This window comes from Chanodichthys erythropterus, chromosome 12, assembly GCF_024489055.1.
Source record: "Chanodichthys erythropterus isolate Z2021 chromosome 12, ASM2448905v1, whole genome shotgun sequence".
Lineage (NCBI taxonomy): Eukaryota > Metazoa > Chordata > Actinopteri > Cypriniformes > Xenocyprididae > Chanodichthys > Chanodichthys erythropterus.
The window spans coordinates 20,218,800-20,362,978 of NC_090232.1; the positions used below are offsets into that span (position 1 = coordinate 20,218,800).

The window sequence follows — 144,179 nt, forward strand, 5'->3', positions numbered from 1 at the left end:
TACGAGGACACAAATTTGTATAATGACATGGGTATTACACTGGTATTATGACGTAAACATGCAATATGAGAACATTTCACATGTCCTCATTTAAAATAGCTTTAAAAGCATACTAAACATTGTTATATCATATATTTTATTAAAAATGCAGAATGTTTTCTGTGATGGGTAGGTTTAGGGGTAGGGGTAGTGTAGGGGGATAGAATGTACAGTTTGTACATTATAAAAACCCTTACACCTATGGAATGTCCTCACTTTGATAGCAAAACAAACCTGTGTGTGTGTGTGTTTAAGCCTCACAGGAGCTGCAATTGACCCTTGACCTCTCCCTACCCTGCAGGTGCATACTGAGAAGGTGATTGAGGTCATTCCTGCTACCTTCTTTTGCTTCTGTCTCCAAGGCAAAACTCCCCACCATCTTTTAGTTTCTGTTGTTGTTAACTGGAATCTGGTAGATATTCATCTGTAATCTCCTTAAGCAGCTTTGATTGTTTCAGATGGTTTCAAAACTTTCCCTGCAATTACTAAACAGCTAACCATTAATTTACCTCATTCACAAGCAAAAGAGAGCGTATATGCGACAGAGAAGCAGATGCTGCCTCACTTGTTAGCTCTCTGTGCGTCACTTGCGCATCGGCTACCGTCTTTAGACTGCTCGTGATAGTTGTTCATGTCCCTAGAGCGGCAGTGCCGTAGAAGGCAGACGGTTCGGGCTCATGCGGCCAGCGGGGCGGATCGAGGGGTGGAGCCGCTCCCGGTGTATATAGAGCAATTCCATGTTAGTCTGAGAGAGAGAATCCCCTGTCCGAGAGCCGCACGTCACCTAAAACAACTTTAATCCGAGCGTGAGAACGGAGGGAATCAAAACACAGGAATTCATTCACTGCATTGGTGCATGCATGGGAATTATTTGATTCTCTAAATACAGGAAATGCCCATTTAAATTGCAACTTCATGATTTCAAAGTCGGGATTCTTCTAAAAACACTATAGCCTATTCCTACCTGTCAGATGTTTTAAATGATTCTTTAAAGTCCCGAGGTGTCTCAGTGCAGTAAACTTGAAGGACGGGTTTGACTGTCTCATATCTAGACTCGGTACCCGTGTTGGATCGAGAAATTGTGTGTGACTCCGTTACCGAATATTATCGGTGTGCGGGGCTTATTTCCACACTAGAGGCGCCGCCTTTGCTCTGAACACACACACACACATATACACACGCGCGCGCGCGCACCATCAGGTGCCAGAGAGACACACACACTTCCGATTGAGTATTCGAGTAAAGGCAGATCAGCGAAGATCACCCAGGACTTTACCAGGCACCGAGTTGGATTTATAAATCAGATTTGTCCCTGTGTGACAAGATGATGGATGCATGAGGCCTCGCGAGATCAATACACCTAATTAATCAATACCATCTAAGCTCACGTGAAGATCAGCTCCGCTGGATGTGTATGACCGCATCTCTATCACCAGGTGGCTTTTCAAGTGAGTGTTTCCAAGCGCGTGTCTGGCGTAAATGTGCGCATAAGGTGTTTTTGGAGCCACAAAACAAGCGCAGAGCGACAATGCGCGTGCGGGATTAGTTTAAACTTTGGTTTGCGGCGGAATCGTCAGGGTCCAGACTCTAAACTCGCGTCCCTGTAAGAAGAGACTACGTAGATCCCAGATGGGAGCTGATCTGGATTCAATTGCTATTTATTTCCCTTTGTAAAGAAGAAGGGAAAAACATTCCAGTCGGAGGAGATTACAAGTGCTTTTTTCTCAAAGATCATTTATTGTGACTCCTCTCCTTTTTGGATTTAAAAGTCCTGCGCCTGCTTTGGTGCAACTGTTCCGCACCAGGAATTTCGTGTTTTATCAGAACTTGGGGAAACAGCAGTGATGTTTGTGTTGAAAGCAGTGGTGCTCTGTGCATTGCTCGGCGGGGCTGGGGCTCAGTCGTGCCCGTCTCAGTGCTCCTGCAGCGGGACAGCGGTGGACTGCCACGGGCAGAGTCTGCGGAGCGTGCCGCGGAACATTCCCCGCAACGCTGAGCGACTGTGAGTGCGCCGAAACAAGCTACATTAACACAATTACAATGACCAGTACTTTACTACAGTAATAACACTGTGCATTTATTATACATTTGGTCCACAAAATAATTCAGGCGATTTCTATTATAGCCTATTGGAATTATAATTATTATCTCTTGTAAATTAATTTAACATACATACAGCACTAATGCACGACCAAATGTCATTAATATAAAGGATACCATTTATTATGTTTATTAATAATACGTAATTGTATTGTTTATTCGTGTCTGTCACACATTAAATTGTACTGTTGTTAATTCTTTATAATAAGCCACACAAATTATATATTAATATTATTCTGTTACATGCTTTTTGAAGTGCTGTTATCAGAACAAAACCAGAGTGTCCTTTTCTATTCCACTCACGCATGTCTCTATCTGTCATTGACTGTCTTTCTGAAGTGGGATTCATTAATTAAACTGGCATGAAGTTTAAACACAACCTGCTCTGCTTCGAGACTGCAAGAGTTGTTGAACCACCAAAAGACTTTTTACTTATTACAATTTCAATCATTCCTGGCCTATGCATTTTTTTTTCTGTTTAAAAGTACAAATGCTTTTATTTGGCTGGCTATCTAAGTACCTGTCATATAGAAAAGGCTACATGACACCAACATTAATTGGTCAGGATTGCTGAACCCTGACCAGAATTCAATTAGAAACCAGCTAAGAACTCGTCCACAGTCTAGCACATATTTCACCAAAGATAAAACACATTCAGGGATGGTGCATAATGATGATGCAGACAATTTAAGAAATCCAGCATGCTGCTGAACATGTGGAATTCATTGTAGCCAAGGCCAGTGTAATGAAGTGACCAGAAAAAAAAATGTTCATAGCCTCATTTACCACTTAATGACCTAAATTAGACTTCTTAATTAGGGCTCCATACTTAAGTCATTATTCACAGTTTTACCCCCACTTCTTTCCACAGTGACCTGAATGCAAACAATCTGACTAAAATCACTAAAGCAGATTTCGCGGGACTGAGGCACCTCAGAGTTCTGTAAGTATTGAAGAAGTAGTTTTTTGCTTTCTTAGTTTTGTTTTGTATTTTGCATGCATAATGTGGATTTTATCTTAAAAAAACAAACAAACAAATAAAGGTGTAGCCTACATAAAATATTTCTCTTCATCAGGCTCATTTTAAAGATACCTCTGTTAAATACCACTGTTTTAATATTAATGTAAAAATCTCATTAAATTAAACTTAAAATTAAACATTATATTTCAGATTTACTCCCATTATCCAGCAACGCATTGGCCCACAAAGGTCCCATTATTAGATTAATGCCAGTGAATGCATCGTTATGCCAAATGCCATGACTTGTCACAAAATGCATTGTTCTGGATTTCATTGGTGGTTAAACACTTGTAGTATACGCACCCACAGAGAGAACAAGTTTGAACGGTGAAGCTTAACGAGGCAGTGAGCCCATGATTGTCAAAAACACACAAAGACAGTATTTATTCTGAAAAATGATTGCGTTATCGGAATGTGAAGTGTCTGTCTATCTTTCTTTCTATCTTCCTCTCTGTCTCTGTGTGAGGTTGTGACAGAGCGCAAGATTTTGTGAATGTAAATGTGAGTGAGATGGAATGTGTGGGTGTGAATGTATGTGTTAGAGAGAGACATATAGAGAGCTCATGTAAGAACAGGTTTGCCCTCCCACTTGGAGGGTAGTATTTCAGCTGAAGACTTTCTCTCAGTGTCTGTCTTTCCTGTCCCTCATAGATGCATTCTTTTTTTTTTTTTTTAACGCAATCACTTCTCCTCTCTCTTACTCTTAAAGGGTTAGTTCATCCAAAAATGAAATTTCTGTTATTAAGTACCAACCCTCATGTTGTTTCACACCCATAAGACCTTTGTTTATCTTCGGAACAGAAATTAATATTTTTTGATGAAATCTGAGGGTATCTGATCTACACATAGGCAGCAACGTCATTGCATCTTTTGACATCCAGAAAGGTAATTGAAAACATGGTTAAAATAGTCAACGTGAATACAGTGGTTTAACCTTAATATTATGAAGCAACGAGAATACTTTTTGTGCGCAAAACCAAAACAAAAATAACGACTTCATTCAAAATGTTTTCCTCTTCCCTGTCTGTCTCCTATGCAGCTGACGCAGTGAACGCAGTGCAGAGCTTCCGTATTCTACGTCACAATGTCGACTCTGTATTGGCCGGCTCTTGCGTCAGCATGATTCTCACGTGATAAGCGTCAGCCAATACTGAGCTGGCGTTTGGACGTAAACACGGAAGCTCTGCACTGTCAACTGTGTAGGAGACTAACAGGGAAGAGGAAAAATTGTTGGATAAAGTCATTCTTTTTGTTTTGTTTGTGAGCACAAAAAGTAATGTCGTCGCTTCATAACATTAAGGTTAAACCACTGTAGTCAGGTTGACTATTTTAACAATATCTTTACTACTTCTCTGGACCTTGAATGTGGTAATTTTGTTTATTTCTATCGGAGATAAAAATCCTCTTAGCGTTCAACAAAAAATATCTTGATTTGTGTTCTGAAGATGAATGAAGGTCTTAAGTATTTGGAACGACATGAGGGTGAGTGTTTAATGACAGAAATGTAATTTTTGGGTGAACTAACCCTTTCATTTTCCTTGCTCTCTTGCTGGTACAGGACTGAAATTTCCTTAATTATCAAACCTCATAAAACACTGCCATATAAATCAACATATTCTGATTTATTGATTTATAGTGATTTACTTCTGATTTATGACACATATACTTCAGCTTAAAATCAACTCATGTTAACTGACACTTCAAGACATCTTACTTCTACATAGACATAAAACACCTTTACTTTCACCATGTCTCACACACATGTTCAGTCAAACAGAAAATTGTGACATGAGCTGTGATTTTTCATGTAGGGTCAATTTCTAGCTATGTTGAATCTTATAGCAAAATAAATAATGCATCAGTAAACCTTTGAATGATGTTATAAATTCCCATACTGCATACCATGAAAGTTCACCTTGGTATCTGTGATGTTGTAATGTACTTTAAAAGGTGGAAAATGCTGCACCAAAGCTGGAACTGAGAACAAATTGCAGTGTGGTTTGATTGAATAATTTGATATGAATCTTCTCACTTTTTTTCCTCTAAATCTGAGCATATTTGAGCCAAACCTGTCTGTCAAAGGACAGATCATAGTCTCATTTTTGACAGGCGTTTTGCTTTTGTAGGCCAGCATAGCTGAAGGAAATGGTGCAGTTATGTTGTTTTTCAAATCTTAGTCTAAGTATAGATGTTGTATTTAGACTGGGTTGAAAGCTCTTATTTACGGTGGTTTTATAATGAGAGGAGGGTCTCAGATTGTGAGATATACTGTGAAATGGTGTTTGTGAAAACTATTTGTGGACAATGAAATATAAAGTGCTCTCTATAAAAGAGCCAAGTATGCACAGACATAACCGTTTTAATCATTGAAATTCATGCAATGAGTGACTTATCTTTATTTCGGTCTCTTTCTCTTTTTCTCTCTTTCATTTCCTTTCTTAGGCAGCTAATGGAGAACAAGATCAGTTCTATTGAGAGAGGGGCATTTCAGGAGCTGAAAGAGCTGGAAAGACTGTGAGTGACTAACATACACACACACACACACACACACACACACACACACACACACACACACACACACACACACACACACACACACACACACACACACACACACACACACACACACACACATGTTTGTTTTTGTGAATTGTGGGGACTTTCCATAGACTTCAATGCATTTTACACTGAACAAACTGTACATTCTATCCCCCTACCCTGCCCCTACCCCTAAACCTAACCCTCACAGGAAACTGTGCAAACTTTTACTTTTTCACAAAAACTCATTCTATATGATTTATAAACCCATTTACATTGTGGGGACCGCTGGCTGGTCCCCACAATGTAGGTGAACTCAGGTTTATATTACATCATGGGGACATTTGGTCCCCACAATGTAATATAAACAAAAGCACACACACACACACACACACACACACACACATATAAGATATGCTGCACTGGCCAGTAGTGCTAAAGGTCAGCAGTGTATTCGTGAGTTAACATTAACAGTGTGACCTACTGAGTACAATTTAATTGTAAAATGGCATTACACAATCAAGTGTGTGTTTTCATACATTAATGGTGGATATTGTATGTTGTGGGCGTGTGTGTGTGTGTGCGCGCATTGTGGTCAGGATTTGATGGAGCAACATTTTTGTCTGACAGCCAACCCAGCCTCAGGGGAACACACACATGCGCAACTAACTCTGGCACACACAGCCCTTTAAGAGAATGACACTGGAAGCTGGAATGGAAACGGGAATTACGCTCTTAAGGAACCCCCCCTCCCATCTTTTCTTTCAAGCTTTTACCCCCCAGCTATTCTCCATTTTCAAACCATATTCATTCTGATGGCCTTTATCTCTTTGTCACTGACTCAGACAAAAGTTTAGGTTTCGTCAGTTTCTTAAAGTGATGCACTTGGTGTACTGCAGATCTCATATGTACATATGTTAGATAATATGAACCAGTATGACAAATTAATAACGAGTAGACGCAGAATAGAATTAGAATTTTCAAGTCATGGGTTCCCTCAGGAAATTCAATTTTTTTATTTTTTATTTATTTTAATTTTTTTATTTAACCAAGACGCTTTCTATATAGGTTAACATTTCTTTCAGAGTAGCAGTTTGTTAGCAACATGTGGTTTTGGAATTCATTTCTTAGGCATAACTGTGTATAAACTATGTTGTATAACAAAATTCTTGGACCCACTTTATATGAAGTGTCCTTAATTATTATGTACTAATATTTAAATTAATCATTTGATACAATGTACTTAGTGTGCACTGTGCATATATGTTTTACTTATATTTAAAGAAATACCTGCATGTAATTACATCTTAAATTACATTGTTGACCCCACTCCTTAAACCATCTTTTAACCTAACCATACCACAAACCTGTCTCTAACCTTAACCATAACCCACATAAGTAGCAGCAAATGTGTTTTACAATACAACATGAACACAATAAATACACTGTACCTAACAGGTTTTTTTTTTAATGTATGTAGATAATAGTTAAAGACAGTGTAATATAAAGTGGGATCATATTCTCTTCAAATAATGTCCACTACTGATTTTATTTTATTCATAAATTGTGAATTTTTACTCAGTAGCTGCACACTGCACTTATTTTACTCATAAATTCTAAAAACCCATTTGAAGTTCCCAGCGGAACCCAGGGCGAATTAGCAATTAATAATGGATTGCAATTAATAAAGATTATTGTGCAGAAAAGTAATGTATTATACAATGAATGAAGGCTAAGCAGATTTTAAATTCCCCACAAAACCACATTTCTCTCTTAAGAGGAGCTTAAACACTAGTCTATGCTATTGTATGATCATAATTACTGTCTAGATTCTATGATTGTAGAATCAGTATTTAATTTAAGATGACTGACTGTCAATTACCTTCTCTTAATGGTGACTGGCAGATGTTCAGTTTACATGCACAATCACATTAGGGCTGGCATTTAGAGCTGCTCTGTGTGAGGCTCAGTCAATCACCTGCCCAATGCTATCCTATTTTTCTTCTTGTCATTACCTTTTAATTTGGTGGGGAAATGTTTAATGACTGCAACCAACCCAGCTGAACCACAAAAGGCTTATGCCAGCTCGGCTCTGTGAAAGACATATAATTCACTCACAAGTATGATAACTTTAGTTTTATAAAGGATTTGTGTCAGCTGCGTGTGGCTCTGAATGCTAACTAGCGAAAGGGTCAATGGCATTAACCGTGAATGTGGCTTTGTGTGGTAATATATAGCTCATAAAGCAGAGTACAGCTAACTGGTAATATCTTGTAATAATAGCAAACTTGCTTTCGGCATAAATTGTGCAGTGTTGGCATAACTGAAGGGTTAGGTGGACGAATGGTGGCGATGAATAGCTCTTTATAGTGATAAGTGTAGGGATAGAGGAGCTAGCGGTAGTGCTGAATAGCACAGCTAAAGTCAGTGTGTAAGATCAGTCCCACTGTGCTGGTACAAAAGCAGGAGTCTAATGCTGGAGGGTGACTGCATAGCTGAGAGGATTAGAACGCACAGGCATTATAATGCCCTTACCAAAGGCCCTTCATAAATATGTGTGAGAGTGTGTGTGTGTGTATGCGTATTGGGGATGCATATAGGTATTGGGTGTGACGACCTCCTGTAGGGAGGAAAAGTGGAGACTCTGTTTCACATATGACCCCCCCTTTCTTGACACACACACACACACACACACACACATACGCACAAACACCCTTCGTCACGGCTTGCTAGTCATGAGCAATGCAGTCAGGTAAAGTAAGCCTATGGAGAAGGACTTGAGCAAACGAGTGAGATCCTTTTTTCCTGCTTGTTTTTGCAGTTCTTTTTCCTTCAGCCTTTGTTTTTTTTTTACAATCACAGTTTTGGGCTAGTTGTTGGTTGTGAGCTAATGGCAGTTAGGACTACCCACTTAGACAGTAATAATGTAACAGTGCAATTGAAACATTTTGTTTTGCTTAAAAACAAATGAAATTAAATAATGATGTTGTTGTCTCCATAAACAGTTGTTCAGAAAACACTGTACAAATATTTTAAAATGGTATATAGACTCAAAATCCGAATATCTGAGGAATAACTCAAAAATCAAAGATGAATATATAGTTCTGCTTGTGGATATCAAGATAACTTGTGATTTAACCCTGAATATCTTTTGAAGATTTAATACAACTAATTTGGAAAACTTCAGCAAAGTAAAAGATTATTTCGCCGTCAAAAGCGTTCATTGAATCAGCCCGGTACCAGACTTTGTTCCCTTTTGGACTGATAAAGGCTGTGTACCTATAAGGAAGTTGAACAGATTCAGCCAATCAGATTAGTGCTTGCCAAATGAAGACAGTGCTTTCCAGTTTTGTGTGCAATATGCATCAGGCTGTCCCGTCTGAGCCTACTGATTTATAAACTAAGCCATAAACTTATGTCATGTGCTAGGCTATATGTGATTGATTGCGAATCATGTCTGCTTTGCACTACAGTAGCTGTGTGTGTCTTCATACTAACTTTCAATTCATTCTTTCCTCTGCTCCGTCTTGTTGCCTGTTTTTTGGCAAGTCATCTCACTTTATAGCCCTCCTTGGAAATGACTGTGAGTGCATGTCTGTGTGTGTGTGTGTGTGTGAGAGAGAGTCTGGCTATGTGCATTATCTGTAAGTGTGTGTGTCTGTGTGTACTCATCTATTTTAAGGGTCGATCTTATTCGCTTTAAGCACCGTGTGTCTTTGTGTGTTTCTGCAGAGGGGTCCTCGGGGAAGGCTGTCCTCTGTGCCTGAGTGAAACACGTGGGCATTTCTGGAGTGTGCAGCACTGTGTGCCTCGTTATTATTTCATCATTCATTAAATATTCAAATGGAATGATGTAACCCCAGAAGCTCAACGATGATGTCATTGACTGCTATGTTTGAGTGTGTGAGTGTTTGCGAGAGTGTGTCAGAGAAAGTGAGGGCGTAAAACAGAGGGAGAGTGAGAGCTTGATGATTTCGTACTTTGTGCAGGCAGAGTTCACTTTAGAACTTCGGCTTGTGTGATAGATGTGTGGTAAATCTTGCATGCTGACGTCAAAGTACAAAAATTTATCAGGTATTTGTATTATTTTATCATTCTCCCATTATCAGCAGGCTTTCTAATGTCATTGTAGTAGTTCTCTCAAAACTCTGATCCTTAATAGGCTGCTCTGAACGATCTGTATTCTGGTATTAAAAACATTATTGATTAATCTCAAGCCTCATTAATCTAACACACAGACAGCAGTGGCGCCACTCTTCATTAATATGCGTAGTGGGTATTATATATGTGCTGATTGTCATGCATAATGTCTGTTATACATGCACTAGTCGGGAATACTCAGTTTATTAATATGTCAGAAAATTGAGAGAAAAAGAGAGTGAGGAATTACTTTTTATCACGGAATTGTTGCACAAAAAAGCAAATATGCATAATTTCCTTTCATGACGTGTGTGCATATGTGTTTGTGTGTGTGTGTGTGTGTGTGTGTGTGTGTGTGTGTGTGTATTTGCACTGTAAGTTCTTTCGCTTCACTTTGTGTGAGACGTTCTGTTTGTTTTTCCCACATCTGTTTTTCCGGGCTGTTCTTTGTCTGCGTGTGTTTGCTAGATGCCCCCACACACTGACAGTGTCTGCCAGCCACAGACACACACACACACACACGCACGCACACACACACACACACACACACACACACACACACACACACACACACACACACACACACACACACACACACACACACACACACACACACACACACACACACACACACAGTCAAGGCTCAAGTTGACGGCTGGCAGGCACAAATTGAAATATTTTATAGCATTAAATGTATAAAATATTTTTCTTGAGCGCAACACAATCAGTGCATATTTCTAGAAATGTATGTTTCATGGAATATATTCATGATATTTTTGGTGTTAATATTTTTCTGATGTTTTCTATAATATGTCCCTGGGGTGCATTATTCTAGTTGTTTTAGAACTAGAAATCCAGTAGGTTTTGCAAGCTGAAACCCACCCATGTTATATCAGACTTTCTGCAAACAGTTTAAGGTTTGATACACATCATATACTGTTTCTGGTGCCTCACAGTCATTGAATTTTGCTCTGGTGAATGTACATAAACTGCACTGCTGTGTGTTTTGTGTGATTTCATGTTGCTGCGTGTGTCTGTGTTTGCAGGCGTCTCAACAGGAATAATCTTCAGGTTCTTCCGGAGTTGCTGTTTCTGGGCACGACTAAACTCTTCAGACTGTGAGTCCTTTATCTTTTAGACCCTCTCTTTCCTCTCCCTGTTTTTTTCCTCACCCCCCTTTCTTTCTCTTGCTCTCCTCTTCGCAGTTTCTCTCTTCGTTCCTCATTGTTGCCTTTTTTTTAAAGGGACTTCTGCCTCTTTTCAAAATGTGTTAATTAATGTAGCTTTTACAAATGAATTTACTTATTTTAGGTACATTATATTGCTTTTTCATTAATTTATTTTGCAGTGCTGTAGGTGGATTTGAGTTCTTTTTTGCCAAGATGAATTTTTAATACATTTAAATGTTCCTATTTGGTTTCCTAATGTTCTAGTTGATTTGTAGATTTGGGTTTAATTAATTTTTATTAATACCAAAAGATAGTGACATTAAATTTGGTGGTAAATTACAGTATAAACATAGCAAAATCTTGAGATCTGTCTTCTTAATCTTGCTCATTACTCCCAGACCAGAGTGTATTTGTGTGTACGTGTGTGTGCTTATAATTGAGTTATGCAGGACATCTAGGGATCAGCAGTAAGGGAGGTTCAGACCATGAACAGACTAAATTGAGTTAAAAGGAGATACACGCTTAAACATCTGCTGCTCAGAGAGAGAGAGAGAGAGAGAGAGAGAGGAAGGATAGCGAGCGCTAACAGCTTTACCAGGAAAAACAACATTCTAACGGACTTTGCAGGAGGTTGATGGAGGAAATGTCTGTGTGTGTGTGCGCGTGTGTGTGTGCACATGTGCGTGTGTGTGTGCTGCTGCACATATCGCTCATGTTTCTGCCAGCATACAGCCACTGTTCATGTTCTAGACATGGTATGGTTGTGTGTGTGGTCTCCTAAAAATACACTGGGAACTTCAGGCTCAACTATCAGGAGTGTGTGTTTGTGAGACTTAAAGTAAATTGCTGGGCTTAAAATCAAATCTTAAAGAAATAGATTAATGCATTTACCAAGGCACCCTTTACGTGTTTTCTTTTTAAAGCGTCAGATTGTGTGTGTGTGTGTGTGTGTGTGTGTGTGTGTCTGTGTAGGGGTCAAGTTTTGCTTACATTGTGGGGACTATATGTCCCCTCAGGGATAATTAAACCTTAAAACAGCTACATTGGGGGACCAGCCAATGGAAAATGGCATAATAAACATCCTAAATAATTTTTAATAAAATGTAAAAATGCGTAATGGTTTGATTGAGGGTTAGAGATATGAATATCATTAGCTTAGTATAAAAAACAATAGAAGTAAATGAAGAGTGTGTGTAGGCACATATGGGGTTTTATGATTCTTAGGGAGGATTTTTCTGTTCTGTCTGTCAATTCAATTTCAAAAAGATGGTAGCAGGTGTGTGAGAGAGAAAAAAGACAATGAGGGGAAAAAGGAAGCACTGCTAGTGTATAACACTTTCTGATAGTATTATTTGATTTGTTGTCTCTCTATCTCTCTCTCTTTCACACACACACACACACACACACACACACACACACACACACACACACACACACACACACACACACTCACACACACACACACTCACAGTGTTCACTCCTCATTAAATTATCTCTGCTCGTCTACATCTGTGGCTAACATGTGCAGCTTTTATCTGCCTGCCTCTTTCATCACTCTGTCTATCTCGTTTTGCTTTATTTTGCTCTTTTTCCTGTTCTCTCATCCCTTATTTCTTTTATGCTGCTTTAATTTCTTTCTTTCTTTCTTTCTTTCTTTCTTTCTTTCTTTCTTTCTTTCTTTCTTTCTTTCTTTCTTTCTTTCTTTCTTTCTTTCTTTCTTTCTTTCTTTCTTTCTTTGGGTCTCATCTCTTTACATTCGTTTCCTCTGCCCCTCTGATCAGGTTTGACGTTAATGTGTCTGGATGGAGTGTGTGTGATTTTTTTTTTTTTTTTTTTTGGAGGGGGATGGTCTGGTAGCGGGTGACAGAACCTTCTAGAGCTTGTTTTGTTCATCTTGCCGGGTGCCCTAGTGACCCCGGCTTCTGCTGTACGTGTGTGTGTGCGTATATGTTTGTGTGTGTGCTGTGTGAATATGAGTTATGGTTACACACATACGGCCGCTGCCACAGTAGCGGCTGAAGTATTTCTGCCTTTTGTCTCCTCAGAGGCCGGGCCTGTTTGAAAACCTTTGAATAACATTGGTTATGTTGGAGAGAACGTTCAGATAACATTTCTCACGGACAGCAGGTCGGTCACAGCTGTGTCTGTTTGGATAGAGAGAAAGTGGGAAAGGAAGAAGAAAGAGACTTGAAGGGGAGAGAAAGAAAGTGAAATGAGAAGCATGAATGCAGAGTAAGAGAGAGAAAGAGAGAGAGACTGGTCAGATTTTTGAGAGTCCATTAAGAACTCTGTAAAAACCCAACAGTAGATTGAAAATGAGAGTGGCACTCCAATAAAAAACAGATGGAGAGAGAAAAAAACATAGAAAGAGAGAGAATTTAGATTAGATTTAGATCCCGAAATTTAAGGCAAGACACGGGTGAATGTAGGGTAAAAATGATAACTAACAGATATCACCATACTTCCCCAGGTGACTAATCAAAGTACATTAAGACAATTGTTTTGCAAGTTTTCTGAAATACGTTTGTAAAAAATACATTTTCACATGTTTTTAGGAATAAAATGTTATATAAATCAAATTATATATGAACAAACCCCTCTCTAAAAACCTTCAGTGAATAGATATGAATACAATTTGAAAGTTTGGTGAATGTGCTACTGAAGTACAGATTTCTGGCTCAGTGCTTGAGAAATAACTATGTCATAATAATGTCATAACTATGCTGTCTAAAAATATGCAAATGAGAATATTTAAGCAAGATGCAACAGGTAATGGCTGGCTAAATCTGTTGCACACCATTCACTAAACTTCTAAAATAAAAACATTTTGAGTAAACAGTCTTAAAAGATACGTAATGTAATTTAAATCTACAGACACAAATACAAACCCAATTCCAAAAAAGTTGTGACACTGTACAAATTGTGAATGAAAACAGTTTCAAATTGCAATATTTTATTCAGAATACAACATAGATGACATATCAAATGTTTAAACTGAGAAAAATGTATAATTTTAAGGGGAAAATAAGTTGATTTTAAATTTCATGGCATCAACACATCTCAAAAAAGTTGGGACAAGGCCATGTTTACCACTGTGTGGCATCCCCTCTTCTTTTTATAAGAGTCTGCAAACGTCTGGGGACTGAGGAGACAAGTTGCTCAAGTTTAGGAATAGGAATTTTGTCCCATTCTTGTCTAATACAGGCTTCTAGTTGCTCAACTGTCTTAGGTCTTCTTTGTCGCATCTTCCTCTTTATGATGCACCAAATGTTTTCTATGGGTGAAAGATCTGGACTGCAGGCTGGCCATTTCAGTACCCGGATCCTTCTTCTACGCAGCCATGATGTTGTAATTGATGCAGTATGTGGTCTGCCATTGTCATGTTGGAAAATGCAAGGTCTTCCCTGAAAGAGACGACGTCTGGATGGGAGCATATGTTGTTCTAGAACTTGGATATACCTTTCAGCATTGATGGTGCCTTTCCAGATGTGTAAGCTGCCCATGCCACACACACTCATGCAACCCCATACCATCAGAGATGCAGGCTTCTGAACTGAGCGCTGATAACACCTTGGCTTGTCCTTGTCCTCTTTAGTCCGGATGACATGGTGTCCCAGTTTTCCAAAAAGAACTTAAAATTTTGATTTGTCTGACCACAGAACAGTTTTCCACTTTGCCACAGTCCATTTTAAATGAGCCTTGGCCCAGAGAAAATGCCGAAGCATTGGGGGATTTGGTTATCACTCTGAGAGGCTCTTTTTATACCCAGTCATGTTGCCAGTTGACCTAATAAGTTGCAAATCAGTCCTCCAGCTGTTCCTTATATGTACATTTAACTTTTTCGGCCTCTTATTGCTACCTGTCCCAACTTTTTTGGAATAAAGTTTATGAGATTTGTAAACTATTGCATTCCTTTTTTATTCACAATTTGTACAGTGTCCCAACCTTTTTGGCATCCGGTTTGTAGATAAAGTGTAATAAAATAAAAATAAATGTGTATTAAAAGCTTTCTTTCCACTAATCTTAAAATTAACCAGTGTATGAAAAAATAATAGTTGTGCCTATAGTGTCTTGTCTTAATTGTAATTTTGTAGATGCTGGGTTGGGTGGGGGTTTGGGTCGTTACTTTTTTTTTCTGCTCAGACTCAAGCTGGCGCGAACATACTGTTGGTGCGAATACCCGCTCATAGTTGCTACGGTTACTGTTGTCATGTCATGTAGCCATCATCCCTCATCCAGTAACCATTAGTGCCGTTTCACACTGTGCAAACTTTCTGAGTGTGTTTGGGGGTGTTTCTGACCACCGAAGGAATTTCTCCTGTTGTGACGTCCGTGTGTGGCTTTTATTGTGCCTGTCACTGATTATCAAGTCAAATCAAATGACTTACAATGGTAATTGTCTGTGTTAGTTGTTTGTGCATACATTTAAATCATAAGGACAGATATTGATCAGTGTTCTTTGTGGATGAAGAGATTAAATATTTGGCATCACTTCTTACAGCTGAAGTGTCTAATTTTTTTAATTAAAGGGATTGTTCACTCAAAAATGAAAATTCGGTCATCATTTACTCATCCTCATGTAATTCCAAACATGTATGACTTTATTTCTAAAAGAAGATATTCTGAGGACGGCACTGTGGTACTATCAACCAGCCCAACCAAACAACATTGACTCAAATAATCGTGTGAGTTTGGAGCGGGACTATCTGTTTGACTGACCAATGACAGATGAGGGCAGTTTTTGGGAAGCCTGTTTGAAAATAAACATCATATTTGTTTTGCTATTATTTTTTGTAATAGTAGCGCAGAAATTACAGCTTTAACCTCAGATCATAAATTAAAATGATCAGGTCGTCTTGTGTTACAGAGCTTGCAAGTCAAAACAAAACATTATGGAGTCTCTGGGAACACTGACGCTATGTTATGAGAACAGCTTTGTGTGAAGATTAGAAACCTAAACATGAAGAAAAAGTGAGAGGTTGAATATGTGAATATGCCAGCAGACGTCTTCATATTCCTGTCATGTCTGTTAGCAGTGGCTTTGGGTTCACACACGCTTAGCTGATTTTAAATATGGTTTTGACTGTGTGGTTTTCTTGAGAAATGTGCCACGAGTTTTCGGGGTGAAAAATCATAGTGGTTTTCTTGCTTAATCCGCACACCAAACCCTAGACAAGCCAAACAGTTTGCCATTTCAGAGTGTGTGTCTGCGTGTGTGTGTTTACTGAGCTCGGCGTTTCCTAGGTCACAGTGCTGTAGAGAGTTTGGCTTTTGTCTGCGGAGTGGACGCTTAACCCCAGTCCTCTCAGCTCACAAGACACACACATAAAGACACACAACACACACACACACACACACACACACACACACACACTTGCTAAGCCTTGTCTGTTCACACGAGTTGGTGGGAACAGTTTTGAAATTAAAGACGGATACAATGGAGTGAAGTGTTGCCTGTCTGTTAAAGTATAGCGTTATTAGGTGCGAGTGTATATGTTTGTGTGTGTATGGGGGGTAGGAGATTTAATTTAATTCATAATCAGATTTTAATGAAGACAGGAAAAGAGTTTATAGCCTGTTGCCATAGTGACAATGACTCATAATGGAAAACCTCAAGCTTGTAGACATGTGTGTACATGTATGTCAGAGTCTGTGTGGTTTCTTGTGTTATTGTGTGTTTATATACATGCTGTGCATTTCAGGCATTTTCATGTCTTCTTTCATCAGTCAAGATAAGAAATAATATTTTTTCAGAGGACTTTAAAAAGTCATTAAAAAAAACATGCTTTGAGTAGAATAAGTAAATTATCATTTTGAAGCTGCCATTATGATGCTGTCTAAAAATATGCAAATGAGAATATTTAAGCAAGATGCAACAGGTAATGGCAGGCTAAATCTGTTTCACACCATTCACTTAAAGGTAGGGTAGGTAAGAACTGTATGAAAATTTTTTTTTTAAAATGTGTTTAAACTTTATTTATATATCAATACATAATTAAAATGTAAGTACTCTGAAAAAGAAAGTATAAAAATCGAGTGTCTGTAGACCTCTCACGACTGTTTTAAAGACAGCTCATTATTTCTATTCACTCCACCCCCTCCCTTCTGGGCTCCTTCCAAAGCCACGCCCCCAAAACACATGAACGCGCGACTCCGACCACTGAGCTGGAAGACGCATTATTTACCTGAGACGAGCGGAGAGGAAGGAGCACAGTGCATGACATCATGTCAGAATCACATGTAATAAAAATAACTTTATAATTATGAAGATAAACAAACAAGATGTATTTTAGTACTCACTAATCAAGCTAGCATATTGATATTGGTAAAGTTTAAAATATATATTTTTTTGAATCGCTAACGAGCTAGTTATGTAGAAGGCAAAGCTAAAAACAGGTTGCATGATACACGTTTTTCCATTACCATCATTTACACTGTGAAAAATGACAATAAAAACAGATAAACATGTTGATAGTTATAAAAACTGTCACTTGTTCACTGAACGACACAACATACAAGTCTCACCGGTCAGAAAGCGACTCCGAGACAATAGTGGATACAGGTGGTGGTGGCATTGTAAATCCACTTTTCAATGGTGTGGACGTAGATATGTCTTTCTCATAACTAATAAAACAAATTATACAAATCAACACAACAATTACATCACATTTATAAAATGTCTTGATTACAGATAAACAGAGTAACAAACACACAAATATCAACTCACAACTGCATTGCAGACACAAAATAATAACACACACATACAACAAAGTGTGTACAACACACACAGATACAAGATAAAGACATCAGTAAACATAGGTAGAGAATATAAAAACAAAACAAAGGCGAAAAAAACGTGCAGGTAAACTTACAAGTGAACATGGTAAAAGAGTTAGACAGAGGGTAAATATAGTTCTAAGAAAAGTTCCTAGATGCGGAGTAACGTTAGGCCTACTATCTGTTAAACATGTGTTTAGTTATCTAAAGCAAAATTATGCACAATTCAACACTATAGCCATCATCTTGAGCTAGGCTATAGATTATTTATCGTCTCTACTACGGCTCGCTAAGTAATGTTATGTTAGCTATATTACGCAGCTACGTGTGCTAATGACACATGCTTCATGAAAAAATAAACAAAAAAATATGTACGATTAAAATACAAAAAGAAAGATTTACCTGTCCAGCAGAAATAAGGCCATCAACGAGTCACTTTTCAGCCCCTTGAGTTCCCTCAGTTCTCGCCATCGCTGGAAAGCCACGCCGATATTAACTCTTGTTTTATTTCTTTGTTTATCCAAAATGTTTTTGTTCCTTGCCTTTTCTTGTATTGTTACCGTCTTCCTTTTTTTGCCCGGTTTGCCTTCAGTAACTGCATAGGCCGGTACAGAGAATTCTGCTTGATGTTTCTCTGCCATTGTTTGGTACGTTATTCCTCTTGAATTCCCCAAATCAAACGTGCGCGCGCAAGTGGGCAGGTCATGTGTGGCAAAAGGGTGGTTGCCATGGTTGCGAGAGAGTGACAGCCGCCTAAGCCAATCCTATGTTTCGTCCCGAATGGAAATAATGAGCTGTGTTTAATACAGATTAAACGGTCTAGAGTCAATCGATTTTTATACTCTTTTTATCAGAGTACTTACATTTTAATTATGCATTGAAATATATAGAAAGTTTAAACAAATTTGGAAGAAAGTTGTTAAAAATTTTTTTACCTACACTGCCTTTAACTTCTTCATAAATTGTTTGATTATACACCATGGCAAGCAGTTAATATTTTGAGGAATTGTATGTATTAATGCAGCTAGCAGCAGATATGATATATGTCTTGTTATAAGCATTGAGGGTGTTTTAGTATAAAATGTCAAATATTTTAACTCGGACTCTCACTTTTAATTGTTCATTTAGTGTTATCTTCAGTTGCCTTTTTTAAAACAAATATTAATATATGTAGTTAGTTAATTGACATATGATGTAATTATAATTGATTGACAGCCTTAATATTAACAGTTTGTGCATCACAAGGAAATAAAACTAAGCTGAGTGATACCAAAATCGTTTTTTTATTTACATTCTTTTGGTTTCTGTCATGCAAATGTAACTCAGACATTTCAGGAAATTCAGTTAGATTATTATTTTTGCCTGCAGGCTGTTTGAATAAGCCCGTTCACATTCATACATGTGCACACACAGTCATCGGTTTGTATTTTTTGGGTCCTGAGGCATTTAGTAATGTAGTTGTATGTATGTTTTTATTTATGGCATAAAAACATTCAGAATGTAATGGTATTCTTGTAATACAGAATAGTTTAAATACAGTGTTATTAATGTTTGGGGTGACAGATAAAGCAAAATGAATAGCTATGAAACAGTAATTAATTTCACCTATTCACTTATTTTTGTTTTTTAATTTTTGCTGTGTGTGATAGAGTTTAGGTGAGAAAATGAAAGAGGGTTGTTGGCGCGCGCACACACACACACACACACACACACACACACACACACACACACACACACACACACACCTGAGCGGTACTCTGGAGAGAGTCTCAGACAGACAGTCTCCAGACCAGGCACTGAGCCATCCACAATTATAAGAAAAAACACCTGCGTGTGTGTGTGTGTGGGACTCACAAGACTTTCTTTTATCAGTTGACCACATAGTTATGGCCTTTGACCATTAAACTCTTAGTGTTTAGAACCACTTGATAAGCGATTTATGTTTGTCTGACCTGCTCAATATGTGTTTTTGATAAGTTTTCAGTATTTGTGGATTCTTTAAGACAGTTTTCAGACTGTTTTTTTTTTTTTTTTTTTCAACTGAAATCTGAGATTTTGAACTTATGAAAATTTTTGAAGGCCTCATTGGTGTGCAAAAATGTGTGTGTTTTGCTTCATGAGCAGGGTGTGATATCTGGGCTCATCTCTAATCTTTTTCCACATTTATGTGAAATGTAGCTTTTTATGGATTTAACGAAGTTAAAGTGCACTAGATTTGGGAATCACACCACACAAACAGCATCATCAATCTCTATTGCTTATTTGACCTGTCAGACTGCACCACGCGGGGCTTATATTCCTGTCCAAACATGCACCCACATGCACACGTGAGCACGCACACAGCTGGGTTTTAAAGATGTCCTTTTCAGATTGAGCAAGCAAGCCACTTTTTTAATTGTCTTATGTAGCAGAGTGTGTGGTTGTGTGTTTGTGCCTGAGATTGTTTACGTTTGAGCGAGTGTCTTAGTGACGAGTAACAAGAAGTGGGCAATTTCTCGTTAGCATGTAACTGAAACTCCGGCCGTATCCTAGCAACCATATTGGCCACTCCATGGTCTTTAGTTTCACCTTCACAACACCACGGCAACGAGAACACAATATCACCACGGCTACAGAGCACCGCACCACTGGAAGCACTTGAATTAAATAATTAAGGCCCTTGATTAGTGTTATATCAGCTAATCTGTTACGTTTAGGGTGTCAGATATCGACTTCCTTTACAAGCAAATCAGTGTTAGGAATCAGTGTTACATTTCCATTAAAATGTGGAAAGTGGTCCGATGGAGAATTGTTTCTGTATATTTTGTTATTAAGAGTATGACTGGAGTCTTGAGTACAACAGCACCACCACCACCAACCAAAAATTTTTTGTTGTACACAGTGTACAAATGACGAAACTTCTGATAGAGTACTAAATCTCCGGATTTAAACTTAGGCAAAAAGGAGCAGAAACAAGCGATAAAAGCATTGCTTATGCAGTCATAAAAAAAAAAAATATTTTTTGTTTGTTTGTTTAAAAGTAGAGGCTCTATTCTTTACTGTGTAGGCCACAGTAAAACATTTTTTAATTAGCAAAACGCTGGCAGTGGCTGCCAACTTTTAAAAAAAAAAAAGGTGGCAGAGAAAGAGTTAAGACACTAGTTGCTAATGTGCTAGTTGAGTGGACGTGCGGTTGGAGAAAAAATGACCGATGGCGATATTTACATTATGCACACATACCCTACGCTAACCATACTACAGTGGTTCCCAAACTGGGGTACGTGTAATAAGAGCTGTACTGGTGGGTTTTCCGAAGAAAATTCGAGCATGCAGCCGTTCGTCTTTGCGTCATTACGTCATGTCTGTTTACATAAAGAAGGAGTCCCAGCTAGTAGGCTATATGGCATGTGAGGATGTTGCTGATGGTGGATCATTTATAGCCTTTTCTCACAGCATCTGAAATAATTAAACTTATCATTTTGATGGCGGATTATAATCCAGAAAGGTCCAAATGACAATCATCAGTGACAACTGGAGATTCTCTTGTAGTCTAAAGCAAAAGACGTCGGACTGCAGAGCAGCTACAGAAATTTAAATCTACAGTTAATGCTAATATACACTAAATACACACAGTCACGTAATGCTGTTGTTGTTAGCATTAGCAATTTGAGAACAAAGTATAACAATAATAATCATTTGCATGGTTTGACTTGATCCGAGCTAAGCGATTGTTAGATTTAATCACCATTGGTGATTTATTGTAATGCTTTTTTTCTCAGTTGGTAAGAACAAAAGTGGCAGACATGTTACTTGTTCAGATGACATTTTCCGGTGAAAATTGTTATTTTGGTCATACTTCCAAGATGTAGAATCTGTGATTCCGAAGTACAGTATCCACACCGATGTGATGACTGACAGCAAACATTAGATTCATTCATGCTGAGGAGCCGTGCCGATGCACAACCCATGTAAAGATGATAATTCCGCAAATAACTGCAATCGCAGGTTTCAAACAGAGATAGCGACAAAGAGGCAAAACTTACAGGCTGCAGCTTCAATGAAAAAATGTGTGACTGCAGTCTAAAGCTGGGTTTATACGAATGATGTCATCGATGTGTGGGTGGTCATGCTCGTTGAGTGCGTGATACCCCATTTCACGAGTTCACATGTACATATAATTCAATAGAATAAAAGTTATGCGTATTTTGGCCTGCTGTCCAGGGGGAGGGCTCCAAGCTGGGAATATTGGCCTGAACCCAGATTACTCCCCCCAGTGTGGTAAAAATAGAAAGAACTAGAAGTGAGGAGATAGGGGGGAGGAGGGATGCTGATAAACTCTCAAATGAACAGAGGTAAGTCTGCTGTATTTATACCTCTAGTCATTGGTTGAGTTGATCACCTGAATGCTCTCCACCTGTGCTAATTAGGTTTATTATCTGAACCTGCTTATTAATTTTGTTAATAAAACATAATTTCGTGTGGCAGTGTCCACAGCATTTTGTTTTACTTTGTGCGCGACTCTGCTTCAGAAGATGCACGACTTCGAGGTGAATATATTTCATATAAATAAATTGCTTACATTTACAAAACGAGCCTGCAATATCCTATTTAATGAAAATAAAGGTCCATGTTTAATAAAAATGTTCATGAAATTAAATGAAAATGTTTAATGAAATTAGAAAATATTGAGACTGTTGTTTAGTTTTACACGCATATTCTCATATCCATATATTTTGTTCTAATGTCACAAGTAATAATCTCAAGGTGTAACGAAGGCGGGACTCAGGTAGGGATCCAAATGCAAAGCTTTATTTACAGTGAGCGTTGTCATACAGGCAGGGTCAAACGGGAGCAAACGGGAACAACAAGGAACAGGCAGAATCGTAGTCAAGGTGCAGGCGATGGTCAGGACAGGCAGCAACGGGTCAACAAACAGGAAACAGGCAGGAACGGTAACACAGGACAGGCAGACAGGAAGTAACGCTTGGAAATGCAACACTTGGGAAAACAAGACCTAGCAGTGAGGTGGTGTGTGTATGAGTCTTTTATAGTCCGTGTAATGAGCTGCAGCTGGGTGTGGTGATTGGTGATTAGTGTGAAGTGTGTGCAGGTGAGTGGCAGAGAGGATGATGGGAGATGTAGTCCGGGAACTGACAGGAACAGACGGTGATCATGACATAACGCCCCCCTCCCGGAAGGCGCGTCCTCGCGGCGTAAAAGGAACAGCTAGGGAGGGAGGGTGGGTGCATTGGAGACCTGCATGCAGACAGAAACGGGGTCCCCAATGCAGGTCCAGGAGCCTCGGGCGGCCACGGCGGGTCAGGAGGCTCGGGCGGCCACGGCAGGTCAGGTGGCTCGGGCGGCCACGGCAGGTCAGGGTCTATCGGTGACCCCAGCGGGTCAGAGTCCCTTAAAGGCCATAATAATTTGCAGTTCAAAGATGGCCATAACAGTTCAGAGGCCCTTAATGGCCATGGTTGAGCAGGGTCCCCACCCACAAGCACCCCACCCTCAGGTACACTGCCCCCCCCAAAAACTTCGTGGGGCATTCAGCCGGGCCCGTCGCAGGTTCGTGGACCGAAGACCTGGATGGCACCAGCAGGGCAGAATGCTTGGGCGGTGGCAGCGGCAGTGCAGGCGGCCTGGGCGGCGGCAGCAGGGCTGACCAAGGGTGCTCAGTGGTCATATCAGGGAGAGCGGACAGCTCGGTGACGGCCTCCATGGCCGTATCAAGAAGAGTGGACAGCTCAGCGATGGCAGCAGGCTCAGGCTGGAGCTGCTCTGGGACGACAGCTGGCGACTCGGGCTGCTCTGGCACGACAGCGGACGGCTCTGAGACAACAGCGGGCTGCTCGGGCTGGCAGACTGTTCCAAAGTCCATAGAGCTTGAGTTCATCAATGCACGCAGGACAGCCAAGACATAAAAAGTGAAAACAGCCCTCTTGGCCATTGCAGGACTAACAAGGAGAGTGGGCTCTGGAGCGGACTGACTGGCTGGAGCGGACTCAATGGCTGGAACAACCCCTGCATCCTTGAGCACCGCAGGGGCGGCCATCTTGCCCGTGGGCACTGGCAAAGCAGCCATTTCGTCCATCGCGTCCAGGGTGCTTAAGTCCACTGCAATCGGCGAACAAGAGTCCATAGCAACCTGCGAGCTTGAGAGCGTTGAAACCGGCGAGCTTGAGAGCGTTGAAACCGGCGAGCTTGAGAGCGTTGAAACCGGCGAGCTTGAGAGCGAAGCGGCCGGCTGGCTTGAGAGCGAAGCGGCCGGCTGGCTTGAGAGCGAAGCGGCCGGCGGGCTTGAGTGCAAAGCGGCCGGCGGGCTTGAGTGCGAAGCGGCCGGCGGGCTTGAGTGCGAAGCGGCCACCGGGTTTGAGAGCGAAGCGGCCGACGGAGACTTGGGGATGCCAGCTGCTCGGACTGAAATCAACGGTGGATCGGTCACACTGGAACGCAACCCTCTCCGCTCCCGGACTGATCTAGAGACCTGACGTGACTCTGGGCGATCAGGGGCGACGTGACGTTGCTCTGGGCGATCAGCGAAGGCGTGACGTTGCTCTGAGCGATCAGCGAAGGCGTGACGTTGCTCTGGGCGATCAGCGAAGGCGTGACGTTGCTCTGGGCGATCAGCGAAGGCGTGACGTTGCTCTGGGCGATCTGCGAAGGCATGACGGTGCTCTGGGCGATCAGCGGCGACGTGACATTGCTCTGGGCGATCAACGAAGGCGTGACGTTGCTCTAGGTGATCAGCGAAGACGTGACTTGACTCTGGGCGATCAGCGGGGGTATGAACTGGCGTTGTTGTTGTTGTTGACGCCATCTTGTGAATGTCCTCTTTAGCGGCAGCCATTACGTGATGCAACGTGGTGTCGTGTTCCTCCGCGACACCCACGGTAAAACTAGAACCACTCAGCTGCAATGCGAGGACAATATATTGCTCCAACGACCACCTGGGATCGTGAAACGGCATGACGGAACACAGCGGATGAGACAGTCCTCCTCGGAAAAAGATCATGAGACATACCTCATCAAAACACGTTAACTGTGCCAGTCCGATAAACTCCTTGACATAATCCTCTAACGCTCTGTCTCCTTGACGGAGACACATCAACTGAGCAGATGGATTCATATTGCCGAGACGGGAACGCTCACAAAGCTTGCTGGACCTGGGTATGGCTAGGTCTTCTGTAACGAAGGCGGGACTCAGGTAGGGATCCAAATGCAAAGCTTTATTTACAGTGAGCGTTGTCATACAGGCAGGGTCAAACGGGAGCAAACGGGAACAACAAGGAACAGGCAGAATCGTAGTCAAGGTGCAGGCGATGGTCAGGACAGGCAGCAACGGGTCAACAAACAGGAAACAGGCAGGAACGGTAACACAGGACAGGCAGACAGGAAGTAACGCTTGGAAATGCAACACTTGGGAAAACAAGACCTAGCAGTGAGGTGGTGTGTGTATGAGTCTTTTATAGTCCGTGTAATGAGCTGCAGCTGGGTGTGGTGATTGGTGATTAGTGTGAAGTGTGTGCAGGTGAGTGGCAGAGAGGATGATGGGAGATGTAGTCCGGGAACTGACAGGAACAGACGGTGATCATGACATAACGCCCCCCTCCCGGAAGGCGCGTCCTCGCGGCGTAAAAGGAACAGCTAGGGAGGGAGGGTGGGTGCATTGGAGACCTGCATGCAGACAGAAACGGGGTCCCCAATGCAGGTCCAGGAGCCTCGGGCGGCCACGGCGGGTCAGGAGGCTCGGGCGGCCACGGCAGGTCAGGTGGCTCGGGCGGCCACGGCAGGTCAGGGTCTATCGGTGACCCCAGCGGGTCAGAGTCCCTTAAAGGCCATAATAATTTGCAGTTCAAAGATGGCCATAACAGTTCAGAGGCCCTTAATGGCCATGGTTGAGCAGGGTCCCCACCCACAAGCACCCCACCCTCAGGTACACTGCCCCCCCCCAAAAAGTTCTTGGGGATTTCAGCGGGGCCCGTCGCAGGTTCGTGGACCGAAGACCTGGATGGCACCAGCAGGGCAGAATGCTTGGGCGGTGGCAGCGGCAGTGCAGGCGGCCTGGGCGGCGGCAGCAGGGCTGACCAAGGGTGCTCAGTGGTCATATCAGGGAGAGCGGACAGCTCGGTGACGGCCTCCATGGCCGTATCAAGAAGAGTGGACAGCTCAGCGATGGCAGCAGGCTCAGGCTGGAGCTGCTCTGGGACGACAGCTGGCGACTCGGGCTGCTCTGGCACGACAGCGGACGGCTCTGAGACAACAGCGGGCTGCTCGGGCTGGCAGACTGTTCCAAAGTCCATAGAGCTTGAGTTCATCAATGCACGCAGGACAGCCAAGACATAAAAAGTGAAAACAGCCCTCTTGGCCATTGCAGGACTAACAAGGAGAGTGGGCTCTGGAGCGGACTGACTGGCTGGAGCGGACTCAATGGCTGGAACAACCCCTGCATCCTTGAGCACCGCAGGGGCGGCCATCTTGCCCGTGGGCACTGGCAAAGCAGCCATTTCGTCCATCGCGTCCAGGGTGCTTAAGTCCACTGCAATCGGCGAACAAGAGTCCATAGCAACCTGCGAGCTTGAGAGCGTTGAAACCGGCGAGCTTGAGAGCGTTGAAACCGGCGAGCTTGAGAGCGTTGAAACCGGCGAGCTTGAGAGCGAAGCGGCCGGCTGGCTTGAGAGCGAAGCGGCCGGCTGGCTTGAGAGCGAAGCGGCCGGCGGGCTTGAGTGCAAAGCGGCCGGCGGGCTTGAGTGCGAAGCGGCCGGCGGGCTTGAGTGCGAAGCGGCCGGCGGGCTTGAGTGCGAAGCGGCCACCGGGTTTGAGAGCGAAGCGGCCGACGGAGACTTGGGGATGCCAGCTGCTCGGACTGAAATCAACGGTGGATCGGTCACACTGGAACGCAACCCTCTCCGCTCCCGGACTGATCTAGAGACCTGACGTGACTCTGGGCGATCAGGGGCGACGTGACGTTGCTCTGGGCGATCAGCGAAGGCGTGACGTTGCTCTGAGCGATCAGCGAAGGCGTGACGTTGCTCTGAGCGATCAGCGAAGGCGTGACGTTGCTCTGGGCGATCAGCGAAGGCGTGACGTTGCTCTGGGCGATCAGCGAAGGCGTGACGTTGCTCTGGGCGATCTGCGAAGGCATGACGGTGCTCTGGGCGATCAGCGGCGACGTGACATTGCTCTGGGCGATCAACGAAGGCGTGACGTTGCTCTAGGTGATCAGCGAAGACGTGACTTGACTCTGGGCGATCAGCGGGGGTATGAACTGGCGTTGTTGTTGTTGTTGACGCCATCTTGTGAATGTCCTCTTTAGCGGCAGCCATTACGTGATGCAACGTGGTGTCGTGTTCCTCCGCGACACCCACGGTAAAACTAGAACCACTCAGCTGCAATGCGAGGACAATATATTGCTCCAACGACCACCTGGGATCGTGAAACGGCATGACGGAACACAGCGGATGAGACAGTCCTCCTCGGAAAAAGATCATGAGACATACCTCATCAAAACACGTTAACTGTGCCAGTCCGATAAACTCCTTGACATAATCCTCTAACGCTCTGTCTCCTTGACGGAGACACATCAACTGAGCAGATGGATTCATATTGCCGAGACGGGAACGCTCACAAAGCTTGCTGGACCTGGGTATGGCTAGGTCTTCTGTAACGAAGGCGGGACTCAGGTAGGGATCCAAATGCAAAGCTTTATTTACAGTGAGCGTTGTCATACAGGCAGGGTCAAACGGGAGCAAACGGGAACAACAAGGAACAGGCAGAATCGTAGTCAAGGTGCAGGCGATGGTCAGGACAGGCAGCAACGGGTCAACAAACAGGAAACAGGCAGGAACGGTAACACAGGACAGGCAGACAGGAAGTAACGCTTGGAAATGCAACACTTGGGAAAACAAGACCTAGCAGTGAGGTGGTGTGTGTATGAGTCTTTTATAGTCCGTGTAATGAGCTGCAGCTGGGTGTGGTGATTGGTGATTAGTGTGAAGTGTGTGCAGGTGAGTGGCAGAGAGGATGATGGGAGATGTAGTCCGGGAACTGACAGGAACAGACGGTGATCATGACACAAGGTTTATTGGGTTTTACATGATTCTTTGGTTCTTTTGTAATGTGGGTTTGGTGCAGAGGTGTATTTGTAGTAATATTTGTTTTTGTAGTATTTGAGTAAATGTAATTAGTTACTGTACTTGGGTATCTTTTTGGCTACTTTGTAGTTGTACTGAGTATCAAAGATATTGGCAACTTTTACTTTCTACTTGACTACATTTTTGAACAAGTAAATGTACTTTTTCCTCTAATACATTTGTAATGAGTAATGCAATTACACATTACATTTTTCATGACACCTAACTTTTTCTGCAGAAGTTTGTTTCTGATATAAAGAAGCGATATCGCCATCTAAGGGCATTGAAGGTACTATATCTTGTGCGTTTTGCCTTTACTCACCCAAACTTGTTAACAAGGCTACTTTACGTGAATGCGAGTGCATTAGCAGCGAGATGCTGAATCGCAGGTGTTTGATTTATTAGATGAGGAAAATGACTGCAGATGGTGATGAGGCTCAAACCAGCACGTACAGTAGACTTTGACTATTTAATTTTACTTAACATTGTTTTATTTATCCGCTATTTTTAAGGATACACATACATGTTACATGTAACAGCTATATTGACAAGACCTTTTTAAAGGATATTGGTTTACTTATGACCTTTTTGTGCACTTGAGCTTAACTGAGACTTGAGAGTTTGTAGACGTTTAAAGGGTTGTTGTGTGGACCTTGATTTATTGCAATACTGAGGTGTTCAGTTTTATTTTGATTTTAGAAAATAAACTTGATTTCTCATCAGTTACAAATCAATTGTTTCTTATTTTCATTGGCATGTCTCCGGTGTTGAGAACTAGTGCCTCTCTGAGCCTATGTTCAGCATGAGTTAAATTCTTAAGTACTGTTAAAATCAGATACTCTTTTTTTACACTTTACACTTTACTCAAGTCATATTAGAATTGATGACTTGTAACTTGTAGTGGAGTCATTTTTGATGTAAGGTATCTGTACTTTTACTCAAGTATGGATTTCAGGTACTCTTTACACCTCTGGTTTGGTGAAGTGCAATAAATACAAACATCGGCACGTGTGTACCTTCTTCTCACATCTGCTTCCTGACGATTAGATGACAACAGCGAGCGCGTCAAGTATAAATGTCTCGTCTGTTCGTGGAGGTGCGCGTGCAGTCAGCGGAGGCTTGCGGTGCGGAGCCAGGCGAAAGTATAAACAAGGCTTAAGTGGAACAGAGGGGGTATGCTGAATGATGTTAAATGCCTCAGGGGGTACACCACTCTAAAAAAGTTTGGGTATGTTTAAAAACCCAAGTATACATTGGCTTTAACTTGTAATCTAACAGTTACTGCAGTGTATTGAAAATCCTGTTGAAACAAATACAGATTTAAAGCCCCACCAACCTTTTGTTTTGACTTTCCTTTTCAACCATTAATTAGGAGCTTCAAACCCCATACAATTTGGACTCTGATATAGTTGATGTGATTGCTGTGAGTTCATTCGGGGTTTGTTGTGCAGCTGCATGGGGTGTGAACTCTGGAAGGTGGACTCCATCTTGGCTCCACTTGCTCAGTCGCACAGTCGTCTATTCTGAGTGAAAGCGTGGGAGTGTAATTGCTCTGAAGTGGACTCCATTTTGGCTCTGGTCACACAGTGGCACAGTAGGCCATTCTGAGGGAATAGGAGTGAGTTCAGCAGCACTGGAGTGGAATTGTCAGCATTCTTCAGCACTGCTGTCATCTTTAACCTCCTAACAGAGCCTCTTCACTTTGAGTTCTCACACTCACATCACACAAACACAAACAAGTGAGCATACACAAAGAAGGACTGACACACACCAGACACAAGAGGTGTAACAAGCAAACATTGCTTGAAAATTATACATGGAGACCGTGTATGAGATTGACAGGGTGACACAAAAGTAAAAGTGTATGTGTGTGCACGTGTATACGTATATGTAATTCAGTAATAACAGGCTTCAGCCACAGCTCTGTCATTATTTAATTACCGTTTCCTTCCATCTCCGTGGCAACGTAATGTTTCCCTGATTGGTGAACGGTTGCCGAGTCACTTCCTCACTCCCTGACCTTAGAAGAGTGAGGTGAGGCGGTGGCTGCATCTCCAAACCTAGCGAGCTGCCAACCTATACAGCATTTTTAGACAACGTAGACACCTATAAATGTTGTCTAGGAAGGCTACGCTAAGTATTGAGACACAGCCGGAGAAAGAGGAGACATCGGGATGACTGAATCACACACTTCCTATGGTCAACCAAGACTGGATGCAAAGACACACTCACGCCCTCTTTGGTGTTTAGTTTGTCAGGTTTTCAAGTTTGTCAGACACAGCAGTGAGTAGTTTCGCTGGTGTGTGAGAATTTGTGTGTGGGTGTTTGTGGAAGTGTGTGTGTGTGTGTGCCCTGTACAGTATGTTTTGCTGGTTTGGCCTTTTTCTTGACCAGATTCTATTTTTCTTTGCTCAGAGAAAATGTTGTTTAAATAGACCAAACCTTTTTCTCAGTATGTTCTTGTAAAGACGTCTCATTTAGCAATTTAAACTATTACATGCCATATGAAAACACACAAGCCTGATAATCATATGTGAGATAATAAATGATCAAATAGAACATACATTAACATTCAGATTCTGTTTTGCTTTTCTTGTACTGTTATTTTTAAGGATGTTACAATGTGTAGCGCCACATTTATGTCATCCTGGGAAATTCCTACTTGCAAGTCGTAATTACAATGTGGTGTGCGTTCAAGTGACTTTGGTCAGATTAAAATCAACAATGGACAGTTTCATATTTCTTCTTTTTTTTTTTTTTTTTACTTTCTGACAAGGATAGGTCACTTGTAGAGCATGTAGAACCTAATGAAATAATCAAATGTGTTACTGATGTTGCCCTTCAAGTGGCGTCAGAAATATTGAGTTCTGAGCACATGAATGACCAAGCAAAGTCATATTTACATGTGAGAAACTCAGTTGTGATGTTGGAAAGGGCATGTCGATTTGAAACATGGTGGAAACACTGATCTATAATAAAGATAATATATCTATATATAGAGAGAGAGATCAGTGAGCAGAAAGCAAGTCTGTAGTGAATGGTTTAAAATTAATCACTCACAGTTTGCTTACCATTTTGAATTCAAATGTAGTTATTATTATTCACAATCTAATTCTTTTGTTTTATTTAGGCAATCCATGTTATGTTTCCTACTTGAATGAGTGACGTCATAATAACGAACAGCCGACTTGGGATTCCCACATGCACTTGGAGGCTGCATGTGTTTTATCATTCTCTTTCTGCCACAGAGAGTGATGAGAAATGTAGTTTGATTGCACAAGCCTTCTCATAACCCAGCTGAATAAGTAGTATTGTCTTGCAAGCTTTACATCTGACCTTCATCTACAGCAAAATGTATACAAATTAAATTTGACGGCCATCATTCACAATGACAACTGAATTTCAGTTAGCTTCTGCTACAGTTCTTTAATTGATTTAGAAATATCATATCCATTTCATAAATATGATCATTCCAGCATGAGTTGAAGGCAGTATACGATGAGGTGAATGAAAAAGGAAAGGGCTAATAGGACTCTTTCATTAGAGAGTGTGTCATGTTTATGGGTCAGACTTGCCCAGTTTGAATAGATCATGCCTAGGTGGCATTGTGTGAGAAACACAGAATGTTGCCGAGCTTTTTGTCCTTCTACAGCACCCATAATCACCACCCATTCTGATACACAAATATCTGAGTTCTCACAGAGTTTTATTCCCAGAGGAATGTCTTCCACCCTGTATGTTTATATATACTATATATATATATATATATATATATATATATATATATATATATATATATATATATATATATATATGTGTGTGTGTGTGTGTCTTGGATGCTGCACAAATCAGGATCTATTTGAAAGGGTTGAGTCTTTGAATGAAAGCTTAGTGTTGTTCTCTGGCTTACACAGTTGATCCTGTTCAGTGTATGCCCTCTAATCGGCTTTTGCTAATGTGAATTCTCTAACAATCACCCTCACTCTCTTTCTCCTTTCTCTCTCTGTGTCTTAACCCTTCTCTTTCAACCACTAACAACCATCACATCTTTTCTTTTACTTGGTTAATCACTCCGTTGTTTTAGCCAATTAACTGCTGACATAAGGGCAGCAGGGTGTGGAAGTTGTCTCACTCTCTCTGTGTCTGTATACTGTTTTACTAGGTAGTCTCTAGTCACAAACACAAGACCTCCATATGTTCCTTTAAAGGGATTTTCCTTTGTATTTGGGAGGGTATGTTAGTGTGTGTGTGTTAAGTTGTAAATTCCTGCATTTAGCCAGTGTGTGTAAAGTGTCCAGAGGTTAAGTTAGCAAAGGTGAGATGTCCTTAGGGTCACTGGTGAAAGTTGTATGGTGGCTTAACACTGAGCACCTGGGCTTGGCCCTGACTGATAAGGACCACATCTTGTGTATGTGCATGTGTATGCCATTAAAATGTTATTTAAGGATATAAATAAATTAAAGGACAAATGTTTAAAGAACATTCATATTGTGTAGATGTAAATGAGAAAAAGCTTTTTTATTCTATGTGGAGCAGGTCCCACCTCATTGGGACCTGTCATTTTGAAATCACATCAGCAGCTGTCAACTGGCTCTTGCAATTCAACTTGTTGTTAAAAAGTCAAAAGTTCAACTTGTTTCTCTTAAGTTACTAATAGTAATAAGCAACCAAACCACCACACCAAGTGTGAAACGAAAATGCAAAATGAATCGCTGACAAAGGCTATACAAACAAATATTCATAGGTTTAAATGATAACAAAGTTCAAACCAAAATTTACTTTAGTACAACATGCAGTATGACGCGCAACATTTAGCTCAGGGCTGTGAACATTTTAACACAATTTTTTAATTCAATACTGCATGTTTAACGTTGTCAATTCATTTAGCTAATTTGCCAGCTAGCTGTTTCATTTTACTTTGTGTGATTTTGACTGTTTTGATCCTGTTTATTAAGAGTTTTTAATTAATTTATGTAATGAAACTTGTGAGATGAGAAGTCATTTGCTGTTTTTGCCAACATCTTTGGTAAATATGTAAGATTAAGTCATAAAGTGCTGGGGAAAGCTGTTTAATTAGGGGAACATTGTTTAATTATTGCAGGGTTGTAATGAGTTCAGTTCAAACAACAAGCATGAAAAATTTGAAAGGGATTTAATCCAACAGTGTTCTTGATGTTATTGACGAAACGAAACAAACCGAACCAAACCAAATAAGTAAAAAAAAAATAAGCACAAACTTACTGAGTGCACGTAATAAACTGTTGCAGACAAATCATAAAGCTTTAACAATTGCAAAAGTTCATTTGGCTTCTCAGAGAAGCTTATCATCATCACATTCTCATAAAAATGCTTCATGAGAAAGGCTTACTTTTTACGTTCCTTGGAACAATTGAGCGGCTCACTCCTGAATTTTTTCTTAGAGCTTTTAAATCAAAGGCAAAATGAGTCGTTTATTAAGTCATGTCTCAAGGCCCCCTGCTCAGGGCCCGGCGCAAGTACGGTGAGGCATTATATCATCATAAAACAGCATCATAATGGCCACCTAAAGAGAGAGTGTGGAGGAGGAGGAGAGAGATTGTTTTGAAAGAGGGGATATTACCAAATATTTCCTGAAGACCACCCATAGCCTGAAAAGCTGATCCTCGTTTTAGTCTCTGGGGCTCTAAACCTGCCCATTTATGATGAGGCATGGTGGGAGGCAGACATGTATAGTGACACTTGATTATGTGTCTCTCAGCTCTGTTGCTGGCTTCCTGGGTGTGTGTGTGTCTGTGTGTGTCTCTGTAACAGTAGCTTAAGGGATGATGTAAGCGGGTTTCCTAATTGCAGGGTGATACAAGGGTGTGTCAGATCTCACTGCCTCAGGGAGTGCTAGATTTGTGTGTGTGTCCTCAGGTAACAGAACGATATAAAGACTCTTTGGTATGTCTCTCTGGAGGTGTTTGCTTGGATACCAGATAAATGTTGGCTTTTTTTTCTCACTTTCACATCCTTTCACTCCTTAAAAACTACTACAGTGCTGCTACACCTGATGAAAATGAGATGCCTGAATTTAACAAGTCAAAAGAGAACAAGGGAGATTTACATTGACCTTTTTTTTCCTTTGGGCTCTGAGGATACAGGATTGTAATTAGAGTTTTTGGAAAAAATTTTTTTTTTTTTTTTCTTTTACTCAAGCTGCCGACTGTATTAAAGGCTTAGCTTAAGGGAAAAGTGATATATCTGGCAATCACTCTTATACTCTTATAAATACTCAGCCTTTCACTCTTATAAATTTGTATAATTCTTTCGACAGTGTGTGGTCTTCCTTGGCTTTCACAGATAAGTTAGTGTTTTATAATAAAAACATCATATTTTGTTGGCACATTAAATTAATTTAAAACAAAAATGAACAATAAATGAGTAGTTTCATTTTTATCATTTATTGAAATATAGAATATACGAAACCTGAAAAGAACGTTTGTTCTTGCATGTATAGTTTTACCTCGAAATTGTCTTTGAAAGAGAGTGTTGTCTGATTAATCTTCCTCTGGGGACATTCAGTTATAATGAAATGAATATTTAATTGAAAAAAAAAAATCTAAAAATGCAAATGCTATATGGTTTGATTATAATTAGATTTGAGTCATTATAATTAGCTTCATATAAAAACAGCAGTCTTTGGTATGTCCTCATTTTGAGTTCTGTGTGTGTGTGTGTGTGTGTGTGTGTGTGTGTGTGTGTGTGTGTGTGTGTGTGTGTGTGTGTGCTTTTGTTTATATTACATTGTGGGGACCAAATGTCCCCATGATGTAATATAAACCTGAGTTCACCTACATCGTGGGGACCAGCCAGCGGTCCCCACAATGTAAATGGGTTTACAAATCATATAGAATGAGTTTTTGTGAAAAAGTAAAAGTTTGCACAGTTTCCTGTGAGGGTTAGGTTTAGGGGTAGGGGCAGGGTAGGGGGATAGAATGTACAGTTTGTTCAGTGTAAAATGCATTGAAGTCTATGGAAAGTCCCCACAATTCACAAAAACAAACATGTGTGTGTGTGTGTGTGTGTGTGTGTAATTGCAGGAATGTGCATTTGAAAGGAGGGGAGGAGGAGAGAGGTGCAGAATGACACCACTCTACCTGTTGAAACAAAACACAAATGTAATAAGGGCTCTCCTGACTTTTGTCTTGTGTGTGTGTGGGTGGGTGGGTGTGTGTGTGTGTGTGTGTGTGTGTGTGTGTGTGTGTGTGTGTGTGTGTGTGTGTGGAGGGGTTTAACAGGAAAGGTTCAAAAGTTCACTTATAATAGGTTACTGCATGTTTTTATGATTCATTGCATTGTTATGCCTCTGCGGTGTTTGCACACAAACACACAGCCACACACACATTCCCACGTAATAAACACAATTTCAAATGACCCAAACATCTTCAAATGACTGTGAAAAGTAAATGATGTCTCATTGGTATAATATTATACAAAAATGATTTTCATTTTATATTTGTTCATGTCTTTTTTCCCATCTCTTCATGGAGGTTGAGGGGGTGAGGGACAGGGAAAGGGACGATGAGTTTGATGGGTCGGCAGCGGTAAACGAGTGTGACTGCAGTGAGAGTGACGTGCTAAGCAGAGGGGTGGAGACGCTTGTCTTTTCAGAATGAAGGGAATCACCATGGCAGCAATTAAAAGCCTGAGGCTCCCCGCGCTGGGTCAGTGTGCACAGGGAGATGAAAGTGTGTTTGTGCATGCATGTATGTGTGTGTCAGAGAGTCTGTGAGCTCCCCAAAAGCCGTTACTCAGCAGGGAGAGAGAAATGAACTAATGAACTTTTAGAGGGTAATCTTTGAGAGAAGGACAGGTGTCAGCTGCAAAGAGGTGATGAACTGATTAAACTGAACTATAAAAGTTATGAGTAAGAAGACCTGCTTTTGTTAACTGGTTTGTGCATCAGTTGTTACCATATGGAGTTAAGAACGCAAAAGAACGATAAAAACAAGGTTGCCAGGTTTTTACCACAGAATCCACTCAATTGCTTCTCAAAACTAGTCCAAACGTTCCGTGGGGTATCCTGGTAAAAATCGCGTTCTGGGGGTTAAATATCGTGTTGATTCAAACCATGGAGTTTGCAGAACAACCCGCAGCAACAGTGAAAAAGTAACCTAATTCTGCGGGAAAATCACAGACTTGGCAACATACACAGCGCGCTGTCATACGGAAGTTAGTCTCGCATAGCCAGACCTTCAGACTGACGGCAGAAGGTCTGGACTCTATTGCAGCTTTCATTGGCCAAAGGCCGCCCAAGAGGACGTTTGACTGACATGTAATGCAACCAGTCATAGTTCGTTTTGTTCCGTGGCATGTTTAGGGGAGTCTAATCTAATGAATTAGCATCTAATAAATTAGTAATTTAAGAACGTTGTGCAAGTTTACTGTAACAATGGAGCCACAAAAGTCACATACTTTTGAAAATTCAGCGTTTAGTTGACTTTGAAAATCCTGAAGTGTTTCCAGTTAATTGTACCATATGCATCAGACGTTGAGCCAATGGTCCGTGGGCATGACGTCTGATGCTGAGACTATATGGAAGTAAACACGGAGGGCATTAAAGTAAGCAATTACGCATTTATTTATAGTGTGATCTGCCGCGGAAGCCAGCAAAAGTTTGCGCAGGCAATAATAAGACGGTGTGACAAAAGAGAGCAGAGTTTTGAATTTTTTTAAATGCAGACATCGTGCTATGATTAGATGTGATTGGTTATGATTGGATATGATTGGTTTGTGCGATAAATCCCGCCTCCTGAGTTTGTGCGCGTTCTCAAATCGGCCTAAATGAAGACAATGATGGTGTTTATGGGAAGAGCAATTTTAAAAGTAAACAACTCAGCCTTATAGATATCATCGCTTTATGTCACATCAAAAACAAACTTAAAATGGCCTGAAAACATGATGACTGTGGGGGTTTTTAGTGCGGAATAGTTATTATTTTGGAATAAATGTAAAAATGTGTAAAAAAAAAACTAACTTAATGATATTTATACTTGGTTTTAATAAATAGAATATTACATAGTGTACAAATACAACTTTTTTATGTAATGTTTATTTAACCAGGAAAATTAAGTGTAACAGGGACATAATTTTACATTTGATATATATAAAAAAGTGAAGACTTTGCCTCCTGATTTTCAAAAACAACAATGCACATGTATGTATATATATATATATATATATATATATATATATATATATATATATATATATATATATATATATATATAGTCTTTTGAGTTATAACTATTCATTCACACACTGACATACACAAGACACAGTCACCCGCAGCTGTACCTGTATTGTTTTTTCCAGTGAAGTGGAAATTGCTACGATGGTCTTGACATGGTTGTTAAACATGCATTTATGGAATGTGTCTTTATGCAAGTCTACAATGCTCTATCACGCATAGAAATCAGTAGTTTAGATAAGCCTGTGTGTGTGTGTGTGTGTGTGTTCTTGTTTATATTACTTTGTGGGGACCAAATGGCCCCACAATGTAATAAAAACCTGAGATCACCTACATTGAAATGGATTAATAAACATACTAAAAGATGTTTTTTTGAAAATGTAAAAATGCAGAATGTTTCCTGTGATGGTTAGGTTTAGGGATAGGGGTAGGGTAGGGGGATAGGAAGTACGGTTTGTACAGTATAAAAACCATTACGCCTATGGAGAGACCCCACTAAGATAGGTGCGCCTGTTTGTGTGTGTGTGTGTGTGTGTGTGTGTGTGTGTGTGTGTGTGTGTGTGTGTGCTTTTGTTTATATTACATTGTGGGGACCAAATGTCCCCATGATGTAATATAAACCTGAGTTCACCTACATCGTGGGGACCAGCCAGCGGTCCCCACAATGTAAATGGGTTTATAAATCATATAGAATGAGTTTTTGTGAAAAAGTAAAAGTTTGCACAGTTTCCTGTGAGGGTTAGGTTTAGGGGTAGGGGCAGGGTAGGGGGATAGAATGTACAGTTTGTTCAGTGTAAAATGCATTGAAGTCTATGGAAAGTCCCCACAATTCACAAAAACAAACATGTGTGTGTGTGTGAGTGTGTGTGTGAGACAGAGAGAGAGAGTTAAAGGGATAGTTCACCCAAAAAATGAAAATTAATTTACTTACCCTCATGTTGTTCTAAATCTGTATGATATTACATTTTGAAGAATATACTTGTATAAATAGAAGCTTTCAAATGTTTTCAAACATCAAATAAAAGGATGTGAAAGTATCAATTGTCCATAAAGTGAAATATGAATTGTCCACTATATTCCAAATCTTCTGAAGCCACGTGTGACCCTGGACCACAAAACCAATCTTAAGTCGCACAGGGTATATTTGTAGTAATAGCCAACAATACATTGTATGGGTCAAAATTATTATTATTATTTTTTTTTGTTGCCAAAAATCATTAGGATTTTAAGTAAAGATCATGTTCCATGAAGATATTTTGTAAATTTCCTACCTTAAATATATAAAAAATGTATTTTTGTAAGTGGATATGCATTGCTAAGGACTTCAATTTGACAACTTTAAAAGCGATTTTCTCAGTATTTAGATTTTTTGCACCCTCAGATTCCAGATTTTCAAATTGTTGTATCTTGAACAAATATTGTCCCATCCTAACAAACCATACATTAATGGAAAGCTTATTTATTCAGCTTTCAGATGATGTATAAATCTCAATTTCAGAAAAAAATACCCTTATGACTGGTTTTGTGGTCCAGGGTCACATGTGATATTTTTGTGTGAAAAACAAATCAAAATTCACTCACTGAAATTTCCTCATGCAGAGATATCATATGGCTTTAGAGGATTCGGATAGTAGTAGTTTTATGTCAAATGGACGATTTTAAGGATACTTTTATGCTGTTTTTGCATCCTCTTTGAAGCTTGAAAACTTCACTCCACACTCATTATAATCGGAAAAGTGCAACCAGTACATTGTTAAAAATTACTCCTTTCGTTGTCCACATAAGAAAGAAAGTCATATAGGTTTGGAACAACAACATGAGGGTGAAAAAGTGCTGGCTCAATAACTTTCATTTCATGGTCACTTTTGGCAGTTTATGCCACCTGTTCTGACCCAAACAAGCTTGACTTCCTGTGCTATATATGTGTGTATAGTGTGTCTGAGTGCATGTGTATGTCATGACTTTAGCACCTTAATCGCTCAACTCGTCCTGTCTGTCAGTGTGTGTAGTGCTGAACTGACAGATGGGGACTAATTGGCCCTGATCATTTCAATTGGTGCTTCTCTCTCTCTCTTACTCTCTCACTTTCTTTTCCTCTGCTTTCCTTCCCTCTACTGTATGTTTTCCTTTGGGATAGAAATGTTTTCACTTGGGAATGTGGGTCTAGCAGGTGTTAATTTTATTTTTCCCTTTGTCTCGCTCACTCTGAGTCTCTCTCCCAGGAATTCCTCCCATGTTAGGTCACTGTAATCTCACTTCTCCAGTTCACTATTATGATGAAGACATGCAACATAATACCACCATTCGGAAGTGTTTTTGTAAGAAAGAAAAGAAGGAAAAGCAAGAGAAAGAGAAAAAGAGATTTGCCGGAGAGACAAAATGGACTTTTAAACCTAAGTTCTTGAAAGGAATTTTTCAGATAATCCCCCTCTCCCGCCACTAAGCCCATTCTCCAGAAAACGTACTTCATTTCCATTGATGATTTCTCTCACGTACGTTACGCTCTGTTTGCCAGCTCCTTCCTCAGAGCCTCAAAGCGTCGAGCATTGCAGTGCCCTTTAAAAAAAAAACAGCTTCCTCCTCATCACCTCTTTCTCTGTGAGGTTTCTTCCTCTTCTGATGTGTTTCTCATTCTGACTAGAAATCGTTTGGGTTGTGAATGAGTTTGGCCTAGTTATAAGACCCCAGCAGCATGCGGTTCGGACCACTGAACCTTTCTAATCAACACTTTCCATGCACACAGAGTGATTATGTGAAAATACAAGGGAATTTTTCAGAAGGTGTTTGGTAGAAATGCGAAGAACGGAATAACAATTTCTCAAAAAACTCAAAGCAAAGGGAAATTTCTTTGTTTGAGGAGTTTTCGAGCATGTTATGTAGAAGACGATTTGACACCTCATCAGTTTAAAATGTTTAAGGTTAAAATGAGCTGTGAGTTGAACTTGATCTTGTGGAGACTGGAATTGAACTTGTGTCATTGCAAAACAGTATTTCTCATCGAGATTAGGTTTACTGGATGTGTGTGTCTGTGTAAATCCCCCGGCCTCTAAAAATAATGCAGGAACTGTCGGGAATGTGACACACAGATATAACGACTGCAAGAGCTTAACATGGATCAACACCACACAGACAAACACACACACTTACACACCCTATAAAAACACTCTCTCTCAATAAACCTAAACCTGTCGACAACTGCTGTGATAGTTAGACACACTCACAAAAGTCTAAAGACAAGTCCAAATGCACACACAGTGTGTACTGCAGCGAAGTTCAACTGTACAAAGAAGTGTCAAACATAATAAAATTGTCCACTGATATGTGCATCTGCACAGTGTGGTGTTTGCATGTTTGTGTATTTGTGTTAGTGTGTGTGTGTGGTTTCACTCTGGGTGGTAATGTCTATCTGCTCATGTGGGCCAGTTAATTTTAGACGTCTCTTTCAGCTCAGAAGTCTCTCTTGTGTCGCGTCGGTGTCTGTGTAGGAATTTGTCACTGTAAGTGTCAGATGAATGCATGAGGCGTCAGTGATTTCAAAACTAAATGCTTATTTGGTCTCACCTAATGTGCTAAACATTAGAGATGCACTTCTCATACAGTAGATCAGTTGTTCTTAAAAGGTAATTTCACCCAAATATGAAAATTGTCATCATTCACTCAACATCATGTTGTTCCAAACCTGTAAGACTTTTGTCTTTGGAACACAGATGAAGATATATTTAATAAAACCTGCAAGATTTCTGTTCCTCAGTTGAAAGTCTGTTCTACCGAAAATCTAATGCTTCACATTTCCAACCTTCATAAAGACATTGTAAAAGAAATTCACAAGAACCAAAGAGGTTTGTTCCTGCGCATTAAGAGCGGTTGAGCTTCTGCTTATATTTAATGTGTTCTATGTATGTTCATAGAGCCGTTTATTGCTTGATTCATATGGATTATTTTAGTATGTCTTTATTAATTTTGAAGCATTGGTGGAAAAGACTTTTAACAAAGGTACAGAAATATCTCAGGATTCAATAAAAATAGCATAATTTGTGTTTCAAAGATGAACAAGTCTTCTGAATGTTGTGAGGTTAAGTAATTGATAACAGAATATTTATTTTCTGGCTAACTATGCCTTTAACAGGTTTCTTTTACATTAGACATCAAAATTGTTAGATACCAAAATTGTTTATTATGAAAAAGCAAAAATTGTATAAATAAATTGTAACATTGTAATTTATTAAGATATTAAAGCGTTATGTGTTTGTTTTCTAAATGTCTGATATCACAATGCTTTTGATGGCCAATTAAACACTGTGGGTGGCACCTCAAAACCATGTCTTTTCATTGCTACAAGAGATCCCATATTTTTAATGTAGTCTGTGTAGTATTTTCTTTTACCTTGCATTGATTGTTGATAGGTTTTGAGGGCATGTTACACAATCTGTACTTGTTGGAATTTGGCTGTTTCTATCAAGTGACATGAATTTGTGGCGCTAGAATTGTGATTGTTTGATATGTACTGTATGTGTGCGTGTGTGTCTGTATAGACTACTTAAAGGGGTCATGAACTGCATTGTTTTATTGTTTTATAATGTTTCCTGGGGCGCACTTATAATGTTAGTATGCTTTTTACATCCAAAATTGTCATAATTTAGAAATAAAAGGCATTTTTCCTACCCTGATTTTAGCCCTCTGGTTTGAACGCTCTGTTTTAAGGGGCGTGTCTGCTGTGAGACTTCAGTGTAAACGCCCACGGCTGTGATTGGCTGACATCTTTCCATTTGAAATAGCCAAGTATTACTCTCTCGAAAACTTTTAGTACATTTTTACTATAACAGCTCTCAAGGTTAACTAATCATGAAAAGTGCTGCATTACATTTAGATTTATTGCATTATGTTTAGATCATGGCATGAAATGTTGCAGAGATGAACATTGTAGCCGATCACGGACATGTTGTTGAGCGCATGAAAGCAGTGATCTTGTCATTGCAACCCAATCTCTGTACACTAACAAATGCTTTCATCATCACTAACAGTGCAAACGCGATATAATTAAAAGATTTGTTGAATAAAACGGGAGTTTTTGCACCTGTCCAGAACTCGGTCACTGATAGACTCGCGCTGTTTGATTGACAGCTCCAATGATTACAAAAGGAGCTTTCTTTGATCACTTTCTTTATATAATTGAATCACCGTTTAAATAACAGATTATTTTAATCCTACTAAGAGAAACAACACAAGTTGATGTTTAGTCACAGGTTTGATTTACTGACACACAGACAAACAACATGACCGTTCATGAATCAGTACATTGCAGATCAGGCATTAGAATTAACACAGTTACTTACATGTTGCATTACTGTTGAGTCCAGGCACTGCACAATATTTTGTAGTCCTCAACAGCATGTTTATTGCTTGGTAGTTCGATCCGGTTTAGGCCACCATGTAGGCCTATGTTATTTATTACATGTCATGTGCGATTCGGTGGGCGGGGCTAAACAGGCAGTGATGAAGTAGGTGTTGATCTTCTTCTGCGGAGGCAGTGCTTGCTGCCCTTTGACGTCATAGATCCCCACTTTGAAAAACCTGTCGTTTGTTGGGCCTGGTGTCAATAAAAGCTTTTATTGGACTAACAAGGAAGTTTTTAGTTCTGAAACTTACAGGATATTCTTATAGTATGATGACCTCTTATATGTCAAAAGCTCAAGGAAAATTTGATTTCTCAGTTCATCACCCCTTTAAAGGGATAGTTCACCCAAAAATGAAAATTTGATGTTTATCTGCTTACCCCCAGGGCATCCAAGATGTAGATGACTTTTTTTCTTCAGTCGAACGCAAATTATGATTTTTAACTGCAACCGCTGCCGTCTGTCAGTCAAATAATAGCAGTGATTGGGAACTTGAACAATAAGAGTCGAAAAAACTTCCATAGACAAATCAAAATTAAAATCTGCGGCTCATGACGGCACATTGATGTCCTAAGACACGAAACGATCAGTTTGTGCGAGAAACCGAACAGTATTTATATAATTTTTTACCTCTAATACACCACTATGTCCAACTTCGTTCAGCTTCCGGCTAGTGAGGTCGGATCGCGCTCTGACAACGGAAGTGATGTCTCGCGCTCATTGAAGTATATGGGCGAGACATCACTTCCGTCAACAGAACGCATTTTTTGACCTCACTAACAGGAAGCTGAACGAAGTTGGACATAGTGGTGTATTAGAGGTAAAAATTATATAAATAATGTTCGGTTTCTCGCACAAACCGATCGTTTCGTCTCTTAGGACATTAATGTGTTGTCACGAGCCGCAGGTTTTAATTTTGATTTGTCTAAGCAAGTTTTATTTACTGTTATAGTTGAAGTTCCCATCCACTGCTATTATTTGACTGACAGAGGGCAGCGGTTGCAGTTAAAAATCATAATTTGTGTTCGACTGAAGAAAAAAAGTCAGCTACATCTTGGATGCACTGGGGGTAAGCAGATAAACATCAAATTTTCATTTTTGGGTGAACTATCCCTTTAATGTTTTGGGTACAGATTTGTACCCAGAAGTGAGCTGTGGACACCTTAATTTGTAAAAATGGTATGATTTTCTTGGGTTGTGGTTATAGTATTTATAACTAAACACAATGGAAGTCTTCGGAAAGTCCCCATTTAAATAGCTGAGTAAACATGTGTCAGTTGGCAGACATGTAGGGAGAGTTATTGATGAGTCATTTATATTTTACCGAATGTTGTGTCTAAAAGCATGCATGGATTTAATCTTTCTTTGATTTGGTGTAATAAAACTCTCCACCATGGTGTCTAGCTGCTCTGGAGATATGGGTGTGGTTAGGCAAATATTTGTGTTTGACAGACAGTGGTAACTGACTATTTATTGAAGTTTATGTCTGATGGACAGAACTGGAAAAAGAGTAACATGCCAACTATGAATAATCTTTTGGAGCAAGTGTACAGACTGCAGTGGTATGTACTGTATTTGTGTAATGTGCATTATTGGCTTTCTCTGATTGCAGATGTTACCCTTCACCGGTCAATATGTTCTTAGACACACTAAAGCTAGCACGCTTTCACAGACATAGCCTTTATCAGTGTGACCCGAGCACACAAATGCACACACTCATGCCAGGTCTTTCTCTCTCGCTCTATAAATGCATGACTTAGGGCCATGTTTTAAAAGGGAGATGGAGAGGGTGGAGAAAAGTAAAAGAGCAGCTGAAGTGAGCACCAATTTGCCTTCCAGCTTTTGAAGGGTTTTTAAGATGCTCAGCTTTCAGTCCATATAAGACATAAAGGAATGACCTCTTAAACCACTAACAAACACAAAAACTTTGAATGTCTGCTCAACCCCAGTGGTGTTACTAGAATGCCATCCTGGGTTTTGCATTTGGATTATGAAGTGGACATCTAAATATGAGAAGAAATTAAGGAAAATGTGTCCAATAAAACTAAATTTCCATTTGTAATTCAATCAAATACATTTTTGAAAAACAAGTTTGAAAAATGAGTGGGAAATTATGACAAAATAATGATTAGTTGATACAGGTAAGCTTTTTCCTTCGAATCCCACATTAATAAAACAAAAATGCAGCCATCAGTGGATGTGTATCTGGATTTTGCAATATCACTTCTGTTTTGCAATATCATTGGAATGAAGAATAGACCTGCTGATAAAAGCCGCACAGGACAGAACATTGCTTCTCTATAACAAGACAAACCACAGCAAACAATTATAATATTAAAGTCCCAGTGAAATCGAAGTAGCAACAACATTTTTTCTTTCAATTGGTGACATACAGGGCCCTCCACTAATATTGGCCCCCTTGGTAAATATGAGCAAAGGTGGCTGTGGAAATAAATCTGCATTGTTTATCCTTTTGATATTTTATTTAAAAAATTCACAAAATTCTAACCTTTCATTTAAGTAAAATAATTGAAAATGGGGGAGTGTTACGGTATGCTGGTGCAGAGATGAGGCAGATACGGATTTCCACAAACAATAGATGATCTTTAATAAACACAGGCAGAGTTCACCGAACATACACATTAACACAACAGAGAACGGACGAGGAGTGAAGGGAGTGAGTGCAATATAAAGGGAGTGCTAACAATAGAGTCCAGGTGCAGGTGATGAGTGATGATGAGGAACTGACGAGGGAAGTGAGTGCAGGTGTGGAGAACAGGAGGATTCTGGGAAATGGAGTCCAGGGAAACAAGGGATCTGTAACAGTACCTCCCCCTCCCGGTAGGCGCGTCCTCGCGCCGTAGATGTAACAACCGGGAGGGGGGCGGGCGCCCTGGAGACCTCAAACCGGAGCAGGGGAAGGAGTAAACTGGAGTGGAGGTCTCCAGGGCAGGTCCAAAAACCATGGCGGGTCAGGAGCCGTGGGCAGCCATGGGGGGTCAGGGGTTGAAGGCAGCCATGGCGGGTCAGGAGCCGTGGGCAGCCATGGCGGGTCAGGTGCAGCGGGCAGCCATGGCGGGTCAGGTGCAGCGGGCAGACATGCAGCGGGCATACATGGCGGGTCAGGTGCAGCGGGCAGCCATGGCGGGTCAGGTGCAGCGGGCAGCCATGGCGGGTCAGGAGCCGAAGCCTTTGAGGCGTTGAGCCCAGGCGTCGCTGAAGGACTGGCGGGTGATGGCGGAACCGAAGGCTCCGCCGACCGAAGCGCAGCCGGGGCTCCAGAAGGCCGCAGTTGAACACAGACGACAGACAACAAAGTGAACACTAGGGGGAGTGAGGAAGCCAACTGGAAGCGAGGGACGGAGGGACGGAGCGGAGACGGAGGAGTGCAGTCCAGAGGGGAAGGCAGGCTGACGAGGGACCAAGGTGTGAACGGGGGCAGGATGGAGACTTGTGAGGCTGGAGGACTGATGGGCAACGGTGGAGCAGAGGGAGGTTGGAGCCAGGGTGTAGGTAATCGCCCAGAGGTCCGAGGTGGAGATCTGGGCGAGGGGGCTTGAGGTGAAGGTTCAGTGCTGAGACATATGGACGGAGGCGGGAGAGGGAGGCAGGGAGGGGAAACAGTCTTTGGGCTGGAGGGTTCAGACACACAGTTCATAGGAGCAGTTGGTTCGGCGGCGGCTGGAGCGGCTGGCTCGGCGGCGGCGGCTGGAGCGGCTGGCTCGGCGGCGGCGGCTGGAGCTGAGGGCTCGTAGGCGGCGGCTGGAGCTGAGGGCTCGTAGGCGGCGGCTGGAGCTGAGGGCTCGTAGGCGGCGGCTGGAGCTGAGGGCTCGTAGGCGTCGGAGACTGGAGAACTTTGCTCGGCGGCGGAGACTGGAGAACTTTGCTCGGCGGCGGAGACTGGAGAACTTTGCTCGGCGGCGGAGACTGGAGAACTTTGCTCGGCGGCGGAGACTGGAGAACTTTGCTCGGCGGCGGAGACTGGAGAACTTTGCTCGGCGGCGGAGACTGGAGAACTTTGCTCGGCGGCGGAGACTGGAGAACTTTGCTCGGCGGCGGAGACTGGAGAACTTTGCTCGGCGGCGGAGACTGGAGAACTTTGCTCGGCGGCGGAGACTGGAGAACTTTGCTCGGCGGCGGAGACTGGAGAACTTTGCTCGGCGGCGGAGACTGGAGAACTTTGCTCGGCGGCGGAGACTGGAGAACTTTGCTCGGCGGCGGAGACTGGGGTTGAGGGCCATTTCATCCCCTCAAATACAATTAAAATCCCCACAGGCACTGGAGCTGGCTCTGTGGGGACTGGAGCTGGCTCTGGAGATACTGGAGCTGGCTCTGGAGATACTGGAGCGGGCTCTGGAGATACTGGAGCGGGCTCTGGAGATACTGGAGCGGGCTCTGGAGATACTGGAGCGGGCTCTGGAGATACTGGAGCGGGCTCTGGAGATACTGGAGCGGGCTCTGGAGATACTGGAGCGGGCTCTGGTGACACTGGAGCGGGCTCTGGAGACATTGGGGCCGCTTTCTTCCTCCTCCTCCGCTTACTGGGCCCAGTAGCGGAATATGGGTCCAGCCTGGGGCAGGCAGGGAGTTCGCTGGAGCGGTGTGCGGAGGAAGCCAGAGGTTGACTAACTGGCCCGGCCAACCGTGTTTCTGGATGGACCGGACGACAACACTGATCCTGAATCTCTTCTACCAAGAATTTGGAGCCATTCAACCACAAAATTAAATTGATAGTATCGCTTAAGGAGAAACAAAAAACAGGTTCATCAAAACGGATAGTGTCGTCATCCAATCCATCCAAAAACAGGGAGATCAACTGAGCGTCGGGCCAGTTAGACAAGTAAGCAAGCTCCACGAACTCCTCCACATACCTCTCCAGCGAACGTCCTACCTGCAGGAGCCCGATAATGCGTTCGCTGGCTGTTAGAAGAGTGAGAGGCGCTGGAGGAGCAGGAGCCAGGGAGCTGGTGGAAGTCTCCATTTTTTTTTTTGTGGAAAATCCAAAGTTTTTGGTCCGTTCTTCTGTTACGGTATGCTGGTGCAGAGATGAGGCAGATACGGATTTCCACAAACAATAGATGATCTTTAATAAACACAGGCAGAGTTCACCGAACATACACATTAACACAACAGAGAACGGACGAGGAGTGAAGGGAGTGAGTGCAATATAAAGGGAGTGCTAACAATAGAGTCCAGGTGCAGGTGATGAGTGATGATGAGGAACTGACGAGGGAAGTGAGTGCAGGTGTGGAGAACAGGAGGATTCTGGGAAATGGAGTCCAGGGAAACAAGGGATCTGTAACAGGGAGAAAGCTCATTATGAAATAAATGTTTTTCTCTAGTTCACGTTGGCCACAGTTATTGGCACCCAATTATTGCAACGCCCTTTTGCCAAGATAACATCTCTGAGCCTTCACCTATAATGCCTGATGAGTTTGGAGAATACCTGACAAGAGATCAGAGACCGTTCCTTCATACAGAATCGATTTCTAAAAAAAAGATTTCTAGCAGAAGCAGGTTTTGATATTTTTTTTTTTATCTGTTAGTATTTGCTAGAATCCATTATTCCATGAATCTGAACAAGATGTCCAGGACCTCCAGCAGAAAAATAGGCCCACAACATTAAAGGTCCAGCAGTATATTTAACAGTGGGCATGGGTTGCTTATTATCCATGTGTGCACCAAACCCATCTGGTGGGTTTGCTGCCAAAAAGCTCTTTTTTAGTTTCATCTGACCATAGAACCAGGTCACTTTTGAAGTTCCAGTCGTGTCTGACAACTGAATATGCTGGAGTTTATCTTTGGATGAGCGAGGAGGATTTTTCATGAAACCCTCCAGAACAACTTGTATTTTTAAACCTAGTAATTTTATAAAGTTTAATATTTAGTCAAAAAAATGGCTTATATATGCACAAATAAATGCTACTTTGCCGCCACCTGCTGGTTAAAATGGTAATTATTGTCTTTTTTATTTTGAAATAAGTGTTTTCTATCAAATGTTAAATTTTCTACATTTTTAAACTTTCAGTTTTACAATGGGGACAATCTCAGAAGGATGAACAAATAATGTTTGTGGTCATCAAATTAAAAATAACATTTGAAGTGCTGGGGGAAAAAAATGACTGTCCCAACATTAAACGGTCCCAATAGCTTTGTCTTTATTGCAATCAATAAAACTGGTTTATTGGCAAATTAGGTAAATGTGATAACTGCATTAGAATATGAATGCAACATTAAAAAGTCAACCTTTGATGGTTTTGTGTCGATGTACAGTGAGTACAGAATGAACAGCTAACAGTTCACCGGAATGCCCGAGCTGGCTTAATGACAACCAGGAAGTAACCGTGCATATATCTTATTATTGCCCTGATAGTGGAAAAGGTTATTTTCAATGCTTTAGCTATTTTCTTACAGACACTTTCTATTTTGTGCAGCTCAACAATCTTTTGCTGCACATCAGAACTATATTTTTTGGTTTTTCATTTTTGTGATGAATGATTAAGGGAATTTGGCCTTTGTGTTTCCTCATGTTTATACTCCTGTTAAACAGGAAGTCATGGCTGGACAATTTCATGCTCCTAGTCACCCTGGTGTGCTAAAAAATGTAAATATGAATGGGAATATACTTCAGAGACATTTTACTCATAAGAATTTCTAGGGGTGCCAATAATTGTGGCCAACATGTACTGGAGAAAAACATTTATGTCATAATGTGAGTTTTCCCCCACTTTCAATTGTTTTACTTCAATAAAAGGTTAGAATTTTGTGAATTTTTTGAATGAAAGATCAAAAGGATAAACAATGCAGATTTATTTTCACAGCTGCCTTTGCTCATATTTACTAAGGGTGCCAATATTAGTGGAGGGCACTGTACATCCGGGTGGATGGACTATAGAAAAAGAAGAAAAAAAAATTTGTTGGGCTGGGGCTTCAAATTCCAGTGCTGACATTTCCACTCTAACAAAATGAAAAATCTTCCTGCAAGTTTTTACCTATTTTCAAGAAAAGATGCTTGAATATGTTTACCACAATGCACAACTCAGCTGCAGGTGCATAAGCGAAAATGAAAATAACTTAAAATAGAACTTTCAAAATAGAAGACAAAGTAAGAAATAAAAATTGTAGGCCTATTAAAAAATTGAATTCAAGAAAAATAATGAAATATATTAAAAAGTAATTAAATTTAATTAAAAAAATAATAATTCAAAAGCAATAGGTATGCAAATTACCTTGGAAACTTTAAAAGCAGTCTTACACAGACAATAATTAATTACTTAAGTTAGTATTTTATTTTTGTCTGATTTTCTGTTGGGTGGGTAATGCACTCAATTGCCCAATTATATTCTCACCTCTGTCCATCCCTGTCATTCCATCTTCTGTCTGTATGTCTGCAAGAACCAAAATTACCTCATTGTTTTGTGTTTCAGCTTTGCTCATTTCATATAAGAATGTTACAACTCATATGTGTGAGCTTTAAAAAGGTGTTTGAGTGTGTGTGTGTGTGTGTGTGTGTGTGTGTGTGTGTATGTATGTGTGTAAGAGAGCGAGTTTGTTAACAGAGGTGTATTGAATTGCAGCTGTCAGAATAAACAGTCAAATTATCTCAAAACATTTAATAGACCTTTACTCCTCTCTTTTCCTCTTCTGTTTAATGCAAAATATAAACTATGGACAGATATTGCTAAATATTGTTATATTCTCTCACTCTCTCACTCTCTCTCTCTGAGTGTGTGATCTATTAAGATAGTCAGACAGGGGTTGACAGATACACAAAGGCTTCTGCAGTTCTATTGTGGTGGCAGCCTCACCATACAGTACGATCATTGTGTATGGCCTGCGGGTGGACTGTGTGTGTGTGTGTGTGTGTGTGTGTGATCATGGGACTTACACACTGCTCTGTGATGAATTACTCAGAGTGAGCAGATTATGCCAGTATGACATTGATACATTGAGACATCCAGTGAGATTTTATTGCATTCAAAATGTGTGTGTGCCTGTGTGTGAGCGGGTAGATGTATAAGGATTTTTGAGGGTGTAGAGTCACTTGTTATCACACGGGTGAATAATGACATCAAACTGCTCTCCAGACGCACACATACACACACACACATTGTATGGTACACACTGTATTGTAAAACAGATGTTTTATTACTTTCAGCAAAAAGAAAAAAATCACATAGAGAAAAAAAACTGTGTTTGCATCTGTGTGTCTGTTTGCTTATATAGATGCATTATAGGCCACATGCAAGTATGTGTGAATGTTTGTGTGTTTTGGTTGGAGTGTATATTGAGTTCCTGTCTTTGTGCTTTCTTGCTGTCATGGAAACATGTTTTCGGGGAGTACGGTGGTCCATAGGAATCAAATGAGGCGTGAATAATTTATCTCTTAATGACTTCATTCACATCAATAGCATTGACTCTAATAAACCTCCTGCCATGACTGAAGTGTGTGTGTGTGTGTGTGTGTGTGTGTGTGTGTGTGTGTGTGTGTTCCTACATGTGGCACTGCTGAAAGTAAACACACTTACGTGCAAGTTTTAATGGTTTTAAAGTTAACTGTTGTGAACTCTGGGATTTTCCATTGATGCAAGTTAGTGTGCTTGTGTGAATGTGTATTTCATGCATATTTGTTTGCACTGGTACATTCCTCTTTTGAAATTGTATGAATTATGGAGTGGAACATGATTCAAAGACAATCAAACAGACACACTTGTGTAGTTCATGGTAATTTGATCCCACAGTCTACAGGTTTCTCTGTTGGAATTTGTTATTATAATTTAAAATGTCTGACATGCATCTTACGTGTTTTTCTGTACATGCTCAGATTTGTTTTTCCATAACAGTGCCAGCATTTACCATGTTTTTTAGGGATGTGTACAATAGAAATACCACATTTATCAAAGTATGGTATTCTTTGGCATAAATACCATGCTACCTAAATATTGTTATCATTCAGCACCATGATATATAGCAAATTGGCATGTGAGTACATTATTACATTTACCAAAATGCATTTGAGTTGAGTTTGCTGCAAGAGTTTTTGTCTTTCTGAATCTCATATTCAGTTGTGTTTTCACATAACAATGCCAGCATTTACCATGATCTTTAGGGATATATACCAGTGAAATACCATTTTACCATGGTAATACAATTATATAGTCGTACCATGGTGTTCTATAAAGTATGATATTCTTTGGCATTAGTTCTATGATACCTGAATAAGGTAATCAAATTAGCATGTTTATTACATTAATGTTACATTGTAATTACATTGTAATATGTTTCTTAAAGTGCACAGTTTGATGCTTACTGCAAGAGTTTTTGACTTTGACGCAGTTTGCATCTCTACATTTTATTTGTATGTTTACTTTGGCCCTGATACTTACATACGTAACCTCCTACGTGTGTGTACGAGCATCTGAAATTGCAATAAGAAAATCCCATGACAAGAATTTCAACCACAAAGCAGGCAGGAAAAATGAGCATCAGTGAAAGAAAGCATTTTTCAAAAATATAAAACACTGCGAACTGTACTAAAGTCATTGAATACATTCAAATGAGGCAGTAAATCAGTGTCTTTACGATCCCCCGAAGTGTCTATATGCGGTTTAGACATGAGGAATACTGCGCGGGACGGCAGAACTCTTCTGTGATGCTTTATGGCTTGGTCAGGCGTTAACAGAACCTTCCATTAGCCTTCAAACAAAATCTCCCTTCAACCATGATTATTTGTTCCTGAACTTGTATGAGAGTGGAATTATGGGAAAGGTCACACAGAGAGAGGGAGATGATAATGTTGACTGTGTTTCATATGTAATGTAATCAGATATGTAAAGCTGACATCTTAACAGCTGCTCTGGGCTGAGTTTTATTGATTGGTTCATGGTGGTTTAGACCGAGGGAAACTTCTGGTAAGGCTGACTCGCAACCTGCTATTACAAATGCGAGGCGCACACGCACCCGTGCAAACACACACACAAACTGCGGTGATCGTTAAGCAGTAAATTATAGAAGGAAATCCTCGACGGCTGTATGTAATTCCCACTGGCAGATTGAGTGTGACTGGAAAACCACACCGTCTCCCTTCTCTCTTGCTGTTCTCTATGAGATTTTCAATCTGCATTTTGTAATTGTAGATTACCCAGAATCTGAAGTTGGTCTCATCTACTTACTCAACGTGTGTGTTTGAAAAACCGAACCTTAAAGCTCCAAAATCAACAGCTCTGACAGACACATCCTTAAAGTGACCTGCTGAAGAAATGTGGGCTTAGCTCTGTGTGTGTGTGTGTGTGTTTGAGTGAGTGTGGAAAGGACAGATGGACTCAAGCAGCTGTGTGTGTAGCCATTGGTCGTGACTGAAGTTTGCGGGTGTGTGAAAGACAACATTGAGGCCTCGTCTGTATTTGAACAGGAATATTTCAGTTTGACTCACCCCCACACACATATACTGTCTGCTGGAATCGACGGCAAATAGCTACGAGACTCAAAACATCTTGAAAAGATTTAGAAAGAGAGAGAGAGAGAGAGAGAGAGAGAGAGAGTGAAAGAGGGGGAAGAGAGGGGAAATAGAGTTACTATCTCCTGTCTTTCATCTTCAAGTGTTTCTTTGTCTCAATTGTTTCGATCTGTGTGTCTTAAAGAGAGAGAAAGAGCAACAGATAGACCGACAGAGACAGAAAGAGAACGAGTCAGAGAGAATGGTACGCAGGGAGACACAGACAGAGAGAAAACAAGTGGTTGTGGGAAAGTTGGTGGTTGTCTGTGTGCACCCACACTGGCACAATCAAATCCTGCTCACTCACGTAAACACACACACTAAAGTCTGACTGACTTTTTGACCCTGAACTCAGTGTCATCCTGGATGCACAATATTTCCATGTTTATTCAACAACAATAATACTGTAAGGATTTTAAAGCAGTTTTTATTTGCCTTAAAGATTGTTAGTAGAGAGCATAATACATTAAAGGATTAGTTCACTTTCAAATGAAAATTGCCCCAAGCTTTACTCACCCTCAGGCCATCCTAGGTGTATATGACTTTCTTCTTTCTGGTGAACACAATCAGAGAAATATTAATAAATATCCTGACGCATCCAAGCTTTATAATGGCAGTAAGCGTTACCAAATGTGTATGAGCTGAAGAAAGTGCCTCCATCCACATCCATCCATCATAAACATATTCCACACGGCTCCGGGGGGTTAATAAAGGCCTTCTAAAGTGAAGCGATGCGTTTGTGTAAAAAAAAAAAATCCATATTTAACAAAATATCTAGCTTCCACCAGACCGCCTTCCAAATTCAAGTTACGAAAAAAAGGGTAAACTAGCATCACGTCAGTTACACTTTTTCCGTAAGTAGAATAGGGAAGGTGTAGGACATAGTGAAAGCTTTTTGAACTGCGAGAGTTTTTACACTTTCTTCCTAAGTAGAATATGGAAGGCGGTCTGGCAGAAGCTAGATATTTTACTTCATAACTTTTTTTGATATATATATATATTTTTATACAAACGCATCACTTCGCTTCAGAAGGCCTTTATTAACCCCCGGAACCGTGTGGACAGAGGTGTCAAGTAACGAAGTACAAATACTTTGTTACCTTACTTAAGTAGAAATTTCGGGTATCTATACTTTACTTCTACTCCTTACATTTTCACTCAATTACCTGTACTTTCTACTCCTTACATTTTAAAAATAGCCTTGTTACTCCTATTTCATTTTGGCTTGATTTCATTCCGGCTTCAGAAAAAAAAAAAAAAAACCTATCCAGATAAATCGCGCCATCCGGATAGAGTGAATTTGATTGTGGTTGGATGAGAAGTATAAACATATACCATTCTGACACCCTATTGGTTTGTACGTGATCCATCGCACCTGCACATGACACCAATCTAGAGGTGTTCGATTCCAGGTTTTTTGGCGTCGACTCCAACTCCCGACTCCCACTGTAGGAGTCGATGGAATCGACTCCTCGACTCCATTTACTGTACATTAAAACAGGGTCGTAAATAAGCCAAGATGGCAGTCCTTGCACACTTAATTTATTTTTCCCCGACACAAAGCCTTAAAATCTCTTCATCAAAACCATACACGTTTAGCGAGACTGTCCAAATTAGTCCAATTTAGAGATGATGAGTAGCCTGACAATGATGCTTATTGCAGATACCTAATTTTACTGAGAGAAAAGTCAAGAAAAACATCTGTGGTCGAATATTATGTCTGAATTAAATAAATGAGAAAGCAGGGATTCTTTAATTAATTCATCTCAATATAATTGTCGGGGGATGACGCAAAACACACATGATCATTGTCTTAAAAGTGCTTGGACATTAGAGTTAAAGATGCTAAAATTAATACAATGCATAAAAAATGCATACAATGTAGGCTACACTTATTAATGTGTTTATTGGTGATGTGAGTTTTTTTTTATTATTTTTATGTATGGTTAGTTTAATGAACACGGTTAACTATGGAAAATCCAATCTATATTGCAATAATATAAGCTACCATCAATACTAAAGCTGACACAGAGGTATATATAATTACAAACTAAAGTCACTATGACTGTTATCTATTTCTAAAGTAAGCTACAAACATGTATGTGACAAAGTTTCTGTGACAGCTCTCTGACACGATTCGTCAGTGTCTGAATTCCTCGCTTCATTTCATTCACTCCTTGCTTAGTGCACTTAACCAGACATTACGCACTTAACTGCCATGCATTATGTAGGCTATGGATTCGAGAATCAGTAAACAAGTGAGCGATTCCAGACAGAGCAACAGAGTCGACACAGAGTCGATTCCTGTGCTGGAGTCGACCCCGACTCTGGGGCTATTCAGAGTTCGAGGAATCGACTCTTTTGGAGTCGACTCCCCATCACTACAGTAGGGTGAAAACAGACTCCGACCAACGCCAACAGGGTTATCACACCTATCCAACAAACTCCAGCAGACGATTTTTTTGGCATTTGTCGGTGCGGTATGAACTGAAATAGCTGAAAACTACCCAACCGGCGGGTTGGCGGGTGTTAATGTCAAGCCCTGATTGTTACTAAGCCTGCCCTGGGTACACCAAAACTACCTGCAATTTTTCTTGTCCGTTGCCCTCACAGATTCCTGCAGTTAAGCTTGGATGTACATTTACATTCCAATAAAGGTCATTGATGACATGCCTCTAAAGTTTGACTTTTTGCACCATTACAATACTTATAGGCAACTAGTCATCATATCTTCCACTCCACTAAACACGTTAATGCTCAGTAGTACACATATATGGTGCTTTAATGTATTTGCATTGTACTAAAATGCATTCATTTTCAATGGGCATATATGCGGCTGAAACGGGTAGCCTAGTGCATCCCAAATTTTTCAACATTAATATTTTAATATAACATTATAATCATTGTGGCATTTAGAAAAATGTTTTTTGAGGAGGTGGGGTAGTGCACAATAGGCCCCTGTGGCGCAGCCTAAGCTTTTGTCCTTAATGGCATTTTTTCCCCCTACATTACTTTAACTTTTATACTTTAAGTAGTTTTGAAACCAGTACTTTTACACTTTTATTTGAGTAAAAAGCTTGAGTTGATACTTCAACTTCTACAGAAGTATTTTTAAACCCTAGTATCTATACTTCTACTTGAGTAATGAATGTGAATACTTTTGACACCAGTCTGGTGGAATATGTTAAGACACTTTCTTCAGCTCATACTCCTTTGGTAACGCTTACTGCCATTATAAAGCTCGGATGCATCAGGGTATTTATTAATATTTCTTCCATTGTGTTCATCAGAAAAAAGAAAGTCATATACATCTAGGATGGCTTGAGGGTGAGTAAAACTTATGATCATTTTAATTTGAACGTGAATTAATCCTTTAATGCTAATAATAATGATTTATATAATACTACTACTAATAATAAAAAACAACCAGTGATTAGATATCATTCTTCTATTTATGCATTTAATGAATCAGCATGGAATTGCCTTGATTGTTTCGATTTTTAATTTACTTCTTGGATGTGCTTGCCTGTAATAGTTGTTCAAACCATCCAATTTTCAAATTTATACACAATATAACTCACAGAAAACACTAAATTAATAAAGCAGTGTTTCCATTCCATTTGTTGAAGAGCCTAAAATCGTCACTTTCGGTAAAGGAAATTAAGTTATTGCAACTGGGAAAGTGCCTGTGGCTCATATAATCAATGTAATAAATTACAGTTTAGAGCATACAGACAAAATGCTGTGACAGTTTATTTGGCAATCAGTGGTAGATGCTTTATGTTTGGGTGCAAGTGTGTGAGAAAGTTCTGGGAAGTAAGAGTGACCAGTCATTTTGATATGCGACTTTGGCATTTCAGAATGACCAGAGCAACATGTTTTCTTTCTTTCTTTCTTTTTTAACTATTATCCAGCATTTTATATGCAATATCTCATTGATAACTCTCTTTTTATTTCGGGAAACTGATTCCATGACATGCCCATTTACCATTATATTGAATATATAATCTGGGTTTTCTTTCCAAACTTATTTAAGTATAAGTATAATCTTTATTTCTTTGACTACAACTTTGAGTGCCCACCTCACCAATATTTCAGTCTGCATTTGTGTGTGTGTGTAAAAGAAAAGGAGGGCAGTCTGTGCCCTCAGAGCCAGGCTTACAAGACGAGTGCTGAATGCCTCCAGTTCATAAACACCTCACTAATGAGCCTCTCAGGGGAAAGCAAATGATCAGTGCTCATTTCTTCACAGATCCCTCTAACATCTGCTAATGTGTGTGTGCGCATGACATTTTCATGGATGACAGGTGGTCTCCCCAGCACCACTGGATGTAAAGAGAGAGAAAGTGCGAACCACACATTCACGCTCACAGAGTACTAATCCATTTTCAGTGTTTCTATCGATGCATCTCAGCTGTTAGTAGAGCCAAATTCTATGTAGTAAGAGGAACAAGAGTTCACTTAGTGACAAATTATATTAAAGTTGAGATTAAATGGAAGTTTAACAGCAACAGATCCTTTCTTCCATATTGTGACGTATGAATGTAACAGACTTTCAAAAAAGAAAATGTTCTATCCATCAGTTGTTGATTGGATTTTAAAAAAGTGTGTATGTAGCACTGCAAAATTAATGTGAACTTGCAGTCAGTTGTGGAGTGGTGGGGTGAAATCTGGAATACCAGTTTTGACATTTTGATTAAACATTGTGAGATAAATTTTTTTTATATATATATTTTTACTAGTGGGTGCAGGACACTATAGTTCATTAATGGAACTGAGAATAGCAAAATAAAGTAAACTGTGACATATTATACCCAAAAATTCTTCTTACAGTAAAACTGATAAAAATTTGGAACCAAAAATTATTCAGACACTTTGACCTGACAGTGTTTTGCTTAAGTGTTATCTGACATAATAAGATTTTTCTTTTTCTGACACAGTTTAACTCTGAGATCTTGTCATATTTTATCACCATTTTTTTAAACTATAGTGAAAAAACTGTATTAATGAATGAAATGTTCAAGGTTTCTGAATAAATTTTAGTTTGACTGTATCAAACATGCATTTACAAAATAAATATGGTAAATTTTCTTTTCATTTTAACTTCAAATTTGTCATTATATTTACTCAAAATTGAATGAAATAAAAAAATTGAATGAAAAATTTTATAATAAACATTTTAAAATGTAAAATGTTCAATATTTATTTACATTTATTTTGGTAGATTTGCAACTTATGCAAGGAAAATGCCAAACAGGAAGCCAATAATTTTAAAATGGTCAAAAATCTGCCGAGTAATCAGTGCCTACTATGTGTATTATGTAACTAAAGTGAACCTGATAAGGAATGTAAAAAAACAAAACAAACAAGCAAACAAAAAAACAAGAATGTGAAAGAAAGAAAAATAAAAGACTTGACAAATGGTGTAGAAATGCAGAATTCTTCAACTTGGTGTCGTACCGGCCAGACGCCCATTGGCAATCGATTGAGAGACTCATATCTGGGACAGTTTCACCCTGGCTTAAACTAAAAATCTTTACACATGTCGCCAGAGTGAAATAAATGTTTCTGATGCTGTCCAAGCAAATCCAAACACTTCCAGCTCTGATGTTTGTATGCTTATCGTGTCTTTTAGTGAGATAGCGTTGTTTCTTGTTTGTCGTACTGGCGGTAATGATATGTTTGCTATCAAAGGCTCAAAGATGTGATAGCATCTCCGTCTGTTTCTCTTTCCTCTCATTCCCCCCTATCAGTTCACTCTTCCCTCTCTTTCCTTCCATCTCTTCCTCTCTGTATTTCTCAAGCACTATGTGGCAAGGTACATTCATTTTTGTAGAAGTTCTAGGTTTATTCCAGCACAAACTACAAAATTCATCATTTTTTAAAGTGTTGTTTTGCTCATCCACAGTGCAAAGAAAAAAATGCAAGTGTCCATATAAAGCAGCAACAAAAGACCAAGCAGAGTGCTTTGCCAATTGGTTACTTAAAGTCTCGGGGCCCAGGACAAAATGTTAATCGGTGGGCCCCCTCTTCCAATAAGAAGGCTATAGCATAGTGCACTTTAGTGGGCCCCCCTCGTCACGGGGCTCGGGACAACATTCTCGGTAGCCCATCCCCCAACTATGGCCCTGGTTTGCTTTGGACGGAACTTAATAGTTGTCCTACTATGGCTTGAGTCCACTTACTGGCCTTTCAAAGAGTCAGTTACCCTTCTATAATTTTAATTATGTCATTTTTTATTATTATTTAATTATTTTATTAAATATGAATATATTACTGAGTCATTTACATCTGTAATATCTTTACAAGGTTAGTGGACATAAGTAAACCTAAACAAAAACACTTTGTGTTTTGTGTCTGTGCATGGTTGTCCGTGCTGGTAAGATTGCACTGCCCCCTAGTGGATGAAGATGTAATGCATCACTGCAGATACATCCAGACAAATGTGTGCGTTTGAGTGAATATTTTTGATATTATAAATACCTGTCTGTCTCCCTGGCAGTTTCATTTAAATCCTGCTGCTCTGTGATTGGTGCTGTCATGTGCCAGTCATGGAAATGACAGGCATCTAGATGAATAGAGCCCTCAACAGACAGACTGGCCTGACCTCGGCACACACACATAGAGTTGATCTCTTACGGTCAGTGTCTAGTTTTTGGAGACTGAGTGTCTGTCTCCTATTATGATTGACGACTGAGGAATTTGACTGACAGGTCTGGCTAGCTGAACTAGCTATTCACAGTCTGTAAGGGTCCCATGCTGTGTGTGTATGTGTGTGCGGGTGTTCGTCTATAAATGAGAGAGTTGTCTTTGAGGGTCTGCTTTGCGTGAGGGAAGACACTTCATTAAAGTCACCCCCTACAGAAATGCACAGACAGGAACCCGCACGCATGCATGGGTGCAAAGGTCAACCTTTGAGAACCCCCTTGAATGTTGAATCATGTGACCAGGGCTTAAAATCTGATCACGTGACCTCCTAAAAAAATCAAGTGTTTCGGTTGCGGCTATTATGATAATTGATATTCATTGAAATGAATGGTCATAATTAGTGCAGGTGGGCTCTTCATAACTCATTATGTTCATTCTCACTGTGTGAAAACAGAGAGAGAGAGAGAGAGTAAATCATTGATTAGATTAGTTTAACTTCTCTCAGTGTTTTGTGTTATATGAGGTATTTTTTCCCCTCAGCAGGAGAAAAGAAAGAGTGAAAGTGACAGAAAACGAAGGACAGAGAGCAGGAATAAAGCAAGGATTAAGCTTCTGTTAGTTTTTGTTCATTTATTGAAAAGAGGAAGAGAGCGAGTGAAGCACTTCCTCTGAAGGTGTTCAGGGGTCATCATTCAACCCTCTTACTCTCTCTTTTATTCTCTGTTTCTTTCTTAGCTCTCGATTCCCTGGGTGTTCCACTCTATGCTGCCACTGATGTTGTATGTGTGTGTGTGTGTGTGTGTGTGTGAGCCCTCACTAGTTGTCTAGCCCACCTCCCACCATGTCTTTGTGTGTGTGTGTGTGGTGCTTTATTTCAATGTTAGTCGCCCTGTTAAACTGGGAACAGGTTTTTTAATTGTTTGGTTTCAATGGTTTGATTGTCTGTGCCTGAATTCATCTCGCTCTCATCTGGGTGACAGCTGGAATGTTTGTGCTGTAATCCAGAAGTACGTTTGATCTCATAAATGCGCACGCAGAACGGTGTCGGTGTCCTGTACAGATGCATATGAACCTGATTAAAGACGATTCCCATTCAGTTCACGCTCAGGTCATGTCAGGATGACATTTTTAACGAGCACTGAAGACTTAACCAGGCTGTTTAAATGTCTGCTCTGATGCCTGAGGAACCTGGGACTTCAGTTAGAAATGTTTGTTTAGTCTCATCAAAACTGTTTGCGTGAGAGTTTGGTGTGTATGCGTTTTTCGTTGCATTTCTTCTTGCAGATATTAAATTTGAAAAGGTAGTTTTTAATTCTGTTCTCATTCTGTTTTTGCTTTCCTTCCTACTTTCTTTTTCTTTTGTTGTCTTTTTTTCTTTCTCCCACTGACAGTGCCTGCATATGTCAATGAATGTTCAATACTATGTGTGTGGTTGTGTTCTTTTTTGTGTCATATTTGAACACAAGGCTATTAGTTATGTGTAGGTTCCACACTGGAGGATTTTGCTAAAGTGATCAATTATATAGTTCCTTCATTTTTATCTTCTACACTGTCTCTTTGTCATCTTTTTTATATTGACCATATTTATCTAAAGCTGCCGTTTGGGACACATTTTAGTAGTCATAAAGAGTTAATTTTGCATAATGAAATCATCAGTCTTTCTGTCAGTTTTAGACATTTTGTCCTTGTTTACTCACCCTCATGACATTCTAAACCTGTATGATTTTCTTTCCTCTGTGGAACACAAAAGAGGATATCATTTTGAAAATATGTTCTGGTGGCTCTATTCCATGTAGTTATATGAACTGAAGCCACCTAGCTTCAAAAAGAATATGAAAGCACCCATACAACTTGGACGCTATATTCCAAGTCTTCGGAAACCACACGAAACGAATAGTCATTATTCACTGGAACTCTTGACATCTGTCTCAGCTCTCGGTGATGTTTTGGCAATGTTGTAGCAATATCTAATTTATAAACAAAACATTATTTTAATCTTTTCTATTTATCTTAGGCAGAGGGAAAGAGCCCACTATACTGTAGGTGTCCTGGCATTTTCAAGGGGCCAAATAATCGTCACAAATATTTACATTTTGTTATATATTAACATGATCTTCATTAAAATCCTAAAAACACTAAAAATGTACAACAACATTAAACTGAAATCAACATTTTGAGTTACTTATTTATAATATATTTGTATTACAACAAAGGTACCAGGTGTACATATTAGCTTAGATAGGAAGGCCTTTTGAATATTGTTTTGGACAGAGGGGGGTTCTTGGAGTCAAAAAGGTTAAGAACCACTGAATTAATCTGTATTTACGATTTTTGATTCAGTTTTATGATTTTTTAGCTTTTTAGCAGTTTTAGCTTCATGATTCAGTCACAACTCTTACTGATCTTGTTCTCGCTAACCAGCTCACTGGAGGAGATTATCAACTTCAATCATGGCTCCAGAAGACTTTAAGTGTAGTCATATGAACCATTTTTATGACACTCTAATGGTCTTATTTGCTGATTGAAAGCTCCAGCTCCCATTTACTATATTGTTATGGCATGCATTTCTTCTTTTGTGTTCCAATGATTATTAATGTTCTCTTTCTCTGTTTTACAGTGACCTGAGTGAAAATCAAATCCAGGGGATTCCCAGAAAAGCATTCAGAGGAGCTACTGAGATCAAAAACCTGTGAGTCTTCTGTATCTATGTGTGAAATAGAGAGAGCGAGAACGCTTTGAATTAATGATTGTGTGCTTTAATGAGATGCCCAGGCAAACTGACCATCGCACACACACACACACACACACACACACACACACACACACACAGAGATGGGAGGAGTGGGCAGTGCAGGTATACAATAGTAGAGGAGAGCACAGTAGACAGAGTGAGGAGGCTGGAAAGTCAAGAACAATAATGTGGGAAGAAAGAGAGAAAGACTGTGACAACAAAATGAGTGAGAGAAAAGAAAGACAGATTGAGGAACAGGAGAGTGAAAGATGTATGTGGTTTATTAGTAAGGAACAGTAGTGTTTCTGAGAGCATTTTACTCTATTGTCATAATCATTGAACACCAAACAGAAGAATCGACAACATCATCTTCAAACATTTTCTCTCTGTCTTTTTCCTCTCTCAGGCAGCTGGACTATAATCAGATTTCCTGCATCGAAGATGGAGCGTTCAGAGCTCTGCGGGACCTAGAAGTACTGTAAGTGCACTGCGTGTGTGTGAACTTGTGTGATTGTGTTCTGTTGAATTAAAGCCACTGCAGAGATCTTTTCAGATATCGAGGTCTCATTAAGACTTGAATCAAAGCTGGGCAAAACCGGTTTTGGGACTGTTTTTAAAAACTTTGATTTAGTGTATATTCATGTTAAATTGGTATGGATTTCTCTGTATGTAGACTGCATGCTGTCAGATCATGCCTGCAGGGTGTTTAATAATTGTGTAAAACGTGTATCTGCTTTTTAAAGTGGGATTAGTGGAATAATCCTGTTATAGAAAATGGAATCAAGACAGATAAACAGGATTGTGTCAGATTATTTTACAAGGATTATTTTGATGCTTTGTGAGAAATGGACAGATGAGGTTTTAGGAGCAGAAATAGCAAGTATTAGATAACAGATGTAAATATATGTGCATAACCACACACATGCATGGAGGCATACAGATATACTGCAAAGAAATTTTAAATCAACATTATAATTTTTGGGTGTGCGTATGTGTGTTGGGTAGGATTTAGAATATAGAATAAGACATTAATATGTGCTTAATAAGTACTAATAAATAGCCAATATTCTAGTAATATGCATGCTAATAAGCTACTAGTTAAAAGACCCTAAAATAAATTGTTACCCTTTTTTTATACGGTGAAAGTAGAAGGGGACCAGGGACAGCTGTGGTCACCATTCACTTTCATTGTTTAGAGCTGCTTGGAAATTCTGCTTCTACACAAGCTAAAAGGTCATATGGATTTGTATGTGTTTGTTATCTAAATAGGTCCATAAAATGATTATCATCTTTCTCTGACTTTGTTTCACAGCACACTGAACAACAACAATATCTCTCGTTTGTCAGTGGCTAGTTTTAACCACATGCCCAAGCTCAGAACATTGTGAGTATGTGAGACACACACACACACATCCACACACACATCCACACACTCAAACTGCTTTAAACCAGTTCTTCAGACTGTCGTTAGCATGTTATCCAGCACTTATCATGCTGGCCCTTAATAAGTGTGATTATGGGGTAATAAGGTGTAATAACTGCATTAATATGTATGTTTCATTAGCATACATTTTGTAGATTGGAGCCCTTTGTGTGTGATCATGATTTAATCCCATTTACGTGATGAGCTAAAGTAGCTAATTGCTATATCAGTATTCTGGTCCTTGTTAGCTAAACATCAGCAATAGATGATGGAAAGAAAGCCTGTGAACGATAAGATGAGAAGGACAATGAAGGCCGTGAAACATACTTGGCTAGTGTGAAACGTCAGTCACTGCGACTGTTTATTTTTTTTAGATAGCAGTTAGTAAATTAGTAAATTGTCTTAACATACAGTGTTGTTTGTTACTGTAAATCTGAAATAAAATAAAATATAAATATGAGATGGAAAAACTTAAATGAAAAATTAGAAATATTACATTTGTGACTAACTGAAATATAATAGATTTAATTTGAAGTACTAAAATTACTAAACTAAAACTGAAATAAAAATTCATTAAAGCTAAATAGAAATATATAAAAAACAAAAACAAATGACAATTACAAAAGCATGTCTACTTACTAAACTAAAATATAAAAATGACAGTTAATTCAAAATATTAATAATCATTTTAATAGTATATAAATAATACTAAATTAACACTGTTACACATTCAATGGAAAAAAGAATAGTTCAATAGATAATAGGAGTTTAATAGTTTTTTTAATGGTAAATGTGTAAAAGAATTCCCAATTCAAGTAAAATTCCCAAATTGTTTGATGAAAAATAAAGTTGAACATGAAAAGTTCGATGAAAAGTATAGTTGAAAATCATGTAGCAATTCAGTGTCAAGTTGACCTTTTTTTTGCAGATTTTATTATATTAATTATATTTAATTATTTATATCTAAATATTATTAAGTTATCATGTTGATAACATAACATTAGAGCACAATACCTGGTGAAACTTGAAATGGTCCAGTCTTCTGCTGTATTTCAGTGGAACAAAGTGATTTTCGTCATTCTCAGTCTCGACCCAAACTATTCAAAAACCTTTTCAAGGCCCATTGGGAAGGAAAGAATTCTGGAGAGAGATATAACAAGAACAGTCCATTTCAGTGCTTCTCTAGCTCAGTTCAGTGTGAAGTTGGTCACTGATAAGTGATGATTTCTGCAAAATATTCCACAAAATAAACACTATATCCTCTTCTGTCTCAACACATCCTCTACTGACGTCATGTCATGTTAAAACAGGTAATTGGCTTATTGCCTCAGGTTTATACAGTCATTTACAACTAAATATGGTTTGAGTTTGTTTGTAACATTAATCTTGTAAAGGGAAGGACTCCTAAAGGTGCTGACCGCAGAGAAACACCAGAGTTTGCACGTTGTTTGTACAAGACTGTAATTAATGAACATGAAACTGTTTGATGCAAAGTCGATAACACTAACACACGCTCTCTCACACACATGCACTCAGGTTTTATCGATACATCAGCTTAGACTTCCAGCGGACCTTCTAATGACTCTTTCTCTCGCACTCTCCATCTCTCTAGTCGTCTGCACTCTAATAATCTGCTATGTGATTGCCATGTGGCCTGGCTCTCTGATTGGCTGAGACAGAGGCCTCGCCTTGGCCTCTACACACAGTGTATGGCCCCACCCTCCCTAAGGGGCCACAACATCGCTGAGGTTCAGAAGAAAGAGTTTATGTGTACAGGTGAGTTTGTGTTATTTTATTTGTGAGGCTGGTTTATAGGAGATAAGGGCTTGTGAGAATAAGAGAATACATATATTTGCTCTTTTATTGTGTCAAAGCTTTCATATTCTGTCTGTTTTCCGACTGTTCTCTTTCTTTGCTCATGCTTTCAAGACTTCAGTGAAGGCAAGTTATTTGTGCTGAAATAACACGATTATTAAAAAAATAATAATTAAAAAAATAATAATAACAAAATAATTTTCTTTGCATCATATTGAATTTGGTTGCAATATGCAGTCAACAACTTTTTTGTTCAAGAAAAATTTTAATTTAATTCATCCTTCCTTTGAGTAGCACATACCCCTTCATCCCCATCATCACTCTGAATGTGTGTTTTAGGGCCCCAGTCACACTCGTCCTGTAGTGTGCTGCAGTGTCCTGAGCTGTGCACCTGCAGTAATAACGTAGTGGACTGCCGGGGGAAAGGACTGACTGAAATACCTACCAACCTGCCAGAAACCATCACTGAGATGTGAGTGAGGATCTCACACATACACACACACACACACACCTAAAAACCGTATTTTCTATCACCTTATACCAACCCTACACCTAAACCTACCCATCACAGGAAACTGCACATTTTTACTTTCTCACAAAAACTCATTCTGTATGATTTAGAAGCCTTTTGAAAAATGGGGACATGGGTAATGTTCTCATAAGTCACCCTCTCCTTGTAATACCTATGTCATACCCATGTCATTATACAAATTTGTGTCCTGATATGTCACAAAAACACACGCATGCACACATTTTGTGAGATTATTTAATCACTTTATGGACCATTTTCCTTTTGAGGGTATTCACAAGGAATGTGTTATTGGTACGTAAAAAGCGCATATCAATGCCTTATTCTGCATGACCATACATCCCTTAACAATTTAAGTCTGAAGTGTACACACCACCACACCACATTTAAGTCTGGGTGTATACACCACCTCCGGCGAAAAAAAAAAAAAAAAAATAATCAAATTACTAAGCAACCACTGACAAGAATAACACAAAATAGGTAACTCAGCTTTTTGACTCTTAACTATTCATATAACGTATCTTATTTTTCAAAACTACTGCATTGATCAACAAAAACATAGGTGTAATTTGAAAGGTTAGAGTCAGAACTTTACAATGAATGTAGCCAATTTGATTAACTCCTAAGTAGTGCTGAGTTATTTGCTGATAAATAACAATAAAAAAATCATAATTTATGAAATACTTTTTTGTATTACAGTATGTACTTCAATGTGTCAAAAACATACAGCTCAGATAGTCATGTGTCATATGTCACTAACAGGTCTCAGGGAGTAAAATACAAGCATAAGCAAGCAAACTCAAGCGAGTTTTTGTACATGTAGCCCCACAAGATGTCAAATAAGAAAGATATGTAAAATTATAATATATCATAGGCATAATTTGCGTTGTCCCCACGACTTTTTGCCAAGGTCAATATTGTCTCCACTACTTTTTGAAACATCTCGCAACACGGATGTACCTAATACAAAAGAAACATCTGTAGTTGATTAGCAATTCATTCATTTGTGTTAAATAATAGACGATCTATCGCTGGGATGTGTTGTTTTTTAAATCATTGAGTGCTCGTTGCCGCTGTTATCAGTGGCACAACAATGTTCTCTTAGTGCTCGTGAACACTGCGCAGACTTCACATGAATGAGCGCTTCAATTTATCACTTAACGCTGTTGCGAAGACTATTCATTCCAGTGAAATCACAAAACAAAATACACATAAATGTGTCCCAACTCTTGATATACAATCATTGATGAATATTTTTTTGTTTTAATAAAAATATAAAAATAAAATAAAAAAACATTATACGAGGGCAGATTAGAACCCAGAACCTCTGGCATGCTGAACAAAAGTTATACCAGGACAATCTGGCATTAAATGTGGATCCACGTATTTATTGACTTATGTAAATACTCTCAAGACTAACTAACTAATTGTATTATAGTAGATGTAAGGATGATACAATCATATTAACATGAGGTCTATGTCAATAAATTTTGTGTATTTATTATTGTGATAATACAATTACAATACTTCACCCCACCACACACATTCCTGTCCCACCCACTTTTTAAAACAAAGATACGCCACTGTAATATATATATATATATTAGGGCTGTCGATCGATTAAAATTTTTAAATCTAATTAATTACATACTCTGTGATTAATTAATCTAAATTAATCGCATACGTAATTTTTGCTGTGGAAGTATTAAATATTTCAGTTCAAATGAATCAATGCAGGGTTTTTCCTGGGTCAACAATGGTCTTTGGTGGTGACAGACATGGTCATCCACACAAACACTAAAAAGTGCCCTACCCACGTGATCTGCGAGCCCGATACTGACAATAAAGTACCCGTCACTCTCACTGTAATTCTTTCTTGCCCTCTTTGCAAAAAAAAAAAAAAAAGAAAAAAAAAAAGTGATTTTATAGCTTTGTAAGAGAAGATGCTTTTTTGCTAAACCTGAAAAGTATTAAAAAGTAGCATTTAGAAGTTATATTAACTAATAATATAATTTTCTACCATTTACAATTGATTGCACCTAGCTAACAACAACTTGCTTTGTTCTGGTTTCACCTCACTCCAGTCTAAACTAACTGATTTTATAGGTAGGCCTAATTTACTACACATTGACATTTAAATAACCTGAAAATATTGTGGATTATTAAGGCTAATTTTTCTAACCACTCTTGCTAAATGGGGTAAGCACACTTATGTTCTCATTTCAGAGTTGTTCAAGTAAATGATTCATTATAGACCGTGTGGACAGATGATTCATTAAAATGAATCTGTTCAAATGAGTCATTAGGTCGCGAATTGGACATTAGCGGACGTTGACGCGTTGCGTCCGAATCGCGACTGTTATTAGGACATTTCAAAAGATTTGTCAACACAGAAAACACTTCACCACTGGATAGGATTTTCTTTTTGTTTACTGAAAGTGTGGTTTATGTCAGCTTCACGTGCAGGGCGCCTGTCAGAGAAGATGAGGTGACGTTCTTTTGAGCACTATTCACACCCAGCGGTTATTCAGGAAAAACATTCTCCGAATGCACCTTGTGAAACATGGATTCGGTCATACGAATTTTTAGCATTGTGTCAGTTGATTTAGATTATTATGTGTGAGGTAGAGAGTGCAAAGACGGTGCTTACTTTGAAGACAGAGAGAGCTTGCGCGCAAGGTTCAAAGGTCAATATGGAATGGATTAATCTGCGTTAATTTTTTTATATTATATTAATGTAATTTCAGAAATGTACATAATTTGGACAGATTACTCTAAATTTAAAAAGTTTTCTATCAAACGATACCTACGTTTTGACTCTCCTTGTATTTTTGAGTTATGACTCTTTACTTTTATGTATGTCACTCAGAAAAAAAACAAAAAAAACAACTCTAACAATGCCATCAGGGCTTAAAGGGTTAATTCTACCTAATACTTAATCTTAACAACTACCTTACTCACTATTAATAAGCAGTAATTGGGTTTATTGAAGCAAAGGTCATAGTAAACAGTTAGTTAATAGTGAGAATTGGACCCTAAACTAAAGTGTGACCAAAATTAGTTATAATACTATAACCTAACCCTAACCCACACCCTTACACTAACTTTTTACAAATGAGGTCATCCTCAAAAGGAGATTTTGTCAGGCTTAGCTCACTTCTGGGTACAAATTTGCTCCTAAAATAAGTAGGTTCACACACACACACACAAACACAGTACATAAAGCTGTCACCGATAAGACTATATTTATATGTCTTCCTCAATCTTCTGTTAGGTTCAGTGTAATGTTGGATTTGTTTACTAAAGTTGGCACTAGTCTGATGTCTGCCTCCTTTTTGACAGATGTAATTTCCACATTCCACACACACATACACACAGTGAGGGTTGTATCTGTATCAAATATTTTAACTACGGAGGCCATGCCGAAGTCATGCACATTAATTCAGTGTGGAAATGGATTTATTTTATCAATGGCATCTCTTCTGAGGGCCAGCGCTCTGCCAACGGGGTCTGGATTGAGACGCCACATCTTTTTTTTAACTGTTGTGCCTCTCACTGCCAGGATCATTGTCTATCTTTTTTCTTCCCATCTCTCTCTGTCTGTCATCCCTTCATTTTTCTTCCTCTGAAAGCCACTTTCAGGGCCTTGGCAGATGAGTCGGATTATCTCATTTGGCTTCGGCTGAATGAAATGTGTGTGTATGTGTGTTCATCCACCTATGTGGGGGCCTGATTTTCATGCTCTGTCAACTTTGGAGAGCTTATCTGATTTATGACATATTTACTGTCAAAGAGAGGAACAGATATCTAGAGAGAGAGACAGAGAGAAGGAGAGATATTATAAATAATCATTGCATTAAGTTGAATCCTAGAGTACTGAATGAATAATATATTTATGTTTCTTAATTAATTATTGCTGCCTTGACTTTGCTGGTAGGAAAACTACAGCTGATGTTGATGTATCTTTTATTGCACTAACGAAATCAATCTTTTATCACGTTTTTGTATTTAATGAAAGTTTAATTAGCTTAAGTTTGTAATTTTTACCTTAAAATGTTTTCTTTTAAGGTTTTTATTTTGATTTGTGTGTGCACGTGTCTTTGCTCAAAAGTGCACTCAAGTAAAAGCATACGTTTTGGTTCGTATAGTTTATAGATGTTTTATGTTTTAAAATTTCAATGGTTCACGTGACTTAGGCAGTTTGATACATGCTCCGAACCACTGATTCGAAACAAAAGATTTGTAAAGCTTCAAAACAGTGTTTTGAAATCATCCATCACTAGATATTGTTGAATAGTTTTTTTGTTTCATTTTTTTGGTGCACAAAAAGTATTCTCATCACTTCATAACATTAAAGGGTTAATTCATCCAAAAATGAAAATTCTGTCATTATTACTTACCTTCATGCCGCTCCACACCCGTAAGACCTTCGTTAATCTTCAGAACACAAATTAAGATATTTTAGTTGAAATCCGATTGCTCCGTGAGGCCTCCATTGGGAGCAATGGACACTTCCTCTCTCAAGATCCATAAAGGTACTAAAAACATATTTAAATCGGTTCATGTGAGTACAGTGGTTCAATATTAATATTATAAAGTGACGAGAATATTTTTGGAGCGCCAAAAATAACAAAATAACCACTTATTTAGTGATGGCCGATTTCAAAACACTGCTTCAGGAAGCATCAGAGCACAGATTAATCAGTGTGTTGAATCTGCTGTACGGAGCGCCAAAGTCACATGATTTCAGCCGTTGGCAGTTTGACACACGATCTGAATCATGATTCGACACACTGATTCATTTATGCTTGAAGGTTGAACCACTGTAGTCACATGAACTGTTTTAAATATATGTTTAGTACCTTTCTGGTCTTTGAAAGTGTAAATTAACTTGCTGTCAATGGAGGCCTCACTGAGCCATCAGATTTGATCAAAAATATCTTAATTTGTATTCGTGAATTTTCATTTTTTGGGTGAACTAACCCTTTAAACATGTTTTTCATAAGTACTGTTCTTTTAGGTTAAATGGTTTTTTTGTTTTTTGTTTTTTTAAATACTGAGTGCACTTTCAAGGCAGTGTTAAAATGTCAGTTTGTAATTCAATTTTCATGGAACGGAGATGTTGGATTTGTTCTTAGCAGACATGGGCACTGCCTCAAACTGGAACTACAGCAAACAGACACAGATGCTACACTGTGATTAAAGTCATCCCAGAGATATTAACATTAATCTTACATTTGTGCCTGTCACATCGATTTCGCTCTTCTCTTTCTCTTGGTTTCCCTCTTATTGTATTAAATTTCTGTATTATAAAAACAGATTTTAACTAAAAAATATTGTCCAAGATTACAAAAAATGAAGCAAAATCTTCACATTCCTTTCAATTTTCTGGCCCAACATCACCCATCCTACTCATACTCTTCCAATAACTCCTCAATAGGGCTGTCAGTACCCATCATTTTCCAGTTACCCTCACCTTTTTGCGATTTGAATTATTCCCTCTGCAATGTTCCCTCCATTTGTTGATCTGGTTTATTCTCTCTGTTCACAGTCGACTGGAGCAGAACTCCATCAAGATTATTCCGCCAGGAGCATTCTCACCTTACAAACGGCTGCGGAGAATGTGAGTGTGTGTCCATGTGAGCACACATACATACACAATCACGCAAAAACACACTTATTCCTCATGCATCTAATTTTCTTCTTCTTTTTAGAGATTTGAGTAATAATCAAATAACCGAACTGGCTTCAGACTCCTTTCAAGGTCTCCGATCTTTGAATTCTCTGTGAGTATATATGTATATATTTGTGTGTGTGTGTGTGTGCGTGAGAAGAGAATGTAGGAGTTATATTAAGCTTCCATCATTCTTTCAATTATTGATGATCTGACTCATTCAAGCTTTTAGAGGACAGAGCAGATAAATCCCTGCAGTGTCTGAGTCAACAGAACCACCATTCAAATATACAGGACACCTGTCATTTCAATAGATAACAACTTGTAAAGGCAACCTCGGTAATTGTTCTCTCTTTACAATAGTGCTTTCAATCCCATCTCATGAGAAAACAAGTACTTTAAGAGGTGGCGATTTTGTATGAAATGTAATTCTTTTTTTTTTTTTCTTTTTTTTATTTAAAGTATGACAATTCTAAGACACACTAAAGAAGACCTGAGAGATGAAACGTTTGTGTTTTCCTCCAAGTGTGTAAAATAAAATAACAAAAGATTTTGAATAATGAGTGCAAATCACAACTGAATTCTTGATGTAATTAAATAAATTTACATACCAAAACGAGACAATATACGAGACGAGAGAGCGCGGTGTAAATTACCTTAAAATTAATTGAAATGAATTCTAAGACAAATGACGTTAACAAAAAAATGACTTACTGCACCTCTAAAGAAACTTTATACGGTATATGGCTATATAGCCTTAGAATATGAAACACACTAACATAAGCCCTTGTTTGAATCTATTAAGTTATTTGTTTTGGCCTGGTATTTTCAGTGTGTAAATGTATATGTGTTTTTTAGGGGATGGGATGTATATGTCCTACTATGCTTGGTCTCTGTATTTTCTTTGGTTTACTTTACTGACCGGGTTCCAATGAGCCAGAACTTAGTGGGCGGAACAGTTCTCCCCCTCTCTCTCATTCCCTTTGGACCAGCCTCTTAGGAACACCAGCCAGCCATTTAAAATCTGTCCTCCTGAAAAAATACAACTTCAAGCCAGAAGAGTGATCCAATGTGTAACATAAGCGAACACACACATGCAAGTCCTGATATGACATCACAGTAATGAAATATCTCAAATGCAGGCTCAGACAGAATCTGCAGAGATGCTGGTTTTGGAGGAAAATCTGTGGTATTCTGTTAAAGAGATATTGAGTGTGCTGCACACCAATTCGTAGCTGAAAGCATTATTAAATAAGAAAAATATTGCATGAATAAACATACAAGAGCACAACTTTGTGAATGACAGACGTACCAAATCTGTAGAGCTTTCTGTGTGGGCCTGCACATATGTTGGATTTCAGCATATAGCCAAAGCCACAATGCAATTATTCATTCTAAAATAAAAATGCCAAGAATTTTTTTTTTAGCCCTGCATGGCTCTTACAGATTAGTCTTGAATTGCCCAATATTCCTCACCCATTTTTACAACAAACTCAGCTTGCGCAGGGTTATGGACCATTAAGATAAAGTAATGAATATGAGCTATAATTGATATATTCATCATTAAATGATTATTGTGCACATGTTTTTCATGATTTTACCTCATGAATCTGGGTCCACATGATTTCGTTTGTATTTAAATATGATTCGTCACTGGTTGCACTGGGATGATTTGTGGTGGCGCATCTTGTGCTCTGTTTGAGGAACAATTTCTGATGAATGGGTGTGTGTGTGGGTGGGTAATGAACATCTTTAATCTTTGCTTTTATTTAATGTTCCCTTGTGTTTCTGCCTTTCAGGGTTTTATATGGGAATAAAATCACTGAACTTCCCAAAGGCCTTTTTGATGGACTATTCTCATTGCAGCTACTGTGAGTAATGGACATTCTGTGAATTTATGCTTGAAAATGCCATGAAGGCAGGGCGTTTATTTCTCTCTCTCTGTGTGTGGGTGGGTCAGGTTTTGCCAATTCTGAGGACCAGCCATTGGAAAATGGCCTAATAAACATACTAAATTATGTCTTAATTAAAATCTAATAATTCAAAAAGGTGGGTGTGAGGGGAAATATCATTAACTCAGTATTGAGCTGTCAAGATACCAAAATTTCAGTAGTTGATACCAGTAATTCTCCATATCAACTTAAATACCGCACGCTGTTAAATGCTATTGAAAGTAAGTCCGCAATGCTTCAAGTAAACAGTTAATAATAAAGAAGGAAAGAGCAGAGATTTTTCTCTTTGTATTGTATTGTCATATAAATATTAATGACATACTAGACAGTGGCAAACATATCAGGTTGCGTTTATACATAGATATTTTGACACAAAGCTTTTACCTCACCAAAATTATTTTATTTCAGTATTAACTTGGTTCTGAAGTTCTGGTACTTTTGATATCACTATAAAAACAATAGATATATTGGCTAAGTATAAATCAATAGATGTCCACACCATGATAGAAAAAACAAATGTGTTTGCACTGCGAGGACAAGATTGTAAGCCTCACACATTCGCCTGATGACAGACAGCACAACTGGACATAAATTCACACACATACCACACACTTCCGCTGTGTGTGGGTGTGGGTCTGAGGAGTATGTTTAGGAAATGCTTGTTAATCCAAGTATTTATAGGGGTTTAACAAGACCATAAGCATTTGGTGCTACTACATAACATTCCAACCACACATATGCTAAGACCATGTTGAAAGTGAATATAGATATCATGTACTCATTCTTGCAGACTCGTGAAATCGTGAGAAACTCAACTCACATTTCTCACAAATATAAAAGTTTGGTGCCAATAACTCAAGCACATTTTTATTGATTCGTATCAATATACATTCTGTTTATACGAAAGTCTCTGTTTATTCACAACTTTGTTCTCCCATAAGGCACTGTAAATGAGTCTGGAGACCACAGGGAATATTTTTTTTAAAGTCTCGCTCATTTGTTTGTCTATAAATGTTAATCTATTTGTAAATGCCATTTATAATATCTCAATTTACAACGCATGTATAGATTTTCCTGTTTGCCTGAGAGATTTGTGTAAAATGTCACATGCAAACGTTTATCCCAACAGGTTGCTAAATGCGAACAAGATCAATTGTTTGCGTGTAGATTCTTTCCAAGACCTGCAGAATCTAAATCTTCTGTCACTTTATGACAACAAACTCCAGACCATCGCAAAGGGCACCTTCTCTTCTCTACGATCCATCCAAACGCTGTGAGTAACATTAGTTGAGAAATGAGTAAAAATGATTGACATTCTACTGTAATTAAGATTTCAGCAAAAAAAAAAAAAAAAGACAAAGTAAAAACTATATAAAATATAAATATTATTTTGTTTCTGATTTCTAGAGACTGGTTGTAAATCATGAGATGCATCTTGTTTTTTTATATTACTGAAAGCTATAATTTTAAACCGTAAGAAATAAAACAAATGTGCAAATTTATTTTTATTATTATTATTTTTGCTTTAGTGTAATGATAATAAGATCTTTTTATAATGTCATGTTTACTTTTTCTTTTTTATACTATTTTCACACAATAATAATATGTCTGTAAGCATGAAAATACATCGCTGCCTTTATATTTTTAGAAAATTGGTCTCTTGTATTATTATATTTGAGGGAACTTTAAAACCCCCTGATATTGAATATTAGGCCCATGTATGATAAATGTCATACAATCATATTTCAGGCTGATCAGTAGATTGGGAGTAAAAATGAGTGTACTTTTTTGGTTTGTCAAGAAACTGCACACGTTAAAAGGTTAGTTCACCCAAAAAAGAAAATTCTGTCATTAATTATTCACCGTAAGACCTTCGTTCATCTTCATTACTCAAATGATGATTTTTTTGATGAAATCCAGGGGCTCAGTGAGGCCTGCATTGTCAGCAAGATAATTAAGATTTCAATGCCCAGAAAGCTACTAAAGACATTTTTAAAACAGTTCATGTGACTACAGTGGTTCAACCTTAATGTTACGAAGCGACGAGAATAATTTTTGTGTGCAAAAAAACAAAAACAAAATAACGACTTTGTTCAACAAGCGCATATCAAACTGCCAAAGTCACACCCCCCAGTGGTGAACCATTAAAATTTTGAAACACTTATGATGTAAGCCTTGTTTACTGAAATCACGTGACTTTGACAGTGTGATAGGCGCTTCAAACCACTGATTCGAAACAAAAGATTCGTAAAGCTTAAAAGCTTCATGAAGCAGTGTTTTGAAATCGCCCTTCACTAGATATTGTTGAACAAAGTCGTTATTTTGTTTTTGTTTTTTTGTGCACAAAAAGTATTCTCGTTGCTTCATAACATTAAGGTTGAATCACTGTAGTCACATGAACTGTGTTAAATATATCTTTAGTAGCTTTCTGGGCATTGAAAGTGTTAATTGTGTTGCTGGCAATGCAGGCCTCACTGAACCATCGGATTTTATGAAAAATATCTTAATTTGTGTTCCGAAGATGAACAAAGGTCTTACAGGTGTGGGACAACATAAGTAATTAATGACATAATTTTCATTTTTGGGTGAACTAACCCTTTAACTATCACTGTCATTCACAATTTCTTAAATATTTTTTAATTTTGTTTCAGTCATCTGGCCCAGAACCCTTTCATGTGTGACTGCCATTTGAAGTGGTTAGCTGACTACCTGCAAGACAACCCGATTGAGACCAGCGGAGCTCGGTGCACCAGTCCCCGCCGCCTTGCTAACAAACGCATCGGCCAGATCAAGAGCAAGAAGTTCCGCTGTTCAGGTACATACACACATGCACATGGGTGTTTGCATATACACTGAATGTGTAATTATTGGTCATTTGCCAGACTTGCTCACAGACGCTTTAGTCAATTTGACCCACCTGCGTGAAGTTGGCCCCCCACCCAACGCAAAACGTCTGCAAAATAGTCTCAATCGTTTGTGCTCCATTTGTGCTGGTTTGTGCCGTAAAAAATTTCATTTGTGCTGCTTCGGTTTTTTAGGTATTAAAAGAATATTTATAGGTCATTCTGAGGTCACCCAGCCCCCCACATGTTCCAAATTCACCCAAAATAGTCTCAAACGTTTGTGCTTCGTTTGTGCCGGTAAAAGTTTTGTTTGTGCTGCTTTTGATTTTAAAATATTAGACTTGGAATTATAGGCGATGACGTTACTCGCCCCCCCCACATGCTCCAAATTCGCCCAAAATAGTCTCTTTTGTTTGTGCTCCGTTTGTGCTGGTTTGTGCTGGTGAAATTTTCATTTGTGCTGCTTCGGTTTTTAATATATTAAAATAACTTTTATAGGTCATTCTCAGGTCACCCAGCCCCCCACATGTTCCAAATTCACCGAAAATAGTCTCAAACGTTTGTGCTTCATTTGTGCTGGTTTGTGCCGGTAAAGGTTTTGTTTGTGCTGCTTTCGATTTTAAAATATTAGACATTGAATTATAGGCGATGATGTCACTCAGCCCCCCCACATGCTCCAAATTCACCCAAAATAGTCTCTTTTGTATGTGCTTCGTTTGTGCTGGTTTGTGCCGGTGAAATTTCCGTTTGTGCTGCTTCGGTTTTTAAAATATTAAAAGAATTGGGTATTCATTCTCAGGTCCCTCAGCCCCCCACATGCTCCAATTTGCCCAAAATAGTCTCAAACGTTTGTGCTTCATTTGTGCTGGTAAAAGTTTTGTTTGTGCTGCTTCGTTTTTTTAGATAAATAATATTTATAAAATCTCAGATCAATCAGCCCCCCACATGCTCCAATTTGCCCAAAATAGTCTCAAACGTTCGTGCTTCATTTGTGCCGATAAAAGTTTCATTTGTGCTGCCTCGCTTTATAAACATCAGACATTGATTGCATTGAAATGAATGACACTGAACGACTGCAAATGCAAATCACAAAAGAGCATATTATAGTGACTATTAGGCTATATACCAAAGCATAGACATTTAACAGAAATAGTGATTTCAAATTAAGTCTGTTTGCTTTCCTTCTTTTCAGTGACAGCGCGTGTCAGAAACGGAAAGTTGTTGCATCAAAAAAGCTGCATCAGTCCGTGAAATTCCTTCAGTTAATTAGCCTACGTCAAGAAAAAAAGACTTATTTAACTAAACCAAATCAAAAAAACAAATATAGGCATTCGTTTAAGACCTTTTTTTGTATTTTTGGTTTATGGGTTATATAAATTAGTTTATGCTTTAAAATTCATTTCAAATGTGTGGGTGGCCCCTAAAATACTAATTTTGGCTTTATGTGGTCTAAAACAACACTGAGGAAATTTTAATCTATTTATATTTATTTTATTCTTAAAATGCCTAAGTAAAACCTAATGGTGCAACATGTTTCACTCGTTATTACAAGCAGTTTTTTTGTTTTGTTTTTTATTTTTTATAAATAACATAATTTGTGTTTCATTGGTAAAACCTAAAATATCAGAAAACAATGGATAGGATTGCGCAGGCGCCTCCGCGGACAAGATGTTCTCTGATGAGTGATTGATTCCTAGATGTGTATGTGTTTTATGTTTTGTATGCTTTATATTAATTGTGCCTTGTATTTTCTCAATTTTAATGTACAGCACTTTGGACAACTTCGGTTGTATTGAAATGTGCTTTATAAATAATAAATACAAATAAGTACAACGTTGTTGAAAGGTTTATATAATATTGTGTTTCCTGAAGGATAATTGATCATGATTACATAATTAATTGATGATAATTCTATATTTTTTTTATTTTTGTTTTTTTTGTTTTTTCATTTTGGTTTTGTAAAGAAATAATGAAATAACAATATTTTGGATGTTTAATTGGGGTCCGGGTCCGTCATCCGTGCACCTGGTAGGCTGATTTGATTTTTTACTTAAAAAGAAATAAAGAGGAATAAGAAAGGAATGTTTTTTGTTTGGTATAAAAAAAAAACTGAAAACTGAAAAATAAAGCGTCTCAGGTTACAGATGTAACCCTGGTTCCCTGAGTAGGGAACGAGACGCTGCGTGGTAACGCATTGGGAACCTTCTGCGTGATGTCGTCACTGAAGCACTCATGTATCTAGCCAATCGCGAAGCGAGACGTCAGAGACGGGTGACGTCACGGACCAGGAAACTATAAAGCACACTCGGATGCAGAGCACGCCAGCTTCTAAGTAAGTCTGAAGCAAGCACTTGCAAGTGTGCAGGGGTACGGCAAGAGACGCAGCGTCTCGTTCCCTACTCAGGGAACCAGGGTTACATCTGTAACCTGAGACGTTCCCTTTCGTGGGAACTGTCGACGCTGCGTGGTAACGCATTGGGAACGCAATCCCAACTGAGCCGTAGCTCAAGCACTTGCCAAGGTTATCTTGACAGGACAGAGGACCCCGGAGTGGAGCCAACATCAAGGTTATAATATTTAATAAATGTGTGCTGGCATGACCATCCAGCTGCATCACATATGTCACTCATGGAGACTCCTGACATCAGAGCTTTTGATGCCGCCATACCCCTGGTAGAATGGGCGCGAACATTCAAGGGAGAGGGCTGTCCGGCCGCTTCGTATGCAAGTGAGATGGCCTCGACCACCCACTTGCTCATTCTCTGTTTTGATGCTGGGCCCCCTTTTCTAGGGGACCCATAACAGACAAACAACTGATCTGACTTACGCCACAGGGCAGCTCTGTGGACATAAGTATCCAAAGCCCTTACTGGGCATAACAGATTCAATTTTTCCTGATCCGCAGATTCAAATGGAGGAGGATAGAAAGACTGAAGCACAATGGGGCCTGGGACATTGGTAGGGACCTTTGGGACATACCCCGGTTTAGGATACAGGAATGCTTTCACCATTCCTGGAGCAAATTCAAGGAAAGAGGGAGCAACAGAAAGTGCTTGTAAATCTCCTATCCGCTTCAGAGAAGTGATAGCTAATAAAAGAATCGTTTTCAGAGTGAGGAACCTCTCAGGAACCTCCTCTAATGGTTCAAAGGGAGCCTCAGCTAACCCTTGTAAGACCACAGCCAAGTCCCAGGTTGGCACCCTTGTGCGCACTGGAGGCCTCAACCTCAGTGTGCCACGGAGGAAGCGTGTGACGAGGGGGTCTCGACCTACCGAGATATTCCCCTCAAGAGGAGCATGATATGCTGAAATTGCTGCAACATAAACCTTTAAGGTTGAGTGAGATAGGCCCTCCGAGAATTTTTTCTGGAGGAATTTTAGCACAAAGCTAACAGAAGAAAGGACAGGGTCCGTATTATTGTGTCTGCACCAGGTAGAAAACAAATTCCATTTGTAGGCATACAACTTCCTCGTGGCGGGAGCTCTGGAGTTAAGAATGGTCTCCACAACCTCGGTTGGGAGACCAGCATTTATGAGTCTGGCCCCCTCAGAGGCCAGGCCCATAGTTTCAGTCGTTCTGGGCGGGGATGTATAATCATGCCGCCCGCTTGAGACAGGAGGTCCTGTCTGAGAGGAAGCTCCATTGGGGAGCCGTTGAGTAACGACACTAGGTCTGAGAACCATATCCTGGTTGGCCAGAATGGGGCTACCAGTATTAGATTGGCCCCTTCTCGGCGTACTTTTTCCAGAACTCCCGGGAGCAGGGCGATCGGGGGAAATGCGTACAGGCGCAGCCTCGGCCACGTCTGTACCATAGCATCCAGACCCAGAGGTGCTGGATGTGTTAGGGAGTACCAGAGCGGACACTGGGTTGACTCTCCCGAGGCGAACAGGTCGACTTCCGCTCGACCGAAATTTTTCCATAGGAGACTCACCACTTCTGGGTGGAGTTTCCACTCCCCGGGCCTTGGCCCCTGCCTCGACAGGGCATCTGCTCCCACATTTTGATGTCCCGGGATGTAAGCTGCCCTCAGCGAGAGCAGCTTCCCTTGGGACCACAGGAGGATCTGACGGGCCAAGTAATATAGTCGGCGAGACCGCAGACCCCCTGATGATTTATATATGCAACCACTGCAGTGTTGTCCGTACGAACCAACACATGGTAACCTCTCAGGTCTGGGAGAAAGTGTTTCAGAGCTAGGAACACTGCCATCATCTCTAGCCGATTTATGTGCCAAGAGAGCTGATGGTCTTCCCAAAGACCCTGAGCTGAGCGACCACTCATGATCGCTCCCCAGCCCGTGAGGGAGGCGTCCGTCGTAAGCATTACTCGACGAGTAGTGGCCCCCAACACGGGTCCCTGGGACAGGAACCGGGGGTCTTTCCACATGGTCAGAGAACGAAGACATCGTTTTGAGACTTTGATCATGCGAAAGGGATTTCCCCTCGGGGAGAACCCCTGGTCCTGAGCCACCACTGTAGGGGCCTCATGTGCAGAAGGCCAAAAGGTATCACGTTGGACGCAGCTGCCATCAGACCCAGCAGTTTCTGGAACTGTTTTACAGTGAGTGACTGGCCTAACTTCACCCCTTTCATAGCCATAAGAATGGCACTCACCCGAGCGGGAGACAAATGTGCCCGCATCGTGGTGGAGTCCCACACTACACCCAGATAGTTGGTGGATTGAGCTGGAACTAGCACACTCTTTTTGGCATTGAGCCTCAGCCCAAGCCTCTTCATATGGGACAGAACAGCATCTCGATGCTGAACTGCTAGTTGCTCTGACTGAGCTAGAATCAACCAATCGTCGATATAATTCAGTATGCGAATGCCCTGGATCCTCAGCGGAGCCAGAGCTGCGTCCACGCATTTCGTGAATGTGCGGGGTGATAATGATAGGCCGAACGGAAGAACCCTGTACTGGTAAGCTTCGCCCCCGAAAGCAAACCTGAGGAACTTCCTGTGAGAAGGATGGATGGACACATGAAAGTAAGCATCTTTCAGGTCTATTGCCACAAACCAGTCCTCGGACCTGATCTGTGGTATAATCTGTTTGAGTGTCAGCATCTTGAACTTGAGCTTTTGTATTGAGCGATTTAGCACACGTAAATCTATAATAGGTCGTAGACCTCCATCCTTCTTTGGAACAATGAAGTAACGGCTGTAGAACCCTGACTGATTGCTGGGAGGAGGAACCCTTTCTATAGCTCCTTTTCGCAAAAGTGTCGCAACTTCTTGTTCCATAACCAGAGACTGCTCGGGGTTACCACTGTGGGAAGAACCCCGTTGAATCTGGGCGGGCGAGACCCGAACTGGATCTTGTAACCCTCTTTTATAGTGAGCAGCACCCATTTTGATATATTCGGAAGAAGTTTCCATTCTACCAGAAAATTTACTAAGGGAACCAGTCTCTCGAGACTGGCCTCTGGTGTTTTTTGAGCACCTGATTCGACGCTCTGAAGCGGCGCACCGGCAGAGAACAATTGAATCAAGTGGCCGGCCCTCCTCGGAGGGTCGGTGGAGACCGCTGCGCCCTGACGCACCCTGGGTGGCAGGGTTGGCATAACGATCCCCTGAGGGCGCCGAAGGGAAGCGGCTTTTAGATGTATTTTTCGCCGGCTCCCTTCGGAGGGGGCCGCCCTCATCGGTTCCTGACCCACAGACATCAGGACCGCTTCGAAGCCTTCCGGGCCAGGATAACGGCGCGCAGGTCCGTTCTGCCCCTAGAAGGCTTCGGCTGAGCGGGCCGACCCGATCCCCAAGCTCTCTGCGGGGGAGCACGGGCGGCCACGCTAATCTTTTGTTGCGCTCTGTGGTGCGCTGAGGAGCTCGTTGACGGCCGAGGCTGATCCCGCTCATCAGCCTCGGGGGGGGGATTTTTGGTTTGCGGGGGATGAACCTCTGGAACGCCGCAGATTGTTTCTTAGCCTCCTGGAACCTCTCGACGACTGTTGTAACGGCGTCGCCGAAGAGGCCCGCAGGAGACAGCGGCGCGTCCATAAGGGAGGCTTTGTCACGCTCCCTTATGTCCGAGAGGTTCAGCCACAAGTGCCTCTCCGTAGCCACCAATGCTGCCATAGAGCGGCCGATTTCTTTTGCCGTCTCTTTGGTGGCACGGAGAGCCAGGTCAGTTGCCATCCTGATTTCCTGGATGCACTCATACGTGGCCTCCCCGCTATTCTCCACTTCCCCCAGCAGGTCGGCTTGATATGCCTGTAGGAGCGACATGGTATGTAGACATGCCGCTGCCTGACCTGCTGCCGCATAAGCCTTGCCCACCAAGCCTGATGTAGTTTTTAATGGCTTGGTGGGCAACGTCGGGGTTTTCAGCGACGATGCAGACTCGGGGGAGAGATAGCCCGCAAGCGTCTCTTCCACCCGAGGCATCGCCGCATAGCCTTGCTGCTTCAGCCCCACGATGTTACTATACATTGAGGTCTGGGGGCTGAAAACACGATATGATGCCGGCTTCTTCCAAGACCTCGAGACCTCGGTGTGGAGGTCCGGAAAGAAGGGCAAACCCCGACGCTGGGGTAGTGACCGAGCGGGCAGAAAGCGCTCATCCAGCTTACTCTTTGGTCTAGTATCTGCCCGCTCTGCTGGCCAGTCAATTTTTAATTTGGCAACAGCCCTGGTCACTACCTCCAGGAGCTCCTCATGTGCTGGGGAAGAGGATGGCGGTTCCTCTTCCCCCACGCTCATCACATCAACCTCCTCAGAGGAAGAGAGATGAAGCGCGGGTGCCTCTCTCTGGGGGGAAGAAACCGCAGCGCGTGCTTCCGCCGCCTGAGAAGAGGCACTGGGGCTGGCAGGTAAAGGGCGAGATAAGGCTGGGCCCGTCTCAACCCCCTCTGCCAGCTCCATTTGCGAACCCCACGAATGAAGCCGCCGCTGCGCCTCAGCAACAGCGGGACCCGATCCGCGGGGAACGCCGACCGGAGCACTCTCTTTATCGTGAAAGAGTGCCCGGCGTGATCTTAAAACTCTGAGGGTGAGCTTCTCACAATGAACACAGACAGCCCCCTCGAGAGCTGCCTGTGCATGCTCAACCCCCAGGCAGACAACACACATCTCATGAGTGTCCCCATCTGGAATAAACCGTGTGCATGGGTGAACACACTTTTTAAATTGTCTGCCTTCCGCCATTTCACTCGTGTCTTATTCACTATATATATATATATATATATATATATATATATATATATATGTGTGGTGCACAATAACACTCTTGTCCTCAGACGAAGAGATAATGTTTTCCAAAAATAAGCAGGACAAACAACACCAAATAAGACACACAAGATAACATAGAGCGCTTGCTGAAGACACAGAAGCTGGCGTGCTCTGCATCCGAGTGTGCTTTATAGTTTCCTGGTCCGTGACGTCACCCGTCTCTGACGTCTCGCTTCGCGATTGGCTAGATACATGAGTGCTTCAGTGACGACATCACGCAGAAGGTTCCCAATGCGTTACCACGCAGCGTCGACAGTTCCCACGAAAGGGAACTAGATTTTTCGTCATTTTATTCATGGGTAAAAAATTTGATTAGGCTTTAATATTTGTTTCGCATGAGTGACGCCCTGAAACGCCATTCAACTTATGTCTTGCATGTCCCATCATGCAAGTTCATCTGATGTAGGCTACTGCTCTGCATATTAGTTTTTTTTTTTTTTTTTTCTAATTGGTTGTTTCATATATTTCTTGCCAATGTAACCTACATCTATAGTGCAGAGCACAACAATACTTATTTTGTCCGCGGAGGCGCCTGCGCAATCCCTTCCATTGTTTTCTGATATTTTAGGTTTTTCCAATGAAACACAAATTATGTTATTATTTATAAGAATAAAAACAAAACAAAAAACTGCTTGTAATAACGAGTGAAACATGTTGCATCATTAGGTTTTACTTAGGCCTTTTAAAAATAAAATAAATACAAATAAATACAAATTTCCTCAATGTTGTTTTAGACCACATAAAGCCAAAATGAGTATTTGGGCCAAGGAATCAGAGGAAAAAAGTATTTTGTTTCTAGCCCTTATGGTTCAAAAGTTATTAACATAAACATAAGTGCAACTTTGGACAGCTGGTGGCGCTAGAGGGATTGAGTTAGAGACTCCAAACGAATTTTAAAGCATAAACTAATTTGTTTAACCCATAAACCAAAAATACAAAAAAAAAAAAAGTCTTATATAGGCTTAATTCTTTTTTGTCTTTGTTTATTTTCAAGTAAAATCAAATATCAGCACAAACGATTGCGACTCTTTGTGGTGAATTTGGAGCATGTGGGGGGCTGAGAGACCTCAGAATGAATTGCCAATTCTTTTAATATTTTAAAAACCGAAGCAGCACAAACGAAAATTTCACCAGCACAAACGAAGCACAAACAAACGAGACTATCTGGGGTGAATTTGAAGCACAGCCTATGTGGGGTGGGGGGCTGAGTGACCTGAGATTTTATAAATATTATTTTAACAGGCATATCTAAAAAAAAAAAAAAAAAAAAAAAAACCGAAGCAACACAAACTAAACTTTTACCAGCACAAACCAGCACAAACGGAGCACATACAAAAGAGACTATTTTGGGCGAATTTGGAGCATGTGGGGGGCTGAGTGACGTCATCGCCTATAATTCAAAATCTAATATTTTAAAATCGAAAGCAGCACAAACGACTTTTACCGGCACAAACCAGCACAAATGAAGCACAAACGATTTAGACTATTTTGGGTGAATTTGGAACATGTGGGGGGCTGGGTGACCTCAGAATGACCTATAAATATTCTTTTAATATCTAAAAAACCAAAGCAGCACAAACGAAATTTTTTACGGCACAAACGGAGCACAAACGATTGAGACTATTTTGCAGACATTTTGCGTTGGGTGGGGGGCCAACTTCACTCAGGTATTTGACCCTGCTCTTCCTGTCTGTTCCCAACAGTTCCCAACTGTAAAAATGTCTTAGTCAGCTTTCACGTATATAGACATATACACATTTCCGAGGGTCTCAGCATGATTTATCTTCTCCTGTTTAAGCAGATTATAAATCAGAATGCAAATGTGTTTGTGTGTGGGTATTATTAGTTTACTGCCTGTCAGTGGAGTATTGATCGCTGTAGGGTTATAAATGAGCAGGATTCTTTGATCGATATTCATATTCATTTATTGATCTATTCTACACACACAGCTCTCCTCTCAGTTCTCTGTATATCTTTCTTTGTATAGCTAAAGAGCAATACTTTATACCAGGTATGTTCAGCTGCTAAACATTTGTCTGTGTGTGTACTACACAAAAGCCTTTGGACAAATGCACTAATGCACGCAAATCACACACACATTATAATGCAGATGAAAAAAACCTTTTACAGTGGTGCTGTGTTCTTGTGTAGCACATGGTCAATCACAATGTTATTTTTATTGTCAGAATCTAATAATTTATTTAAAAATACATACATACAATGACTAGAACTAACTCTTCTATTATGAATCTAAGTTTTTATTTTGTTGATTAAAATAAATTTTTTTGTTTTGAAAATTAAAATGTCAGGGTGATAAAATTATAATGATATTATAATAAGAAAATGCCTCAATAAAATAATGAAATTATTGTTCGGGGTCGGTAAGATTTTTTAAGTCTTTGCAAGAAGTCTCTTATGCTCACCACAACTTTTTTATTTTAATATATTGTAATTTGTTTGTTAACTGAATTTTTAGCATCATTACTCCAGTCTTCAGTGTCACATGATCTTCCAGAAACCATTCTAATATGCGGGTTTGAGAATAGTTTTGTGGAAACTGTGATACATTCAAGATTCTTTGATGAATTGGACATTCAAAAGAATAGAATTTGTATGAAATATATATATATATATATTTCATACAATATATTGTAATGCTGTAAAAGCATTTACTGTCACTTTTGATCAATTTATTTTTCTTACTTTTATTCAATACCCCTGAATTTTGAATAAATATTGAATCCTTTCTTTAAATAAGGAAAAATCTTACTGAACCCAAACTTCTGAACTATAGTATATATGTAACCGTGAACCACAAAACCAGTCATAAGGGTCAGTTTTTTGAAATTGAGATTTACAGTATACATCATCTGAAAGCTGATTAAATAAACTTTTTATTGATGTGAATATCATCACATTTTTCATTGAGGACAATATTTGGTCGAGATACAACTATTTGAAATCTGGAATCTGAGGGTGCAAAAAAATCTAAATATTGAGAAAATCGCCTTTAAATTTGTCCAAATTAAGTCCTTAGCAATGCATATTTATTTACAAAATATGTTCATTGAACATATTCTTTACTTAATATCCTAATTATTTTTGGCAAAAAAGAAAAATCGATAAATTTGACCCTTATAACGTATTGTTGGCTACTGCTACAAATATACTTGTGTGACTTATCACAGTCCAGGGTCACATATATACTTTTAATATGTTTTAAACATTTTAGACATTTTTAGAGTAATTAAATTCAAGCTATTCTTAAAAATTATATAAAGGTGTTTAAAACCATAAATGAATACAAAGAGTTTATTTCTTGAAAGAACTTTTAAGAACTTGGCACTTTTGTTTTAAACTTAATTACTAATACAGCATGGTGGATTTTATAGTAAGCTGTTAGATGAGCAAACAAACAAACACATGCTGCATCAGTCTAATGTTAGTTTGTTGTCAAACCTTCACCAGCCTGATCATTGTCACTGTTGCTGTGTGCATGCTCACAAACTGCACATGGTGGCATGGATCTGAAACACGGGCTTTCCAGCATTCGTCAGTGTGAGGGTTTGAGTGTTTGTGTATTACATATTCTCTCTCTTCCTTTCTCGCACACACACTCAGGGATTCATCATATCAATAAGTGTAAGTAACTGACACAAAACCAGTAAGACGTCACCCAACAAGCCCCTCCCCCTCAACCTCAACCCCAGCCAATCACAGTCCAGGAACCCAAATATATGTGAAAATGTGCTCAGAGGTTTATTAAGCACACAATGTGAATTGAATGTGTATGTGTGCGTTTGACTGTGCGTATACCTGCTGGTTCATGTGTTTATTTACTGTACAAAAGCTGCAATATTCCTGCCACACTCTTCTGTTTCTCTCTTCTCTTTATCCCCTGGCATCTCTCCTCTATCTGTTCTCTTTCCATCATTCCTACTAGTTTATCCCAGCTAAACAAAGTAGTACCTCATTCTTTATATCTCGATCCTTTGTTTCTTTCTCTCTCTTTCTCTCTGTCTGTGTCTTGTGGAGGAAATTCAGCGGGGTTTTCCTTTGTGCTTGATCTAACCATGTGGTTGCACACTCTGACTAATACATGGTTCTGTCAAGCACCATGGAAGGTCTTGCAGCATCTACAGCATGGCAAGCAGAGACAACCTTTGTGTGTGTGTGTGTGTGTGTGTGTGTGTGTGTGTGTGTAGGTGAATGTTTTTTTTTTTTTTTTTGTCATTGTTTGAATGGATGTGCAGTTAAGTTTGTGTGTGTGTGTGTGTGTGTGTGTGTGTGTGTGTGTGTGTGTGTGTGTGTACAAAACACTCCAAAGTCATGGCTACTATGTCAGCATGGCTTTATGTGTTGTTAAGAGTGATAATACAGATAGCATGTTGCCATGGTGATAACTGAGTTTCCTCTTGTCTAGCACAATTAACATTTAATGTCCTCCCTACCAGTGATCCTTTACTTTTACCTCTCTACCTTTCCACCCAAACTTCTTTAATCTTATCTTCTATCTTTCTATCTACCTGCTGTTTCTCTCATACTCTTTTTTTGTGATTGTGTGGTGTGTAATGGTGTGTGTGTTTGTGTGTGTATGGTTATGTATGTAGGTGTGGAAGACTACCGATCAAAACTAGGTGGGGATTGCTTCGCTGACCTGGCCTGCCCAGAGAAATGTCGCTGTGAAGGAACCACAGTGGACTGCTCTGGACAAAAGCTCACCAAGATCCCAGAACACATACCTCAATATACAGCAGAACTGTGAGTGTTTCTCTCTCTCTCTCTCTCATTTTAAAGGGATAGTTCACTCAAAAATACAAATTCTGTCATCATGTGTGAAGCAAGTACTGTTAAGCTTCTGTTTGTTTACCATATTTTATGTGCTCTATGTGTATGTGTTCATTGATGTCTATATGTGAATAAAATCCTTTAAATCTGTTAACCATATAAAACAATCAATATTCTTCGAAATGCTCGGAATAAACCACTCAGTTCATATGGATTCCATGTACATTGAACTATTTGAAGCATCAAATTTTAGTGGAATGGACTTTCAGTGAAGGGACAGAACTCTCTCAGGTTTTATTAAAAACATTATCATCTGTGTTTCAAAGATGAATGAAAGTTTTGTAGGCTTGTAGGCAAAATGGTAAATAATTGATGATGTAATTTTCATTTTTGAGTGCACTATCTCTTTAAAACTTCATGTACATCCACTTGAGCACAAAAAACAATACAAGTTTATTTGTGAGCAGGCGAAATAATACAATTAAATTGAAATCTTTTGAAAAAGTCTAATTAAAGACAACCCTGCTGTACATTATGACTTATAAACAATATAAACGCATACAGATTAATTAATTGAGTTGTGTATTGTGTATTTGATTTGTTTTCCACACAGCCGCTTGAACAATAATGAATTCACAGTGCTGGAGGCTACAGGTATCTTTAAGAAGCTTCCTCAACTGCGCAAAATGTAAGTCTCTCTCTGTCTTTGTCATCTGTCATTATACAGTTTAAATGAGCATCATTAGAGTACTTTAATTACTATGGCAACTTGCTTTGTTTTACAGAAACCTTAGTAACAATAAGATCACAGATATTGAGGAGGGCACATTCGAGGGGGCCAGTGGAGTGAATGAACTTATACTGACCAGCAACCGCTTAGAGGGTGTCCACTACAGCATGCTGAAAGGCCTCAGCGGCCTCCGCACACTGTGAGTATTCGCACTCGATTGAAAATGCACATCGTTAGCCTCATAGCATAATTGCCCAGATCATATTTCAAAGGCAGATATCACAATTTGGCCAAAAAATGACTTAGGCAATTATCCTATGAGGCTAACGACGTGCATATTAGCTTCTTACTGAATCACAATTATGAATCATTCTACTGAGGAACATTTCAAAACGTCAGGGTTGTGAATGCAGATACAGTCAAAAAATGTCTAGGTATGATTTTATTCTCAGGTGTGGGCACGCTGGTTTATGTGTTCCAAACCAAATCTCATCTGACTGTTTTAAATGATTGTGTGTGTATGTTTGTCATGTGTAGGATGTTGAGAAGTAACAAGATAAGCTGTGTCAATAACAGTAGCTTTACTGGTCTGAGCTCAGTGAGGCTGCTCTCTCTCTATGATAACCTGATCACCTCTATGTCCCCGGGAGCCTTCGACACACTACATTCCCTCTCCACACTGTGAGTATCACCCCACAGTATCAACCATGTGTTTTATTTCAGTGCTGGTCCAAAACTAAGTTAACTGCCTTGCTACCTAAATAGCTGACTGACTTTTAGAGAGCATCCTAATCTTTATGGCCCATTCACACTAAGAACGTTAACTATAAACATAACTGTATTAGCATCCTCATCAACGCACTATAACATCTTGTAGGTGCGCACTGACGTTTTGTTGCCTGACACTTTTTGGGCCAGATTTGCTAAACGGGGCAAATTAGTGTGAGAGCACAATTCCACAAATGCACCAATGGGAGTCGCAAGTTTTGTGAGTGATCTACTGCTGACGTGCAAATCAAAGAACACACAGTCAAATCATTTACATAATGACCAATGCAATCTAACAAGAGCAGTGCAAATTAGCGTTGGGTTGCAAATAAGCTCATTAGTTGCGGGTCGACACAGACGCAACTTGTTACATGTAATCTGACAAATACGTACACACACACACACACACACACACACACAGATATATATATATATATATATATATATATATATATATATATATATATATATATATATATATATTTGTGTGTGTGTGTGTGTGTGTACGTGTTTGTCATGATTACATGTCTTCCTCTGGCATTCCAATGAAATTAATATGAGCGGAAAATATTTCCTTCCTTCTACATTTACATTTACATTTACATTTATGCATTTGGCAGACGCTTTTATCCAAAGCGACTTACATTGCATTATGCTATACATTTGTATCTGAGTATGTGCAATCCCTGGGATCGAACCCATGACCTTGGCATTGCTAGTGCCATGCTCTAACCACTGAGCTACAGGAAAGCTATATACCACGCGCTCTCTGTTCTCTGCAGTGTCTCCTCCTAGCAGCAACAATTGCAGCCTTGTGACAAAATGGGTTAAGACATGCTTTTTTGGGGGCGTTAAATAATGGCACAAATACCAGTAAATTGACTAGTGCAATCTTTAGTAAATCGTGTTGCATGATTCATTTAAATACTCTCCTTCCATAAATTTTGCGTTTGAAAGGGAAACTCTTACAAAAGCATATGCAATAAGGTCAGCTGCAAAAACAAATCAGTCCACACCTTTAACCTGCAATTTTGTCTTTAGTAAATCCCGACGGTAGTTTTTTTTAACACCAAACCCTGTTGAAAAAAAAAGCATATGCTGTTAGGTATGTTTTGAAGATGGCAGCTGGTTTGAGCTGGTTTATACTGGTCCTTAGTTGGTCATGAGCTGGTTTGAGCTGGTCCTGACTTGGAGCTAGTTGCTTAAGACCAGCTCATGACCAACTAAGGACCAGCATAAACCAGCTCAAACCAGCTGCCACGCTTCAAAACGTACCTAACCAGCGTATGCCACATTTTTTTCAACAGGGAATAAGGGTTTGCACTGGCACAAGCTGTTAGTAAATCTGGCCATAAATGCTTGTTAAAGTCAGGTGGATTTTTATTGTCCATCAATGTTTTTACCATTGTGTGTGTGGGGGGTGTGGTGTGACCTTCTCTATCATCCTTGGTGTGAATGGGCCTTTAAGGAAGTGACCAATATGGAATATCATTCCACATAGCCTTGTTCAGACTGTCAGTTCAGATCTGATTTTTGTGCATATCCGATTGAAATCAGATCAAATTTAGCAAGTGTAAACAGCAAGAAATTTACATTAAGTCCATTTCAAGCTACATTCATTTGTGGTTTAAATAAAGGAAAAAAGCCACACATACCAGCCTCCTACTGTTCTGCCGCTGCCTTATAAGATGCAGTAATCCAGCGTGGCGGCTACACGTTGTCATGTTGTAAATAAGACAACATCTGTATTGCAAATCCCTCCATGTTGCAGTTGTTGTTGTTGTTTTTGGCATATACCTACCAACGCAATGTCATTGCTATAGAAACCAATGCAGATATTCTGGAAAACGAAAGAGTGGCATGGACACACATTGTAAAAAGCGCTATATAAATAAAGGTGACTTGACTTGACACACAAATCGGATCTGAACAGTTGTGATACACTATGTGGACAGTCAATAATTTTAGATCAGATTCCAATCGGATACACAAATAATCGGATTTGGACTGACAGAGTGAATGTAGACTTTGTGTGCTACACAAATAGCATTTCATACAGAGACTTGGCTCAGAAGCGATTTAAATACAGTTTCACATTAGCATGTTGCTAAGCTAATGCCATGATACTCTATATAAGTATAAAACAAATCCAAGTATTCGGATAAAATAATTAACTAAAAACATGTACAATTGTTATTGTTATTGCTTTTTTATTAATAAACTTATTTATAAGTAAAATTTATATTTATAATAAACATTTCTCTCACCTTGTCCACCATCTTTGATTTTTTAAAGTTGCCTATGGTTGAAGATGATAGTGTGCCTATGATGCCTTAAAATGCTGCCTATATACACTCTAAAAAATAAAGGTTCTTTATTGGCATCGATGGTTCCTTAAACAACCTTTAACTTTCATTGAATGTTTCATTGTACAAAAGGTTCTGTAGATTATTCAAATGTTATTCCCACTAAGGGAAAAATGCTTCTGTAAAGAACTGCTCAATGAAAGGTAGTGCAAAATGTTAACCAAAAATGTTTCTTCTATCGCTGCGAAAACACCCTTTTCGAATTTTTATTTTTAAGAGTGTAGGTAGCTCATTAGGTTTTGGAACACAGCATTTCGTTGTAGAATGATTTGTTAAATATTTGCTACATAATTTTTCCTTATGCAATCCCACAGGAACTTGCTGGCCAATCCATTTAACTGTAACTGTCATCTGGCTTGGCTGGGGGAATGGCTCCGTAAGAAACGGATTGTCACGGGCAACCCCCGCTGTCAGAGCCCCTACTTTCTAAAGGAGATCCCTATTCAAGATGTAGCCGTACAAGACTTTGCCTGTGAAGACGGTACGGCTATGAGCGTGTGTGGGGTCATTTAGTCATGTGTGTGTGTGTGTGTGTGTGTGTGTGTGTGTGTGTGTAAAAAGATCTTGTTTCTAGCTCTTAATGGGGCTCTGATAAGATCTGTTATGTTAACTTGAGCATAGCTCTGTGTTATCTTTCTTCTACACAAACAAGCTTACAATAACAATCCCCCTGGCATAACTTCACATCAAAAAGCTCATTTCAAATTGAATTATTCTTTACTTCTGATAAATGAGAACATTAACATGATGATTAATTTTCTCTTTGTGTGAGCGCAGGTAATGATGAGAATAGCTGTTCACCCCTGGCTCGCTGTCCTGCCGAGTGTTCGTGTTTGGATACGGTGGTGCGCTGCAGTAATAAAGGACTAAAGGTTTTACCCAAGGGCATTCCTAAAGATGTTACAGAACTGTGAGTGTGCACCAACTCACTATGGCCTCAAACCTCACAGCAATTTCATAATGAATGGCCATTTTCAAAAATCCCCTTATCTGATCCAGGCACACCTTTTTATAAACCCAGCTGCCTCCAAAAACGCATACTTGATGTCTGAAACAATACACGGCTGCTGTATATACGTCTTTGAAGTTTCTCCCATTACACTGTTGCTAATGTGCTATTTCCTCTGTGTTTGAGTAATAACTTGTTTGTCTTTTTTTGATAGCTATCTCGATGGCAACCAGTTCACGCAAGTCCCTCTGGAACTATCCAATTATAAACACCTCACTCTCATGTAGGTACAGCCCTCTCTGGAGTCATCCAATCACAAATAGTTTGCTGTTATCAGGGCCCTGCCCCTTTTAAACTAGCCAGTCATTACAGACCTGCACTCTTTTAAACGGAGAGAGTTAGCTTGTACATATGGTGTTTGATCCATTTTCTCATCCTTCCAATGCCAGGAAATCCAAATGTTTGTAGCTTATTTCCTGCACTATTAGAGTGTTCCACAATATTCCTCCACCAAACATAACAAATGAATTAAGCACTATTGAACAACCATCATTACACACACACATATGCAAATCCATCAATTAAATATGACTAAGTATGAGTGATTGCTCATTTCCGCAGTCTAAATTAGTTATTTTATGCACATAAAAAAGATCAAAGACTTTGAAATATTGTTTTAAATAATTTATAAGACTGAAAATGTTTTTTGTAGGTCTATTATATTTTAACATATTGTATTATTTTCATAAATGCAAATTAAATAGTTTTATAAATCACACCTGAACAGAAAAGTCCATTTGAGTGAGGCGATGCATCAAGGCTGTTGAATGTTTCTGTTTATTGTATTATGACTTGAAGCCTAACACATAACAATTGTACATGCTTTGTGTTTGCTGTTTGCAGTTTTAAAGGTCACTGCACTGATAAGTTCAGCTGTCTGATTGTCCTAACATGGAAGTTCACGTGTGCATTGTCTTTTGCCATGCATTGAACCGTATAATGTGAAATGTAATATGCAATTTGGGTCAATTTTTGAAATATTTTAAATACATCCCTTCATCAGTTTATCATTTTATTTATTTATTTTTACTTTATTTTTAGTTGCAGTAATACTAGTTTGGCTTTGATGGAGTTACTGTAATGCAGTATAAAAACAGCTCATGTGAATTACAAAATGAATTTATCTTAAATATTAAGAATTTTTTTCTTTTTAATGCTGTGCAACATTTTGTTATTGCTATGTACCATAAATGTTGGCTTTAAGTGTCCGATTTTCTTGTGGCTCATAACACTCTGCCTTTGTTTGCGTGTGTGTGTGTGTGTGTGTGTGTGTGCGTGTGTGAATGTGTGTTTTCTTGCAGTGATTTGAGTAATAACCAGATCAGCACATTGTCCAACCACAGCTTCAGTAACATGTCCGAGCTTCTCACCCTGTGAGTGTCAACATGATTTATGGCTTCAGTTAGTATGTCTGTGTGTTTCTTGTGCAAACACTAGTGTGGTTGTGTATGTTTGTAGCTGTGCATTGTGCGTGTATGATTTTTACCAATTTTATAGTTCTTGAAATTATATGTGCACTTATGCAGTTTGTGTAAATACAGTGGCGTCATGCGCCTTTTTTTGAGGGGGCAAAAGTGGTAGTCCTGGTCAGTGTTGGGGGTAAAGCATTACAAGTGACATGAGTTATGTAATCAGATTACTTTTTTTAAGTAACTACTAAAGTAACGCATTACTTTTAAATTTGCAACAAAATATTTGAGTTACTTTTTCAAATAAGTAACGCAAGTTACTTTGTTTTCCCATTTATTGATTGATTTGTTGAGAGAAATCAGGAGTAATGCAGAGGCGTTGTGCACGCTGCGTGAATATTAAGGGTATTCCAGACTAGTTCTAAACTAAATGTGAGCATACATTCACTCATTTACTTCTCCTGGCAGCACAGCTGAAAGGCTTATTTGCCCTCTACTGTACAGGTGTGAATTTGCATTTTCTTCAGTCTGATGATTATTCTTTTCACTTTTGGTGTGAGAGGGCCTTAACATTTGACAAAAATACAACTTTTTTGTTGTTATAAAAACAAACAAACAAACAAACAGCAACAAACAGCCCAGATGAGAAAAGGTAAAACAAAAGTAACATAACACATTACTTTCCATAAAAAGTAACTAAATAACGTTATTAGTTACTTTAGTAACACTTTAGTATAAGGAATACATATTCACTGTTAATTTTGACTTTTCCCTCAATAAATTACTAATTTACTGCTCATTAATAGTTAGTAAGGTAGTTGTTAAGTTTAGGTGTTGGGTAGATATTAATAATGTAGAATAAGGTAATGTAAAATAATATTTGCTTAATAAGTACTAATAAACAGCCAATATTCTAGTATGCATTCTAATAAGCAAATAGTTAAAAGACCCTAAAATAAAGTGTTACCATTACTTTTTTAGGGAGTAACGCAATATTGTAATGCATTACTTTTAAGAGTATCTTACCCCAACATTGGTCCTGGTTCATTCGAAAAGCTGATTTGGTTTAAATTTAGACACATGAATGAGTGATTTTTAGCCATACCATTTTAGACACTTTTACTTAACTTATTATTAAAGATAATAATTTAATTATCTTTTTTATCTTTATTTTTTTTTTTTTTTTGGGAAATTTCTTTTGGAAGTTGCAAAAACAACTTGCCTTATTTATTTTTTTATTGAGTTTGTATGGCTTGACGCTTCTGTGTAAATATATGTTTTTGCGAGTATTGTAATATTTTTTGTTTCATCCCAGAATTTTAAGCTACAACAGACTGAGGTGTATTCCTGTAAAAGCTTTCGACGGACTCAAATCTCTGCGCCTGTTGTGAGTACCTTATTGATGTGTGCGTGTGTCTGTGTGTGTGTGTTTGCTATTAGACTTTGATTTATGTGTTTTGGACTTTCTTGGATGGCTTCATTTCTCTATTCTCTCTGCAGGTCTCTTCATGGTAATGATATTGCTGTGATCCCAGATGGAGCTTTCAAAGATCTGTCCTCACTCTCCCACCTGTAAGTACCTCAGAATGAACACACACATACACACACACACACACACACACACACACACACACACACACACACACACACACACACACACACACACACACACACACACACACACACACACACACACACACACACACACACACACACACACACACACACACAAGCACTTATGAGTGTACCAAATAGGTTTTGACAGCTGGATGTACTTTGGTTCTTTCTTTTACTCTCACACAGACACACTGAAACACTTTCTTTGTCTGAACTTGGGGCACTGCAGCCACAGATTGGTTGAGTTCTTGGTCTCCCACGATGACCCTTTTTTTTATAATTCCCATGGATCAATTTCACAAGTGTAATTATGACTGACAGCCGAGAAGAACAAATCTACACATTACCTTACACAAGAGACTGTCAAGTAGCTAATATCATAATATTTTTACATGTTTATATCAAAATACTAGCTCTAAAACAGCTTGCTCCCTCAGAGAGCATTTTGTGTGTCATGAAGTAACCAAAAGTAGTGACGTTTCAGGTGCGTGAGTTGTAAACTCCATGATTTCCACAGGTTTGACACATTTAGGCTTATTTGTGGACTGGGAAATGTGATAGGTGGGGATTATCACAATGGCAGCCAATCAGAGCAACATGGAGGAACTACCCCCCATCAAACTCACGCTCTGTTAGAACTCGATGATCTGAAGCGTGACAGTTCCCTATGAAACTTTATCTGCTAATGTCTCTGTTCCCTTTCAGTCGGTCACGTTCGACGTACGTCAGTAGTGACCGACGAATCGGGATATCGCTTAGAGAGCCCTATCATCTTCGTGTAATCTAAAACAAGCCAATGGAATTGGCGTGCGATATTTGCATAATGCGCACCGCCCCCGTCAGGTGTATATAAATAGGAAGCAGATGCAATCGCACTCTGTCTTTCGCTCCGGAGCCATTCACTGGTGTCCTATTTAGAAGACTCCTTTCTTCGTGTGTTTTTTTTACTAAAACACTGCCTCAGAAGAGGATCTGCAGGGAGCTTTGGTGCTGGTGAAGAGGGTACGTGCAGCGAGGTCGCGAGTGTCTGAGGAGCCGAGCTATAAGCTCTAAACTGCTGTTTTCACAGCAACACAAAGAGTGTGTGTGAGGTAGCGATTTGGGCCGGTTCCTCGGTGTGTCAGGGAGTGGTGTACCTGACACATCGCGTCGCTCCCTGGGTGCTTCAGCACGAGTGAGTTGACTTCCCCTTCTAAAAGAGCTTTACAGACGAACCCTGACAGTATGTCATTTCGCCTGTGCGTTACTGGGTGCGGTCGTTCCCTGGTCCCTGCTGATGGGCACAATCGCTGCATCTCGTGTTTGGGCGTTCAGCACGCTGAAGCAGCGTTTGTGGATGGTTCATGTTCCCATTGCGGGAACATGACCATCGCGGTGCTGAGGTCGAGGCTCTCCTTCCTGAAGTCTCAGGAAGCGGGAGTCCCCTCTCCTATGCCGCGTACGACCGTTTTTTTCCGGCCCCGGGAACCGGAATGACGGTACGGCGCTGTATAGGGAGGGCGACCTGAGGATAACGGTCAGGGCTCCCCCGTCGAGCGGAAACGCTCCGCAGGCCCCTGCCCCCTCATCAGCACCGCAACCCATCCTGCCGCCGTTGGTTTCCGCTGGGCCCTCTTCGGACTGTCCAGCCGTTACCTTTTGTGCGCCGGCGGAGGATCAGATGTCGATCGCTGCGTCGGAAGGCGAGTTTGAGTGTTCGGGGGAGGAAGATCCGGATGCGCTGCCGCCCTCCGGGACGGCAGCGTTGCCCGAATCGGATCCCGAACTCTCGGCTGTGCTCTCCCAGGCCGCCTTGTGTGTCGGGCTCGAGTGGAACCCTCCACCCTGTCCCGGCCCATCGCGGCTGGATGATTGGTATTTGGGGGCGGGTCGCGCTGGTCAGCCCCAGCGTCCCGCCCCAATGCCTTTCTTCCCGGAGGTGCACGATGAGGTGACCAGGTCTTGGCAGACACCGTATAGTGTTCGTTCAAGGCCTGGCCCCCCGTCCGCCTTCACCTCCCTGGACGGCGGGGCAGCCAGGGGGTACGCGAGGATCCCGCCAGTCGAGCGGTCTGTTGCGATGTCCCGGGCCTGTAAATTCTCAGCCGGTCTGACTGAGAAAGCTTACAGTTCCTGTGGGCAGGCTGCCTCTGCCCTGCATGCGATGGCGCTTTTGCAGGTCTACCAGGCAAAAGCGCTGTCGGAAATGCCCCAGGAAGGTCCTGACCAACAGCTGCTGGGGGAGCTGCGCGCTGCCACCGACCTCGCCCTCCGGGCAACGAAGGTGACAGCACGCGCTGTTGGTCATGCGATGTCTACCTTGGTAGTCCAGCAACGCCATCTCTGGCTGACCCTGGCGGACATGCGGGATGCCGACAAGCAGAGGTTCCTAAATTCCCCCGTGTCCCCGGTCGGCCTATTCGGCGACGCGGTAGAGAGCTTCGCCCATCAGTTCTCCGCTGCACAGAAGTAGGCTGAGGCTATCAGTCACGTCATGCCACGGCGGTCCGCTGCTGCCTCCACCCAGCCGCCCGTGGCTCAGCCTCAGCCCGCTCGTCGCCGAGGGCGCCCGCCTGCATCGTCCTCCGCCCCTGCTAAGACGGCAAAGCAGCAGCCTACACCAGCCAGACAGCAGGGTGCCGGTCGCGGGCGTGGTGCCCAGCCCGTCTCCGCTAAGCCCGGTGGTAAGCGTAAGAGCAAAACACGGCACTGAGACGGGCAACCTGGAGGGGAAGGATCTTGCTCTTCGGGAGAGTTTTCCACCATCTCTCCCACCCCCGGAGGAGGGCCGGGGGGAATTTGTGTTTGTCTGTCTACCGCCGCTGGCTCTCTGGAGTCCAGCGGTACCCACTTTTTCACAAAAAGAGCAGTTTCCTCAAACTCCAGGTCACAACAAGGGGTGTCTGTCAGTGTGCCAGGCTCCGCCTCGCCGCTGACAGCTCCCTCCCCATTCGCCAGCAGGTGGCAGTGTGATGGTGCAGACCGCGTCCCGTGCGCTGTCTCCCATGCACACTGCTGCCTCGCAGAGTCTGACCCCACTCCGGGCCGCCCCCAAGCCGTCCGGGTCGGGTCCCTCTCTGCCTTGCTGCCCCACCCCCGGTGCGTCTGTGGTGCCTTTGGTCCTGCTGGCTCAGTGTCTGGAAGCGTGGAGCACGCTCCCCAGCCTGTCCAGTTGGCTCATTCGTACTATCAGACTCGGCTATGCGATTCAGTTCGCCCGGCGTCCCCCGGTCTGCAGGGCTGTCCACTTCACTCCGGTGTCGTTGGACAGTGCTCCTGTTCTCCGGGTGGAGATTGCTGTCCTCCTGGCGAAGGGTACAATCAAGCCGGTCCCTCCAGCCGATATGAAGTCGGGGTTTTACAGCCCCTACTTCATTGTACCGTAAAAGGGCGGTGGGCTACGGCCAATCCTGGACCGTCCCCAGGATTGGTTTGCAGCAATAGACCTGAAGGACGCATACTTTCATGTCTCGATTCTGCCTCGACACAGACCCTTCCTAGGTCGGTCTGCGTTCGAGGGTCGGGCATGTCAGTACAAAGTCCTACCCGACATGGTTGTAGCTCCCAACCGGTTGGGTCTTCAGGTCAACTGGGACAAGAGCAAACTCGCCCCCGGGTAGAGGATCTCTTGTTTCGGTCTCGAGCTAGACTCGGTCGCACGGACTGCGCGTCTCACCGAGGTGCGCGTCCAGTCGGTGTTGAACTGCCTGAGCTCGCTCAAGTGCAGGACAGCGGCTCCACTGAAAGATTTTCAGAGGCTCCTGGGGCATATGGCATCTGCAGCCGCGGTAACGCCGCTCGGATTGCTTCATATGAGACCGCTTCAACACTGGCTCCGCGGCCGGGTCCCGAGATGGGCGTGGCAGTGCGGCACGCTCCGTGTCCCCGTGACACCGAGCTGCCGTCGCACCCTTGTCCGGTGGTTGGACCCTTCGTTCCTGTGGGCCGGAGTACCCCTCGAACGAGTGTCCAGGCACGCTGTGGTCTCCACAGATGTCTCTGCCACGGGATGGGGGGCCACGTACAACGGGCATGCAGTGACAGGTCTTTGGATGGGGCCTCAGCTGCATTGGCATACCAATTGCCTCGAGTTGCTAGCGGTTCGTCTTGCGCTGGCCCGCTTCAAGGAGCTGTTGTCAGGCAAGCACGTTCTAGTCCGCTCACTAAGCACTGCGGCCGTTGCGTACACCTACCGTCAAGGTGGTCTACGCTTCCGTCGCATGTTGCAACTCGCCCGCCATCTCTTGTTGTGGAGTCAGAAGGATCTGAGGTCCCTTCGGGCCACTCGTGTCTCAGGTGTGCTCAACCGTGCAGCCGACGAGCTGTCACGGCAGCATCTACTTGCGGGCGAGTGGCGGCTCCACCCCCAGGCGGTCCAGCTGATTTGGCAGCGTTTCGGCGAGGCCCAGGTCTTGCCTCCCCGGAAACTGCCCTCCGCCAGTGATTTTATTCCCTGACCGGCGGCACGCTCGGCACGGATGCCCTGGCACACAGCTGGCCCCCGGGTCTGCGCAAACATGCGTTTCCCCCAGTGAGCCTTCTCGCACAACTCATGTGCAAGGTCAGGGAGGACGGGGAGCAGGTTCTGTTAGTGGCTCCGTACTGGCCCACTCGGACCTGATTCTCAGACCTCATTCTCCTCGTGACAGCACCTCCCTGGCCGATTCCTCTGAGGAAGGACCCCCTGACTCAGAGACGGGGCACCCTGTGGCACCCGCGTCCCGATCTGTGGAACCTCCACGTGTGGTCCCTGGACGGGATGCGGAGGTTCTGAGTGATCTCCCGCAAGCGGTCGTAGACACCATCACTTCCGCTAGAGCTCCTTCCACTAGGAATCTCTACGCGCTGAAGTGGAACCTGTTCGTCGAATGGTGCGCCTCTCGCCGAGAGGACCCCCGATCATGTTCGGTCGGATCCGTGCTTTCCTTTCTGCAAGATGGGTTGGAGCGAAGGCTGTCTCCCTCCACCCTCAAGGTGTATGTTGCCGCCATTGCCGCACATCACCATGCAGTTGAGGGTAAGTCCCTGGGGAAACACGATCTGATCGTCAGATTCCTGAGGGGGGCCATGAGACTGAATCCTCCTCGCCCTTCCTCCGTACCCTCTTGGGATTTGACCCTGGTTCTCACAGCTCTCCGGGGTCATCCCTTCGAACCTTTGCAATCAGTCGACCTGAAACTAATGTCTCTTAAGACGGTTCTTCTGGTTGCATTGGCTTCCCTGAAGAGGGTAGGGGATCTGCATGCATTTTCGGTCGACGAAACGTGCCTAGAATTCGGGCCCGGTGCTTCTCACGTCATCCTGAGACCCCGGCCTGGATACGTGCCCAAGGTTCCTACCACTCCCTTCAGAGATCAGGTAGTGAACCTGCAAGCGCTGCCCTCGGAGGAGGCAGACCCAGCCCTAGCTTTGCTCTGTCCCGTCCGCGCTCTGCGCGTTTACGTGGACAGAACGCGAAGCTTCAGGACCTCAGATCAGCTCTTCATCTGTTACGGAGGCCAGCAGAAGGGAAAGGCTGTCTCCAAGCAGAGGATGGCCCACTGGATAGTGGATGCCATCGCCTTGGCGTACAAATCCCAGGGCGTGCCTTGCCCGCTCTGGTTGAGAGCCCACTCCACCAGAGGGGTGGCCTCTTCCTGGGCGCTGGCTCATGGCGCCTCGCTGACAGATATCTGTAGAGCTGCGGGCTGGGCGACACCTAACACGTTCGCTAGGTTTTATAGCCTACGTGTAGAGCCGGTATCCTCGCGTGTACTTGCATCCACTAGTCGGTAGACGTGTTGTACCCACTCTAAGTGTCGGCTTGCAATGCCATTCCCGCCACTGGCCGGATACGTGCATACTTTCACACCAGTCGCGTTCCCCGCTTGGCGAACCCTGTCGAGTTCCTCCGCCTCCCCCTTCGGCTCGGACATTGCGGAGTGTCTGATGCCAGGCCTACATCCGTCGCTGACGCTGTCTGTTGGCTGGGGCCCATATGTCGTGACCCCTCTACGTGAGCGGTCCCATATGTGTATTTTCCACGGTTTAAAACTCCCTACGGGCCGAGTCCGTGTCTTTCCCTTAGCAGAGCCAGCTCTGCTGTCACCTGTCAGATGAGTCTCCCCCTAACCAGGTGGAGCCATCCCAGGGACTCCATATGCATACTGCCCCCCCGGGCCAGTCCATGTGTGTATTCCCACGTAAACTCCTCCCCCATTGGGTAGGTAGTGGTCTCCGCAGCGTCCCTTACGGGTTCGCTTTCCCAGTGTGTCTAGTTTACTTAGTGGGTAGTGGTTAGACAGCAGTAGACTCTCTCGGTGTAAGCTCGCCCCCTTCACCGCCAGCCGGTGCTATGGGCGGCTGAGCTTGCGCTGGGCACTGGAAGGGGTTTCGTAACTGTGGCGCTTTAGTTGGGATCCCAATTCGTCGGTCACTACTGACGTACGTCGAACGTGACCGACTGAAAGGGAACGTCTCGGTTACGTATGTAACCCTCGTTCCCTGAAGGAGGGAACGGAGACGTACGTCCCGTCGCCACAGTTTCTGTACCCTCGCTGTAGCGCGGACACCAGTTGTCTCCTCAGCGAAAAACAGAGTGCGATTGCATCTGCTTCCTATTTATATACACCTGACGGGGGCGGTGCGCATTATGCAAATATCGCACGCCAATTCCATTGGCTTGTTTTAGTTTACACGAAGATGATAGGGCTCTCTAAGCCATATCCCGATTCGTCGGTCACTACTGACGTACGTCTCCGTTCCCTCCTTCAGGGAACGAGGGTTACATACGTAACCGAGACGTTTTAAGGTGTTGCTTTAGAAAAATTAGTGACTGTACGCTACTTCATATCATGTTTCATTTTATTTTTGTATCACTGATTATTTTATCATCCATTTTTTGGAGAATGTTTGTAATATATTGTGTGTGTTTCCTGCAGGGCTCTGGGAGCAAACCCTCTGTACTGTGATTGTCACATGCAGTGGCTCTCTGACTGGGTAAAGAGTGGCTACAAGGAGCCTGGAATCGCACGCTGTGCCGGTCCTGGAGAGATGACAGACAAACTACTGCTGACTACACCCTCCAAGAAATTCACATGCACAGGTAAACCCACCCGTGCACTTTGGAAACACTCATCCTGTCACGGAGAGGGCATTAGTACTAACTCTAGCTTATATGCTCAGATGTTAATGTTGTAAGTAATGTGATTTGATTGGTACATTTTTAGAGGTGCTGGGGACTTGTGGTTTTCCTGTGCCAGGTAAGGAAGCCAATCAGAGCCCTGACCCAGCCCCCTGTATCTGCCACCCAGCCTACCTGTTTTAGTTTGTGAGCCAATTTTGTGACGCTTTACCTGCTCAATCCTATCTGTGTTTGTAAGTCTGTGGTTGTGTTTTTGTTGTATCTTTGTTTGTGTTTATAACATGCTGTGTAATTTCTTTTTCTCTCTGTATTTTACATAGGTCCAGTGGATGTGAGCATTTTGGCTAAATGTAATCCTTGTTTATCCAATCCATGCAAGAATGATGGAACCTGCAGTAACCATCCCGTTGATTTTTACCGATGCACCTGTCCGTATGGTTTTAAGGTATTTACACACAAGAATATCTCATTTAAGGTCTTGCCAAGGTATTAAACTTTGTACATGCAACTCGTCTTTGTGCTACAATGGACAAAATTGTGTGGTTTGTTTGAGAAAAGATGCTATTACATTTCTAAGACAGCAGACTTTTCACCTGGCAGGCATATAAATGGCAACTAAATTAAAAAAAAAAAAATATATATATATATATATATATATATATATATATATATATATATATATATATATATATATATATATATATATATATATATATATGAAACCTTACATTGAAGGAAGGATCAAAGTCATATAGGGAGCAAAATATTACTTTTGCATAGGCGTTCTCTTGCATTCTGTGGATGGTTAAGATTATAATACAAAATTGTTCATCTAAACATTGAGAACATCTGAAATGTGTTGCTGAGATGCATGCATGGATGGACATTACATTTGTATGTAATGCAATATGCATATTCATATAGGGTCAAGACTGCGAGGAACCGATTCATGCGTGCATCAGTAACCCCTGTCAGAATGGAGGAACCTGTCATCTAAAGGATGGAGAGGAGAACACTCACTGGTGAGACAGACCTTGATCATTCTCATCATCAAAATGCTGAACTGTTTGAAATTACAACTGATATGTGTATGAGACGGATAGAGATATTCTTTATTGTATTCAGGCCCTGTTGAATGTGGCTTTCATTTAGTACATTAAGTAAATGATCAGATGTGTGTGCGTGTGTGTGTGTCCCTGCTGCTCCGGTAATGAATATACTTTATGGACAGAGTGTGTCTAATCTGTCTTAATCAGACTGAAGTGTCTGAAAGTGATCTGAGCTCACTCATGCACTTAATCAGCCAATCAAGGGCCTTTCTGTGGACACACACAGCAGAGACGTGTGTGTGTGTGTGGTGAGCTCAGGTTCAGATGTAGTCATACACTGATCAATGCTAATAAATCCTTTGTATTGGTGAATAAGAAGAGTTTAATTTGAGAACTTCTGCTTTACATTTTGATTAGTTAATGTAATGTAATACACTCACAGACACACACGGCCGCTGCATAAAATACTTTCTTCTATCCCAGTTTAATGTGCAGAGACAACCATAAGTAAGCCATTCATAGGTCAAAGAGCGAAAACACTGCGGCTCTGTAGTGCTTTCAAATATTCATGAATATGGAACTTGATAATGTATGTGAATAACTGATAAATGTATTCTCTTCAGTGTGACGCATCATAAATCATAAATGTAAGATTTAACCGGTTTCATTAGTGGTTCTCCTGTTGATTATATGAATTCAAGCCAGCTTAACTGAATGAGGTGCTGTATAGGGTTTAAATCAATCTTAAAGGTGCCGTAGAACATTACATACACAAGTACATTACACACTGTTGGAGAGATTTATAAAGAATGAAGTTGTGTTTATGCATTATACAGACTGAAAGTGTTTAAAAATGAAAATAGCGACACCTCTTGTCTCTGTGAATACAGTAAGAAACGATGGTAACTTTAACCACATTTAACAGTACATTAGCAACATGCTAATGAAACATTTAGAAAGACAATTTACAAATATCACTAAAAATATAATGTAATCATGGATCATGTCAGTTATTATTGCTCCATCTGCCATTTTTCGCTGTTGTCCTTGCTTGCTTACCTAGTCTGATGATTCTGCTGTGCACAGATCCAGACGTTAATACTGGCTTCCCTTGTGTAATGCCTTGAACATGAGCTGGCATATGCAAATATTGGGGTTATACATGTTAATGATCCCGACTGTTACGTAACAGTCAGTGTTATGTTGAGATTCGCCTGTTCTTCAGAGGTCTTTTAAACAAATGAGATTTATATAAGAAAGAGGAAACAATGGAGTTTGAGACTCACTGTATGTCATTTCCATTTACTGAACTCTTGTTATTCAACTGTGCCAAGGTAAATTCAATTTTAAATTGTAGGGCACCTTTAACTCATGCATACATACACTTGCGTGCATAGTGCTGAATGCTCAAACAAATGCTTACACGTTACACATGTGAAATGCAGACACCATTCAAAATTTTGGGGTTGTAAGATTTTTAATGTTTTTGAAGACAGTTGTGCTGGTTAATTTTTTGTGAAAACCATGGATTCCCCTCACAACCTGTATTATAGACAAAGCTTCAATACATTTTTTCAGCATTATTTGATGAATAAAAAGGTCTTAAGAACAGCATTTATTATATGAAATAGATTTTTTGTAACAATATAAAAAATCTTTACTTAGACTTTTGATCAATTTAATGTATCCTTACTGAATAAAAGTAAAAATTTCGTTCCATTTTTTTACTGACCACAAACTTTTTTAAAAATAGTGAAATGAAATTCACGCATACATATAAACTCTTCACAGAGTGAAGAGAATTAGCTCAAAATGGAAATATGAATAATTAATCATAACTTGTTATAATTAATTATAAATATTTGAATCAGTTAATCGAATGAACTTGATGTAGCTGAATTAATATTACAATCAATTAACTCAGTATTGATCATCTATCAACTCTTCAAAAAGGATATTTTCCATGGCCACAGAAAAAAATAACTCTTTCTTAGCATGTAGCTGTGATCGTAATCGTTATCAGTGACATTGGTTAATAAGCAGGTCAGAACCAACTCGCAAGAATGTGCACACAAGTTTTAACTAAATCACAAACACAGAGACTAAACACACAGACATACAAATCATGCATAGGAAATGAAAGAGTGGAACTGAATTTGAACCGTAGCATAACAGGGGAATGAAGCTATGAAAAGAGTAATTTAAGGAGCTGGAAGAACCATCAGTTTCTCACTATAAAGCACCTTTTTTAAACAAAGGGGTTCAAACTTTAGTGTTCAAATCTACGATACTTGCAAATGCCTTAGCTGCTTAGAAGCATCCAGATCTGCAGGCTTCTGTGTTGAGTGAAGAAATGACAACAAACTTACACTGTTAATTTGACCCTGTATTCGAGGAAGATGCACATGGCTTGAATTGGATGAGGCCTGCCAGCCTGGCTCGGGGGCCGGGTGGGGTCACATGTGACAGCAATTCATAATATCAACAGGAACAAACAGAAGACCAGAAGCACGAGAGCGATCTGTGTGGGGGCTTTTTAACTTCTACAGAAGTCACACCTTTGAGTTTTGGCTTAACCAATGAGAAAGGTGCAATTCTCAAGCTGGAAAATTCCTTTGTTTGAAAGTGGACTCATTTGCATGAGGGAAGAAAGCTTGTAGTTTGTGTCTTTTTATACTCTCATAAATACAACAAACATAAAATGCATTCTATGAGAAGATGTCCACCAAGTGTGAGTCATTAAACGAGTAATTTGAAATGAAACACCACCTAGCTGAGCTACATTATCTAGTAGTTCCAAATTTCAGGCATACATAACATGATACAATATACACACAGTAATAATACACAAAATGTACTGGGGAAATGCATGTTCATTTCTTTAAGCAAATTTGTCAATGAATTAGTGGAAAGGATGCCATTTCTATGGGCTGCATGTCCGATTCTTGTATTGAGAACAATCAATGTCTCAAGTGTCTTTGAAGTGTATGTGGGGACCAAATGGTGGCATAGTTCTGAGTGGGGGGCCAGACATTATGGAGTCTGCATGTTGTGAAGATTAACTATTGTATGTTTGATCGCTCAGAGGCTATAACATACATGCACCTGTTAGAAGCAGATGATGTATCAATCTGCATTTCCCATTTGCACAAGCATTATATAAGTGTTTGTATGTTTGAGCATTACCCATCTGTGTGACTACTTCACGTGTGTAGGCAAGTGTTTCATGTATATATATGTGTGTAAGTAGAGTTTGATTCAAACCTTGCATGCATCATATTACTGGCATGCCCGCAGTACTTATTGCTCATACTAAGGGTTTTGAATAAACTAAACTTAGATATCAAACTTATCCTGTCTGTGCTTTGGGCATGAATGATACCGTAAATTGTGCAGCTTGTTGAAGAGAGATGATCTGATGATAATTTCTAAGCACCCATACTTAAAATTTTGTGAAGAAATAGTTAAAAAAATTGAAGGAAGGACCTGAACTATGCACCACAATATCTAGAACAATGGACTGTGAGAGAAATGTAGTAGTATAGAAACAATTATAGACAATTATAGAATATCACTACTGTTCATAGAGTTTGTCTGAGTGAATTAAAAGTTTCAAAAGGATTAAAAAGTCGTTATGTGTGTATTTTCAGGTGCGTGTGTCCAGATGGATTTGAGGGCGACGAATGTGAGATAAATATCGATGACTGTGAAGATAATGACTGTGAGAATAACTCTACGTGTGTGGATGGTATCAACAACTACACCTGTCTCTGCTCACCTGAATACACAGGTAACTTACACACATACACACGCTCAGTCACACGCAAAATGCTCTGTGTCCTCTGTGCTTTGTGTTTAACTGTCTGATGCTAACATGCAAATGTGCCGCTTGAGCTAACATGCTAACATGTCAAACACGTCCTCTGTATTTCTTTGTCTTTCTGTCGTTACTTGTTTCTCTTTTTCTGCTAGCTGCTAATAATAATGAGGTGGAGAAAGGTTAGTTTACTCTCTTTCACTTCATCCTCCCATTGTCTCTTTCCTTTTCTGTTTCTGGCTAGTGTGCCCTCTGTGCTTGCTAAAGAATGAAATGCACACACACACATTGATGTTTTCCTTGCTGGTTCACTGTCAATAGAGGTGTATTGTATTGTTGTTGTTCAGAGTATTGACATCTTAGAGCATCTTCCCCTCTGTAAGATGATTAATCAGAGACTACACTGGACACGCAAACACAATCCTACTGGTTTAATGGGATGCGACTTTTGTTTTCTTACAGTACACACTACTTTGATTATTCATATTCCTTCCACTCTTTCTGATTTTCATAATGAGTATGTGTATGTGCAGGGGAGCTGTGTGAAGATAAGCTGGATTTCTGCGCTTCAGAGCTGAACCTGTGTCAGCACGACTCGAAATGTATTCTGACGGCTAAGGGCTTCATGTAAGTCACTAAAATCCCCACTACCTGTGTTATAGACTCAGCCTCAAACAATAAATCCACATTCTTGATCATCTGAAACATACTGGCAAAATCAGGTCCTCAGGTTATTATCAGTCCATTTGTAAACAAAGCTGTGTTTTAAAGATACTGGGCCACTTTTAGCGAAGAATTTACACTTGAATTGCTTTTAAAGAAAGAGTTTTTAATTTCAAGGTCCTTAATACCAAATAAACCAGATAAATAGACTATCTACAAGCAGAATTGTGTATTTCACAGTTCACAGTTATGTCTGTGAAATATTTACATAAACTTATATATACACTACTGGTCAAAAGTTTTTTTCAATTTTTTTATGTTTTTGAAAGAAGTCTCTTATGCTAATCTAGGCTGCATATATTTGATGAACAATACTATAAAAACAGTATATTATAATAATTTAAAGGGTTAGGTCACCCTTAATGAAAATTCTGTCATTTATTACTCACCCTCATGTTTTTCCACATCCGTATGTCCTTCATTAATCTTCGGAACGCAAATTAAGATATTTTTGTTGAAATCCGATTCCTCCATAGCCAGCAATGACATTTCCTCTCTCAAGATCCAAGGTACTAAAAACATATTTAAATCAGTTCATGTGAGTACAACGCTCCGAAGCTTCATGAAGCAGAGTTTTGAAATCGGCCATCGCTATATAAGTCGTTATTTTGTTTTTTTTGGCGCACCAAAAATATTCTCGTCGCTTTATAATATTAATATTGAACCACTGTACTCACATGAACTGATTTAAATGTGTTTTTAGTACATTAATGGATCTTGATAGAGGAAATGTCATTGCTGGCTATGCAGGCCTCACCGAGCCATTGGATTTCAACAAAAATATAATTTAATTATAATTTAATTTCTGTTTCAAAGATGAACGAAGTTCTTACGGGTGTGGAACGGCATGAGAGTGAGTAATAAATTACATTATTTTCATTTCATCATTACTCCAGTCTTCAGTGTCACATGATCCTTCAGAAATCATTCTAATATGCTGATTTGCTGCTCAGCAAACATTTATTATTATCAATTTTGAAAACATTTGAATGGTAGTGTATCACATCTTCCACAAAAAATCAACAATGATAATAATAATAAATGTTTTTGAGAATCACAGGAATAAATAACATTTAAAAATGTATTAAAATGGAAACCAATTATTTTAAATTTTAGTAATATTTCACAATATTTTGATCAAATAAATGGTTGAGCAAAAGAGACTTTAAACAAAACAAAACAAAAAAACAATGAAAAGTATTGCATGCACCAAACCTTTGAGTGCCGGTCTATTTATATAATATACTGTATATTATAGCTCTTATAGACCAATCATATCATGACTATATCACTGCATACTCTTCTGACTCCAGTGCATTAGTGCTGTACAGACATTTCGATTCCTATATGAATCGTTGCCTATAAAAACTGCCCTTCTGCAGTCACTTAAGCCTGTTGGATCCAAATCCTTTTTGGATTCAGTTTCATCACGCTCTCCCCTCCAGACTCCCCCTTCTCTCACTCACTCTCATCTCGTCTTTTATTTCATCCCTCTCTCCACCAGACCAAAACAATCACCATGTTAGAAACCATCAGGTGTGTGTTTCCTTCTCTGCTGATATGTGTGTGAGCAGCAGACCACATAAGTTCATTTGTGTGTTTTTATGCCCATTGGTGCAGATGTTAACACAACACTAGAGCTGTGTGGAATGCAGCTGGAGTCTCTGAGGTTCTGCTCTGTGTTTGTGTTCTGATATTCCATTACAGCTCTCCCGTTGGGTTTACTATAAAAATGAGTTGGAGGGGGGTGTTTTAAATATGATATGATGCGATATGAAGGGATGATGAATGTGTTTATGTAGCGCTTTAGGGTATGTGTAAATTCATGAAAAAGAATTTCAATTTCAATGGTTCGAGTAACTAAAACTTTAGTAATTAGAGAAGTCTAATCTCACAACACAATAGATTTCACTGTTCATATACTGTATGTATATTATTTAAAAAAAAAAGAAGTATGATCTCAATCACACCACTGAACCTACAACAGATTTTGACATGTCAGGCCCAACTTTAGACCCCCAAACCTAGTTAGATGGACCTTAAGTTACTAAAAGTGTATGGCTTCTGCCTTTTGACTTACTTTCATTTAAAGTAAGTTTTGTGGGTTTTAGTCCACATCTATTCACTTTGAGGCATGGGGATTTCAAAATTTTCATGCTAAAGATCCTCATTTATATATTTATTTAGTCTCTTGGAAATGCACATTCAAAAAAGTAAAGCACTGAGCTTGAGTTGGGATGCAGATGTAAATTTACTTTCATTAGGCGGTAGGGTAAAATGTAAATATTCTGAGGACTCTACCCAGCAAGCAATTTTGCTTTCAATATACATCTAATAGCTGTCCAAACAAGGCCCTGACATCTAGGCTAAAACAAGACAAAATCTGGGCTGTCAGTGAAAATGTAATAGATGTCTAACCATGTAATCACTGTTGACTTTGCTTACATGACGGAATATCATACATCTGGCAAGTTATTTTGACAAATGTGTAACCAAAATTCTAGGTTATTTTTGCTAGAAGTGGGTTACTCATAGCCGGACTATCAGGTCTATAGTTAACCGAGACAGTGAAATGACGGCTATTGCTTGCTGGGTAATCTTATTAAAATATACCATGGTAACCACAGGTAAAACCCTGCAAGGCTTCTCACTACCATAGTAAAAAGTAACTACATTTGGTTTCTATAAAACTATGAAAATATGAAAAACAGGAGGCTAAACTGCACTGATTCAGTAGTTACTCAGACAGAGGGCCCTATTTTAACAATGTAAACGCAAAGTGTAAAGCGCAGGTGCACTCAGGGCGTGTCCAAATCCACTTTTGCTATTTTAACGACGGAAAAACGGTCCGTGCGCCGGGGCGCATTTTTGAAACTCTTAATGAGTAATGGGCGTAACGTTCAATAAACCAATCAGAGTGTCATCTCCCATTCCCTTTAAGAGTGAGATGCGCTCGCGCCATGGCGGATTGCTATTTACATGGCGGAATTTGTTGGCGGAAAAGCTGAACGCTTTTCAAGCGAAGAAACGATCTGCTCGTGCGCGAAGTTAAAGCGGGCTTGCAGGCTTTCAAATAGCTCCACGCGATGAGTCAGTTAATATATATGTGTGTGTATTGGCACGATTGTTCAATTAATTAGCCAATTTCGTTCATCATTATAAGTAGTAATAGGTTGAATTGAAAATAGGTAGCCTAATTCTAATACACACAATGACTATTCATCATTACATTTTTATATTTATGTAGCCTACACAATAATATTCTTTTACACTGTAATCCTTTTGTTTTTAATATTTGGCATGTTTGTGTGATGCGCATCCCTGTGTGTAATAAGCAAAGTCAACGCGCACTGTGGACGCGCCCAGAGGTGCAGTTTCTACCAACGCGCTCTAACAAAAAAATAGTGCGCCATTGACTTTAGACTTTAGACCAGGGGCCTGTACCATGAAGCTGGATTAGCTGGCTAGCCAGGTAAGTTTCAGATTAGTTTGCACCAATCTTGGGTTTTAGGTACCATGAAAGTGACTTGGCTTTTAGCGGTGTTCATCGCCATGGTAACTTACGCTCCACGGCTAACCTGCTCCGGGGCAGGTTATGTTCAGGGTTAGAGATCTCAAACTGAAATTGGACCAATCAGGTGTAAGCTAAGTGACACTGACACACCCAACGCAATAAAGTCATTCCCCCAGTTTCTCTTCCTCCAAATTAAAGGTCATTATATAGTAAAAACAAATATTTAATGATGAAATTGTCTGGTTTTAATGATAATATAATTTATATATGATTTGTATATGATCTATATTTTTATTAATCCATTACACACATGCAAGTTTAGTTTAACAGTTGTTATTAAGCACTTAGTTTCAATGAATATTGATCATATGTAGGCTAATATAAATAAGGTGTAAATATACTATTTAAATATGACTACATGTGAGCTTGTATGTTTGAGTCTCTATCTCTATATATTATTAACCATATAAACTAACTTCACTTGGACTGATAGAGAAAGATCATTTCTTTTATTTGTCCTCTTTCAAAGATAAGTATTTTCCATTAGTGTAAATGCGTTTAAATTCTTAATTTTCAGCGAATTGAATCTCGCTGGCTCTCTCGTGAGAAGTGAATCACAGTTTATTTCTGTTGCAAGGCATGTGATTGGCTGTTCACCACTGATGTCACAGATTCATGTGCACACACTTCACAAACTCAGGATCAAAGCCTGAGTTGACAGAGAAAGTTGATGATCAGCATCATGGTACCAACAAAGCCGGATTGGAGTGGTTTGGTTTTGTCAACTTGAAACTAATCCTATAACCCTGAGTTTGTTCATCTACCATCATGGTACAGGCCCCTGGTTTGAGTTGGTCTATGGCGCAGTCTATTTTCAGCTCCTTAAAATAGCAATGCGCCTGAACACACCTCTTTTTTAGACCAGCACACCCATGGGCACACTAACTGGCGTATATGGATTTACTAATTTAAGGACGTGGCGCTGAACAGGAAAACGCGAACGGCGCCGGATGCAAACTAGCAAACACACTTGCGCTGCGCCTTGCGTCGGGTGTATTATAGGGCCCAGAGTGTTTGAATTCGTCTCAACATTGATGAAAGGATTGAATTCAGCAAAGAATTCTGTTATCAAACACAAATGTCTCAGTGATTTAAACTAGTTTAAAGCCTGATGAAACAGCACAGACATTCTCAACAGCGTTAACAATGTTACAACAAGAGAAACACTTTGCTCTGAACGAACAAGTTAGAAGGCTTTGCAATCCACTAATCACCAACATTTACAATGGATTTACTGTTGTAACCATAATATTTTGGCAGAAATATGGTTGATTTAAACTGAATGTGATTCTGCAGCCTTGATATTATTGGAGTTAAAGATGAAGATGCTTAAATGTTAAATGTGATGTTGTTTTGTGTGTGTGTGTAGGTGTGAGTGTACTCCAGGTTACACCGGGGAGCACTGTGAGGTGGATTTTGATGATTGTGAAGATAATAAGTGTAAAAACGGGGCTCAGTGTATTGATGCTGTGAATGGCTACACATGTGTGTGCCCAGAAGGATACAGGTGAGCATGAATACACAAACACAATACAGTCACCAGGCAGAGATAATCAGAGATCACAATGTGGAATACATGTCTCACTGTGTTTTTGTGTGTTTGTGCACAGTGGGTTGTTCTGCGAGTTCTCTCCTCCAATGGTCCTGCCGAGAACAAGTCCGTGTGACCACTACGACTGTGCCAACGGTGCACAGTGTGTTGTCAAGGACACAGATCCTGTGTGTCAGTGTCTCCATGGTTACGAGGGCGTGCACTGTGAGAGGCTGGTCAGCGTCAACTTCATCAACAGAGAATCGTTTCTGCAGATCCCCTCCAACCTCATTACAGAACAGGCTAATATATCTCTACAGGTACAAGTCATAAAAAGATCATTCTGCTTGTGTTTTTAAGTGTGAGAGAGATTGTTAATTCTTCATCAAAGACGCATATACTCACACTCATGTGGTCTATATGCGTATAATAGATCGCCACAGATGAGGATAATGGAGTGTTGCTGTATAAAGGGGATAATGAGCACATTGCTGTGGAGCTCTACAGAGGCAGATTGAGAGTCAGTTATGACTCTGGATCATTCCCTCCATCTGCCATCTACAGGTACATATACATTTTAGATACCGTATTTTACAACAGCACAATTTAGAGTTAGAACTATCCATTTTACAATATGTTAAATCAAGACCAGTTATCTATCAATACATCTTTATTATATTCACATTGTATTTAATCCAGACTCCATATACTCCATATACCATTCAAAAGTTTGAGATCAGTCAGATTTTTTAAAGACATTTTACTTTTATTCAGTAAGTATGCATTCAATTTATAAAAAATGATAGACATTTATAATGTTACAAAAGTGTTTTTTTTTTTTTTTTTCTCAAATAAATGTTGCTCTTTTGAACTTTCTATTCACCAGTGAATCCTGAAAAACATGTATCACAGTTTCTACAAAAATATTAAGCAGCACATGTGTGCTTTATTCTTGATTTTTTTTCTGGTTCAAGAAGCCGCAATATCGCAACTGCCGTTTTATACTCAGTCTAATTTCTGTGAAAAATGAAAATAACTCCAACCAAAGTTAAAGCTGAGATCAAAGAGAAGTTGGCAAAGGGTCGCAGACTCCTATTGAAGACCTCTGGTCTAAGCAAAACCTAAAAAAGTTTGTTTTTTTCTTTCCTTTCTCAACAGTAATGAGAAAAAAAATCTTTCTTCTGAAGTAAATCTTTTTTTCTGAAGTCTAATCAATTTAAAGGGGTCATGAACTGCATTTAAAAAATATATATATATACAGTATAATGTTCTCTGAGGTCCATTCATAATGCTATCAAGATTTTTACATCAAAAAACATCCTAATTTAGAAGCAATAGGCTTTTTTCTTGTCTTGTTTTTGACCCTCTCTTTCGAAATGTTTTGATGGGCATGCCACATTCAAGACTAGTAAATGCCCACTGCTATGACTGATTGCATATTAAAATAAATTTCAAACATCCTCACCATTACATGTGTGGAATTGTTTTGAAAACTTCTGATTTTGATAAATACCTCGTTACATAGTTGAAACATTTGCCAACAATGTGAAACATTTATCCGCATTACATATGATTTGTAAGTCTTGGTTGTGGCAAATAAATTTAAGTACTTAAAGTTAAAAGGATGACTTACAGTGTTTCATGTAAACAGAATTATGAATAAATGGACCATCGTTCGTCATACTTTCGTTCTTATAGGCTATTCATAGTTCATCCTATTCGATAAAGTGAAAAATGCATATACTGAATAGTCGTTTGCAGTGTCGTGTTTTAAATAAAATGAAATGTGTTGTAATTTCTTATTAATGACAAAACAGAAGATCTCGCTCACTGAAGCTTTTATTTGGGATTACAGTGAATAGCTCAGATCAAAACAATGATAAAAGCAGTGTTCTCTATGTGCTTTGTTCTGTATCCGATAATCCAACGCATTACCCCATAAATGCAAATACATCCGCCAATCTGGGGGTGGGGCTAGAAGTAGACGTTGATCTTCTTTTGCACGACGTAATGTGACGAAATCCAAAACGAATCGTTTTCTGAGCTTGGTTTCAATGAAAGCTATTTTTGGACTAATGAGGAAGTTTTGAGTTCTGAAACAGGATATTTTTATAGTACAATGACCTTTTAAAGTCAAAAGAGCAAGGAAAATTTGATTTCTCAATTCCTGACCCCTTTAAGGCCTTCATCTTGTTTATGTCAGTCTAAATAAAACTCTGTCTGCAGGTTATTACCCTCACTGTTCACTTCTGCTCTCTCCCTAGTGTTGAAACGATAAATGATGGCAGTTTTCATGTAGTGGAGCTGGTGGCAAAGGATCAGTCTCTGTCTCTCTCTATTGATGGAGGAAGCCCCAAATCCATCAACACAGCCAACATTCCCAGCCCAGTACCCAGCCCTTCTCCTTTTTATCTTGGTGGTACGTACAACACCGCTGTCACTTTGAAACGTGGTTAGGACTGCTTCTAACTCTGGATCTTCCCAGAATTAGTTCACAACAATTAAAACAAATCAAATTATTACATATAAAATCAAAGAATAAGCTCCTCTTTTCTCAGGAATTCCTCAGCAGTCTGGATTGGCCTCATTGCGTCAGAGCTCCGGGAGGAACGGCTCTAGTTTCCACGGCTGTATCCGAAACCTCTACATTAATGACCAGCTCCAGGACCTCACTCAGTTCCTGCTGCAGGAGGGGGTGGTGCCCGGCTGCCAGCCCTGTCACCGGAGTGTGTGCGCTCATGGGCAGTGCCATGCCACCGGACAATCCTCCTTCAGCTGTGAGTGTGAGGCGGGATGGACTGGCCCACTGTGTGACCAGCAGGTCAACAACCCGTGTGATGGGAACAAGTAAGAGACCGAAAAATGCGCACACGCATACTGGTTTCATTATATTCAAGTGGATCTCATTTTTGTGTGTGTGTGTGTCTGTCTCAGGTGTATCCACGGCTCCTGTTTACCCATAAACTCATACTCGTACAGCTGTCGCTGTCATCCAGGCTTTGCAGGTGTATTGTGTGATGAAGAGGAGCAGTTGAGTCCCTGTCAGTTCATAGCATGTAAACACGGGCGCTGTCGCGTGTCTGGGCTGGGAAAAGCCTACTGTGAGTGCAACAGCGGCTACACGGGGCAAAGCTGTGACAGAGGTACAACCTTTAAATGAAAACTGATCTCATGAGAAAAATTTCACATTGCATACAGTATGTTTTTGAAAAATATTACCTTAGCTACAAGTTATTGCAGTTTCCAAGTGAAATGTCCACTAAGTAACATTGAAAGTGATTTCATTTTCTCCAATACAGCCAAGGAAAAGATTTTTAAATAATTTTTTTCAACTTTTAAATCAAGCAACGGGAAAGTATTTTCCCTAAGCCTTACCTAGGGATGCACACTATATCAGCAGGCCTACCATATCGGTTATTATTTGTGATTTTTTTAAATCTATTGGTATTGGTCGATGTCGATGTTGTGCTCATGCTCATTTCAACAAAACATTTAAAACAAATCGTAATGATGCCAGCAGATGGCGACATAGTTCACTCATTACTTCGTTTCCTCTTTTTAATTTTTGATTACCTTTGCCATCATCTATTGCTCACTTAACATTAATCTTTAAAAACGTTAATCTAATAACGTTGTTAGAATTAAGCTTTTGAAAATCTCAAAATTAATATTTTTCATACTGCACATATACATTATTATGGCTAAAATCACTACAACCATTTTAGTTTTTAGTGTTTTATTTTTGACAACATAGTATAGAATATTAATATTGGCCATTTATCAGTTATTGACCATAATATACTATATAATTAGCTGAAAATATTATATTATAAGCTGATAATAATATTTAATAGGCTATATGATAGACTTGGATATAATTATAAGCTTATAGGTTTTGGCCAGTATTGTAATATTGTGTATCCCTAGCTTTAAGCCAAACCCTAAACTTGGATTTCAAATTGAATTTTAATTAGAAAATTCGTAAGAGACTGTAGAATTTTTAAAATCATTTATGGCACTTTACAGTGCATTTAAAGGTTTAGTTCACCCAAAAATGAAAATTCTGTCATTAATTACTCACCCTCATGTCATTCCACACCCGTAAGACCTTTGTTCATCTTTGGAACACAAATCAAGATATTTTTGATAAAATCCGATGGCTCAGTGAGGCCTTTATTCCCAGCAAGTTAATTAACACTTTCAAATGCCCAGAAAGGTACTAAATATATATTTAAAACATTTCATGTGACTACAGTGGTTCAATTTTATTGTTATGAAGTGGCAAGAATAACGACTTTGTAATGACATTTCTAATCTTTTGTTTCGAATCAGTGGTTCGGAGTGTGTATCAAACAATCTTTTGTTTTGAAATCAAACAGTGTTTGATTTCAAAACAAAAGATTGTTCGATACACGCTCCGGACCACTGGATTGCAGTGTTTTGAAATCGTCCATCACTAGATATTTTGGAATAAAGTCGTTATTTTGTTTTTTGGTGCACAAAAAGTATTCTTGTCACTTTATAACATTAAGGCTGAACCACTGTAGCCACATGAACTGTTTTAAATGTCTTTAGTAGCTTTCTGGGCATTTGAAAGTCTAAATTAACTTGCTGGGAATGCAGGCCTCACTGAGCCATCGGATTTTATCAAAAATATCTTGATTTGTGTTCTGAAGATGAACGAAGGTCTTATGGGTGTGGATGAGGGTGAGTAATTGACAGAATTTTCATTTTTGGGTGAACTAACCCTTTAAGCTACTCACCTGTACTGGAACTTGTGCTTGCATGTGTTAAAAATGTCTTTAATGTTTCCACAGTATGTTGTTAAGTTATGCTTTCATTCTTCTGTTTCGTTTGCTGTTGAAATGCTAACCCTGTGAGGATCTAATCCTGCGCTATTATTGTTGTTGTTTTACTAACTTCCGTTTTTAAACTTCCTGTAACCTTCAAGCTGCTACTGAAAGCGGTGTGGACCCCACTCAGGTCCGCCAGGTGAGGGATGCATGTTAGTGTTCATCTAGTGTTAAATTTCTTCCTTCCTTGAGTCACTAATAAACCTCAAGCTTTAAGAGAGCCATATTCCTGCAGCTTCTCTCCTTCCCTTTTCTGCTTTCACACTGTATTTACTTAGGAGTTACCTTTCAATTTCACAGTAAAAAATTCATGAAACGATCACGACTGATATACTATATATGCAATAAAGTGCTCAATCATTTTATTTTCTGTCTGTAGAGATGGCGTGTCGGGGGGAACGGGTCCGAGATCACTATCAGACGCAGCAGGGCTACGCAGCGTGCCAAAGCACAGAGAAGGTCTCCCGTTTAGAGTGTCGGGGCAGCTGTGGGGACGGGACCTCCTGCTGCGCCCCTCTCCGCAGCAAACGCAGGAAATACACCTTCCAATGCACAGACGGATCCTCTTTTGTACAGGAGGTGGAAAAGGTCGTCAAGTGTGGCTGCACAAAATGTCCATCCTAAAAACGAAAAAGAAGAAATACATCCTCACACCCCCCTCGTTTGAAGTCCCCTGTTTTGCCTTTTTTGTCAGTGTTGGACTAATGTTTTTTTCCTTCAAAGGAGATAATGGATTACTGTAAGATAAAGAACAAACCTATTTTTTATTATGAAGCGGAGAAAAAAAAGACAAAAAATAGATTTTAGAGGTTTTTCTTTTTTTTTGCCATCATTTTAGGTACTGTGACATTTTTGATTACATTTGTTTGTTTGTTTGTTTTTGGCAAAATCACCTCAGACCAGAATGGAAAGCAAACACACCCTGACGACACATTTCACTTTTTTGTGTCTTTCTTTGTGCCATTCTTTTACTTGGTTTTCTGGACTGCCGTAACTCATTTCACCTGGACTTTGTGAAGGTGAGATAAAGTATCACTATGGAGACTGCAGGGGGATTTGCTGAGAGTGGAGGTCACTCCTCCTACTTCCTTACAGTGTATCACACAAACACACATAGCTGCTCCTATTCTCACACACACACACACACACACACACACACACACACACACACACACACACACACACACACACACACACACACACACACACACACACACACACACACACACACACACACACACACACACACACCCCTTACCCACTAAGTATACACAGATGATCTCTTCCAGCATGCACACACACACCACATTATAAACCACGTGTATTTATTGTATCAAAAATACCATCACATTACTTATACTCGGTATAGCCCTTCGTTTCCCTGGAGTTGCAGTTGGAATTTCTTAATATATATTAATTTATATTCCTCTTACCAATTTAAAATCACTCATAGCTTACTGAGTAGAATAACTAACGTTGTGTCTCCTTGATTTGGTTGGTTTGACCAATGGGACTGTTGTATTTACCATAAAAAAGAGAAAAAAAAAAGAAGAAAAAAAAAAAAAACCTAGTGGTGTTATAAATCTTCAAATGTGAAGTGAAAACATTGTATATTTTTGTCGAATCTCCTAAAAATTTGTATGGTGACACAGACGTGCTTTATATTAGAGTTTAAATGTATAGTTAAAATCTCCCCATGTATTCTGTATAGAGCACATGCCATAGTTCAACAAAAAATAACAGTAGCGTCCATAAACCTCTTTTTAAAATATCCTCCTTGCGAATCCTTTTTAATGATACAGATAGAAAGAAAAACTGTGACTTTTTTTTCTAAATGATACTACTTTGTTACCACTCTGTTTCCCCCATGTTAACATGTTGCTGCTAAATTGGTATTGTAGACTTTGGATGATGATGATGATGATGATGTTTATTGTAGAGGACGTTGCTCATTCATTGAGCAAATTGTTTTACTGATCAATGAATAAAGATGTCCCCTCCCTCTACAAGCTTGTTCCTCTGTATGTAACGCTAACATAGCCTCAAAGTCCACACGTGCGCAACACTTACATCAGGGTCCAGCCCTGCTCCTAAAGGACAAAATGCTTATATATATTATATATATATTTATATATATGTGTGCGTGTGTGTGTGTGTTTGCCACACTTAAGTGATGCACAGGCCATTGTGGTAGTGATTTTCCTCAAAACATTTAAAACAAATCGTAATGATGCCAGCAGATGGCGACAAAGTTCACTTATTACTTCGTTTCTCTTGCTGCTGCTCCCTCAGCCGGTGTTATTTGGCACAACATACACACTAGAGATTGAAAATTAATATACATCTTCCACCAAAGCATCTTGTTTTTAGAGACAATGATAAACTAAACAAATTGTCTCTAAAAACACAACAAACAAAAGATAAATCATACTAATCTGAAAAAGGAGGCATGATACAATATGTTAATTTGAATCGTCTGAGTCGCTGTGATCACTCGAGATCTTTATTCAAATATTAATTAGTCTTTGATCGTTATATAATGAAACAATTCAAATAACGTGTCAGTCTCCAAATCAATTCTTGTCAAAACACCTTTGAGTGGAAAATATATAGACTGTGATGCTGATTTTTTTTTTCACAGACACCGCTACAATAAATCATATAGTCAGAAAGTGAAATGCGGCAAGGCTCAGGTTAACATTAAAGGTAGGGTAGGTAAGAACTGTATGAAAATTTTTTTTTTAAAATGTGTTTAAACTTTATTTATATATCAATACATAATTAAAATGTAAGTACTCTGAAAAAGAAAGTATAAAAATCGAGTGTCTGTAGACCTCTCACGACTGTTTTAAAGACAGCTCATTATTTCTATTCACTCCACCCCCTCCCTTCTGGGCTCCTTCCAAAGCCACGCCCCCAAAACACATGAACGCGCGACTCCGACCACTGAGCTGGAAGACGCATTATTTACCTGAGACGAGCGGAGAGGAAGGAGCACAGTGCATGACATCATGTCAGAATCACATGTAATAAAAATAACTTTATAATTATGAAGATAAACAAACAAGATGTATTTTAGTACTCACTAATCAAGCTAGCATATTGATATTGGTAAAGTTTAAAATATATATTTTTTTGAATCGCTAACGAGCTAGTTATGTAGAAGGCAAAGCTAAAAACAGGTTGCATGATACACGTTTTTCCATTACCATCATTTACACTGTGAAAAATGACAATAAAAACAGATAAACATGTTGATAGTTATAAAAACTGTCACTTGTTCACTGAACGACACAACATACAAGTCTCACCGGTCAGAAAGCGACTCCGAGACAATAGTGGATACAGGTGGTGGTGGCATTGTAAATCCACTTTTCAATGGTGTGGACGTAGATATGTCTTTCTCATAACTAATAAAACAAATTATACAAATCAACACAACAATTACATCACATTTATAAAATGTCTTGATTACAGATAAACAGAGTAACAAACACACAAATATCAACTCACAACTGCATTGCAGACACAAAATAATAACACACACATACAACAAAGTGTGTACAACACACACAGATACAAGATAAAGACATCAGTAAACATAGGTAGAGAATATAAAAACAAAACAAAGGCGAAAAAAACGTGCAGGTAAACTTACAAGTGAACATGGTAAAAGAGTTAGACAGAGGGTAAATATAGTTCTAAGAAAAGTTCCTAGATGCGGAGTAACGTTAGGCCTACTATCTGTTAAACATGTGTTTAGTTATCTAAAGCAAAATTATGCACAATTCAACACTATAGCCATCATCTTGAGCTAGGCTATAGATTATTTATCGTCTCTACTACGGCTCGCTAAGTAATGTTATGTTAGCTATATTACGCAGCTACGTGTGCTAATGACACATGCTTCATGAAAAAATAAACAAAAAAATATGTACGATTAAAATACAAAAAGAAAGATTTACCTGTCCAGCAGAAATAAGGCCATCAACGAGTCACTTTTCAGCCCCTTGAGTTCCCTCAGTTCTCGCCATCGCTGGAAAGCCACGCCGATATTAACTCTTGTTTTATTTCTTTGTTTATCCAAAATGTTTTTGTTCCTTGCCTTTTCTTGTATTGTTACCGTCTTCCTTTTTTTGCCCGGTTTGCCTTCAGTAACTGCATAGGCCGGTACAGAGAATTCTGCTTGATGTTTCTCTGCCATTGTTTGGTACGTTATTCCTCTTGAATTCCCCAAATCAAACGTGCGCGCGCAAGTGGGCAGGTCATGTGTGGCAAAAGGGTGGTTGCCATGGTTGCGAGAGAGTGACAGCCGCCTAAGCCAATCCTATGTTTCGTCCCGAATGGAAATAATGAGCTGTGTTTAATACAGATTAAACGGTCTAGAGTCAATCGATTTTTATACTCTTTTTATCAGAGTACTTACATTTTAATTATGCATTGAAATATATAGAAAGTTTAAACAAATTTGGAAGAAAGTTGTTAAAAATTTTTTTACCTACACTGCCTTTAAGGGCACTGTCAAAGTACTTTTTCAAATCCCTAGACACAAAACTCACAACCAATGATAAAATTTTTCAAAACTTCTAACACTCTTCTCAATTACTTGGAACATAACACAAATAAAGCCATTTATTTATTTATATACTAAACCCCCACTGTTCAGAATGACACCATAACACCAAATTGATACCATCACAAAATGCAGTTGATTTGAGATGACTATTCATTTCATTACAGTGATCTAACAGCTGATATAACTGCTTAAGTTAAGAAGATAAATTGCACAATTACCGCAAATACCGCCCTCTATTGGTCAAACAAACCTCTGTTGCTCCTCTATAGAGCTTGGCAAACTACGTCACTGCGCGTTGCATTCTGGGTAGTCGCCGCCATGTTTTATGTCACGCTCAGGAGCGTACAATGACAATAAATACAAATCACCAGATGAAAAAACGACTTTATTTACGTTCATTTTTTAAAGAGCTGCTTGTACTTACTGAAAATAAATGGACTAATATTTGAATCTCTTGTGTTCATTCGATCGCTCATTTGTGTGGCCAGGACACGATACACACACATAGAAATCATACTGACGCCTTCTATCGGACCACATACAGGACAAAAGAGATTTCTCCATTTCAGTTTTTAATAACTAAGTGGCACCGATATATCTGCCAGATAAAATAATAAACACAATATAGATTGATCTCAGCCAGCATATCGCCCTGATTTCTTCATGTTAAAGCATTAAGGGATAACAAAAGAGCATGACCATCTGTAATGCAGCTCTGAAATGAATTATACAACAAGTAAGTTTTACTGGACCTAAATGGAATAAATACATGATTTCTTACCGAGACAAGCTGAACAATGAATCAAAGATGTGCTGCTTTATCAACACGGAGTGTGATCGAAACTAGGCCTATATCCCAAATAACATTTCTAAACGCGTTTTCGTACATTATTCATGGCGTGAGCACGTACTTATTCAAACGGATCAGAAGTTATTGATCTGTAATAAATACAAATGACAAAGCCAAATTTTGGTCAAAATTATTTTGAGTTTCACTTTCACCATTGTGTTTCTAAGCCGGAAGGCAGAAAATGAGGGACATTATAACATGCTTAACGTGAAAAAGCACTGTACTGTCCGTGACCTAATGTCCCAGAATGCAATGCGCTGCTGACGTCACGTTCCCAGACTCTATAATGTTTCTTTCTTGTCACATTAACCATAACTTGTAATATTTCACTTTGCAGGTTTCAGGTTTTATGTAAATCGCTGAAAAACGTTATTCACTTCTTAAAGGGATAGTTCACCCAAAAATAAAAATGTGATGTTTATCTGCTTACCCCCAGCGCATCCAATAGAGTCTGGAAACGTGACGTCAGCAGCGCATTGCATTCTGGGACATTAGGTCACGGACAGTACAGTAGAGACTGGGAAATAGTGGAGGAAGATGTTAAAATGTATATTATACAGTTAAAAACATATTAGAACGGTGAACGCTGGCTGTGGTATGAACTATATGCATTTACTGACCAGCGTGGAAAACGAATGTGAAATGGAGCGCCATTTTGTCCCATTTTCAGGACATTCTAAAAAGCATAATGTGGCGTAATGTAAGTAAACATCATACTAATAGCCCAGAATTTGAACAACGCGTTTAATTTCACGTTAAACGTTTTCCTCCCATAGAAACTAAGTAATAGTTACAGCAAAGCAGATATGAATATGAACAGAATCCGTCTTATTACACGTTAAATCACTGTCCATTAAGTGTTTTCTTTATGGGAGGAAAATGCCTGTGTTAAATGTGTTGCGTTTATATTCAGGGCTCGTCTGCTTTTCTGTAGTAAACACCAAACTAATAAAGCATTAGCATTAGTAAATTAAGCCACGTTAAGCTTTTTCACGTTAAGCATGTTATAATGTCCCTCATTTTCTGCCTTCCGGCTTAGAAACAAAATGGTGAAAGTGAAACTCAAAATAATTTTGACCAAAATTTGGCTTTGTCATTTGTATTTATTACAGATCAATAACTTCGGATCCGTTTGAATAAGTACGTGCTCACGCCATGAATAATGTACGAAAACGCGTTTAGAAATGTCATTTGGGATATAGGCCTAGTTTCGATCACACTCCGTGTTGATAAAGCAGCACATCTTTGATTCATTGTTCAGCTTGTCTCGGTAAGAAATCATGTATTTATTCCATTTAGGTCCAGTAAAACTTACTTGTTGTATAATTCATTTCAGAGCTGCATTACAGATGGTCATGCTCTTTTGTTATCCCTTAATGCTTTAACATGAAGAAATCAGGGCGATATGATGATATGCTGGCTGAGATCAATCTATATTGTGTTTATTATTTTATCTGGCAGATATATGGGTGCCACTTAGTTATTAAAAACTGAAATAGAGAAATCTCTTTTGTCCTGTATGTGGTCCGATAGAAGGCGTCAGTATGATTTCTATGTGTGTGTATATCGTGTCCTGGCCACACAACTGAGCGATCGAATGAACACAAGAGATTCAAATATTAGTCCATTTATTTTCAGTAAGTACAAGCAGCTCTTTAAAAAATGAACGTAAATAAAGTCGTTTTTTCATCTGGTGATTTGTATTTATTGTCATTGTACGCTCCTGAGCGTGACATAAAACATGGCGGCGACTACCCAGAATGCAACGCGCAGTGACGTAGTTTGCCAAGCTCAGGTGACTTTATTTCTTCAGGAGAACACAAATGATGATTTTTAACTCCAACCGTTGCGGTCTGTCAGTCTTACAATGCATGGCAATGGTAACACAATCTATGAGAGTAAGAAAAACATGCACAGACAAATCCAAATTAAACCCTGCGGCTTGTGACGACACATTGATGTCCTAAGACACGAAACGATCGTTTTAGGCGAGAAACCGAACTGAAACTGAACAGTATATCATATATATATATATTTTTTTTTTACCTCTAATACGCTACTATGTCCAACTGCCTTGTGCGTGCACGGCATCCTGTGTGTACGCGCTCTGGCGTAGTTTAAACATGGAGCCTGTGTAGGAAGTAAACCACGGGTCAACACACATCAAAACTTCATTTTAGTTTACTTTTCATAAGGGCGACTTTCCATTTAAAAAGGACACATACCAAGTTCTTCTTCTCATACATCAGTTGGATGTGGAAAAACCACAGGCACAGCTGATGGTATAATTCTTACGTGGGAAAATGATCGCTGCAACAACTTTAGTACGTTAATGGGTGTGTTGATATCCAGCTGAGGAGCAATCAGCTTCAGGAGAGCATATTCAGAAGTTGGGAATACGTGGAAAGTCACCACTCCCGAATGAGTTCGCGCAAGAGAACGTAATCTTTTAGTTTTCATTTGGTTTGAACAATCTGGATAAGCACGAGTAAGTATCATTTTGACTAGCCGTCGTACCTACAATGTCTGTGCACCGTGTAAGTGACGTATACGCGCGAGAGATCACTTCCGGCGCTTGTGTAAACTTAGCCAGAGCGCGTACACCAGAAACTGGGGGTAACGTTAAGCAGATAAACATCACATTTTCATTTTTGGGTGAACTATCCCTTAGAGTACAGAAAGCTAAATTGTAATGTTTGTTTACATACCCAAAATTGTTATTTATTGTGTCAGGGGCATGTTGACAAAAAAAAAAAAAAAAAACTTTGTGAATGTTTGCTATCATATCTATGGATAAAGGCAGGGTGATTTTGTCCCCACCAAAGTCAAAATCAAACCTAGATCCTTGTGATACAGATACATGATTCTTATCTTATTCCATGTTTAGTGCTTAAAACAGAATGAACTGCCTCCAATTTAATAATGCAGTGGTTCTCCTCAGCACTGCACATTTTGCGTATATGTGCTTTTTAATAAGTATGAGTATCTCTGCACACTCTCATTTCAGGCCTTTAGAGTCTCTACTAAAGAGCTGATAAACTGAATCCGGTGTTTGTTTATTTGTTATCCCAATTGAGCTATAATGTCCTCTAGCGGACACACAAGGTATTGCATGTGATTTATTACTGCCAAATAAATTACTTGGACCTAATTCTGGGTTTCATGACATTTTCAATCAATCAACTATACCCATTTTAAAAAAAATTAAAATAAAATAACTGAAATAAAGCTTAATGTTTAAATATATTTTGAATATATTTTAAATTGATTAACTGAAATAAAAAAATAAATAAAAATGAACAAAATTACTAAAACTTTAAAATTAAAATAAAAAAATATATATAAAAAAATATAGTACATCAATGACACTAAAATAATTTCAATTTCCTTAGATCTTAGCTTCACTGAATCTGCATGTTTTTACAAAAACAAATTATTTGAAACCTTTTTTATTGGTACAAAATGCCATTTTATTGTTTGAGTTCATCACACACGTCATACGACACTCATTCCATTTTAGCTGAGATATAACATATTACGATAATGATAGCATCAACTATTAAAACAAAACAAAACAAATGAATCAAACAGCTTTTGTCAGTGTCAGAATCACACTGTAGTTGACTCAAACCAAGAAAAAAACCTTTTCTTTGTAATTTCATTGCTTGCCCTGAGTGTAATCTATGGGGTTATACTTTGAGCTGGCTGTTATGAATCATATATAGTGATTTGTTTTCATGTTTTTTCCTCAATTTCAGTTTTGAGCTCAGCTTAACAGATCCTAGTATACCAATACTATTACGCTCTGCCCACATTCAGTCTACATACACTAATGTAAAGGGTAAAAGCACAATGGTGAAATTTCAACAACGCTTTTGATGACACTTTAAATGGATATGAATATTTTTCTCTCCTTTCTTCTGTTGTCACTTGCATCATCTCAAAGAAAAGAAAAATGTATTTAGTTCTGGAACACTTGATAGATATGGAGCTCACAATAAACAAACAAAAAGATAAAAAGATAGATACAAACACACCCCAAATCACTTCTTTCCACCCATAAGAATAATATAATTTCTAAATTACTCTCCCTTCATATGCAGTTTCCGCCCCTTCAGTTCATAAAGTGACATCATTACATGATCACATAAGAGGTCCATTCATGTTTAACAATCAAAAAGTTCAGAAATGCTCTCATTAGAAAAGCCACTTTTCCTTTCATAAAGTGAACATTTAAAGTGGATGCCTTGATATGTCTGCAGACAGCTATCTAGTTTTATTTTGGAATATAACTGAATAGTTCCACTTAGATTTCTCCCAAAAAATGAGCTTCAGGAACTGTGCCATTAAACTACAAAACATGAAGACATCCTGTCAAAATAATCACAGCAACTGAAAAAACAAAACAAACTCACCTGCCCAAAGTTACACAAAAAAATCATCTATCCAAAGACACTAGAAGTAAATATATTCATTTATCTACTGACCACTCAGACCAGTCTTTTTCACTAGAGCAAAGGTGACAGCTAAAAATAGACTTTTTTTTTTCTCTCCAAATATTAGGTATATAACCCCTTCCCCAGAATTCACATAGTAAGAAATTCCATAAGATCTACAAAATATAGCAATGCCATCTTTAAAAAATAGTTTTGCTTCTTTAAATATTTTGAATACATTCATGACTATTGGTAGTGCCTTTCTGAACGGTGGCAGGGTGGCTTCGCCTGTTCCATTGTCACGGTTGCTGTGTTCCCTCTGTGCCGTCATTGGGTCAGTATCTAGTTTGGTATTCGTGGTGCCATCTGTTGAAATCATTGTAGAACAGAACAATGCTACCAGACGCCATACCAGTGATGATGCATCTGTAAAGGGTGACGAGGACAAAGAAAGAAAGTGAACGAAACACAGGAAGAAAGGGGAGAAAGAGACGTGTCAGTAAGTAACAATTAAATATTAGTTAATTCAGGCACTTAGCTTCTTTTTTAATATCTGTGTGTACCATTAGTAAAAATGTGCATTATTTAGAGAAGAATCATAAGATTGAAATGTGCATTTACAGACATAGTATATACACTAAAAGTCCTGGGTTGAGCTTTTGGGGGGTTATTTTTCCAGTGTTTGGATAGTTTTTGTGTTACCCAGCTCCTGGGTCTGATGTAACAACCCAGGAGAGAGCAGTGCAGCTTTTTTATCTAAAAATTCATTGTTGTTCTGTACACCGATTAATTTTATGCAAAGCAACATACAGTAGCGCGATGTGAGTCACCTAAACAAGTGTCACGTAGTTCTTTTCTCGTGATGGAAACGCCTGATACCTTGCATAAAATGTAATGATTTTATTCAAAAAGATACAGAACATGAATACTTAGTATGTTAAAATATGTCCTCAGAATTGTACTCTTATTATTTATGAACAGGTTATGGAGTCAGTCACAGCATTTTTCGGCTACGAGTGAAACACACGTCGGCGGTCCGAAGTTAGCAGTTCCCCTGCCAAACGCGAGCCATCTCCGGCACGAGATCCGGCTCCATTCCGGTGGAATCAGGACAACAAAGACGGGTCGATTACACTTAAATTACTTATAAATGTTTAATTTTTACTTCTAATATTTGTTAAACGAGCTTAAATGTAGCCAATATGTATGAAAAACGGTATAAAATATGCTATACTATAAAATATGATCGAAAATAAAGCAATTTTCTTGCAAATCAGTGCAGGTTGTGTCTGGAGTATTTAAAAATTTTAGTTAAAGTTTAGAGGATTTAAGTTAATCTGTAAACATTCATTCATGTATGAGGTAAAGAAAATAAATAAATAAAAAGCTAGTATAGTAAAAATGAATTAAACCATTATGCTGGATTAAATAACATAATTCTCTGGGTAAAATGAACCCAACATGAGTTTCACCCAGCTATTGGGTTGTTTTTAACCCAGTGGAGTGTATTGAGTGTTACGATTATACCTACTCTCCCCAGTGTCGTATGATAGAGATTTTGTAATTCTCCATTAGTCTGGTATAGGAACGGGAGCCAAGTTGGTGTTTTTATGTATCCTACCTTTGGTCATGTGACATAGCCATAGAACGTATTCCAGCATCACATCCAGGGTAAGTGAAGAGCTGCTTGAGATCATGAATCTGCCACACGCTGAGAACTCCTGCATCTCCTCCAGAAAGCAGATACTGTCCATCTTTACTTAGCAGCATCGCCTGAACAAAAAACAGAGGACAGTCAATGTGTTATATGAAGACAGTCTGTTTGGATTTTATGCTTTTCATTTTCCAAGTCAAAGCGGTGGGTTCACGTATCCGACTACATTTTGCTTTGTTATATTCCAGATGAAACAGAAGTCACGCAAATGTGTTTCACAGATTTTATAGCTTCACAGTAAATATAAAAAAATCAGTCATAATAGCTTCACTTTAAAATATATTAAAGGCAATTATCCACTCAAAAGGACCCCTGACCTTTTAGCGGCCTTTCATATTTCTCGATGATAAATAACACTGATAAGCATTTGATGGGCGGTTTAAATGTGCTTTTTTTGTTCTCGGCTCAGTGAATAAGCTCTTTGTAGCCGATGATGAACGTCTGGAGCATCCGGCTGGCTGGTGATTACAGGGGTTTACTGACACCCCTGTGGACCTTAGAGTGAGTGTGCCCTGCCTCATCCAATCAAAAGCCACACAACCCCCTTTCTTTCCCAGCATGCACGGGGCCAACCTGGCGAACAGTTTGTTTCTTAAACCGCTGTAGCGGTGGTATCCTGCGGCGAAGGGCAGACAGAGTATGAGATTTATTCTGTTCATCTGGTTTTCCTGTGTGCACATGGGCTATGTAACACTTTAGAGGTCCCATGAGAAACACAGATAATATAGAACAGCAAACACACTGGGCTCTTTCATTCAAACACACACACTCACACACACCACTCCTGTGGGAGAGGATGCTGTAATGACACCGCGTGTTTGCAAAGTGGCTATTAAGTGTAATTAATTAAACTAAATATATAAGCTTAAATAATTGCATTAACCAGTTATTTTCCTTTAAGGGGTTTATGTATTATTTATAAATCAGATTCTAAAACAGGTGATGCTCACAACATAAATTAGAATGGACTGTATAAATTCCTGTATTGGAGACCTAGTTGTCACAAGGGCTATCTTTCAGTAAATATTAGGTTTTCACTTAAAACTCCATTTACTAAAATGCTTGTTTTCTCCAGGAATTTTGTATATTGATCTCAATGACTTAGGTTGAAACCATTTTAAATTATTATTATTATTATTTTGGTCAATTCTGTTCTCCAAAATAAAATATCAATATCATCATCATTGATGGTTAAACAAGTGAATATAATAAAACCACACTTACATACATTTAGGCAATAGTGATTACAAAACGAAAGTAAATTATAACTGAAAGGTTTAACTGTTCTTTGTTATTTTTCACATAAGTATCATGGAGTATCATGTTTTATAACATGTTTTAAAACAGGGTTGTTACCCCTGACTGAGCAATAATGACTAATTACTGGGCAATTAAAACAGCAACACACACACACACACGTTCGTTTTTGTGAATTGTGGGGACATTCCATAGGCGTAATGGTTTTTATACTGTACAAACCGTATTTTCTATCCCCCTACCCCTACCCCTAAACCTACCCATCACAGGAAACTGCACACTTTTACTTTCTCACAAAAACTCATTCTGTATGATTTATAAGCCTTTTGAAAAGTGGGGACATGGGGAATGTTCTCATAAGTCACCTCTTTTTATAATACCTATGTCATACCCATGCCATTATACACATTTGTGACCTGATATGTCACAAAAAAGTACACACACACACACACACACCTACACCTAATTCCCCACCACCAGAGTCATGAGTGAAATACCCAGTATCAATCACAGAGACCGTTCTGCTAGATCGTTGTCCAGCAGACTTCAGACGTTACAGCAGCTGGGATTTGAGTGCATTTGCGTGCATGTGATCTCTTTTGATTTGTTTTGGATGTATCTGAGATGTGTGTAATTAGGGTTCAGGTTACACTGTGGCAAACCCTTAAGCATTTTATTTCAGTCGTGGTATGAAGCAGAGGCTCAGGACAGACATATGGGATCTGAATTGTACATAAGGGAAGCATCACCGGAGACTGTCTCAACTATGTCTCAATTAATGACAGCCAGAGAATAAAGTGATTCTTCAAAGTTATGCACGTGTTTCGTTATTCCTTTATTGTCCAAAAGTCCTTAATATGAATCACCCAAAAATCCAGCGATTTGAACCGATTCAAACTCCACCCTGTGACTCACACGTAGATTTGATAATAATGTTGTTTTGTCACTGCTGCAACATGAATCTGTCTTCTGTTCTAATGTGCCTTATTACTTCAAAGATGTCTAAGAAAATATATCAGTACATAATCCAGCATCCACGGTGGTCCCTCTGGACTATGCCGGGAAAAGGATCTGTGAGAAGCAGAGATGTCCAGGTTGCAGAGCGGGCTAGGTCACAATCATAAATCAGTGGTCTCCTCCAGGGCCGCCATTCCAGAATCCAAGATGGCTGCCGTGACTCAGATATCTGACTTAAAGTCAAGCTGTGATTTTAAACAACAGGGTTGTGTTGGATGATGCCCCACTGTTTTTTTTCTCCTGATCTGCTGATCTGTCTGTGTTAGGTCAGGATATGTCTGGCACGAGTAAAGACTGGATTTATGAAGACTTTAATGTAGACCATTGCGTATGTGCCGACGGCTCGGGAAATGTCTGCTAAAATGGTTACTAACAGACAGACGCTCAGTTGTGGGCTCCAGAGAGTCATTCATGTATTATTTCTACTTGTCCAAATTAATGTTCTGTCAGACCATCAGCATGAAGACTTACTTTAACCACAGCAACAAACTGTCCCAGCAACCCACTCACTCCAACACAAAACCACATACACCCTCTTCTCCACAAACACACACTGTCACAAAGATGACACTCCATCTGGCATGAGAGGAGCTTACTGTAGTGTGTGTGTGTGTGTGTGTGTGTATATGTGTGTGTTAAAGATGGGCAAGAGAAGCTGAGTACTTGAATATGACAGCAATAATTGTTCAGGGATACTTAATATTTTTGTAACATCACGTTTAATTTATTTATTTGCTACTTTTCGTGCAGATCATATAAGTAAAAACTAAAAAGCCTCATTTTTGGATCTGTGACATTTGGCAAGATTGGTTAGAAAGGGACAGTGTTTGAACCGAGAGTATCTGTTACAGTGTTACAAAAAATCTTTAAAGCCATAGTCAGAAAAAGAATGCAATAGACTTCTGTTTTTGATTAATATATCACCAATAAAAAAATAAAAAATAAATAAAAATACTCCAAATGGAGAAATACTGTATATCATCTACTCCACTTTCCCACAATGCTGCAAACCTGTAGCTTTGAAGTTTGTGTACTTTAAATTCATCCAAGAGGTCAATCTGAGATGTTTAGATCCTCTATTGGTCCCACATCTTCTCATCATACAAAAAGTTGTAAGTCAGCGTTAAACCAATGTGAGATTTCGTACACAGCGGAATGTTTCCAGTCTACTGTGTTTCCATGAAAATGTATGAAAGTCAAAGGAGTTCAGTGTGAATTTGTACACAAGTATTAAGTCTCTTATATGAAACATTTCAAAATTGTTCATAAGTATGATTTAGATCAGTTATTCCAAAATGTGTGTTGGCTGTAAACAAGGATAATAATTAATTAATTTGTTTAGTTAATCTTCACTACTGTTCAAAAGTTTGGGTTCTGTTAGACTTTATGTTTTTGAAAGTCTCTTATGCTCACTAAGGCTGCATTTATTTGATCAAACACAGTAATATTGTGAAATAGTATCACAATTTATCAAATAACTATTTTCTGTTTTATTATAAAAATATTATATTTCATTTTATATTCTATTTTAATAATACAAATGTAATTTATTCCTGTGATGGCAAAGCTGATTTTTCAGCAGCAATTTACTGTCCAGTTTAATGTAGTACATTGCGTATGTGTCAAGCTACAGTGTCACATGATCCTTCAGAGCTGATTTGGTGCTCAAGAAACATTTCTTATTATTATCAATGTTGAAAACAGTTGTGCTTCTTAATATTTTTTTTTTTTTTTGTGGAAACAATGATAATTTTTTTAGGGTTCTTTGATGAACAGGAAGTTTAAAACGGCAGCATTTATAGCAGTTTCCACCGCAGGAACTTTCCCCAGGATCTAGGAACTTTGGAGTGGTACTCTGTGTGTTTGACCGCAGGAACCAGGGTGTAAATGAAGTTCCATGCAAAGATTTCCCCCTCAGAAAGTACCTGCCCACTAGGTAGTACTTTTCCAAAGTTCATGCAGCATTTTGATTGGTTGACAGCATTTTATTTCAACCACCATTTTTAAAAGTATGTTGCACCGTGTGCAGTAAGAGTTGTTTGCTATTTGAATCAACAATGGAGTTTAAAAAAAGAACGATGGACCGACAACGAGATTCAGCTTATATGCTGAGGGCGAAATCCAGCTGAAACTGGAAAGTTTTGCGCAGTCCTACATCAGCGGGCTTAATCTTCACGGTAGATCATGATGGAAATGCAGACAGCAACAGGTCTCTGGGAAAAAAAGTTCCTGGGAAAAAAATTCCTGTACAAATTGTTCCGGGTAATTTTGGTGGAAAATGCTGTTCTTTTAAACTTTCTAATTTTTTTGAAATCAGTAAATTCCTAGACTTTCAATGGATGGACAAAAAAATTATATAATATTAAAAATATCTATATGAAAGTAGGCTTATATTCAGTGGTTCTTCCCTGTGGTATTAAAAATTGATAACTTTCAAAGTAGTATCATGACAACACTAATGCAGGGTGCCACAATTTTTTGAAATTTTCAAAGGGTGTTGTAACTGAAAAAAGGTTGGGAAACACGGGTGTACAATGATCACTGCAAATTTATCTTTGTTCATAATACAAAATATTAGTACAGAAATGTACAAAATAAATCCAGGATCAGGATTCTATAAAATGACGTAGACTAATTCTCCATTATGTCATATTAGTTGAATAATAAAAAAGTGTGTTAAAGAGCGGAGCAAGCCCTTTTCGCCGTCACTGCAGACTCTGTTTATTGAAAACAAATGGAACCTGGACACAATGAGGAAACTAATCAAGCTCGGAGCAGCAGAGAGCAGAGGAGCACGTAACAGAGCCGGCCAGTTAAATGGGATGCAGGTGTGGGTATGTGTGTGCAGGACAGAGAGGGGGGGGGGGGGGGGGGGGGGTTGGGGGGGGGGACGAGGAGCTCTGTGAATTTTCCCAGGCCCAGAGGAAAGAGAAAGTGATGGAGCGGGAATGAGGGAAAGAGAGCTGGCCGATTTTAGGAGCTCTGCCCGCCAATGACAAATGTGTCCTTTAATGCAGGAGGCCTCGCTGTTGGCCATTCCTCTCTCTTGCACACTCTAATACACACATGCAAGTTGAGTGACATTTCGTAGCCCTGCAGATCAAAGGACAGATTTGGACCCTTAGGGTTCAGAAGCCAAGAGAAAGAGAGATGGAGAGAGGAAAGAGCGAGGCCTGTAGGCAGATCATGCCAGCGTTTAATCACACCCCAGACAGCTGACATGATAAAACACAGGCTGAGCAACAGAAATGTAAAGAGATAAAGGAAAAGGACGGACAAATGGACATGCGAGAGCTGGCCAACTTGTTGGCCTGGCTTCCAATTACGTATAAATGTACAGAGGCGAGTTTATGCTTATGTTTACCTTGATGTTGTCTTCCACCTCCATATGTCCCAGTAGTTTCCCATTGATGCTGAACACACAGAAGTGGCCCTTGTCATAATAAATGACACAGTGACCCTCAGTGGAGGACATAACCAAACGTGGCTGCACACAGCCGTCTGGACCCTCCAGAGTCCTCAACAGGTCACCGTTCATAGAGTGGACAAGACATGGTCCCTCTGTTGTCACACAAACAAACACATGAGGGTCAAATCAGATAGAATTACAGTGTGTTGCTGTACTTAATTGTTCCTGTGTTAAATCAACAGACCTGAAAAGGTCTGTTGATTCTAACATTTTTAGTATTTCTTAAGCCCCCTGACATGTTATTTATATCTGGGAAGCTATGTTTTTAGGATAGTTATCTCAAGAATTATGATTGCTAGCCTCATAGGAATGGGTAGATATACATAGACAGTCTTGTTCCTGTCAAATCCAAATGGTTAAGCGCCTACTCAGGGCACAAATGTTTTAATAATTGGCCCCAAAGGTTGGAAGGAAGTAAAAATCTAGAGATGGTGGTACAGAGGCCTTTATTAAACTCATAAAAACACTAAAGATAGTTAAAAAATAGGCTTTAAATAACAATTCTGTAACTCTGTCATGATGAAAATGCGAGACATTTTATTCAGGTATGGTATTATATTAAGCTAATTTTGAGGAACTCATCTGAAAATCTTGACTATGTAGGACAATTTTGTAAAGTGGCATTAAGGTGTATTTATATGTATACTTTTCCCATGCAAAAACACTTTGACCCAGAGAGCAAAATCAATCATGGTAAAATAGCTAAAAACAAAATGAACTAATAAATACATAAGAACAATCAACAATTTAAAACCAACAAAATGTAAAATTTTATAGCAATTAAAAAAATAAAATAAAAATGACCTAAATAATTCTTTAAGCAGCACTGTACCTGATCAGTGTTAATGAATGAGTGTTTGTGTTTTCTTTACCTCTGCAGCCACTGATGACCAGTCCCAGCTCTGCACACACACTCGCACACGTCACCTCACAATCATGACCTGTCAGGATCGCCCGGGGATTCACAAACTCTGCTGGAGAGCCATACACAGAGGTGGTGATCAAAAAGAGTTAATACAAAAAGAGAGCACAAATAATAATTACAATCAGTCACTTACACCTGTGTACACTCTTGCTCTCTTCTGCCATCCAAGTGTCCTATTTTAATCAGTCTAATGTGCTCTGCTAGTATTTGAGTGAGCACATTCTGTCTTTATCACTCACACACCCGTGTGTGACCCGTCTGTCAATGTGGATCAGGTAATCTCAAAAATGAGTTAGAACTAATTAAGTTATTAAACAATATTTATCCTTCTAAATATTAAATTATTTGAATGACTTCTTCAACGTATATTATAGCATTTATTTTCCTAGAATAATGATGAATATTGTCTGTACCTCACTGACAGAAATTACAACTTTGTATGTTTTGGGGAAGTATCCTGTTCAACCAGCTTCAACCTTGGAGAAGCTATGCATCCTTTGTATCTGTGTATGTGTGCTAGTATTCTGTGTTACAGGTCAGTACTGGTGAAAGATGAACAACGGGCACCCTGGATGATGGAATGACTTGTTTTTCCCGACAAATTGGCGACCTTGAAGGTCAAAACCAGGATTTTGTTGTTATCTGTATAATCTATGGTGACATGCTTATGTCTATCAAAACATGTGTGGACAATTTTCTAACTTTATCCATTTCTTAACCAATTAGAATCATTCAACCTGAAGTAATGGCATAGCTAGTGGACTCTGTTAAGAGTATAATTGTTGTGGAAATGTGAATGTATGGAGAGTGGCCTACGAACTCCTTGTGAGTGTTGAAGCTGACTTCTGCTGATGAAACGGCAAACTATTCTTCAAATTTTCTTCAATTTATTTTTTTAAACTCTAACTCCGGGTCTTCATTCATCAAATCTGGTCATTGTGTCTTTAACTGTAAAATTCCCCTACACCGGACACAAAGAAGTCCCACACATTTAATTTCTTTAATAACTCAGCTGGCCTCTCTCTGTCTCTCTCTCTCTCACACACACACACACACACACACACACACACACACACACACACACACACACACACACACACACACACACACACACACACACACACACACACACACACACACACACACACTCTCTCTCTCAGTGTAGATGTATAGGTTTCATTAGGTGGCAAACTTCCTAAATGTCTCAGCATTGAGTTATACCCAACAACTCTGGGGATTAAAGCCTGATGTCGGATTGTGCCCTGAAAAGATCAATAAAACTGATATATTGGTGTATCGTTTAACCTCCCAGTCATCGGCCACCATTTGGTTCGCATTAGGACAACATCTGATTACAATCTAATACCTATATACTGTATACTATTTATCTGTACTGCAAATGTGCACTAGAGAGTATCATTTACACATAGAGAGAAAGAGAGAGAAAATAAATACATAAACACAAGACAATTCTGGAAAAAACATTTTTGCAATAATATTTGCAACTGAAACAGCATCAGATTGGATTAGTTATTAAAATCAGGCTTCATGACAGTGCTCTGCATGATTTGGTCACTAGATGGCAGTGTGGTCAACAGAATCAATTCAACAATTCTTCACGGTACACTGCCCGGGAAAGCCTGGGTATGGTTTTTAACCACTCTGTATTTGAAATCATACTGTAACTTCATTCCTGTCTGAAATGAAGAACTGTGCAGAGTTAAAGAAATGAACAAATAGCAAAAATGAAATGAACTGCCATTATTGCTAATCAGTCACCAGGCAGAGATTATTATATAAACTTTAGCTGTAAAAATCATTTTGACATTTCATACAGAATGTCCACTGCAGAATATACAGCACCACAGTGAAAGAAAATATATTTTACAGGAGTTGTGGGATTGCAGTCTAAATTGAAAGTGATGAGATAAAAGCATTGTCTTGGCTGGCTGCACACAAACACATACAATCATGTTCGACTCAAAAAGTAACAAGAACCTGTGAAACTTAAATCAATATTATTACTGATGGGTTGTTCATTTGATTAAAATGCAATATTTGAATTTGAAAAAAAAAAAGAAGACATTAAACAAAATACATTTTTTAAATATGAATATATATATATATATATGAATATTATAATTATGAATATGTAGTTTGGACCAGTTATGGGGGTTTGATCCGATTCCTGCAAAGTTTACTGATCGTGATATGACTGATTGATTGATTTCTTTTATATATATATATAAGCTTTGAACTCATCTTTCACCCACATAACATTTCTGGAAAATATGGCCTGTACCATTCTACATGTGATACAAATCCAGAGATTCAGTTTAATTTCACTTTAGATGAAAGTCTGACTCTTAGGCTCTGTAATGCCATTGATGTCAACCATCCACCTTGTATTTATCTTTAGACGTTCATTACCTAAATCACAATTAGTCATAAATCCTGCCCCATTTGTAAGAGAGCACTTAACGGCATGTAGAGCATCCAAAAACTCCAAATTAGCAAAGGGGTAGTGTGTGTTTTTGCGAGGGTGTGCGCGTAGAGGGCTTTGATCAGCACCGCAGCCATATGGTTAGTGTGTGCAGGGGAACCCCGTGGCATTTTTCACTTTTATTGAGTGTTCTCTTGCTCTCTCAGATAGATGGGACTGAACTCTCCAGAGCTGGAGACCTCCGAGTCACATTTACTGTCTCCCTCTGTGGCCCTCTGGCCTCAACTTTCACTCTCTCACACACACACACACACACACACAGACACACACACACACACACACACACACACACACACACACACACACACACACACACACACACACACACACACACACACACACACACACACACACACACACACACACACACACACACACACACACACACACAACACAACAAGCAGGCCGATTCCATTTATGGTGTGATACTAGCCTGAAACTCAATCTTCTGAGCAGAGACCTGCTGTGGTCAGATGAAACTAGTTGTAGCTTCTGAGAGTGAGCCGTAAATCATTACACCGGCCTTGACAGACACACACTGGAATGTGTGTGTATGAACAATGAGCTTTTAACTGTGTTGCATTGCATTGATATCATCACCTGCATGAAAGCTTTTCCTATGTGTGTTTGCTAAGCTCTGGTTGGGGATTTGGGTTCTCAACGTTACCCTGATCTTGACCTCTCTATGTGAGGAACATGAGGAACTCTAGAGACTCTTTTGAGTACCAACGCTGATGAAACTATTTGTTCAGACATACGTATTATGGAGCCTTCATTAAAATAACTGTTCACCCAAAAATGAAAATGACATGTGAAAAACAAGCAGGATGTCCAAGTTGCTTGTTTCCAGACTATAAAAGTGACACGAATGGTCAGTAAATTATGACAGAATTTTCATTTTTGAGTGAACACACACATATCTGTACGTGGCTAAACTTTTACAACTTACTTCCGGGATTCTCTCCAATGCTGCTGTGCTTGCCATTCCAGTACCAGAGCAGTAGTGTGGCATCTCTGGAGCCGGAGAGAACGTAACAGTCTCCACCAATGTACGACTCTGAGCGAGCCAGACAGGTCACCACATCAAGATGCCCAAACACAATCTGTGTCAGTTTACCTGTAAATACACAACACAAGAAGGTAAACCACTCATTGCAATGTGTGTGGTGTTGGATATGTACATAGCACTACACATACAGACATATATACATATATATTATGATTTTGATCCTGCAGAAATTGTGTTTGATTAGTTTGATTTCCATAGGGCCAGCAGTACTACCTGCAGGGTGTGAGTGAATGACTCTACTGAGATGTTGCTGTGTTGCTGTCTGCTGAGCCGTTTGCATAAACCAGATGTGCTCACACACTCCCCAATTCTCATTGCACTTTAAATATTGGCTTTTGGAGAGCTGCATGTGCACGCTAAAGTCTGTGTGAATGCATACAAACAAACAAACAAACAAACAAACAAACAAACAAACAGCAAGCAAGCATCCATCCATCCATCCATCCATCCATCCATCCATCCATCCATCTATCCATCAACCCCTTCACTGTACGTGTGTGTATATCTCAGGGCCTGGGAGGGTTTGAGTGTGGTGTGATTCTATTGAAATTCAAGTTCCGCTTGCATGACTTGCATTCTGAACCTCCCGCGAGATGGAGTCATGGTCCATCTGTGAGATGAGAAAGCTATCCGAGCCCCGGGGCAATGGAGTTGTAATGCAGTCTGCAGGCTCATTTGTGACTTTTGACCCTTTTCTTTTGTGTACTGTGGAGAGGCGGTGTCTCCATAGACAACCGAGGTGGTGGGGGGTCATTGCGGTTACCTGTATCGGTGGAGTAGATGCGGAAGCTCTTGTCCCAGAATCCACACAGCAGGATGAAGCGGTTGTCAGCTGTGATGACAAAACACTGAGCATTTACCTGGATGCTCTGATCTAACAGATCTGAGATCTGTCTCCTGTGAGTGCCCACATTATTGGCTGTAAAAAAAGATAAAAGAGTAACTGGTTAAAGAGTCACTTGGTATTACAAGTGTATTAGAATGTAAGGTATTAGAAGGTAAGAAAGAGAGAAATAAAAACTTCTTAGAAAAAGAAAGATGAATAAGCAAGTAAAGACAGCCACAGAGTGGTGGAGACATTAACAGGGGGAGTCATATGGCACAAAAATAAAGATTCTTGACCCTAAAGGTCTATTTCAATGTCTGGTAAGTGAATTCCTGACAGCCTCTTAAGAGATTATAAAGATGTTAAACCATATGCATGAGAAAATGTGACATTTATCATTAACACTGTGCGTGAGCTAATGTGATTTGTGAATGAATACATGAAACAGCAGAAGACAGAACAATAAAATATCTTACATATTTTCCTCTGCCATAAACATTTGAAAAACAGACCCTTTTGGCAAAAGAAAGACTAAAATAATCGTTAAAAAATATGTGACCAAAATGCTGAAAATTACATGTATTTTTTTAAACACACAAGACAGAGACAGTGAGAGAGAGAGAGAGAGAGGTGGAAGAGGCCAGACTACACACAGAGTCAGGTGTGTGAGGCCCAGACACACTCGTGACACACACCAGCGCTGCGTCTGTGCTGGAGCGAGCGGACAGATTATCAACAGCACAGTCATGCAGAATTTACTGTGTTTAAATGTGTGAGCTGTGTGGAATGCAGTCTGTCTAAATACATACATGACAATGGGAGAAGGAGTGAAAGAAAATGAGCTATGAAAGATGTCTCTCCCCACACAGATAGACAGAGGAGGGAGAAGGGAGGGTGATTTGTTGTCTTTGATAATCTTTTAAAAGTGAAAAAAAAAAGAAAGAGGAAAAACATGGAAACATCCTGCTTTAGTAAAACATTTCCTAACATAGCTGTGTTAATTTCATATCTCTTGTATCACGTTAATATAATTTCAAATTTTATTTGATAGATAATAAATAAATATATTATATTTATTTATTTATTCATTCGGTAGGAAAAATGCAAACAAGACCCTAAAGCCATGTTTCAACACATAGTGGAAAACATTACCAGAAGAGTAATAGCTGATATAGCAGCAATAGGAAAAATCAACTTCCTATTTTGGCAAATGGGATTGAAACTAAATGCCTAAATGAAATTAAACATTTGGTGTCCACATACTTTGGCCATGCATTTATATTATATTATATTATATTATATTATATTATATTATATTATATTATATTATATTATATTATATTATATTATATTATATTATATTATATTATATTATATTATATTATATTACACACATATGAATGCAATATTATAATATAGATCTTATACATTTATACAATTATTTACACTTATTTACATTTATTTTTACACAATATTTACTCAAAATTCTGTCAAAATATCTATTTAGCATCTTTTGACTATTTGAATTCTGGAAGCTGCCCAAGTGTGTACATTATCAGATGCAGATAATTTCAAAAAATTTAAACAATGGACAATTAATTGCTCTGGCTGAATTGAAATTGTTTCAGACTCTTCATAACAATGGCACATACAAAGAATTTCAAAATGATTTTAGATTGCTGAAGGCTTAAATTCAGAATTAATACTAACAGAGGTGTAGATGCAGAGAGAGGTACAGGTGAGTGGGATGAGGACACACACCATAAAGTGACAAACGGATAAATTAGGCAAGACATATGATACTGTATAATAATAAGAGCAGCAGGGGAGCAGAGATATAAGATGAACAGGAGCAGATAGAGAAACTTCTGAGAGGCTTCAGCCATATGTTATCACACGTCTTCCCCCACTCATCTCTCTATCCTCTTTTTCTTCCTCATCAACAGGTCGGAGAGATGAGAGGAGGACATATTGTCCTGACAGCGTGTGCCACGCGGCTTCAATCAGACATTATTACACCATTCATATTCATTCAGTCTGACAGGACAGAGAGACAGAGAAAGAAAGAGAGAGAGAGCTGATGATGTACAGGCTAAGCCACAGCTCATTGCTTTCCAATTTGCATGCAAATGCTGAACTGAAGCTGAATGGCGACTGGGTGAAAAACAGCACTCATCTCCTCTCAAGGGCCGCGCCCTCACAACTCACAACAGCCAATCACAAATCACTCTACTGACAATTGACAAGCCACAGACCTATCAAAGGGTCAATCTCAACCGGTAACTGGTACTGCTGGTCCTGTACAGAAGAGCTTTGATGACCTGAGAGAAAGAGAGAGAACAGATGAAAAATAGATTTAATA

The 144,179-nt window shown here is 39.8% G+C and overlaps 2 protein-coding genes across 12 annotated transcripts in view; one reads left to right on the forward strand and one right to left on the reverse strand.

The window, feature by feature from the left end:
* Window positions 1-819: 819 nt before the first annotated feature.
* Window positions 820-120,429, forward strand: slit2 (slit homolog 2 (Drosophila)). 6 transcript variants are annotated; one of them, XM_067404027.1, is made up of 39 exons: window positions 820-2,041; window positions 3,011-3,082; window positions 5,603-5,674; window positions 10,885-10,956; window positions 62,261-62,332; window positions 62,781-62,852; window positions 63,687-63,758; window positions 65,410-65,573; window positions 65,952-66,084; window positions 71,693-71,764; window positions 71,856-71,927; window positions 73,615-73,686; window positions 74,897-75,040; window positions 76,419-76,582; window positions 85,827-85,850; window positions 88,450-88,600; window positions 89,241-89,315; window positions 89,413-89,556; window positions 89,895-90,038; window positions 92,806-92,972; window positions 93,269-93,401; window positions 93,655-93,723; window positions 94,802-94,873; window positions 96,225-96,296; window positions 96,410-96,481; window positions 103,426-103,589; window positions 103,714-103,746; window positions 103,949-104,073; window positions 104,553-104,650; window positions 108,328-108,467; window positions 109,028-109,121; window positions 114,161-114,298; window positions 114,402-114,642; window positions 114,756-114,886; window positions 116,587-116,741; window positions 116,881-117,169; window positions 117,257-117,465; window positions 119,274-119,314; window positions 119,555-119,785. In XM_067404027.1, exons 1-39 carry the CDS (start codon window positions 1,884-1,886, stop codon window positions 119,645-119,647), a joined length of 4,485 nt encoding a protein of 1,494 aa, XP_067260128.1. In that variant the 5' UTR covers window positions 820-1,883; the 3' UTR covers window positions 119,648-119,785. The 6 variants fall into 6 exon arrangements, with proteins under 6 accessions (XP_067260128.1, XP_067260122.1, XP_067260124.1 ...); XM_067404021.1 differs by lacking the exon at window positions 119,274-119,314 and having other exon boundaries at window positions 119,555-120,429; XM_067404023.1 differs by lacking the exons at window positions 103,714-103,746; window positions 119,274-119,314 and having other exon boundaries at window positions 119,555-120,429.
* Window positions 120,430-128,058: 7,629 nt separating this feature from the next.
* lrba (LPS-responsive vesicle trafficking, beach and anchor containing) overlaps window positions 128,059-144,179 on the reverse strand; it is a 276,852-nt gene continuing 260,731 nt past the window's right edge. For all 6 annotated transcript variants that reach the window (XM_067404564.1, XM_067404565.1, XM_067404567.1 and 3 more), the window contains 7 exons: window positions 144,073-144,138; window positions 141,755-141,910; window positions 140,872-141,039; window positions 137,367-137,468; window positions 136,390-136,586; window positions 130,659-130,810; window positions 128,059-129,463 (listed from right to left, as the gene is read on the reverse strand). In XM_067404564.1, the coding sequence (XP_067260665.1) occupies window positions 129,373-129,463; window positions 130,659-130,810; window positions 136,390-136,586; window positions 137,367-137,468; window positions 140,872-141,039; window positions 141,755-141,910; window positions 144,073-144,138 (932 nt within the window). In that variant the 3' untranslated portion in view covers window positions 128,059-129,372. The remainder of the gene's footprint in view (window positions 129,464-130,658; window positions 130,811-136,389; window positions 136,587-137,366; window positions 137,469-140,871; window positions 141,040-141,754; window positions 141,911-144,072; window positions 144,139-144,179) is intronic.

Bases quoted from the DNA above. Each gene is read 5' to 3' on its own strand.
- slit2 (XM_067404021.1), top strand. From the start codon at position 1,884: ATGTTTGTGTTGAAAGCAGTGGTGCTCTGTGCATTGCTCGGCGGGGCT. The intron at 3,083-5,602 runs GTAAGTATTGAA...TTCCTTTCTTAG, and splicing joins CTGAGGCACCTCAGAGTTCT to GCAGCTAATGGAGAACAAGA. The intron at 117,466-119,554 runs GTACAACCTTTA...TTCTGTCTGTAG, and splicing joins GGGGCAAAGCTGTGACAGAG to AGATGGCGTGTCGGGGGGAA.